The sequence below is a fragment of the Erinaceus europaeus genome, chromosome 12 (assembly GCF_950295315.1).
Source record: "Erinaceus europaeus chromosome 12, mEriEur2.1, whole genome shotgun sequence".
Classification (NCBI taxonomy): domain Eukaryota; kingdom Metazoa; phylum Chordata; class Mammalia; order Eulipotyphla; family Erinaceidae; genus Erinaceus; species Erinaceus europaeus.
In genome coordinates, this window is record NC_080173.1 from 48,574,218 (window position 1) to 48,700,059 (window position 125,842).

The 125,842-nt window shown below is 38.9% G+C and overlaps 10 protein-coding genes, 1 long non-coding RNA gene and 1 other non-coding gene across 16 annotated transcripts in view; 10 read left to right on the forward strand and 2 right to left on the reverse strand.

Moving 5' to 3' along the window:
- Nucleotides 1-8,985: 8,985 nt before the first annotated feature.
- Nucleotides 8,986-9,913, forward strand: LOC132541929 (keratin-associated protein 2-3-like). The gene has a single exon (XM_060203520.1). The coding sequence runs from the start codon at nt 9,051-9,053 to the stop codon at nt 9,429-9,431; it is 381 nt and encodes a 126-aa protein (XP_060059503.1). The 5' UTR covers nt 8,986-9,050; the 3' UTR covers nt 9,432-9,913.
- Nucleotides 9,914-26,163: 16,250 nt separating this feature from the next.
- LOC103120621 (keratin-associated protein 9-3) lies at nt 26,164-26,970 on the forward strand. Its single transcript, XM_007531061.2, has one exon. It carries the CDS (start codon nt 26,243-26,245, stop codon nt 26,669-26,671), a length of 429 nt encoding a protein of 142 aa, XP_007531123.1. The 5' UTR covers nt 26,164-26,242; the 3' UTR covers nt 26,672-26,970.
- Nucleotides 26,971-32,340: 5,370 nt separating this feature from the next.
- Nucleotides 32,341-33,168, forward strand: LOC107522941 (keratin, high-sulfur matrix protein, B2C-like). The gene has a single exon (XM_016191665.2). The coding sequence runs from the start codon at nt 32,391-32,393 to the stop codon at nt 33,033-33,035; it is 645 nt and encodes a 214-aa protein (XP_016047151.2). The 5' UTR covers nt 32,341-32,390; the 3' UTR covers nt 33,036-33,168.
- A 6,523-nt stretch (nt 33,169-39,691) lies between these two features.
- Nucleotides 39,692-40,494, forward strand: LOC103120634 (keratin-associated protein 9-3-like). Its single transcript, XM_016191672.2, has one exon. It carries the CDS (start codon nt 39,749-39,751, stop codon nt 40,160-40,162), a length of 414 nt encoding a protein of 137 aa, XP_016047158.2. The 5' UTR covers nt 39,692-39,748; the 3' UTR covers nt 40,163-40,494.
- Nucleotides 40,495-44,321: 3,827 nt separating this feature from the next.
- LOC132541930 (keratin-associated protein 9-3-like) lies at nt 44,322-44,964 on the forward strand. Its single transcript, XM_060203521.1, has one exon. The coding sequence runs from the start codon at nt 44,375-44,377 to the stop codon at nt 44,771-44,773; it is 399 nt and encodes a 132-aa protein (XP_060059504.1). The 5' UTR covers nt 44,322-44,374; the 3' UTR covers nt 44,774-44,964.
- Nucleotides 44,965-54,531: 9,567 nt separating this feature from the next.
- Nucleotides 54,532-54,595, reverse strand: LOC132542280 (U7 small nuclear RNA). The gene has a single exon (XR_009553377.1). It is a non-coding gene; the product is annotated as a U7 small nuclear RNA (small nuclear RNA).
- Nucleotides 54,596-56,036: 1,441 nt separating this feature from the next.
- LOC132541931 (uncharacterized) lies at nt 56,037-62,303 on the reverse strand. The gene is made up of 3 exons (XR_009553042.1): nt 62,196-62,303; nt 59,486-59,725; nt 56,037-56,267 (listed from the first exon to the last, which is right to left on the reverse strand). It is a non-coding gene; the product is annotated as an uncharacterized LOC132541931 (long non-coding RNA).
- A 193-nt stretch (nt 62,304-62,496) lies between these two features.
- On the forward strand, nt 62,497-63,114 carry LOC103120619 (keratin-associated protein 3-1). The gene has a single exon (XM_007531059.2). The coding sequence runs from the start codon at nt 62,559-62,561 to the stop codon at nt 62,859-62,861; it is 303 nt and encodes a 100-aa protein (XP_007531121.1). The 5' UTR covers nt 62,497-62,558; the 3' UTR covers nt 62,862-63,114.
- Nucleotides 63,115-79,454: 16,340 nt separating this feature from the next.
- On the forward strand, nt 79,455-80,149 carry LOC103120618 (keratin-associated protein 3-3). Its single transcript, XM_007531058.2, has one exon. It carries the CDS (start codon nt 79,529-79,531, stop codon nt 79,832-79,834), a length of 306 nt encoding a protein of 101 aa, XP_007531120.1. The 5' UTR covers nt 79,455-79,528; the 3' UTR covers nt 79,835-80,149.
- A 9,458-nt stretch (nt 80,150-89,607) lies between these two features.
- On the forward strand, nt 89,608-90,714 carry LOC103120617 (keratin-associated protein 3-3). Its single transcript, XM_060203522.1, has one exon. The coding sequence runs from the start codon at nt 89,660-89,662 to the stop codon at nt 89,963-89,965; it is 306 nt and encodes a 101-aa protein (XP_060059505.1). The 5' UTR covers nt 89,608-89,659; the 3' UTR covers nt 89,966-90,714.
- A 7,641-nt stretch (nt 90,715-98,355) lies between these two features.
- On the forward strand, nt 98,356-106,368 carry KRT40 (keratin 40). The gene is made up of 7 exons (XM_007531056.2): nt 98,356-98,848; nt 100,521-100,603; nt 101,453-101,609; nt 103,137-103,298; nt 103,377-103,502; nt 104,393-104,613; nt 106,025-106,368. The coding sequence occupies exons 1-7, from the start codon at nt 98,405-98,407 to the stop codon at nt 106,119-106,121; spliced, it is 1,290 nt and encodes a 429-aa protein (XP_007531118.1). The 5' UTR covers nt 98,356-98,404; the 3' UTR covers nt 106,122-106,368.
- Nucleotides 106,369-111,987: 5,619 nt separating this feature from the next.
- The window catches only part of KRT39 (keratin 39), a 62,509-nt gene continuing 48,654 nt past the window's right edge, over nt 111,988-125,842 (forward strand). Inside the window, exons 1-8 of one of the 5 annotated variants that reach the window (XM_060203523.1) lie at nt 111,988-112,572; nt 113,706-113,788; nt 114,596-114,752; nt 115,373-115,534; nt 115,647-115,772; nt 117,055-117,275; nt 119,389-119,656; nt 123,117-123,883. In XM_060203523.1, coding sequence (XP_060059506.1) covers nt 112,009-112,572; nt 113,706-113,788; nt 114,596-114,752; nt 115,373-115,534; nt 115,647-115,772; nt 117,055-117,275; nt 119,389-119,647 — 1,572 coding nt within the window. In that variant the 5' untranslated portion in view covers nt 111,988-112,008 and the 3' untranslated portion in view covers nt 119,648-119,656; nt 123,117-123,883. Of the gene's footprint in view, nt 112,573-113,705; nt 113,789-114,595; nt 114,753-115,372; nt 115,535-115,646; nt 115,773-117,054; nt 117,276-119,388; nt 119,735-120,553; nt 121,441-123,116; nt 123,884-125,842 lie in introns of those variants that run through there. The other 4 variants (XR_009553044.1, XR_009553043.1, XM_007531055.2 and 1 more) reach the window with 4 other exon arrangements.

Consider the following 125,842-nt stretch of genomic DNA (forward strand, 5'->3'; position numbering starts at 1 on the left):
GGTGGCTTTGTCAATGAGATACAATAAATGGACAATTCGAATTTTTTGTAAATATTAAGAAGGTTTAGTTTGTTACTTCATTGACACTTTAGCCAACTGAATACTGGGGGGTGCATTCCCCTTCTTTTTTTATTAATTTACCTTAAGGGTTTTAGTTTTTCTTGTTTGAGCTGTAGCCCACATAAATTTAGAAAAAATAACAATTGAGAAAAAAAAGTCTTTGTTTATTAAACATGGGCAGGTGAATTACATCAATCTGCCAGAGAGCATTGGCTTTTATCAATGGAGATTAATCTTAAAAGTCTGAATAACAAGATCTTAATTATACAATGCAGGAGCCAGTAAAGTGCTCTCACTATGGCAGGTCAAGCGTTACAATTTTAAGAGGCCTGTAAAAAAAATGAGAAAAATTTTTAGGATATGAGTGACTTTAGGAGTCATCACACATCCATAAATAAAAAATGAAAAATTTTTAGTTTTTTTTTTTTTTAATTTTTTATTTAAGAAAGGATTAGTGAACAAAAGCATAAGGTAGGAGGGGTACAACTCCACACAATTCCCAACACCCAATCCCCATAACCCACCCCCTCCCATGATAGCCTTCCCATTCTCTAGCCCTCTGGGAGCATGGACCCAGGGTCGTTGAGGGTTGCAGAAGGTAGAAGGTCTGGCTTCTGTAATTGCTTCCCCACTGAACATGGGCGTTGACTGGTCGGTCCATACTCCCAGTCTGCCTCTCTCTTTCCCTAGTAAGGTGTGTCTCTGGGGAAGCTGAGCTCCAGGACACATTGGTGGGGTCTTCAATCCAGGGAAGCCTAGCCAGCATCCTGGTGGCATCTGGAACCTGGTGATTGAAAAGAGAGTTAACATATGAAGCCAAACAATTTGTTGAGCAATCATGGATCCCAAGCTTAGAATAGTGGAGAGGAAGTGTTAGGGAGGTACTCACTGCAAACTCTAGTGTAATCCTGCTTTCAGGTATATATTTTGCAGTAGTTTATGGATACGTGTGCACATAAGCTCTCTCTCACAGAAACTGGTGTATGTCTAGGTTATGGGACTTTGTTAGAAAGTGAACTACCTGAGATGAAATTAGAGTGTACTATTAAAGGAAAGGTCTCACCCGAGTAATGAAGCTGAAGGGTTGTCATTCCACACGTGAAGTCTCTGGATACAGTCTGAGGTGAAGCATGTTGAGATGGCAATCGTTGCTTTGGTTAGGTTGTGATCGGCGGATGCAATATTATTTGGTTTGGATTGGGAGATGCATACGGGAAAGTGGGCCCTATCCAAGGGTGTCAGGACTGGGGGAAGTAGGGGCTCTATAGTGAAGATGTGAGGTTCCTGCTGTCTTAGGGTTCAAAAAGACAATCAATAGTTAGAAAAATGTTTAGTTTTAAATCTTACCATATGAGCAGTCAGTTCTTCATGTGCAGATGTACCTATAATTATTTACTTAGGGAGAGAACTTGTACCAAGTTAATTCATGATCTAATGGTTAGAATTGGCTTGAGTTGTTTCATATGATTTTAGAAGGCTCTTTATTAGAATATACCAATATGTTATTGAAAGTCAATACCTAATGTGTTAACATGATAAAATGTTTACCATTTTTTAGCATTATTTTAAACTGATTAGACAGTTTAAGCACACTATTATAACTTTAGTTTACTAAGATCTTTACTCATCACAAGGCTATCATGAGTAAGCATAAATATAAAACTCTTAATAGATTTTTCTCTTTAGAACTCTAATATGGCAACTTAAAAGGCTAAAATAAAACCTCATAACTTAAATGTTCAAAATAATAAATACACATTTTACTCATTTGTCAAGAATAAATCTCTGACAGCGTCTTAAAACAAACCAGATAATTTTTAAAAGCAGAAAGATATAAAGAGGAAAACCAGAGCAAAAGCCTCTGGCATGTAAATAATTAACATAACCATTGTGTTATCTTTTACTAACCCAAGCCAGTCTTAAACAATTTTAAGTAAAATGTTAAACTTTGTTTGTTAGGATCTTTATCACAAAGCTATCACACCCTTAGGGCAGCTATGAACAAGGGTGGGTACACAACTTAATTGATCTTTCACTTTGATTTGGATAGGTAACTTAAAAAGCTAAAATAAACCTTATAGCTGAAATGTTAAAATAAATTTTTACTGTTAACATTTTTTTTAGATGACCATTTTACACTAAATAATTTTGTTGAATCACATCTGCCAAATGAAAAATTTTTATCAGGCCAGGAATAGCACGTTTAACCCTTTTTTTTCCTGGCAAGGCCACTGCTCTACACTGACTCGGTTATTAGAAAGCCAGTTCAAGCATGGAATTAACAAAAAGTGGCAGTTGGTATTGGGGTGCTGGTAATATTTACAATTCTCACAAGAGTGAGAGAGACTGTAGAGGCATTTTACCATGCCTAGAGATCTCAGAAAATCTTTTAACTAATGAATTGATGCTGATATTAGCTATCAGACGGACGAAACTGTCCTATATTTTACTTTGGTAAAGGTGTGCCAACTCTATGAGTCGGGATCTTTAAAACCACATTTAGCTTAACTAAATCTTATTTAAAACTTAAAACAAACTTTAGTTACTTAGGGGTTAACACACATTAATGAAAACAAGGTTAGCACAGACTTAAAACATACATTTTTGGTGAAAAGAAAAATTTTCCCTTTGAAAAGCGGCTTTCAGATTTCTAACTCACAGCCACCCAGGAGGGGCGTTTGTGGCTAAGAATGATTGACTGAAGTCTTTGCCAATCTGTGGAGCAGGAGCTCTGTGCCATGATTGGCTGTGCGGGTGGAACAGGCAGGCTTATTTTACCACCACGCACTGAGAAGCGCGGAGAAAAATCTTTGAAAGTTCTTTTTCTGGGCTAAGGTACATTTTACAGTTTTAAAGAAACAAATCATTAAATTTTTATCAAAAGTGTGTACTGGTTCTCTGATTAATAGCTTTTAAGTTAAAGAGAATGTCTTGTTTGATTGATTTCATTTTTTCTTTAAGGAATAGCTTGTTAGCCAGATAAGATCTCACTCAGAATTGATTTAACGCTTTTTGAGAGCTCTTGGGGAAGCCAGAGGGAAAAACCTGGATCTTTTTTTTGCTTGCTAGTTTTAAGATAATGCCAAATCTAGAGCCCACAGTTCTTTAACTAATTGTAGATGTTCTCTTTTTTTTTAATTAATTTTATAAGGGAAGCTGTTTTTTGTGCTAGTTGAGTTTTAGCCTTGGTGGTCTAATCAGTATTATTGGCCAAGTCAAGGACTGGAGCACAAAACGGAGGGGCAGTGGTGTAGGGAGGCAGTCTGGACAAGGAAGAGTGTAGGGGTTAGGGTTAGCCAGTTTGAGCCTGCCTCCGAGTAACAGGGAAAGCCAAAACCGGTTTTGATTTGGATGGTTTAGTTTTAGTTTTAGGGATTGGGTTTAGGTTTTTTGGTGAGGCTAAAAATGTAAGTTATTCTGTAACTGAAGCTATTTCTTTCATTAATTGAAGCTGCTCTTTCCGGTCAGCAAGGACCTTGCGAAGGGTGGAAATTTCTGTAAGGGCTCCTGAGCGTGCCCTCCTGATGGAAGGATTGTCAAGGAGAGGGTCAGGCTGGAGAGCGGGGGCATAAGTGTTGGGAGGGGGATTAAAGGGAGGAGGACACCAGTCGGGATTGTGGTATTTGGCAGCCTCTTTTTCTAGCAAAGCCTCATCCTCCGCGGGAAGTGCTTCAGGAGAGGGAGGGTTTTGTAAAACTGGATAGAGGCGGGGGAAAGAATGCTGGCTTTTATCCTCATGTGAATTAGCAATAGGAGGGTCAATGGAGGGAACTTTAGTAAGTGAGGTGGGACCTATAGGGAGGGGGACAGGGCTTTTACTTTCATCGGGTGCTGGGAGGCTTTTTATTTTGACTGGGGACTGGGGGATCAAGATCAATAATCACAGAAGGGCATGGGGATGGGGTCTTTGTCCTGGATGGCGGACGTGAAAGTTGCCAGAGGACCTTTTCACCCTCTGTAATAAGGTTTTTAATATCAGGGTGGTTATTATAAATTTTTAAGATATCATTAATTAAATTCCAGTAACAAAAGGCAGAAACAGGTACACGTTCAGAACCAAAAGACTGATAGTGATCATTAAGACAGTCACCAATTCTCCTCCAATGTTTCTCATCTATAGTGCCTTCCTGGGGGAACCAGGGGCAAATATTTCCAATATAGTCTAAAAACTTCTTTAATTCTTTCTTTTTAACACTAGTTCCTTGTGTCTTGAGTGACTCTTTGAGTCCTTTAATGAGTAAATCTTGTTTGCTAAATTCATGTCCCATGGTTTTGCTTACCTCAGCCGCTATGACACTCCTCCAGATGCGACTCACAGTCGGGTATTTCCATGGTGATCTCTGCGAGTCTTTGCGTTACTCCCTTAGCCGTGGTGACTCAGTTAATTCGGGTAGGCCTACCCCCTCGATCAGTGGAGTTCCTAGGTCCAGAAGGCTTCTTCGCCCCACGTCCGGGTGCCAGAATGCCCCGACCAGCAGGGCGGTGAACAGGGGCTAGGAACCTAAAAGACATGGAATGACAGGGACAAGAGACACGAAAGAACGACAGCAATACAAGTTTCTGATCAAGCTGCAAAATTTTATTGTGTTCACAGGCACTATAAGGCTTTGGGGAAGGAGGGGGAATGCTGGAGGGGAGGAGGGGGAGCAAACTTCAAAGTGGAATGTTCCTTGCAACAAACAATGGCCGAAACCATGTTTGTTACCACAACTATGTGTTGTCTCACTTGATTACTGATAAATGGTTTACCTGAGGGGAAATGGCCTGCCCTGGGGGGAAATAAAACTTGTCTAGAGGGCTTCCATTGTTTCAAAGCTTATCATCTATCAAGCAGAGAAATGGTTCCTGGCAGAGTAGCACAGTTTCTGAAATGTGTATCAATTTTATGAAGTGTGTTTATGAATATTATCTGGGTAAAAGATAGTTAAATATCTGCTTCTTCACCTGAGAAATCAAGATTTTCTTATTCTTGGGGAAAGGAACTTAACAGTTGGAAAGTTTCTTTGAAATGTAGAACTTGGGGTCTTGGCGGTGGAGCACATAACACCAAGTGCAAGAACCTGCACAAGGATACTAGTTCCAGCCCTCAGCACCCTACTTGCAGGGAGGTTGCTTCACAAGCAGTGAAACAGATCTGCAGGTGTCTATCTTTCTCTCCCCCTCTCTATCTTCTCTCCTCTCCATTTCTCTCTGTCATAGCCAATAAAATTTAAATAAAAAGTCACAGGAGCAGTAGATTTGCAGTGCAGGTACTGAGCTCCAGTGTAACTCTGGAAGCAAAAAAAAAAAAAATTCAGTACTTGGTGAAAATCTAATATTGGTTAACAAAATTACAAGATATTAGGGCTACAATTCCATACCATCCCCACAACAAGTGTTCTGTGTCCCCATTCCCTCCACTGTAAACTATAGTGGTTCTCCCAAGGTCACAGATACTAGTTGACTATTATTTCTATGGTAATCTGCCTATCATCTATCTATCTATCTATCTGTCTATCATCTATCTATATTTTTGTGCATTTTTCCTATGGTCCTGCCTTCTCTTCCTTTCCAAATAATACTTACTACTTTCAAATATCTTTCCTTTTTTGTCTCATCTCTCTCTGGGTCCAGATGGAACTGTAGTTCAGAGTCCTCTATCTTCCCCAAGCATTTTCTCCCCTCTGGGAGTATGGACCAAAATTCTTTTTGAGGTTCAGAAGGTGGAAGTTCTGGCTTCTATAATTGCTTCTTCTCTGGAAATTGACATTGGCAGGTGAGTCCATACCCCCAGCCTGTTTCTCTTTCCCTAGAAGCATAGAGCTCTGGAGAGAGGAGGGTCCAGGAAACATTGGTAAGGTTGTCTGCCAAAGGAAGTCAGGATGGAATCTTAGTAGCATCTGCAACTTGGTGTCTGAAAGATAGTTAATATATGAAGCAGGACAAAATGTTTAATAAATAGAAACCAGAAAGTAGGAATAAAAAGTAGCAGGTGAAATATGGATTTTAGGGTGGTAAGAAGCTAGGAAGTCTATTTTAGGTATATTCCTAGGAGTCCATAACTTTAGTAATTTTTGCTTGAGCTTGATAGTTAACATGGAGATGGACTAAAAATATTATCTTGCAAGATGGTGTCAGAGTTGAGAATAGAACTAGAAAGCTGGATTAAGACAGAGAGGAGTTCCTATTTTTTTTTAATTTTTATATTTATTTATTTCCTTTTTTGTTGCCCTTGTTTTTTATTGTTGTTGTAGTTGCTATTGTTGTTATTGATGTCATCATTGTTGGATAGGACAAAGAAGAGTGGAGAGAGGAGGGGAAGACAGAGAGGGGGAGAGAAAGATAGCCACCTGCAGACCTGCTTCACTGCCTGTGAAGAGACTCCCCTGCTGGTGGGGAGCTGGGAGCTTGGACCAGATCCTTACTTTTGTCCTTGTGCTTCATGCCACTTGCACTTAACCCATTGTGCTACAGTCTGACTCCCGGAGTTCCCAATTTTGAAGAAAATATATAAATATAATTATCTGTTTACCACATTAATCTGACCCAGGGCCCATATAAATCCATATTTAGCATAGGAGCCTGTATAACCTCTGAGTTCCTGTTAGTCTGAGCTCACAGTTCATGGTCATAGTTGGGAACATTCTCAGCTGCAATCATCTCAGGACAAGTCTTCCTGAAGTGGCAGAGTAGGTTGACCCAGCTCCCCTTTGGAAAGTGGGACAGTCCATACTATAGAGAAAAGAGAGTACAACTAACTGGGGCCATTCCCCAGTTTCCTCCCGTGGAGTTCTAGTCTGACTTCTACATGGAGGAATCACAAGAGAACCACTGAGATTTCTATATGTAAAGTAACTAAGATCCCATTTAGAAAAAAGTATAGAATTTTCCCTTCTCTCTGGTGCAACTTTAAACAGCAAAGTTCCTCAGAGTCTATGACTTTAGAAAACAGGATTTCTTTTTTTTTAATATTTATTTATTTATTTATTCCCTTTTGTTGCCCTTGTTGTTTTAGAAACAGGGTTTCTTTATGCTACATCATTTTATTAACTCAGAAAAGTGATGAGTTTACAAACATATTGCAGCCCCTAACATTTGGATACTTTTCAGAAATGCATGGTTACTGTGTGTAATGAAATGCTTTAATTGAGTTTTGTTTTCATTTTTATTCTGTCTTCCTAAAACAGAGTCCAAAATCATATATCTTTAAAAATCAACAACAAACATAACTGCTGGTAAGAAAAAGAAAAGTAAAACTTTATTAAAAAGAGAAAACTCCATTGGCTCAAATCATGCCTCCCGTGGTTGGGAGTAATGAAGGATATTTACTCAAATAATTTCTCAAATCTCCATTCCTGTGTTTCTTGCTTTTTAAAGGAAGTCTCGTTCCCTTTCCATTGTTAGATTCTGAACCTCCATCACTCATATGCCAAAAAGTCCATTTGTAAAGTTAGGATTTACCTCTTTTGTAGTGTAGGATATGCAAAAAGGTTTAACTAGAGTTCTCTTTTTATTTTATTTTTTAATTTATTTATTTTCCCTTTTGTTGCCCTTTTTATTGTTGTTGTATTTATTGTTGTTGTTATTGATGTCATTGTTAGGTAGGACAGAGAGCAATGGAGAGAGGAGGGGAAGACAGAGAGGAGGAGAGAGGTGACTCCCCTGCTGGTGGGGAGCCAGGAGCTCGAACCAGGATCATTATGCCCCTTGCGCTTTGCGCCACATGCCCTTAATCCACTGCGCTACTGCCCGACTCCCTAGAGTTCTCTTTTTAAACCACAGTTCTTTTCTTTAAAGACAAGTGTTTGAATGGTTACTTTCTTCCAGATACAATAGCTATTTGAGTCTACCATCCCTTTCTCTACAGTAAGCAAGAATTCCAGTCCTAATAAAACACTTAAATTACAGTTCTTTTTCAACAATGTTAATTAGACTAGAGTTCTGTCCCTCCCTCATTTGGCAAACCAAATACCTGTCTTAGCCCTAATAAACAATAAGAGATGTAACAATAGTAAATACTAATGAGAATATCTTTTTTAAATAGACAATTCAATAGTATTTATTCAATAGTATTTGAATACAAAATTGGTGATTATGAGATGTATGTCCAAGTACTCAACAGTGTTTCCACAGTGTATAGTATATGTCTGTCAGAAAAATCTCCTCGTGCTTCCCGGGGTAAGACGGGGAGCGGCAGGGTGGGGAACCACCATGAGATATGACAGAGCACTATGTTCTGAGCAAGCCTTGTGAGACAGGTGTCTAGCCTGCTGGGTATTTTAACAAGAATTTCATAATAACTTTTTGTCTTACATGTTTGGTTACACACTCTCATATAGTACAGCACTGTTTACATAGTAAATGTCTCACTGGTTACTATGAATCATAGGCCAACTCAGGTTCCTAAACAAAAACCACTTTAGTAACTTTAGGAGTTCAGTACTTATATGCAAGGAGAAACAGTGTAGTGTTTTATAGAAGCAATGACCATTCTTCCCATAGAAGAATGGCTACACATCTCCATTATGAGCCATTTTGATGTGCACCCCCCATCTTTCTTAAAGAGATTATTTATGTTAATCAAAAAACAGGCCATAACTTCATGAGCATGATAGTCACATACTTAGTCATAGATGGTGAAGAAGAAAGTGTAATTTGGCATCTCTTGATTATTTAAACTTTCAGATTATCACATGGTGTACTCTTTAAGGATGGACTACTTGATGAGTAATTTTACTAATGACATAAATAATTTCCTGGTGATTCAGAGGAGATGGGGTGAAATGAAAGGAACCTCCCATGATGTGGGAATTGTTGCTTCAGCAATTTAATATATTATTTAGAGTTTTTATCTCAATAGGCTGCCACAACTCCAGGAAATAACCATGTTTGGGAATGATCACCATCTGGGCAGGGTATATAAAGGGCCCCCAAAGGAGAAGAGCCATTCACTCCTGAAAACACCCAAACTCCTCTGAACAACACAACCCAGTCCAGCCCCAGACACAACCATGACCGGCTCCTCCTGTGGCTCCTCCTGCTGCCAGCCCTGCTGCCAGCCCTGCTGCTGCCGAGACCCCTGCTGCTGCCGCCCAGTGTCCTGCCAGACCACAGTGTGCAGGCCAGTGACCTGCGTGCCCCACTGCACGCGCCCCATCTGTGAGCCCTGCCGCCGCCCCATCTGCTGTGACCCCTGCTGCCTGCAGCAGGGCTGCTGTCGCCCCATCAGCTGCTGCCCCACCTCCTGCACTGCTGTGGTCTGCAGGCCCTGCTGCTGGGCCTCCACCTGCTGCCAGCCCATCTCTGTGCAGGCCCCCTGCTGCCGCCCCCCCTGCTGCCAGCCTGCCCCTTGCAGGACCACCTGCAGGACCACCCCCTGCTGCAGCTGCTGAGAGCCCCCAGACCCACAGGGCAACTTCCTGGAGCTCCAGTACCTAGTCTGCATGTCAGTCAGGATCAAAGAAAAGTAGATTGTTTGCAAAAGGTGACTCCCTGCAGGACTCTGCAGTCAGACAGGAGACAGCATCTGGTGTTCTGAGGAATGCACAAATTCTTTCCACCTTTGCCCCATTAAAAGAGACACATCACCTTTGCAACTTACATGCTCTTCTATAACTATGTTAGGTAGTAGCTGACTATTTTCTCACGTAACGTTTCTAGTTCTAATCTTCTTTGATAATCTTAGGCAAAATTTAAGCTTTTGTCATTGGAATTCCTTTCTAGAAAAAAAAAAAATCTTGAACTAAGCTTTATCCCATGGACTCCTCATTTCTCTCAAATCTAGTTTTGTCAAGTGAGATATTCTCCCACAATAATAATATATTTGTGCTTGTTTTGTGTGGTAAACACAATTAAAAAATTTCTGAGAAGCAAATGTATTGTTCTTTCATCTTTGCTAATCTTCAAAAGTTTGTTTAAATTTATGTAAAGAAAAAAAGATTGTTCTGCATTCTTCTTTTTTTCTTTTTTAGTTTTGAAAACAGATTAGGGTTAAGAAGAGTAATTTTAATAGCAATTCAAATAGTCAGAAGGTCAGAAGGTCTCATGTGAAGCATCTTCATATTTCAAGCTACATGTTTTGTGGTGAAGCTGAGGAAACAGAGTTCTCTCTGATCTTCTACTTGACTCACAGTCCATCCTGCAATTGTCAAAGGGGAAGATCCCTGAGTCAGGACCAAAATTGTTAACTAATTTAACAGCCTATGTAGTGACCACTGTGTATAATGAAGGAACCACTACCATATTTCCCCTCAAATCTCCCTCTAGCATCTCTATTACCAACACTAACTCTGATGAGTACACAGCTGATGAGAAGGGAGGGAGGGATATGGCTTAGCTAGGAGCATTTTTAATTTTTACCATGAATACAACTATTAGAATAGTTGAGATAGTGATAACACTAGTCTATACTGGACACATTTTTTAATACAATTCCTGGCTGGTCCGAAACTAAACTAAGCGCTACTGTCTTCCTGAGAAATATATGCAGCAGACCTTCAGACAACATAGTTTTACTCATTGCTATTTTCTTCTGCTCAATAAAATCAATTCCCTGAGGAGTCACTGTGCAGATTTTACACTTTTCCCCCATGTCTGTATGTGTTTTAACTGCATATTTGGATTTCCATCTGCATCCCAAAGGTGTGCATGTAAGGATATTGCTCTGTCTCAGTAGTTCCAGTCTGAGTGAGTATGCCCTGAGATTGAAACTTGACTTGAATGGAATTGCTTCCAGTCTTGTGTCCTGATCTGCTTAAATAAACTCTGGTCAATGGAGCCTCTACACTAGAATAAGCAGATAGACCACCAAGTGAATGAGTGAAAATTATTTCTTGGTATCAGAAATATCTCAAATCTGTATATGGAAGTTTGGTGATATCATCATGACCATAAATACACTATAGGAATATGACTTCTGTTTATATCAATTTGCTTATGGTGAAATAGGTTTTGTTAAAGTCATTTTGAAATATCACCTGTAAAAATATGTAAATGTTTATAAACATCTTAGTTCGTTCATCCACCATCAATTATAGACTAACATAATATTGGTGCTAAAGAAGAAAGATTTATTGGGGCCAGGTAGTAACACACCTGGTTGAGTGCACGTATTACAATGCACAAAGACCCAGGTCCAAGCCCCTATCCCCCACCTGCAGAAGGAAAATTTTGTGAGTGTTGCCAGTGTCTCTCTGTCTCTCTTCCTCTCTATCACCCCTTGCCTCTCTGTTTCTGGCTGTCTCTATCCAATAAATAAATAAATAAATAAATAAATAAATAAATAAAATAATAAAATGTAAACAAGAAGTTTAAAATAAATAAGGAAAGAAAGAAGAAATGTTTATTAATTAAATCCAAATGAAACCATGCTACAAGGTAGAGGAAGGAGAAACTATGCCCAAATCCAGATCCCCCACATCTGTTTCCATTATATTGTTCCTTGGTCCAGCCATGAGGTTAGGTGGGCCAGTAACAGGTCAGATCTTCCTCTATTATTCAGTCAAGATATGGAATTCAGGTCTCTGCTATTCAGGTACAGAGGTTGATTTAGGTTGTTTTTGTAAATGTACAATGCACATTCCTAATTTACTCTACATAACTACACACACACACAAAAAGAAAATCTTTTAATCTCTTCAGACAGCATTATTGTCATCCCTTGATAACCTTTAAAAGAAACACTGTATACAATTGGCCAAGATATATACTGGCAAAAACTACATATTAAGTAAAGGGCCCTTAGTTTTTTTTTTTATAATTGAGCAATATGACACTTGACAAAGAGAGTTTTTCTTTATTATGAATATTTCTTAACACAAAACCCACTACTTTCAAAACTTCCATATGCACAAAGGAATTTGCTCTTTACCAAGGATTGAGAGTTTACCACAAATCTAACTTCTTCATAATTCATGATCCTCATTTTTAAAAAAATTATCTCACTACCTCTGCTTTTCTCTCTCAGAATTTACCTTGTCACCTTCTAGATATTTGTTCTTACGGTATTTTCTTGTATGTAGAGTATGTTGTTTCCATAGTAACTCTTTGCCCTGGGCAGATCTGGTCAGGCCTGGATAAGCTAGCTACATGGGGCTACACAAGCAGAATGATCAAAAAGATAGTTTACAAACTGTGTTGCTGTCTACACAAATAGACTAATACTCAGCTATTAAGAATGATGAATTCACCTTCTTCACCTCAACTTGGATGGAGTTTGAAGGAATCATGTTAAATGAGATAAGCCAGAAAGAGATAGATGAATATGAGGTAATCTCATTTATAGACAGAAGATGAGAAAAAAAAGAACAGAAAGGGGGAACATAAAGTAGAACTTGGACTGGGTTTGGTGTATTATACCAAAGTAAAGGTCTCTGGGGAGGTGGGTGGTTTTCAAGTCCCAGTGCTCGATGGTGGAAGAGAACTTAGGATGGAGGTGATAATGTTTTACAGAAAAAAATGTATCAACAATTTTATTTACTGTAAATCATTAATATCTCCAGTAAAATATTTTTAAAAGGTAAAAAAAATAAAAAGAGAGTGCTAGTACTAAAAAAGGGGGAGATTAGCTGGAATCTTCAGTCACAGATCAAAATATACCTACTGTGAAAAAAAAAAAAACAGAAAAAAGAATATGCAAAATCCAGTAAGTCCAGTGATGCAAGCTATAAAATAGCAGAGTGACACAGTTTTCCTATAGGCCCCACAAACTTGAAACAAAGGAAAATTACAATTGACATTTAGAGTATTAACCCCATTGACCAGGGGAAATAGACAGTAAATAAATGGAACCACATCAAATTTAAAGCTTCTAGACATTAAACAACATTTATACAAGTACAAAAAGACAGACTAATAATTGGGAGAAGATAGGTGCACAGCATACATCTGACAAGGGTTGACTATTTAAAATGTATAGATAAATCATCAGTTAGATTATAGTCCACCCAGTACAGTGGACACTTTACAATGTGCAAGGACCTGGGTTCAAGTCCCATCTACTATATGAGAGCACCTGCAGAAGAGATGGGAAAGATTTCACAAGTGATGAAGCGGTACTGTGGTATCTCTCCTCTATCTTTTTGTCTTCCACCCATTAAAAAAAAAAAAAAGTAGAGTAGGGGCCCAGGCAATGGCACACCTGATAAAGCATACATATTACTATGCTCAAGAACCTGGGTTTAAGCTCTCACTTCCCACCTGCAGGGGGCTCTTCAAGAACAGTGAGGGAGGTCTGCAAGTGTCTTATCTTCTCGCCCTCTCTATCCCCTCTTCTCTCTTAATTTCTCTCTGTCCTATCAAGCATAATAGAAATTTTAAAAAAGGAAAAATTGCTACCAGGAGTGGTGAATTTGTACTTCTAGCACCAAGCCTCTCCCTAGGACAACCCTGGTGGTGGGGGGGAGTAGAGTTCACTGGGAGCAGTGGAATCATGCAGGTATGGAACCACAGAGATAATCCTGGTAGCAAAAAAGTGAAAGAAAGCATCAAACCCAACAACAATAAATCAAGGAATCCAATAAAAAAGTAGACAAAAGATCTGAATAAAGAGTTCTCCAGAGAAGACATACAAATGGCACACACACACACACACATATACACACACATATGTGAATATATATATATTCTATGTCAGTTATCATTAGAAACCTGCAAATTAAAACCTCAATGAGGATACCACCCCACAACAGTGAGAATGGTCTACATCAACCAAACAAAAAATATTGGCAAAGATGTGGAAGAAAAGGAACTCTTTACACTATTGGTGGGAATGCAAACAGTATGAAGATTCCTTAAACAAACAACAATGATCCTGAACCTTATGATCCTGAAACTTCACTTATATCCTAAGGGTATGAAAAGTCCTATCTGAAGCAATATAAGCACCCCAATGTTCATAGCTGCACCATCCAGAAGAAACAAAGTATGGAAAAAACCTGAATGTCCAGCAGCAGATGAAGAAGCGATGGGCTACCTATCGAATGAAAATTACTTTGCAGTTTAGAAAATGAGATCCTTTTATTTGTGACCAAAGGGATGATTGTGCTAAGTGAATTAAGAGGTGAAAGACAACTACAGAATAGTTTCATTTATTCATGGAACATATATAACTAAAGCAACAGATTTTTTGGGAAAAAAGTAATCAAGATTTCTTGTATACTTCATGAAAACTGTGCTGGTTATTGGGGGGGCATAGAATTTTGATGGTGGTTATGGCAACTTACATTTACACATGTACAAGTATGAAACTACATCCCTGAAACTCATAATTATATAAACCTCTATCAAGTTAGTAATAAATATTTTCTAAATAAAACTTAAAAATCACAATTGACTCCATAAGCAGAGATAAACTCATGCACTGAAACAAGAACTACTGGGGTAGAATGTGGGGTTGGAGAGCAATTTTGCTGGGATCAATCTGGGGATTTTGATATGCCAACAAGCCACAACCTTCATCCATATGGTGGCTTTATTTATAGTGTCCTATGGCTCTTCAATTATGTTCAAGTTTGATATTATCTCCTTAGTGTTTACTTTGAAATTATCTCCCACACAGCTGGAGATATTCCTGAGGACACTGATGAGACAGAGTCCTTTCAGATGACCTTAACCATTAGCTACTTCACAAGAAACAACTACAATTGGCCCTCCAATCAGAAGGACTTTGCACTCCCAGATTCAACCAACAACAAATCCAAAATTGTTTGTTGTTAGACATAAGATGCTGCATCTATATAATATCTGTATAGGCTTTTTTTTTTTACTTTTATTGTCTTCCAAACAAAATGTTCTAACAATTACATGTATAATATTTATATTGTATGAGATACTATAAGTGATCTAGAGATGATTTATAATATAAAGGAAATATATGGTGGCAATTTGCAAATATTACGTCATTCTATATAAGAGACTTGAGCACCCTAGAGTTAATATAGTAAATGTTATGATATACATATTCTATCATAATAAAAACAATGTGACCCAACCCAGCTGTGGCCATGAATTGTGAGCTCAGACCAGTAGGAACTCAGAGGTTACATAGGCTCTTGTGTTTTAAAATATAAATACATATATAGGCCCTGAGTTAGGTGGATGGGATAAATGGTTAATTTTATTTATAGTTTTTTTCAATAATGTGAGCTATTCTCTGCCCCAATCCAACTTTCTAGCCCTTTTCTCAACTCTGACACTATCTTCTCAGACAATATTTTTATCCAACTCCATGTTAGCTTTCAAGTTATTTCCAGCCTAAGATCCTAGTTCTCATTTGCTCTACTCCTTCTTATTGTTTCCTATTCATTAATCATTTTGTCCTACTTTCACCTTTCAACCACCAAGTTGCAGATTTTATCATGATTACATCCTGACTTACCTGAGAAGACAACCTCACCAATGTGTCCTGGAACCTACTCTCTCCAGGGCCTAACCCACTAAGGAAAGATAGAAACAGGCTGGGGGTATGGATTGACCTGCCAACCTGTCCAGCAGAGAAGCAATTACAGAAGCCAGAACTCCCACCTTCTGCACTCCAATAGTAAGTTTGATCCATGCTTCCACTGGGGGAGAAGTGAAGGTGGAAGATGACCAGAGGGCTCTGAATTTAAACTCCATCAGAAACCAGAGAGAGAGGAGGAAAAAGGGAAGGACATTTGGATGTAGCATGAGGTATATGTATGACTTGGAAAGGAAGAAAAGATGGGACCATAAAAAGAAAGTGGGCAAATATAGACAAGACAGTTGTAGAAATAATAGTTAACCCAATCTGCAACCTTGGGAGAACTGCTGTAGCTTATAATGGAGAGCTCTGGTAGTGGGAACCATGTGCAGTTGCAGACCTGTATCTTGTAATTTTGTAACTCTATATTAAATCACTAATGCAATCAAGAAGGAAAGAAAGTAAATAAAAATAATGAGGAAAAAATCGGTTGATGATAAAGGACAGCTAGGATGTATTTCTGCAATTCCAAAAGCTGAACTGAAAAATTCTTCTTTTGTTGATAAACTATCACTTTTAAAATTTGTCTGTAATATCTTTCTGAGCCTGTCTTACCCAAGAGAACTAGCAGTAGAAAACAACACTATGACTTGGGCACTTAATTTCCACTATTAGTAACCAGAGTATGACAGCTATCAAAACATCAGTGGGCAAAACTCATCATTGAATTATAGAGATAATTGGAGTCTTTGAAGTTAGGGTTATTATGTTCATATCTGAACCATAAATAGCAAAATGTAATAGCTTTACACTACGTAAGGAAAACATTTTTATGAGAACTGAACACTTTTTAAAAAATGTCTAGAAAACATGTTAAACTGTCAGTGTCATTTCAGATAGAAAACAAGAAAATGACCATATGACCCTGGGGCCATCTGGGCAGGGTATATAAAGGGCCCCCAAAGGAGAAGAGCCATTCACTCCTGAAAACACCCAAACTCCTCTGAACAACACAACCCAGTCCAGCCCCAGACACCACCATGACCGGCTCCTCCTGTGGCTCCTCCTGCTGCCAGCCCTGCTGCTGCCGAGACCCCTGCTGCTGCCGCCCAGTGTCCTGCCAGACCACAGTGTGCAGGCCAGTGACCTGCGTGCCCCACTGCACGCGCCCCATCTGTGAGCCCTGCCACCGCCCCATCTGCTGTGACCCCTGCTGCCTGCAGCAGGGCTGCTGTCGCCCCATCAGCTGCTGCCCCACCTCCTGCACTGCTGTGGTCTGCAGGCCCTGCTGCTGGGCCTCCACCTGCTGCCAGCCCATCTCTGTGCAGGCCCCCTGCTGCCGCCCCCCCTGCTGCCAGCCTGCCCCTTGCAGGACCACTTGCAGGACCACCCCCTGCTGCAGCTGCTGAGAGCCCCCAGACCCACAGGGCAACTTCCTGGAGCTCCAGCAACTAGTCTGCATGTCAGTCAGGATCAAAGAAAAGTAGATTGTTTGCAAAAGGTGACCTCCTGCAGGACTACTTCATTCTGCCAAGCAATGCACCACCACTATGGCCTCCCTAGACCTTGGCACACTCTTATAGGACTTCACTGCAGAATACATCTTCCTAAAATACTCATTACTCATCTTTTCAAATGAACACAAAACAGCTAGTAATGACACCTTTTGATAATAACTATTGATAAAGAGTACATCTTCTCCTCAGGACCCCAATCTAACTCCTATACCATGTTATCTCCTTTCTAATAAACCTAATGCCCCTCTCAATTAAATTATGGTTTTTGTGGTAATTTACTTTTAACCAGAGTGCCGAACAGTTGTAGGTTTGGGTAATGCCTTATATTGAACCTGGTACCTTTTGTGCTTCACATATGAGTCATTATGTTGCTAATGGTTTTGTTAACCCAAGTCAATGAATAATTTTATTTAATACATACTCAGTGGTGAGCAAAAAAACTGGACATTAAAAACGCCAAGTATATCCATCTTTGTTCTAGATTCAAAATTTAGAGTTTAAAAGGCACCAATACAACGTGCCTTTAAAAGATAGTTATCTGCTAGGCCAATAAGACAACTCACCTGGGGAAGTGCCAACTTTGCCATGCTATGACTCAGGTTCAGACCTAACCCCCAACACATTGGGGAAAATTTCAGTGTTGTTATATCTTTCTTCCCACCCCCTTTCTTGATATGAAAAAGTTGATTTGGAATGAAGACCCAGTGATAAATACATGTGTATACATCCATTCATACATACATACATAATATATACACATATGTATTTGGTTAGCAGAAGACTTTTGTTTATAAAAAATGTTAATAATCTGTACTTGATGACTGACAAATATTAGTTTATCCAATCTATGAACCAGTTAATGTCTGTCTTTTTTTTTTTTTCACCAGAGCACTGCTGAATTCCTGATCATGGTAGTGCTGGGGAGTGAACCTGATTTTTTAAAAATTTTTTACTTATAAAAAGGAAACACTGAAAAAACCATAGGACAAGAGGGGTACAACTTCATACAATTCCCACCACCAGACCTCCGTATCCCATCCCCAACCCTGATAGCTTTCCTATTCTTTAGCCCTCTTGGAGTATGGACCCAAGATCGTTGTGGGATGCAGAAGGTTGAATGTCTGGCTTCTGTAATTGCTTCCCTGCTGAACATAGGCATTGACAGGTCGATCCATACTCCCAGCCTGTCTCTCTGTTTCTGTAGTAGGGATGAGCTCTGGGGAAGCCAGGCTCCAAGGCACATTGGTGGGTTGTCTGTCCAGGGAAGTCTGGTAGCATCCTGCTAGCATCTGGAACCTGGTGGCTAAAAAGAGAGTTAACATACAAAGCCAAACAAATTGTTGAACAATCATGGACCTAAAGTTTGGAATAGTGCATATGAAGTGTTGGGGGGGTCCTCTAATTTATAGATAGCTAGTAGGCATATTTTAGTTATATTTCAAAGGGCCTGTAGATATACTAGTGTTTTGTTTGTTTGTGTGTGTGTGTGTGTGTGTGTGTGTGTGTGTTTTCCTGAGCCTGAAATCTGATATGCAGGTGGATCCAAGTTATTGTCTGGGGAGATGATGTCATGGCTGAGAAAAGGACCAGAAAGCTGGATCAGGGAAGAAAGTAGCTCCCTAATATGGGGAAGGGATATAAAAATTGTTGACTGTAAACCCCATTGATTTGATGTGATCTGGGGACCATAATTATCTTAGAAGCCTGTGTGACCTCTGCATCCCTCTAGATCTGAGCTCACATTCTGTGGTTATTAGTAGGAACATTCCATGCTGCTCCAATTTCAAGACCTGAAATTTTTTGTGGCTCAAGCATAAGTCTTTTTGTATGACCACTATGCTATAACCCCAGCCCAAGTTAATGGTTTTTAGTGAGTTCTGTCTGACTTTAGGATAAGTGGCATCAGAAAATAGCATATGGCTTGCCACCAGTGTCAAATCACAGCTCATATTGGCATGAGCCATCTCCTCTCTACCTGGAAAAGATTCTGCCTTCGGGGTGAGGGCAAGTGTTCTACACTAAACAAACAGTAGGAGCACTGACAAAAGAGCTTACAGAAGCACTTATCAAGAGTCTCATGTGATCTGTATTTTTGTAGCTCTTTATAAAGGGAAAGTATCTTTAGAGTAACTTTGATCTGAAGTATCTGAGTGAAGACATCAGTCTTTGAATGTTGAAGTTTCATGTAGCTTTTAATGAGGATGTCATGACACATAGTGTGAACATCATGAAGCTCCCTTAGTGTCACGAAATTGATTTCAAGGACGAAGCATATATAACAAAAGCAAAACTACACAACTGGCACTACATTAAACTAAAATTTTCTGCACAGTAAAAGAAACAACCCATAAGACGAGCAGAAAAATTGTAGAACTGAAGGGAATACTTGCAAACCATACGTTTTATAAAGGATTAGTATCCAAAACATGGAAGGAACTCATATAACTCCATACTAAAAAGTAATTCAATTTAAAAAATGGGGTGAAGACTTGAATGAACTTTTTTTTCTGAAGAAAACAGATGATCAGCAGGGGACATGAAAAGTTGCTCAACACCTCTAGTTTCTAGAGTGAAGTTAATCAAAGCCACAGTATTGTATCACCATAACCTGTTTGAATAACTATCTTAAAAAGATATGAGATAAAAAAAAATGCAAGTGAAGATGAAAAGAGAGACCCCGGGAGTCGGGCTGTAGTGCAGCAGGTTAAGCACATGTGGCACAAAGCACAAGAACCAGCATAAGGATCCCTGTTCGAGCCCCAGCTCCCCACCTGCAGGGAAGTTGCTTCACAGGTGGTGAAGCAGGTTTGCAGGTGTCTTTCTCTCCCCCTCTCTGTCTTCCTCTCCCCTCTCCATTTCTCTCTAAAAAATAAATTAAATAAATAAATAATAAGCTTTAAAAAAAGAAAGAAAGAAAAGAGAGACCTCTCTGTACTATTGGTTAGAATGTAAATTGGGGGCTGAGGGTGGCACACTTGGTGAAGAGCACACATTACCATGTGCAAGGACCTTGGTTCAAGCCCCTGCTTCCTACTTGCAGGGGGTCTGCTTCACTAGTAGTGAAGTAGGTGCTGCAGATGCCTCTGTCTCTCCCCCTACTTCCCCCTTCCCTCTTAATTTCTCTCTTTCTATCAAATAAAGACAAAAGGGGCCAGGGGGTAGAAAAAGGCCACAGGTAGCAGTAGATTGATAGTATAGGTACTGAGCCCCAGCACTAATACTAGTGGCAAAAAAAAAGAAAAATAAATAAATAAAAGAAATGAGATAAAGGAAACTGGTAGAGTCACAATGTTAACATTGTCATCTTCAAAGAATGAAAATTAGAACTACCCTATTATCCAGCAATTTCATTCTTGAAGAAATATTTGTATATTTATGTTTATTGTATCATTATTCACAGCAACCTAAAAGTTGATCTTTATCTCAAATAATACAGAAAATGTGATTAATAGCTAGATAGATAGTCAATATATCATACTTTGTTTACCCATGCATCTATACAGATATCTGTTTATGGTTAGATAGTTTTGTATCTACTTATTTACATGCACACACATATATACATATATGAATATTATTTAGCCATTATAAAGGTGGAAATCCTGTTTGGGCACCATTATGCCAGGCTAGCTTCTTGGGCGGGAGAGAGATGACCAGGGACTCATGGCTGAGTAGTACGCAGTTCTTTATTCATGTGGAACGCAGAGCAATCTAAGCTATCTCTAATCACAGTCCTGTCCTTGTATATCCTGAGGTAGAAGTGTCAGGTCCGAAGAGGATGTACGTAGGATAGGGGGTGGGGAGAAGGAAAAAGCATGCAAAACAGTGAGGATTAAACCAATGCCCTGGAGGCAGGGCGGTGCTTAGTTAACAGTGGTTATGTAAATAGAATATAGTGTTAAGGGGGGGGGATTAAACCAATGAAATAGAAGGGGTCATAGAAGCAGAATTTAGAAGCAGACCAACAACTGGTAACATGATTTAACTCAGAAGGCAATATGCTAATTGGCATCCTACAGAGAAAGACTAACACTTTTGATCCCACTAATATATGGAATCAAAAACATTAAATTTACAGATACAAGGTAGAATAGTGATTTCCAGGGGCTGAGTAGTGAAAAAAAAAAGAGGTAATATTGATCAAAGTGCACAAACTTTCAGTTATAAGATAATTAACTTCAGGAGATCTAACATATAGCATGGTGACTGTGACTAAAGCACTCTATCAAAGATTTGAAAGTTGCTATGATAGTGGTTTGTTTTCATGTTCTCACCATAACAACAAACTGATAATTATGCAAAGTGGCTTTAGCTGATTTTATTTTGATACACAATTTTTTTTTTCAATACGTATCTGCTTGTGGTTTAAAACATATCCCCTGGGCAGATGACCTTACCAGTGTACCCTGGAATCCCATCCCTCCAGAGCCCTGCCCCACTAGAGGAAGATAGAATCAGGCTATAAGTATGGATAGACCTGCCCATGTTCAGTGGAGAAGCAATTACAGACCTTCCACCTTCTGCATCCCATAATGATCCTGGGTCCATACTTCCAGAAAGATAAAGTATAGGAAAGTTCCCAGTGAAGGAAATAGGATATGGAATTCTGGTGGTAGGACATATGTGGAATTTTACCCCTCTTATCCTATGGATTTTTCAATATTTTCTATTTTTTAATTTTATAAATAAATTACATCTATAGTCAATGGACATGAAATGAAAAGAAAATATGAGTTAATGATCTTCAGCAATGAGACTTTGATTTTTCCCTAGTTCACCAGTTCACCAGTTGTAATTATAAGCTTATCAATTTTCATTCTTTTTTAAAGTTTTGAAATTCTATTTGGGGAACTTGAAAGCCCAGGATCTGAGACACATTCTTCTAAGTGAAAGAATGATGCTAAACTGATTATCCAAAACCCTTCCTAATGAATAATAGGAGGGAAACAATGGCCATGGAATAAGACTGTGTCTCCCTTGAAATTCCTTAGCTGCCATCAACAGCATCTCCTCACAGTACAGCAGTGCCAGCACAGAAATGCTGAGTGATCTCCCAAGGAGCCTCCTGAGTACCAGGGATGGCTGAAAACAATGCCATTTTGCTGAATCATGGTCATAGTCAAGGTATATTAAGAAAACTGTTCTCAAAGCATGATTTTATGTCAAATACTCAAGAGGGTCAAATATAAATGTCATGTCTTAGCCAGAAAGTCAGCTTCTGTGGCCAGAAGGACCAAGGTTGCTCACAAACTAAAGAAAAGCAGAAAAACAAAACAAACAAACAAAAAAACCGGCAATCTTAGATGTTTTATTCCAAAACTTCTGTGATCTACAAAAGCAAACTCTTGCCACACAAGTATATGAACTCATATCCCATTGCAAACATTTGAATTACATTATATTAGATGAATATCCATGGAAACATCTTAATGTCTGTCTGATTCACATATAGATATTGTTCTTGGGGGTAAAGGATTGTATTTAGTCGGTGCTCTAGAAAGTTCTATATGTTTTATTATTATTTAAATTACATTTCCTGTTTGATTTGACTCAATAGATGCCATTTATTCCAAATAAGCATCAGAAGTTATTACCATCTCAAATGGCTATGTTCAGAATGTGAAGATGAACAGGATAAATGCATCCGTATCCACAGTGATACAAGATCACTAATGAGGTCATGAGAATGGCACCAAAAATGCAACCATTAGTCAAAACAAAATTCTAATTAATTGGCTAAAAGGTAAACAAGAAATATCACCATCTGGGCAGGGTATATAAAGGGCCTCCAAAGGAGAAGAGCCATTCACTCCTGAAAACACCCAAACTCCTCTGAACAACACAATCCAGTCCAGCCCCAGACACAACCATGACCGGCTCCTCCTGTGGCTCCTCCTGCTGCCAGCCCTGCTGCCAGCCCTGCTGCTGCCGAGACCCCTGCTGCTGCCGCCCAGTGTCCTGCCAGACCACAGTGTGCAGGCCAGTGACCTGCGTGCCCCACTGCACGCGCCCCATCTGTGAGCCCTGCCGCCGCCCCATCTGCTGTGACCCCTGCTGCCTGCAGCAGGGCTGCTGTCGCCCCATCAGCTGCTGCCCCACCTCCTGCACTGCTGTGGTCTGCAGGCCCTGCTGCTGGGCATCCACCTGCTGCCAGCCCATCTCTGTGCAGGCCCCCTGCTGCCGCCCCCCCTGCTGCCAGCCTGCCCCTTGCAGGACCACTTGCAGGACCACCCCCTGCTGCACCTGCTGAGAGCCCCTGGACCCACAGGGCAACTTCCTGGAGCTCCAGTACCTAGTCTGCATGTCAGTCAGGATCAAAGAAAAGTAGATTTCTTTCATAAAGTGGTCAAGACAGGACTACCCCTTTCTGTTGAGTATCTAAGCAAGATACCAACTTTCTGAAAAAGATCATGTGCCCATTTCTCTAACAGATCTCTTACCTGAGCCCTAAGCCCTCAAGTTAACCAGAGGTTGACTGAATACCCAGTCTTGCCAAATAAGTTCTCAATTTTTTTGACAGTAGATAATGCCCATCTGCCTGCCTTAGATCATAGATCTCATTGGCATGTTTGTTTTCTAATAAACTTCTTTCCTTTGGTCTAGCAAACATTGTCTTGGTTTTACTTGTATTATTATTATTATTATTATTATTATATGTAAACGTAACAAAAAATCTACTGATAACTACCCTATATGTCACAGACAATGATTATACATACAATCAGCAGTAAATTTCAATGAAAAATATTCTCAAGTAAAAATTGGAACACACACAAACAAAAATAAAACATATTGTATAGCTACTAAGAACGGTTCATATTAAAAGGAGACACCAGGATTTTACATGTGTTCAGATATCAGTGTGTAGACCTGAGGACAGATGGTATATTCAAAAATTGAAGTGAACTATAGACAAGAGGTGTTGAGAACAACAACAATAATAACTACAACAACAATAAAAACAAGGACAACAAAAGGGAAAATAAATAAATATAAAAAAGAGGTGATGAGAAGGCAGTTTGCTCATGAGCACTGGATATCTGTAGAATATAGAAAGACAAATCTTGAAATGTCATGTGCCTTTACTGTTAGAAAAAGGAGTATGCCCTTAATGCAATAGATACTGAATCTGTTGAAATTTGGGGGATGAGAATGACATGACAGAGTTTAGTTTACTGAGATGATGCCTACAGTAGCTTGTTACAAAAATAGAAGACTTTGGGAACCCAGTATAAGATGGTGGAGAAAATATAACTAAATCTCAACAACTGGCCTGTGAACTGTTATTTTCCTCCAATAAAGTGTTTTGACTAAAATATAGAAGGGTGGAAATATAACAACTATATGAAAATAAATCAAGAAGTCATTGTACTGGTCCAGGTAATTTTCAGAGCTGAACTAGTGAATGGCCATGAGTGAAGAAGACACAGTAGCAGCCATAGAAACTCAAGTTATATTAATTCATATAAATACATGAGACAAGAAGCAATTGGGAAACAAGTATGATTTACTATAGTTCTAGGAGAAACACTTTCATTTAGAAAATTTGTACACTAAAGTAAAACAGGACACTATGATTTGGTCTTGTTTACTACATGGCTCTTTAGTGTTATCTGCATAATAGGATCTAATAAACATGCTATTTACAGAAAGAATGATGCCATTTTCTATGCCTATAACATTAAATTGTTGGATAATATGTTCACTGAACTTTGGGTTTCTAATAGGCAATGATTCCATCTAACCATTTGTCGACATTATGGCCTACAGTCATGGTTATCCTATGACATAAGAATATGGTATAAGTCACATTCTGGAGTAATTTTATCATTGTACAAATTAACACCTCCACCCCAAGAGAAGTAGGTAACTTTGTGTTTATATTCAAGACTGGGAAGAAAAGCCCTACCACAAGTAACAATGATGTTCCTTTTTAAAAATATTTTATTTATTCATTTATTGGATAGAGTCAGAGAAAAATTTAAATGAGAAGAGAAGGTAGAGAAGGGAAGAAAGAGAGACACTTGTATCACTGTTCCACCACTTGTGAAACTTCCCCCTTACATGCGGAGACAGGGGCTTGAACAGGGGTCTTTGTGCTTACTAACTTGTGGGCTCTGCTGAGTGCACCACAGCCCATTCTCACTGATAATTTATTTTGACTACCTTTTTGCATTTCTCCCCATGTAGCCATAAGGTTATTCATACAAAATAAAAACTATTTCAATTTTACTTTGCTGAAATTTATTTTAATCTCTTGGAACTTAAACCTTTCAAACCATATTCGGTCGTCCATTTCTTGACTTGCCTTATAAACACTATGATCTAGAAAAATATTTCCCAACTACTCAACTACTGCTTCTGCTTTATAGGTTCTTCCATTGCTTAGATACATGGTGTAGTTGTGTGAATTGATAGGAGTTGAAAATAAACCCATTTTTGAGAGATAAAATGTTATACAATAATACACAAAATAATGACCTTTACTTTTCACAAGGATATAGAAATTACACTTAATTTTTGTGTAGTTCTGCCTTCTTTTTCAGATGTGAATTTTAGTCTTTCTAATTTTGTGAAATCACAATGTGTTGAAATAGATAAGAATTTCCCCATAAATACTGAGTATTATTTCTTCATTTATGAAGGCCTGGCTTGAAGTTCAGGAGGGATCATTGAAATTGGAGTGATCCAATTTAAGTAAAGATCTATGAATTTCTGTGTATTGAGTTTATCAGATTTTCTATTTGGCTAATTGTAAAGGTTATAGTCATATTAATCTCAAGAGTTTAAAGGGAGTCTGACATAAAAAATAACAACGATTAGCCATTATTTTCCTCAAGACTTGGGGTTAGATATATATGACCCCAAATTAGCATCGCATTATGACTAAGAGTTGTTTTGTCTGGTAATGTGATCACAAGCTCAGAAAGGAGACTACGACTAAGGGGGGAAATTACAGCATTGTTTAGAAATGAAACATTAACATTTCATGCAAGAACAAACACATTTGGTATGAGGTGAACAATAAGGAAAAGACAATTTGCATAGTATATTTAAGATTATTCAGTATTGGAGCAGTCAGAGGGCCCTGGAAAAGCTTGTTTAAAGAGTGACAAAATAAAACTGTTGCTCACCACAAACACAAGAATTGATCAAGGATTATAAAAGGCCCAGGGTAGAGCAAAGAGCAAGTCATAACTCAGCAACTCTTCTAAGCAACTCAGCTCTCAACCCAACTCCTGACACCATGGCCTGCTGCACCACTAGCTTCTGTGGATTCCCCAGCTGTTCTACTGGTGGAACCTGTGGCTCCAGCTGCTGCCAGCCCAGCTGCTGCCAGTCCAGCTGCTGCCAGTCCAGCTGCTGCCAACCCAGCTTCTGCCAGCCTACCTGCTGCCCAACCAGCTGCTGTGGGTCCAGCTATGGCATTGGTGGTGGCCAGGAAGGTGGCTCTGGAGCTGTGACCTGCCGAGTCAGGTGGTGCCGCCCTGACTGCCGCGTGGAGGACACCTGCCTGCCCCCTTGCTGTGTGGTGAGCTGCACCCCCCCAACCTGCTGCCAGCTGCACCATGCCCAGGCTTCCTGCTGCCGCCCATCCTACTGTGGACAGTCTTGCTGTCGCCCAGCCTGCTGTTGCCACTGTTGCCCTCCCACCTGCTGTGAGCCCACTTGCTGAAATCCTTCTGAAGTGAACCCTGTGAAAATGGTACTTCAAATCTAGCCAGTGTAGAGTCTAATAAACTGGGCTACAGGATCACAACCCATTCACAAGTGCTTGTTACATGGCTATGTATTTTCCTTAGAATGTAAAATCAATCTCTACTAGAATGTCATGCATAGTTCATTGATCTGAGTATCAGCTGAAAGTCAACGATTTGTAAAACAGTAGTGTCTAGTGCTTTAAATACCATCTGTAATGTTTCAATTGTTTGCTAGGCTTGGGATTTAATTAAAAAATTATTATTCAATGATAAATTGTCAGAGCTTTCTTTTTTCTTTTTGAATGTGATATTGGTATCTGAGTACTGGGGTTTCTAAAAATCTCAATAAATGTAGCACAGCACTATTTTTTATGACTTTCAATAATGGTCTTTAAAAGATAGTTTTTCTTTGACTTGCTATTAAATGGTCCAATATTTTACAGTCAAAATATATGACTGAATGGGTACACCCATATTTAGCAACCATTTCTTTTTAAAAAAAATATTATTATTTATTTATTTATTTATTTACTAATGAGAATGTTAGGTGAGAAAGAAGCAAACATCACTCTGGTGCATATGCTGCTGAGGATTGAACTCAGGATTTCATGCTTGAGAGTCTAAGTCTCCATCCACTGCACCACATCCCAGACCACAAACAACCATGTTCCTAAGGTCCTCATATGAATAAATTGATGAGGTATTTATTTCAGAAAAATAATATTATAAAATATTCTGTATCACTGTGATTTTTGGCTATCAACATATCCATTTATTTTATTCATCTATGATGATGTATGCAATTTTTCAATCATCAGTGTTATAAAGGTGGTAATATTAAATTGGAAAGACAACAAACACAAAATTTGCAGACATTTATCAATAATCACCCTAAATATGAATGGCTTAAATTCACCAGTCAAGATTCAAGTGACTAAATAAAGATAAGATCCATCTTTTTCAATCTTATTATAAGTAAAGATATCCCAAGCTCTAGTCTCTACTTTCTATGTCATACTTCATGAACTCTGAACAAGGCCCTTTGCCTACCTGAACAATGATTTCTAAACTGGAAGTGAGATGATTGATTTTTACTACCTACAATTATCTTTTTCAGATATAGGATTGTAGATGACTTCCAAACAGGCAAGATATTACAACTAGTCACTTCAGATGCCCTAAAGTTAAAAGTAAATTCGGTGATCAAGTAATGTTGCATTTATTATCACAATACTGAAAAGTTCATAATGCACATTAGAAAATAAATGGAGCTAGGTTGTTCTGCAATAAAGAAACTCAATAAAGGAATTTGTCACTCTTAAATTAGTTAAATATGGGGCCAGACGGTGGTATATCTGTTTGAGTACACGTTACCATGCCCAGGGGCCTGGGTTTAAACTGCCACTCCCTACCTGTGGGGGGGATACTTCACAAGTTGTGAAGCAGGTCTTCAGGTGTCCATCTTTCTCTATTGCCCCCTCCCAATTTCTTTCTACCTTATCAAATAAAAGAGAGAGGAAAAGAAAAGAAGAGAAAAGAAAAGAAAAGGGAAGGAAAGAAAAGAAAAGAAAAGACTGCCAGGAGAGTGGATTTGTAGTGCTGGCATTAAGCTCTAATGATAGATCTAGTGCTAATAACATAAAAATTAATTTTAAAAAGTAGTTAAACCGTGGACTGATCTATGTTTATTACCAACTAACATTTTGCAGCACTAGTGTTCTTCATAACTTACTTTGTTAAAGTGCTAAAAGAGAGCACCATCTGGTTTTTTAGAATATCGATACATTATCTGTTTTATTACAAAGCAGAAAGTAAATGTTCAGGGGCCAGGTGGTGGCACACCTGGTTGAGCACACAAGTTACAACGTGCAAGAGCCCAGGTTTGAGTCTCCTGGTCCCCACCTGCAGGGGGAAAGCTTGGCAAGTGGTGAAGCAGGGTTGAAGGTGCCTCTTTATCACATCTTTCCTATTTGATTTCTGGCTGTCTCTATCCAACAAATAAATACAGATAAGAAAATAGATTTAAAAAATTTTTTAAAGAAAGTGAATGGGGGAGTCGGGCTGTAGCGCAGCGGGTTGAGCGCAGGTGGCGCTAAGCTCAAGGACCGGCGTCAGGATCCCGGTTCCAGCCCCCGGGTCCCCACCTGCAGGCAGGTCCCTTCACAGGCGGTGAAGCAGGTCTGCAGGTGTCTGTCTTTCTCTCCCCCTCTCTGTCTTCCCCTCCTCTCTCCATTTCTCTCTGTCCTATCCAACAACAATGACATCAATAATAACTACAACAATAAAATAACAAGGGCAACAAAAGGGAATAAATAAATAAAATAAAAAACAAAGAATTTGTGGCTGACAATTCTTAAAAAAAAAAAAAAGAAAGAAAGTGAATGTTCACAGGGAGGTGGTAGGTAGCACAAAGATGCAAAAGACTTTCATGCCTGAGGCTCCAAAGTCCCAAATTCAATCCTCCGCACCACCATAAATCATAGAAGAGCCATGTTCTGGGGGGAAAAAGAGAGAGAGAGAGAGAGAGGGGAGAGAGAGAGAGAGAAGAAATGTTCTCTATAGGATATGATTTAAATTAACATATTTGTATACAGTTAGCATAACTTCCAAAAGTTGAATAAATATAGATAGATGTACAAACATATAGACAGAAAAACATCTATTTCTCTGGACAACCCTGACCAATATATCTTATGCTTAATAATTTTCTAAGTGAAAATAAAGTTCAAAATCTAAATATTGTGGTCCGGGAGGTGGCGCAGTGGCTAAGGCACTAGACTCTCAAGCATGAGGTCCTGAGTTCAGTCCCCAACAGCACATGTACCAGAGTGATGTCTGGTTCTTTCTCTCTCTCCTATCTTTCTCATTAATAAATAAATAAAATCTTTTTAAAAATGTAAATGTTGCTTTAAATTTTTCACAGAGGGATTTGTTGAAAATGATGTCAGAGTAAAAAAAGCCTACAAATAGAGATACAAATGGAAAATTACTATTGCAAGTGCCCTCAATGTATATTTAAACTTTCTGTAAGGGAGAAGAAATCCTTTTAGTATCAAATATCATATGAAATTTATATTTGAGCTACAAAGTTTCTGAGATGGTATTGGAAACCCCACACATTTCAAACATCTAGGTGAAAGATAATTAATCAAAGAATCTATGGTATAGGTTTGCCTAAGAAGCAGCAGCACAATTTTACAAAGAAAATGTTTTAGTTTAAATGTGGGGCTTCAACATGTCAGAATTATGACTTGAGAAGAGTTGAGATTTAAACTCAAAGCTGTCATTCTTGGAGAGACAAAATAACACTCAGTGTTCTGGTTTAAGTCTTATGTTGTTTTGAATTATATTTTATTTAACAGAATCCATACTTGGTGGAAGTCAGGTCATCTTTCATTGCACATAAATAAAACCTTCATCCTCACACTCATCTGTTGCTAATTAAAATTATATAAAGGTAATTGAGTCAGTATCCAGTATCTACAATAAACTGCGTAGTAAAGTTCTATATACCTCATATTCTAGTATTAAAATAATAAGTATCATTTTTATGCAATTAAGAGCTATAAAAATCTTACGGGATATATTTTCCCTGGAATTCTACTCTGTAATCAAAAAAGATGATATTGTGTCCTTTGGGATAATATTGGAGGTTATTGTGTTTAGTGAAATAAGTAAAAACATGAAAGACAACTATTAGATGGTTTCAGTCATATGTGGGATCTAGAGATCTGATTTTCACGAAACTTCCTATAAATAAAACTAAAAAATAACAGAAACAAGCACACTGTTTCTAAGACTTGTGAGAACTATAGTGTTTATATTTCAGAGCCCACCTCTCAAGCTTTGATGGCATTAATAACAAATAAAAAAAGCCTATGATCAAAGATAAAACAAAAGTAGGTGAGTCGGGCGGTGGCGCAGCGGGTTAAGCGCACGTGGCGCAAATCGCCAGGACCTGAGTAAGGATCCCAGTTCGAGCCCCCGGCTCTCCACCTGCAGGGGAGTCGCTTCACAAGCGATGAAGCAGGTCTGCAGGTCTTTCTCTCCTCCTCTCTGTCTTCCCCTCCTCTCTCCATTTCTCTCTGTCCTATCCAACAACAACGACATTAATAACCAAAAGTAGGTTAACATTTTTAACACTTGGGATTTTCTTAGTTTGATTTCTATGTACATTAAAATATAAAATAAAATATCCAGTAATGATTCCAATAAATAATGCTATTGCTTGCCCTAAATTTGGCCTGTATTCAAGTGGGCATTATCAGAATAGAATGGAAAAGAGGGAACTGACAATAGAAGCTAAAAGAGGTTGGCCTTGAACCAAATAAATTTCATTCTTGGTGTGAACTTGGGCAGACTGATTAAATCTTTCTGTAAATCAGTCTCCTCATGTAGGTTACATGATTGTCAATGATGCCTACTCTAAAGGATTGCTGTGAAAAATAAAGGATTTATGAAACATCTCACAGGAGCTCAGCGGTGGTGTACCTGGTTGAGTACACACATTACAGTGCACAGGATCCAAATTCAAGCCCCTAGTCCCAATCTGCAGGGGGGGGGGGCTTCAAGAGCAGCAAAACAGTGTAGCAGGTCTATATCAATCTATCTATCTATCTATCTATCTATCTATCTATCTATCTATCTATCTCTCCCTACCTCATTTCCTCCATCTCTTCCTCTTCCCCTTTCCTTTATCTCCCCTCTCAATTTCTCTGCTTCTGTCAATATAGATATAGACATAGACATAGATACATACATTAAACTAAGTATATATGTTAAAGTCTCAGAACTGTTTGTACACATAATGTGTTCCAACAATGTTAACAATATTAATTCATCCATATTGAGGGCTGAAAGTGGCACACCCAGTTGAGCACATATATGCAAGAACCTAGGTTTGAACCCCTGCTCCCTATCTGCATGGGGGACACTTCACAGTGAAGAAGGTCTGCAGGTGTCTATGTTTCTCTCTCCCTCCCTACCTCTCTCTCCCCTCTCAATTTCTCCCTGTCCTATGAAATAAAATACAAAGAAAAGAAAGGAAAAACTGATCATCAGAGAGGTGGATTCATAGTATCAGCATAACACCATACCCCAGTGATAAACCGGGTGGCAATAAAGTTTATTTTATTTTATTTTATTTTATAGTTCATCCACATTTTCCAGCCCTGAAGGGAGCATCCTATTCTGGTCAGTCTTGTTTTATAGTCAAAGTGAAGATGAGAGCTAACACAGGAGGTCATCTAACTTGGAATTAAAGACTTCTATACAAGACTCAAGAGCACAACAATAAAGGTCATCATTGAGTTGTAGTGACATACCTTAAAAGTGAAGCATCATCCAAAAATAAAATGAAGCATCTGTCAATTATTCTTTGGGTTATGAGCAAATTTGAACAAATACTGAGATTTTGGGGTGATATACCCAATGAACACTAATAACTACTTCATTGTGGTAAGGAAATTAATTGAAAACCAAATAAAATCAGCTTTTAATAGCTTCCTAGTATTGAACAAACAACTCCAAAATAGGCCAATTACCATCCACAGACAAGCTAGACATAAACAAGAGACTTTAACAATTATGTCAAAAGCAGATGGTCAAGACTTATAAAAGGTCCAATGTGGATGTAGCCACCAAAAATCAAAAACTTCTTCAAGCAACCCAGCTCCCAGTACAACATCTGACACCATGGCCTGCTGTACTACTAGCTTCTGTGGATTCCCCAGCTGTTCTACTAGCGGAGCCTGTGGCTCCACCAACTGTCAGCCCAGCTGTTGTCCCACTAGCTGCTGCCAGTCTGCCTCTTGCACCACCAACTATTCTGGGACCAGTTGTGGCACTGGTGGAAACACTGGTGGTAGCCAGGCAGGTGGCTCCAGAGCTGTAACCTGCCGAGTCCGGTGGTGCCGCCCTGATTGTAGTGTGGAGGGCACCTGCCTACCCCCCTGCTGTGTGAAAAGCTGCACCCCCCCGACCTGCTGCCAGCTGCACCATGCCCAGGCTTCCTGCTGCCGCCCATCCTATTGTGGACAGTCTTGTTGTCGCCCAGCCTGCTGTTGCCAGCCCACCTGCTCCCAGGCCACCTGTTCCCAGCCCACCTGCTCCCAGGCCACCTGCTCCCAGGCCACCTGCTCCCAGGCCACCTGTTCCCAGCCCACCTGCTCCCAGCCCACCTGCTCCCAGGCCACCTGTTCCCAGGCCACCTGCTCCCAGCCCACCTGCTCCCAGCCCACCTGCTCCCAGCCCACCTGCTCCCAGGCCACCTGTTCCCAGCCCACATGTTCCCAGACTACCTGCTCTCAGACCACCTGCTCCCAGACCACCTGCTCTTAATCCACTTGCTATGAAGACAGTTGCTAAAAGTCATTTTGCTGATTTTTAAGTTGAATTTCAACTTTAAACCCAATCCATGAACTAATAATCTCTACAACCACACCTGGGTCACTAATAAATTCTTAAATATTTATCTGCCCTTTTATAAACATCTATTAAAATGTTTGACTCACAGACCTGACTGTTGAATACTAGAAAACCTTTGATCCCTCTATGATACTAGCAAAATATCAGTTTTTATCCAAGAATTAGGAAAACAAGTTTGGGGATCAGGCAGTGGTACAACTGGTTAAGCACACACATTATAGTGCACAAGGACCCAGCTTCAAGCCCTGGGTCCCCACCTGCAGGGAGAAAGCTTTATAAGTGGTTAAGCAAGGCTATCATTGTCTCTGTTTCTTTCCCTCACTATCTCCCCTCCCTTCTCAATTTCTCTCTACCTTTATCCGGTAATAAATAAATAAATATAAAATAAAAAAATAAAAACAGGGAAACAGGTTTGCTTTGGAACTGACCTTCAGCGAGCATTCAATGCCACAGTGCTGCCAACTTCTTGAAAAAATCAAACTGTGCTTCTCAGCTGTGTTCTCTTCCTATGTGCCACCATCCTGAAAATTATACTTTTTTATGAAAAGAGAGTAATACATTGAGGTCCAATAAATCGTATTTATTCGTTGCAACAAACACATCTCTTTTTCTTCATTGAGTATGTTTGTGTATACAAGCAAAGAAAACTAAATTGCTTTTGATATACCACATTGACCTTTTGTACCATGTTCTGAGAAAAGGTAGTTACCTTGATCCTCAGAAATAGCTCAGGGTCTGTTACAATATCCTGATCTCACAAAGTGCTTTCAAAACTAGAACTTTATAATATTAAAAACTCTAAATCTAGTGTCATTTGCCAGATCTATACTCTTATATAAGCTAGACAAAACCAGTACAAGAAAGAAAAACTGTAATCAGTATTCCTGATGAAAACTGGTGCAGAAACAAACTATGATAAAAATAGAATTTAATAGCATGCTAATAGGACTATACATACAAATAGGATTTTACCCTATTAACACAAGGATGGTTCCACATTTGAAAAATTCATCAGTGTAGTACATCACATAACATAATGAAGGGAGGGAAACATGATGATCTCAGTAGATGCACTAAAAGCACTTAATAAAATTTGACATTCTTTTATACTTAAAAAATCCTGAGCAAACTAGAATTGAAGTAAGTTATTTCAACTTAGCATAATCCATATATATATATATATATATATATATATATATATATATATATATATCACTCTTGGGGCTGGGTGGTAGCACACCTGGTTGAGCATACATGTTACAATGTGCAAGGATCCAGGTTCTCTGGTCCTCACCTGCAGGGGGGAAATCTTCACAAGTGGTGAAGCAGTGCTGCAGGTATCTCTCTATCTCCCTTTTTTTAAACAATTTTATTTATTTATTTATTTATTCCCTTTTGTTACCTTTTTTAATTGTTGTAGTTATTATTGTTGTTATTGATGTCGTCATCATTGTTGGATAGGACAGAGAGAAATGGAAAGAGGAGGGGAAGACAGAGGGGGAGAAAAAGCTAGACACCTGCAGACCTGCTTCACCACTTGTGAAACGACACCCTTGCAAGTGGGGAGCTGGGGGCTCGAACTGGGATCCTTATGCTGGTCCTTGCGCTTTGCGCCACCCGTGCTTAACCTGCTGTGTTACCGCCCAACTCCTATCTCTCTCCCTTCCTATCTCCTCCTTACTCTCAATGTCTGTCTGTTTCTATTCAATAAATGAATTAAAATGTAATAAAACAATTTAAATCTCATTCTAAAAACACACATAATGATGAAAGCCTAGAAGCTTTTTTCATCAAGATCAGGAACAAGAGGAAAATGGCATTCACACTCATCTATTCTGTTAATCACAGTATGGAACTGTAGAAAAAGTAATTAGAAAAAAGAAAAAAAACGTAATAAGAATAAACACTCAAGTAAGAAAAAAGAAGTAAAATTGGGAGCCAGACAGTGGAACATTTGGTTGAGCATACATGCTACCGTGAGCAAGAACTCTAGTTGGAACCCCTGATCCCCACCTCTATGGAGGATGCCTCGTGCATGGTGAAGCAGGTCTGCAGGTATCTTTCTTTCTCCCTCTTTATCACTCCATCACCTCTTAATTTCTCTTTGTCCTATGGAGTAAAGAAGTAGAAAAGAAAATAAGAGAAAGGGGCCGCCATTTCCTAGCCTGCCCTGGCTGTCCAGCCAACCTGCGAGGTTTTAAAGCCTGACACAGGCGTGGGCAGCTTGGGTACACTTGGGTCAGCCTTAGTGTAGGAGCCGGTAAACAAATGGCATCTTACCCTGGGCGGGGGGGGGGGGGGGGGGGGGGGAGGGATGCAGATAGAGCCCCAGGTTCAGTCCTCCGCGCGTAAGCCAGAGCTGAGCAACAATCAAACCAACATGGCATCTTTGTGCTGAGGGTTAAGCTTGGTGGAGCCCCAGCGCCCTGAGCCAGCCCCCACTCTGGAGTCGCAGCTGGGGTTGTGCTCCCTGCATCCCAGTTCTGAGTCTCGCGGGGTGTATGTATTGAGGATAACCATGATTCCACTAAGCTTTTTCTTTCAAACTCCAGTATCACTTTATCAAGGACATGTTGACCTACAGGTCTTTTGTTGTCACACCATTCCACAAGGGGTGGTGCCAGGGAGAAAGCATAATGGTTTTGCAAAAGTCTTGTGCCTGAGGCTCTAAGGTCCCAGGTTCAACCCCCAGCACCACCATAAACCAGAGCTGAGCACCGCTCTGGTCTTTGTCTCTATATCTCTCTCTATGAATATATCATTAAAAGATAAAATAAAAGAAAAATAAAAAGATAAATATTTTTTAACAAAATCAAAGTAAAAGATTCTGGGGTGGGTAGGAGAGGAGAAAGTACAGGTCCTGGAACAGGATGGCAGAGGACCTAGTGGGGATTGTATTGTTATGTGGAAAACTGAGAAATGTTATGCTTGTACAAACTATTATATTTACTGTTGAATGTAAAAACATTAATCCCACAATAAAGGAAAAATAATAATAAAAGAAAATAAGAGAAAGGAAAAGGAAAGAAAAATAGGATGGCCTTCAGAAGCAGTGGACTCATAGTGCTGGCATTGAGCCCTAGCAATTAACCTGGTAGCAATAAACAGAATAAAAAAAAGAAAAAAAGGTAAAACTATCTCTATTTGCAGATGACATAATGTGATGCACAGAAAATTCTACTGACTTCATAAAAACCTACTAGAAACTAATCAGCAAGTTCAATTATGTTTGGAAACAAAAGTAATATACAAAATCAGTTGTGTTTCTATACAGTAGCAATACTCTGGGAATAAAAGACATGAAGTAAACAATCTCATTTATAATAGCAGCAGAAAGAATAAAATTTTTAAGGATAAATTTAACTGAGGTAAAATATCTATACAATTAAATCTACAAGACATGGATGAAAGGAGTTAAAAAAAAACACAAAAATGGAAAATTTTTTCATTACTCATGGATTGGATGACTCATATTGTTAAATGTCCATATCGCCCAAAGCAATGTAAAATCAGTGAAATGCCTATCAAATTTTCAAAGAAAGCTTCTTATAGAAATAGTAAAAATAATCCTAAAATGTATGTTGAACCACAGAAAGACCCTGAATAACAATGCAATTTTGAACAAAACAACATTGGAGGCATTCCTTATTACACACTTTATTACAAATTAATAAATCAATCATTAAATCGATAGAACATTGACATAAAAGCAGACATTAGAAAAATGAAATAAGCTAGAGAATCTAGAAATAACCTTCACCTATATAGTCAGATTATTTTCAGTAAGGCTGCCAAAACTATTCAGTGGGAAAGAACAGTTTCCTCAAGAAACAGCACCAGGAAAACGTGCCAAAAATTAAGTCAGATTTTTATCTTACAACAGTCACAAAAACTAACTAAAATGAATTATTAAAGACCTAAATGTAAAGCTAACATTATAAAATTGTTTCAAAATATTGGGTAAAATCTCCATTGCATTAGATTTGGTAGTATCCTGGATATGGCACAGAAATCATAGGCAGCAAAAATACAAATCAGATAAATTGAACTACAGCCACTTTTAAAACTTCTTTGCATTGGAGCCAGGAGCTGGTACACCTGGTAGAGAACACATGTTGCCATGTTGAAGAGCTGAGTTCAAGCTTCTGGTTCCCACCTATAGGGGAAGGTTCATAAGCAGTGGAGTAATTCTATAGCTATCACTCCTTCTCTCTTGCTTCCTCTTTCTCCTCCTCCTCTCTCTCTCTCTCTCTCTCTCTCTCTCTCTCTCTCTCTCTCTTTCACACTCTATCAAAAATAAGTGAATAAATAACATAACATAGCCACTAAAAGCAGTGAAATTGTGTAGGCACTGAGCCCCAGAGTTAATCCTGGTGGCAAAAACAAATAAATAAGGCTTCAATGCACCAAAGTTAACAAAATTCACAATTAACAAAGTGGAAGGGCAGTCCACAGATTAGCAGATGAAGTTTGCAAATAATATACTAATCAAGTAGTTGATATTCAACATATCTAAGGAATTCCTACAAGTTAACAAAAAGAACAACCACAAAATTAAAACATGGGAAATGGACATTTCTTTAAAGAAGATATATAAAAGGCCAAAAAGCACATGAAAAGATGCTTAATATCATTGAGTTTTAGGAAAATGCAAATCAAAACCAGAATGTCAGAACAGCTCTTACCCAATTACAGTTACAATTACCCATTACAATGGTCATGCCAAAAAAAATATATTGGAGAAGACAAAGAGAAAATGAAATTATATAGTTAGCATCACTATGCTTCTGATATGAAAAATGCTATGGGAAACAGTATTATATTATTGCTTTTTAAAAAAGGATTGAAAAATTATAATATTTCACTGATTTGGGTCTGTGTATTGCCACGAACTCCACCCAAGTTTGAGCCCAGACACCACACAGGAGATGCCATGTTACTGAAGGAAATTCTGGTATTGTGGTATCTCTGCCTCTCTCTGTTTTTACATTCTGTATCTCTTGCTATCTCTTTATCTGAATAAAAAACATGACCTATAGCATTGTTATCTTATGTGTGTGAGACCCTGGTTATACAGAGAGGGAGAGAGAGAGAAAGAGAGAGAGAAAAAGAGAGAGGGGAGGGGAGAGAGAGCACAGTTACCATATGATCCAAACAATCCACTTCCAGATATAGATATATACCCCGAGGGATTGAAAATACGGTGATGAATAGATATTTACAAACCCATGTTCAGCATTAATTACTGTACTAAAGATAGAAAAAATCCAAATGTGCTTTGAAGGATGGATGGATTTTAAGAAAATGTATCATATATATATATATAGATGATAGATAGATAGATAGATAGATAGATAGATAGATAGATAGATATAACAATATTATTCGGTCTTTAAAAAGGAAGTAAATTTAGTCACTGCCTACAACACAGATGACTTTAAGTGAAATTTTCTAGTTATAAAAAGATAAATGCTTTATATCATTTTATACAGTATCCCTAGAAAGGTCAAGTTCAAGAAGATACAAAGTAAAATAGTGGTTGTCATGAGTTTGGGCATGATAGGTAGATGTGAACATTGTTTAATGAATATGCCATTTCAATGTGGGATGAGTAATAAATAGAGCTTTAGACTCAGAGAAACATGAATGTGTTAATGCTAGTGAACTGAAAGTATACTTAAAATGGTAACTTTTAGTTTTTGTTATAGCTTTAAAATATTTGAGATAAATACAAATGGATAACCAGACTTAACTGAATTTAAAGATATACATGGACATATGCTGGCTCATGCTTACAAAAGCAAGAAGAAAGATAACAGAAATGCACACCAAAATGTAAATATTGTCTCTGGAGTGCTAGTTTTGGAAGTATGTGTGTGTAAGTGTGTATGGATATTAACTTTTCTCTATCTATGTACTGTTTGAATTGTTAAAACTTGTACACATGAGTAGAACTATAGAACTGTATTTTTACTCTAGTGGAATCAGAAAACCAAATCATTTAAAGTTTTCAACTGGGAGTACATACAGTAATGATTACTAGCAAAAATACTCCTTAGAACTCCTGTAATTTGCATAAACTGGCAATGGTAAAGCATATTTCTTTTAAGTATGGATGAATCAGATGATTGCTCATGTTTGATGACACTACTGTTAGTAATTCCAACACTTGACAATTTGTTTATTAAATCATGATCTTTAATCAAGTGATCACTTAAGGAGAAACTATCCAGCTTGAATAAACTTTGCCTAGAGGTTATGAAAGGACAGGTGCCACTGGGTCAATCAGGAAAATAGTTGACTTGAGTCTAGTCTGTCATGTGACTTGCATAGAGGTGCCACTGTGATTGGTATTTACAAGAGCCTTCATTTGCTGTGACTGCAAGAGACATAATGAGATATAATTGAACAATGACCAAAGCAGGCTATTGAAATGCTATTTATAACTTTGTAAACAACTCAAGTTATCAACCAATCAGAAAGTAACTTTGCAAATGACATCAAGGAAAGATACGAGATGTTAAGGAAATGCACAGGCCTACGAAATATATAAAAGGCCAGTTGTAGAAGGTAAGGATAAAACTCAGAAACATCTCTACTTAACTCTCAACCCAAACCCAGATACCATGGCCTGCTGTACCACTAGCTTCTGTGGATTCCCCAGCTGTTCTACTGGTGAAAACTGTGGCTCCAGCTGCTGCCAGCCCAGCTGCTGCCAGCCCAGCTGTTGCCAGTCCAGCTGCTGCCAGCCTACCTGCTGCCCAACCAGCTGCTGTGGGTCCAGCTATGGCATTGGTGGTGGCCAGGAAGGTGGCTCTGGAGCTGTGACCTGCCGAGTCAGGTGGTGCCGCCCTGACTGCCGCGTGGAGGACACCTGCCTGCCCCCTTGCTGTGTGGTGAGCTGCACCCCCCCAACCTGCTGCCAGCTGCACCATGCCCAGGCTTCCTGCTGCCGCCCATCCTACTGTGGACAGTCTTGCTGTCGCCCAGCCTGCTGTTGCCACTGTTGCCCTCCCACCTGCTGTGAGCCCACCTGTTAAAAGCCTGGTTGCAAAACTGTGCTGATGGTTGAAGAATATTTTGCTTGGATGCTAAGTATCATGATGTTTCTAAGCCACATCAAAATAATGAAAGTCATAGTCTGAACTTTTTTGGATGCTCTGAACAGCACACTGAAAAATCACTCCACCAATCTAGTATACTCCAGTATACTGAAGTCACAGCCTGATTTGAGCAGAATAACATGGTGTGGTTCTCCATTTCAGTGACATCTATGGTCTCCTGTCTTATCTCCTGATTTCTCTATAGAACTACATTCTCCTTGGACAGCCATTGCTTATTTCAAATAAAAAGTTTAAATGCACAAAGTAAACTATGTTATTTTGTTTCTTTGACCATTAAGCTAGTTCACATTTCTCTGGAATTTGTGATGAGTATAATTTTGATCATAATATTAAGGCATATATTTAAAATCAAAACCCAAAAGTTTAAATACAGTTACATTGTGCTTAAGCATATTAAGTTAATAAAATACTCCATGCACTAAATAGTCTTCAAATACTTATAAAATCCAGTCTATTTGGATTAGACCTAGACTGCTAAATCAACTTTTAGTTAAAATTTGGGGGTTAATAAAAGCTGTGAAATGTCTACATAGTCTACTTCTACCATTATAAATATTTTATTTAACATAGTAGATGTTTTCTTTCAAGTATGTCCAATATTTAAATAAACCATGTTACTTAACTGAATTGATTTTAAAATATCTACTGGGTGCTATTTTCTAGGAGTATTTAGATTCAATTCCTATGCCTTAACCCCATGCCACTTCTTCTTCCCATTGACTCTGATATTCCTCTCTAAATTTCAATATTTATTTATTTATTGCCTCTAAGATCTGCTTCATTGCTTATAAAGTGTCCCCCCTGCAAGTGAGGAGCAGGGGCTTGAACCCTGGTCTTTGTGTGTGCTTTTAATCCAGTGTGCCATTGCCAGATCCCCTAAATTTCAATCCTCAACACTCTTGTCCTCTTACTGTATGCATATGAAGTATCTGGTTTAAATAAAAGTAGAATAGTTATGGAGCTACCCAGAGAGTTCCACTATGAATATTTGCCAGACACATACACTAAAAATCTGAAGCATCTATTTATTTATGAACTTTGCAATGCAATCTTAGGGGGCTAAGAGGTAGCTTAATCGTTATTCAAAAAAGGTTTTAAAGTAGGAGGATATGAGGTCTCAGATCCAGTCCCCGGCACTATCATAAGCCAGAACTGAACAGTGTTTTGGGGGGAAAAAATAAGAAAAGGAAAGAAACTGGGCATGTATCTCTGTGTTAGCACATATGTTGCATGCTTAAGGCTCTAGAGGTTCCAGCTTCAATATCTGTCACTGCCACGTGCCAGAGCTGATCAGTGCTCTGGCCTCTTATATAAAAAAAAGTGAAACAAATCATAACAAAGGGAAAAATATTCTCTTTTTCTTACTTTTACTAGTGATTTAATAATGATTAGAAAGATAATAAGATCTTGGTGTACAATTCCACCAAGTCCCCACCACCAGAGTTCTGTGTCTCATCCCTTCCATTCAAAGCTTCCCTATTCTTTATCCCTCTCTGGGAGTATGAACAAGTATTCATTATGGGGAGCAGAAGGAGGAAGGTCTTGATTCTGTAACTGCTTCTCCATTGAACATGGACACTGGCAGGTCTATACATACGCCAAGCCTGTTTCTTTCTTTCCCTAGTTAGGTCGGGATTTTAAGAGGTGTGGTTATGGTTATCTCACTTCGGTGAGATTGTCTGCCTGTCCCCAGGATGGCATCATGGTAGCATCAGCAGCTTGGTAGCTGAAAGATGGTAAAGATAAAAGCGAACTGTTCAATTAACAGTAACCCCAAAATAGGAATAGAGCAAATGAAACTAGGGAATTTTGTGTGGGAAGAAGCTATAAGTCTATTTTAGGTATATTCCAAGGGGCCCATGACTTTAGTAATTTTTGCCTGAGTCTAATATAAATTAACATTAACTATTAGCCCCATCGATCTGACCTAGGTCCTATGTCTGTTCATATATAGCACAGCAGCCTGTGTAACTTCTGAGTCCCTGTCAGTCTGAGCTCAGAGACCATGGTCATAGCCAGGAACATTCTAGGCTGTACTCATTTCAGGACAAGTCTTCTTCTATGGCTTAGTAGGTTGACACAGCCTCCCTTCAGAGAATGGGACAGCCCCTACCATTGCTGCTCTACAGTGAGGGCAAGGTCTTAGAGAGGCCTACAAGAGGGCTTATGAAGACATTTCCCGATGAAAGTGATGGTAGAGAGAGGGATCTATTAGAGGCTTAGGCCTATCATATCTATGTGAGAATCCACGAATTCCTTGGCTAGAACCCCAAATGATGGAGTGGCCTAACACTGATCAAAAAAGCCATCATTGGGAGTCGGGCTGTAGCTCAGCGGGTTAAGTGCAGGTGGTGCAAAGCACAAGGACCAGCGTAAGGATCCCGGTTCGAGCCCTGGCTCCCCCACCTGCAGGGGAGTCGCTTCACAGGCAGTGAAGCAAGCCTGCAGGTGTCTGTCTTTCTCTCCCCCTTTTTGTCTCCCCTTCCTTTCTCCATTTCTCTCTGTCCTATCCAACAATGATGACAACAATAATAATAACTACAACAATAAAACAAGGGCAACAAAAGGGAATAAATAAATAAATATTTTTAATTTTTTTTTAAAAAGCCATCATTAAAGTGTGTTGGTCTCTTTCCCTTATTCAGCTTTTGTAGTACTTACTTAATATAAGGTTAGACTTAAAGTGATCAAATGTTCTCTTAAGTTAACACAATTCCAGAATTTGAAAAAAATGCCGTTTACTATCTTGTTTTTCAGTTTTTCTATAAGTGTTTAAGTATATAATACGTAAAATACAATAGAATAAATTATAAGACACTTTAAGAAAAAAATAGTTATGTTATTTACAAGCTGTAGCACTTACTTTAATCATATAATTTGTAACAATAGCATATGTTTCTGAGATGAGCAAAGTAGGTGATAGAGTATTCTTTAAAATTTCAAAACTCTGAAGTGTTCTGTCCTGAATCATGGATTCAACATTTCCAGCTTTTCCTAGTCTCTCTTGACAATAACAAGGGCTCCTTCATGAGAGGCACTAAAGCTTAAGAGTTCTATTTAGGGAGTCAGGCGGTAGCACAGTGGGTTCAGCAACGATCAGCTTAAGGGTGCCAGTCTGAGGCCCCGGCTCCCCACCTGCAGGGGAGTAGCTTCACAGGTGGTGAAGCAGGTGTTTGTCTTTGTCTTTCTCTCCCCCACTCTGTCTTCCCCTCCTCTCTCTATTTCTCTCTATCCCATACAACAATGAGGACATCAATAACATCTACAACAATAAAAAAAAAACAAGGGCAAAAAAAGGGAATAAATAAATAAATGTTAAAATTTTTTTTAAAGAGTTCTATTTAATTATTTATTAGTGACACAGATGTCTATGAATCCATGCCTTATATTCTGCCCATTCAAATGAGATTCAACAAATATTTATTAAGGTTCTGCCAAAAGCTAAGCACTTTTCTGGATATACATGTATATATATTTACTGTGTCATTAAATTCATAAAATAATTCAACCTAAAACATAAATAATATTTACACATTTGAAATTGACTGATCAAAGGAATTTCAATGGGAACTTGATTTGGTGTTGGAATAAATAAATAAATAACAGAATTCTTTCATTATATCTCATCAAAGTTGCTATTTCAATTCAGTGGTTGTCCTGGTATCATGAATTCAAGAGGATTCAGTCTGTACATGTAGAAGGAAAAAGTATACTTAAAAATAAGAGCATAATTATCTTTAACCTTAGAGATCTGGCCAGAATGTCACATGGAATAAAATACCTATACAGACTCAGGATGCTGATGTGGATTAAAATGGGAGAAGTCTTTGAACTTGGAAACCACAAATGTATGCTAATAAGTAAAGCACTGGCATGAGGAGTCTGTCTGAAACCATAAAACAAAGTAATTTTTAAACAGCTGCTCATAATATCATAAGTATTTCAGTGTGAGCTAATCAGAAAACCACTGAAGAGCAAATTTAACAGCAACAACAAAAAAAGGAAGATATGTAAAGAATTTTGTAAATAGCAGCTTTCCCAGCTATATAAGAGACCCAATGAGGAAGTCACCATCAAAACTCAGCAACTCTTCTAAGCAGCTCAGCTCTCAACCCAAACCCAGATACCATGGCCTGCTGTACCACTAGCTTCTGTGGATTCCCCAGCTGTTCTACTGGTGAAAACTGTGGCTCCAGCTGCTGCCAGCCCAGCTGCTGCCAGCCCAGCTGTTGCCAGTCCAGCTGCTGCCAGCCTACCTGCTGCCCAACCAGCTGCTGTGGGTCCAGCTATGGCATTGGTGGTGGCCAGGAAGGTGGCTCTGGAGCTGTGACCTGCCGAGTCAGGTGGTGCCGCCCTGACTGCCGCGTGGAGGACACCTGCCTGCCCCCTTGCTGTGTGGTGAGCTGCACCCCCCCAACCTGCTGCCAGCTGCACCATGCCCAGGCTTCCTGCTGCCGCCCATCCTACTGTGGACAGTCTTGCTGTCGCCCAGCCTGCTGTTGCCACTGTTGCCAGCCCACCTGCTAAGCACCATGTGGCTGATTTTCAATTGCCCAGAACACAATATCTCGATGACTTCATTCACCCCGTAGACCACTAAGAATTTCTTAGATCGCCATGCTTTTTTTTTTCTATTGTTGTTGTTGAAGCTACTAATATATGAAACTCACAGTTCTGAATATCTTGACCTTCCACTGAAGATCCAGCATGCTGTGAACCTATCAAATCTCTTTAGAAACACCTTCTTTATTTTCTGCAGAGCTGAAAATTATCCTTGAGAACACTCCCTAAGTTTTATTTTATTTTTCCTGCTCTATGATATACTTTTAGTCTCCTCTTACTTAAAAAAAAAAATCCAACATCCAAGGCATTAGAATATATCTTTGGATGTTGCCAGAGATAATGAAAGCTCTTCATCCAACATTTGACTTCTTAGAAGAAGGTTAGACTTTCCCATACTTCAAGATCTGGCTGCAATTCTTTTTTCAATTCTAATTGTCTAACCCACTGTCTATTTCAAATACGTATGTAATAAGATGCTTTCTGTCATTTCTTATTAAATATTGTTTACTGGGAAAAGAAACTATGGTCTGTGTTTCTACTCTTTGATAAAATGGGTTTGTTGAGTATAATTCATGAATGACTATTTGAAAGAAATATATTTGTTTTCTATTTAAAGGAGATTAAAGTAATACAGTGCATTCTTTAATGCAACAGTGAACTTACTGACTTCCAACACTGAGACAATGACGATCAGAAAGATGAAGAATCAATGCCTCTTTCTTTCTTCCTTTTACTTTGTTTCTTTTTTTTTTTTTTTAAGTTTGTGGTTTTGGTCATCACTGGGGCTTCACTGGTCAGGGCCAACATTGTCAGAATGAAAAGAAGAGGCAGATGCTGAGTTACAGAGACTACAATATCAAAACTTCCCTCAGGGTTGTAGGAATCAGAAGATGTAATCCTTATTCTGGATAACCCCTTATGTTCCAATGCATAGGGACCCGAGTTTGAGCCCCTGGTCTCCACCTGTAGTGGGAAAGCTTCGCAAGTGATGAGGCTGCGTTGCAGGTGTCTCTCCGTCTCTCTCCCTCTCTATCTCCTCCTTACCCTCACAATTTCTGGCTGTCTCTATCCAACAAATAAAGAAGGAGGAGGGGGGAGTCGGGCGGTAGCACAGCAGGTTAAGTGCAGGTGGCGCAAAACACAAGGACCTGCATAAGGATCCGGGTTCCAGCACCCAGCTCCCCAACTGCAGGGGAGTCGCTTCACAGGCAGTGAAGCAGGTCTGCAGGTGTCTGTCTTTCTCTCCCCCTCTCTGTTTTCCATCCTTCCTCCATTTCTCTGTCCTATCCAACAATGACAACAACAATAATAATAACTACAACAATAAAACAACAAGGGCAACAAAAGGGAATAAATAAATAAATATAAAAAATAAAGGAGGAGGAAGGGGAATTCTGGTATAGATACCTCTGTGGTCAATGTGCCTTGACAGTCCAACTTATAATAAGTGTGTCCACACAGGACATGAATGCTGACAACTTTAAAGGCTTAAGAGAAGGATGTGAAACAACTACACATGAGACAAAGAGAGAAATAACTCTTGCTCCAGAATGATAGTCTGGAGAAAGAAATGAGATTTACTCAGGAAGTCTTAAAAATTGCTCCATAACTTCTGCCCAGTGTGTCACCAGACTCACACACTCCTTTCAGCAGTTCAGTTTTCCTGTGAATACCAGTAAAGAGACTGAGTTTTAATTCTAAGTTGACTCAAGGGATGAAGAGATAGTCCAGGGGTCAAACAGAATAAGGAAACCACATGAGAATAATGCCGTAGCAATACTTTCGGAGGATCAGTGGAAGGGAACTTCCAGAGGCGGGTCTACAGACTAGCAGCAGCTGTGTCTCTCTTCTCTCCCGGGTCAACTAAGAATAACAAAGCAGATCACCTGAGAACACAGCAAGACAAGACTTGGATTATTTTGGGAACCCACCATGTCATGGGTGAATGCAAATACATGTGGTTTGTGGCCAGAGAAGGACCTAAGGAGAGATTCCTGGGGCTGAAAGCCTGTGACTACTCAGGAACAACTGATAACAGCCCGTCAGTTTGCCAGTTGAAGCATCATCTCCAGTCTGAGTTTTATCAACAAATAAAATGCTCATGGGAAGACAGGATCCCCTAAGGGTCACCAAATGCAACTGTGAGTCTCCATTGCTACTGTCCCTTGGAGGCTGGAGCAGCAGTTGAGAGGCCCCATGCTGGCGTCAGGGGAGAGACCTGATCAGACAACTCAGAAGAAGAGATACTCTCCCACTCGTCTGATCAGACAACTCAGAAGAAGAGATACTCTCCCACTGGTCTGGAAGTGGGGCTATATAGTGGCAGCCTTTCTACATTGTCTCCTAACAAATTCAGAGGAATACTTTTAGAAATTGTGGATATGTTTTGGCTGGCCAATACTACCTTATTGGGCTGCTGAGACAGCATAATTGTTATTTAAAACAGTTTATGCTGAGGTTCTGAATTCCTAGGTTCAGTTGCCAGCACCATCATAAGCCAGAGCTGAGCAGTGCTCTGGTCACTCTGAGAGTCAGTTGTCAGCACCAAGAAAGGCTTTACAAAAAGATATGTTGGAGTAATTCTTTTAAAAAATGTATTATTTTTTTATTGGGGGACTAATGGTTTTTCATTGACAGTAAAATACAATAGTTTGCACATGCATAACATTTCCCAGTTTTCCACATAACAATTCAGTCCCCACTAGGTCCTCTTCTGCCATCATGTTCCAGGACCTGAACCCTCCCCTCAACCCCCACTCCAAATCCAGTCCAAGCTCTGCTTAGTGTTTTCCCTTCTGATCTTGTTTTCCAACTTCTGTCTATCAGTGAGACCATCCCATATTCATCCTTCTGTTTCTGACTTATCTCACTTAACATGATTCCTTCAAGAGGTTTGAGTAACTCTAAATGAAATGGAAAGAGTATGTTTAAAAACCTAGATACCCTCCTCACCTACTTTCTGTTTTACCTTCCTCAGTCACCCTAAGTCTAACCCTGTGAGATAAAGTAAGGACTACAAAAGCTGGATAAGGGCAAGAGAGTGGCACACTTTAATGGTGACCCTTTTGGTCACTACCAGGCCACCCCATCATCTGAGGCCCTAATCAAGGAATCCTTGGATTCCCATATAGATATGATGGGACTAGATCTCTAACAGGTTCCTCTCTCCACCATCACTGGTTATATCCATCAGGAACAACATTATGAACCTGCTTGTGGGCAAGCAGTGCCCTCCATGTAGAATAACAATGGTAGAAACTGTCCATTCTCCAAAGGGAGGCTGCATCAAAAGCTACGGTTTATGGTGATGCAGGGAATTGAACCTGGAACTTCAGAGCCTCATTATAAATTGTTTTGCATAACAATAATGCTATCTTTTTAGACCATTATAGGCACTTTCAAAGACAGATTTGTATAGTTTACCAAATTAAGCATATACTTATCATACAATTCAACAGTTCTACTCCTGTAGGTGCCAATAGCCCAACACTAAAATTTTAGCTTACAAAATTTTCCAATAGCTATACAGAGGAATAAGGATTGACCTATGAAATGTGAATAGAAAGTAGCTATGAGATACTGAGAATGTTTTCCTGTCTTGGTAAAAGAAGCACAACTTGCTGGTATCCCAATTCCTCTGCATCCTGACCCTTCTTACTTAGAAAACATAGTTGAGCTTCTGAACTAATGCTAGCAGCTATGTGCAAAGCTTCCCCCCTGCAGTTGGGGACCAGGAGTTTGAACCTGGGTCCTTCCACACTGTAATGTGTGCACTTAGCCAGGTGTGCCACCACCTGGCCCCTCTTTCTTTATTTATTTCTTCCTTTAGTTATTTTTTGTTTCTATTTCTCTCTTTTTTTCATAATTAAAGCCTCATTTATGCCATTTCTTTGCTCCCAGACTGACTCTTCGTTCAAATTGAGAGACACAGGGGGAGAGAGAGAGAGAGGGAGAGAGAAAGAGAGCGAGATCACAATTAACAGTGTTCCCTGGTTCATAGAAGTCACATATGATGCCAGGGCTTAAACCTGAGCCATATTCATGGCAAGGCATGTCCCTACCAGGCAAACTATCTGTCTAGGTCAGGGGAGAATTTTTAATAAACTTTATTGAGAATAAACATATAAATGGAAAACTAAAAGGGAAAGAAGTAATTGAAAGATTCAGGCAATAGATGGTGGAAGAGAGATGGAAAGGGTATTAAAAAGAACAAAATAAAGGAGAAAAGGAATAAAAAATAAGTAATGAAAAGACTAGGTACAAAAGAAAGAAAATAGCAGGTTGAGCGGTGGTGCAGTGATAAAGTATTGAACTCTGAAACCTGAGGTCTTGCGTTCTGTCCCTGGTATTGCAGTATCTGGTTCTTTTCTGCACTCTTTCTTTCATTAAAGAAGGAATAAATGATGGAACATATAATATAAAACTTCTTAGTTTATTGATATTGTCACAACAAAGAGTCTAGATGTAGGATTCTTGTAGAAAGAAATATTTGGTTTGTTGACAGAAACTTGAACTCAAAAGTGGACTAAATTATATCCAAGTCTTAGAGCTTGTTTGGCATGGAAGGAAAGAAAAAAAGAAAGGAAGAAAGAAAGAAAGAAAGAAAGAAAGAAAGAAAGAAAGAAAGAAAGAAAGGAAAAGAGGGATGGAGGAAGGGAGACAAATATTTAGGGAGACAGGAATTTTGTGGAAGATTATCACATCACACTGCACACCCACCCACCCCCAAGAAATTCCCAAGGTTCCAGAAAAAACTACCTTTCCTCAAAGATTTAGGAATGTATTCATAGGGTGGAATCCTGGTGGTAGTCTAGGTATAAAAGCAGAAGAGACTACCACTGATGAGCACTCAAACTTTCATGGAGACACTGAAATTCTAGAGCAGTAAATATTAAAATGAATTGAAAGTTTGTTCTAAAGAGTTCTAGTGTAGAGGCAAACAGAAAGTTTTGATCCATAGGCATCTTTATCAAGATTAACTGATTCTAATGCTATCTCTGGAATAAAATAAATGGGAAGCCTACTGAAATATTTTTTATTTCTATGTCAAGACCTTCTGGGAATTGTACCGCTTTCTAATGGTTACTATAAGAAATGATTACAAATCTAGAGGTTTAAAATAAATAGATTTTTGCCCTCATCCCTACTTGTAGGGGGAAAGCTTCATGAGCAGTGAAGAGATATTCTTTCTTTATCTCCCTCTTCCCTCTCAATTTCTCTCTATCCTATGAAATAAAAAAATTAAAAAAGAACAACAACTACTAGGAGCAGGTGATTTCATCATGCAGACATAGAGCTCCAGTGATAATCCTGGTGACAAGCAAAAATAAATAAACTCATATTTGCAGGGGTTTATTTATTTATTTATTTTAAAAAGGAGACATTAACAAAACTGTAGGATAGGAGGGGTACAACTCCACTCAATTCCCACCACCAAATCTCTATATCTCATCTCCTCTGCTGAACATGGGCAGGTTGATCCATACTCCCAGCCTGTTTCTCTCTTTCCCTAGTGGGGAAGGGCTCTGGGGAAGCAGAGCTCCAGAACACATTGGTGACGTTGTCTGTCCAGGGAAGTCTGGTCGATATCATGTTAGCATCTTGAACCTGGTGGTTGAAAAGAGAGTTAACATAAAAAGCCAAACATATTGTTGAACAATCATGGGCCTAAAGGCTGGGATAGTGCAAATGAAGAGTTGGAGGGGTCTCTGTTTTTGTGGATAGCTAGTGGGCATATTTTAGTTACATTCCAAAGGGCCTGTGGCTATACTAGTGTTATGTTGTTGTTGTTTTTGTTTTGCCTGAGTCTGAAGTCTGATATGCAGGTGGATCCTAATTAATTATTGTCTGGGGAAATGACGTCATGGCTTGCAGATGGACCAGAAAGATTAGTCAGGGAAGAAAGTAGTTCCCAAATAAGAGAAAGGTGTATAAGTATTATTGATTGTAAACCCCATCGATTTGATGTGATCTGGTGCCCATATTCAGCTTAGGAGCCTATGTGACCTCTGCATCCCTCTAGATCTGAGCTCACATTCTGTGGTCATAAGTAGGAACTTCTAAGCTGCCCCAATATCAGGACACTTGTTCAGGTGTAGCATAGAGTATATTTTCCAGCCTCCTTTTGGAGGATGGAACATTCTCTACCATTGTTGATCCAAGTTGAGGGCAAGGTCCTATAAGGGCCCACAAAGGGGTCAACTGTGTTGTTCCTGATAGAAATAACTGGTAACAATGGAGAGAGGGATTTATTCAAGGTCTAGGCTCATCATGTCTGTTTGGGAATCTCAGGACTCCCTGATTAGGACCCCAGCTGGTGAAATGGCCTGATAGTGACTAAAGAGTCACCATTAAAGTATGCCAGTCTCTTGCCCTTATTCAGCTTTTGTAGTCCTTGCTTTGATGAAGTTAGCTTTGGAGTGAGTGAGAGGAACTGTAATAGGAAGTAGGCAAGGAGGGTATGTAAGTCTAAGTATACTCTATTTCATTATGAGCTTTATAGTGACTCACTACAGACTATTGTATATTTTTGCTTTCAGGTATATGTTTTGCCCTAATTTATGGATACATGTGAATTATGCTCTATCTTACAGGACCTGGTCTATATCTAGGTTTTCGGACTTTGTTAGGAAGTGAACCTCCTGGAATGGAATTAGAGAATACTATGGAAGGGAAGGTCTGACCTGAGTAATGAGGGTGAACTATTGGCATTTCATGCCTGACATCTCTGGACACAGTCTGAAGTTAAGCATGCTGAGGTGGTATTCCTTGTGTTGATTAGGTTGGGATTGGCGGATGCAGTATCTTTTGGTATGAATTGAGAGAAGCATGCAGGAAAATGAGCCCCACCCTAGAGGTTCCAGGACTGGGGGAAATATAGACTCTATAGAGAAAGCAGAAGGTTCTTGCTGTCTTAGGGTTTAAGAAGACAATAGATAGTTATTGCTATAATCACATTATTTGGCAATTGGGTTAACTTTGAAATATCCCTTTGTTAGAATTTGCTGTATCATACAAAACATCACCATAATTTAAATAATGTATACCAAAATAATGCATATCTTTATGGGAAATTTGAAGAGAGTGTTGTTACCAGAGATGACATGGATAAAGACAAGGTAGTAATACCTAACATCTCACTATCTAACTTACTTGTTGTTCTGGTAGGAAAAAAAAACAAACAGAAAAACAGAATAATTTATTCCTCATTTATTGTAAAGTAAAGAAACAAAAATGACTCTTTTTCAGGATTATATAAATGTGGCAGATTTATTAGGTTCTTAAAAACCATGATATAAAAAAAAAAGCAAAAGAGAAAGAACAGACTAGCCAGCCATGTGGCAGGAGCCATGAAAATGTTCACCAGCTTTCAGCTTCAGGAGGCACTGGTCTGGGAGATGACAAGATGCAGCAGGCAAACAGAAACAAGCAAAAAGAGGTTAAAAAAGAAGAAGAAGAATGTATTTCCAACAAATTGTTCCTTAAATAACTTCCAGTAACCACAATTCCTTTCAAGTTTATGTCCTGTGATAAATGTCATATGCTGGTGATGCCAGCCATGTACATGGCACAGCCTTCTTTAGCATATTATCAAGAAAACATAACATTCTCAACACTACTTATTATAAACTAATTTAGGTAATAGATCCACTTGGGGGTGATGTTTCAGATAGAGTATCTTCAGTGGAGTAAATCAGCACAGCCCCTACACATGGTATGCAGTTATTGACATGAAAAAATGCTCTTTTCTACATTATCCATTTACAAGGACAATCAGAAATTGAAGAAAAAGCAAAATTGAAGAAAGCATTCTTTTAACAGGTATGACTAACAATAACCTTCCAAGTATTGTCTAATGAACATGTTAATTCTCTTGTTCTCTGCTAAACCATACACAATCGGTTCTCATTATCTTGGCATTCCATACAACATCCCATCAGTTTACTATATGAGTGACATCGTGTTGATATCTTCCAATGAGAAGGAAACAGAATGCCTTTTTAAAGTCAGAGGTGGATTTAGTTTTTATTTATGACTCCAAAACTCATGAAGGAACAGTGAAATTACAGAACTGGAAGATTTGGGAAGATTCTCCCGATTTAAAAATATTTTTTTAGAATAGGGGTGATAGTATAATGGTTTTACAAAAAGATTTTGTTGCCTCAGGCTTTGCATTCCTAGATTCGATCCCTAGCACCACCATAGGCCAGAAAAGCAAATGAACAAACAAAACACCATTTTGGAAACAGTTACCCTCAGAGTATATTCTCTGTGCCATTGTTAAGTCATTTTCTCCCAGGCTAACACAACAAACACCCTACCTTACTTACTTAACCACCCTCCCACCCCCAGGGTCATTACTGGGTTTCGGTGCCTGCACTAGGAATCCACTGCTCCTGGATGCTATTTTTCCCTTTTGTTGCCCTTGTTGTTTATTGCTGTTGTTATTATTATTGTTATTGCTGTCGTTGAATGTCTTTTTCAACGGGTTATGTTGTTTTCACCACCGGGCTGGCTTCATGGGCGGGTAACAGATGACCAGGGACTCATGGTTGAGCTGTAGGTAGTATCTCTTTATTCATGCAGGACGCAGCACAATCTAAGCCGAGCTAAGCTAAACTAAAGGTACCGTAAAACTCACAATGCTGTCTTTATATATAATTGCCAAGTAGGGTGGAAACAGGATGTGACATAGAGAGGGTGGAGAGAAAAGTGACTGGTGAAAATCAGAGTGTGACAAGGAGGGGGCAGAGCAGGCGAGAATCCTATCACTGAACCACAAATGCCCTGGAGGGAAGGTGGTGCTTGTTAACAGCGGTTATGTAAATAGAATGAAGTGGTTATGTAAATAGAATACTGTTAAGCAGGGGGGATTTAAACCAAATGAAACAGAAGGGGTCTCATGCATACCAACAGTTGAATAGTACAGAGAGAAATTGAGAGAGGACAGGAAGACAGAGGTGGGAGAGAAGGAAAGACAACTGCAGAACTGTTTCACCACCTGTGAGGCGTTCCCCTGAAGGTGGGGAGATGGGACCTCTAGCAGGGATCCTTATACTGGTCCTCGTGCTTTGTGCCCCTGCACTTAAGCGGCTGCGCTACCGCCTGGCCCCCACTTATTCAACTTTCATGAAGCTGTGCACAGCAAAGCTACCAACACCTTCGCCAGTAGTTCTGCTAAACCTTCCCACTAGAGGGCTAAAGAGGAGAAAGAAGAGAGCAGCAAGGAAGGAAGAAAACACTTGTCTTCGGTTTTCCTTCCCTCTCCTTCATTGTGGTTTCCTGTGTGTTAGTGGTTTCCAGAATTACCACCCCTTTAACGCTTCAGTAGCTGCAGATCTATCTAATAGCAGCACCAAAGCCTCTGTCGTTTTTTCAGCTCTTTAGTACCAGCTTCACTGAGTCCTCCTCAGGGTCACCAGAATCAGCCAATGTTGAGACATCTGAGTTTTTGCTGTGCAAAGTAAACCCTCTCTACACATTTCTAATTCTTAACTCCTTTCTCTCTTTCAAAGAAACTAGAATTTCCTGTAGCTCTGTTTTGTGATGTTTAGAGTTCTCTCTTTACCTTTTAGTTAGATATAACTAAACATTTCATGAAAAATTCATCATATGATATTCACTTAGTTCAAATAATGGGTATGGTTCTTTTCTCCTGACTGGAACTATTGTATTCTTATTACCTTTGAAAACTTATGTTTCTATTTTTGTTGTTATTTTTTTTGAGCTCCTTCCAGTAGAGACCAGAAGACCTGCTTGACAAATTCTAAAATAGCTGTAAAACTATGTTTATTATTATTACTATTAAAGGTAAATTGGTCTTTTATTTTATTATCATTACTTAATTGATAGAGACATCCATATATCAAGAGGGAAGGGAGAGATAGGAAAAGAGACAGAGAGTCACCTACAGCACTGCTTTCCCCCTGCAGGTGTGGACTGAGGTCTTGAACCCAGGTCTTTGTGCATTGTAGTGTGTTAAATCAGGTGCACCACCACCAAGTCCCTGAAAATTTATGTTTTACACTCACTATTTGGCTTTTTTTTATTAAGATCAAATGAAAACATGTTATTATTTAGGAAAGTTTTTCTCAGATTTTTTTCATTTCTCTCTTGTCCTTTAGGTCTAGTGGAATCCTGCTGAGAAACTAGCAAGACGACTCACCATCATTTAACTCTATAGTTACGAAGAATCTCTACTATAAACCTTCCATGCAAAATGGGCTGTGCTAGGGACAGCTGACTGACAGTATGGCTTTTTGTTAATTGCTAACTTTCCACCAAAACCATTACTCTGACTTAAAGAACCTGCTTTCCATCATTATTGTGTCAAGTGCCAATGGATAAACTGATTTAAAGAAACCACAAAGGTAAAAAGGATTTTGAGAAACTTCAAGAGAGAATGTTGACTCATCACACTAGATAGAACATGAATGCCATAAGACTGAGGATTTGAGAGATAAGCAAAATTGTTTTTCTGAGACTGAGAAAATAATGTCCCAAACACCAAGTATTAGTCCATTCCTACTCATTTCTAAGCACTTCTTTTCTTTTCCTTTGCTAAATCACTGATAACAAACATTTTTAAAAGGGCCTGAGTTAGGGAATGGGAGATACCATAATGGTTATACAAAAAGACTTTTATACTGAGGCTCTGAGATCTCAGGTTTTAGCCCCAGTACTGCCATAGCCAGAGCTAAGCAATGATTTAGTTTCTATCTCTATATCTCTACCTCTATCTCTATCTCTCTCACTAAAATAAATAAATGAAAATATTTTATTAAAAGACCTGAGTTGAAAATTCCATCTGCCTGCTGATTGGCTATGACCTTAAGTAACCCTAGTAGCTTTTATCTCAGAAGCTCAACTTTTATCTTGTCTGTCAAGTGGAGGTCCCAACATCTCAACATCCTCTGTGACTACCACTTATGTATATCGAAAATAATATTCATAGCACATAATAGGTAATAAACAAACACATTATTTTTCTTACTGTTCTCTATTCAAGTATTCACTCTTAGGTGAGACGGGGCTTAAGGACATTTACAAATACCGATCTCTGTTTCTCCTCTTTGCCCAATGTTTGAGCAGACTTGAGTTGTAAGACATTCACTCTCTCCCTTGTTGGTTGTCACATACACTTAGACTGTAAAACATTACCCAGCCCTAAACCAATCATAGTGTGTTCAAATACTTAGCAAAAAAAAGAAAAAAAGAAATCTCCCTGTATTTTTGGTCTACATTTGTGCAGAAGCAGCTTTATTATAAAGTGAAGATCCCAACTGGGGGTGAGGGGGTAAAGGGGTGCAGTTTGAGTCCCTTGAGTCTGGTGCACCAGTAAGCACTCCTTCCTCAGCCATGGTGTCACATCTCTTCAACCCACCTGCTTCACTTCAGCAGGAACCTCGATTGACTCCTGGAAGAATAACCATCTCATATACGAAGGAGGTGGGAGGAGCTGAGAAAAATAGAAAGAGTTCTTACCAGGATAACATTTTACAAGCTTTAGGTGGTTTGTCCTTCTTTATGCAACTTACTTGCACCTTTAAAATCATAACAGGATGATAGCTACACTTATAATGGTGATTACTCCAGTGCATGACAATATTAAATAATTATACACCTGAAACTAACAAGTGTTATGCCCAATTTAAAAAAATATTTTAATATTTGGCTGAATTTTTCTCTCATGTATTTTTCTCATATTCTTTCTTCTCATGCTCTTTTCATCTGACCATGAAACCAAATTTCCCCTGAAGGTGACTATCTATGACTATGACCTGTCCCAATTATGTATTACTAGATTTATATATGACAAGATGTTACACATATTAATGACAAATACAGAGTGGTGACATTCAGTACTTAAGCTGATAGCCACATTTCAGCCTCCTCTGAGTAAGCTTGATGAGGTTTAAATCTAAATTATGTTTATTAAGATAGCCTCAACAGAAAGGCAAGAAGACAGAAAGTTCTAGAGAAGTGTTTATTTTTTCCCTAAAAACTATACAGGGTTCCAGCAAAGTAAGTCATAAGGCTAATAGTTATAGTCATTGTGAAGACAAACAAAAAATGTTCAAGATATGACATGCTAGAAAGCTAAATGCCGAGATTTGCCATACATTACCCCATTTTGACAAAAGGACACTTGTAATCAGCATAAAAATAACCCATTTCCCTCAGTGTTTATGAATAAACAACTATTAGAATAATATACTGAGCTCTTACTGTATCCCAGACAATGTGTGAACCACATTAGTGCATTATGTGATTAATTTCTGAAACATTCTATCAATATAATAGTAATATAGGCCATAGTTAACAAATTGAGGGGCAGTAATAGAATAACTTCCCTGTTTTGAAAGAATACATAGCCTCTTCCAACATGAAGACCCTAAATCTCATCTGCTATACTCCTACCTTTATGTTCCTGATTATTAAATAATTTGTAGCTGCTACCATGATACCAACCTGACTTCCCTGGTCAGATGACCTCACCAATGTGCCCTGGAACCCCACCTCTCCAGCTCTCCCTCACTAGGGGAAGATAAAACAGGCTGGGAGTATGGATTTACTTGTCAATGTCCATGTCAGGCAGAAAAGCAATTACAGAAACCAGACCTTCCATCTTCTATACCCCATAAAGATCTTTGGTCCATACTCTCAGAGGGATAAAGGATAGGGAGACTTCCAGTGGAGGGGGTGGGATACAGAACTCTGGTGGTGGGAATTATATGGAATTGTAACACTCTTATCCAACAATCTTGTCAGTCATTATTAAATAACTAATAAACTTTTAAAATTAATAATAATAATAATAATAATAAAACCTCAATAATCAGAGCTATGTAGTTATCTCCTTTAGCACAAACTCAAGTTGGAAAAGTAAGAGCAGTGAAGATGTGGATATTGGAAACGAAGCCACTACAGAGTCTCTTTCAGTAATTCACTCTGGTCCTAAATTTGGTCAAACTGAACTCTATAGGAAAGAAAATTAGAAAGTACAGAATAGTAAGGGAAATGATATCTTTGAGTTATGAGCCCTTTGGCAATGTAGTGAAGATCTTGGCCCTTTTTTCAGAACACAGACAGAGTACACTAGATTGAAAAGTAGCTATTAAAATATTTTAAAGTGTGTGCATACACACACACACACACACACACACACACACACACAAAAGAATACATGTCAGTGGCTGTCAATGATCAGCCTAAAAAAGTTCAAATGCATCATCCTGGAATTCAAGTACGGTTGTAATCTAGACTTAGTCCTCTATTCATTGGTTCCTAATGCCAATTTATTCGCTATTCACTTCTGTGCATTTATTGCTACTATTTTCTACAGAAGAAATGTTTTTCCTTCTCCATTGTCTTGTTCTCAAAAATTTTGTGCCCACGAACTCCAGCAGAGTCTAAAATATTTGAGAGTACACCTATGTCCTGTTCATCTCTGAATGCCCCAAATTTCCTAGCACAGTATAAAGCAAATAGCAGGTGAATAACAAAAACATGTTTAAATGAGCCAAGTTAATTCATTTTCTCTTGGAATATGTATTAATAGATTATGGAGAAATTATGAGTTAGTGTATGACAATTATTCTGAGCACAGGCTCTGGAGTCAAATAGCCATGCTTCAGATCCCAACTGATTTCACCATCTTTTTTTTTTTTTTTTTTTCCATGTTCCTGATTATTCCTTGGTTTCTTTATTGTAAAACAAGATAGTTTTCAAACTAACATCCTAAGATTATGGTAATAATTAAATGATTATAGATGAAGAGCTCTTACAAGTATATCTGTTACACAGCAAATACCATATAAGAGTTTGCTCTCATTATCTAACCAGCTATCTATTTAGTAAGCTAGCAACTCAGATATATTTTAAAGTTATAAAGTCAGCTAATATTAAACTGGATGAGCCTTTAATACTCTTAATTTAAATTTTAAGTATTACTGAAGGCTTTAGAAAATCAGTGGTGACTTAAATAGGGCAGCCAGATTTGTCTAACCAGTAGAAAAAGATACCTGATTTAAAATAAAAATTTAAGTTACAAGTTAAATAGATGCTAAATAGTTCACAGAGAAAAAAAAAGAGATTATTAAAAGTACAAAGGAGTTAGACTAAAAGCTTAGAAAAATACGCAACTATTCTATCTAGCAAAAGCTGAACGAAGCAATACCTTTGAAATATTGAGTGTGTTATTTGCCTAAGAGTTGTAAGATCTGCCCTGGCATGTTGTAGTGGGCTCATTTATGTTTACAAGAGACAGGGAAGAAAAAAAATGCCTTCTCAGCTTACTTACTCCTACGCACCTGTAGACAGAATCGACTCTCCTTAAATGGCAAAATGACATTATTCCTGTTTAAAAGAAATTATATTCAAGTGTGATTTTCAGGGCAGGCTGATAAACTGGTAAAAGTTCAGTCAGTTTAACAATAGCAAAACACACAAAAGAAAATATTATGATGGTGCTGGGAAAAATCCTTTAAGTCTACTTAATCCAAACCCAGAATCCTTTGTTCACTTGCTAAGCAAAAGAGAAAATTTCACATCTTCCATGAAAGAGTTGGTGTTAGTGGCTGCCCTGATGACAATCACTCCTTCTTCCAATTTCTATTATTACAATACAAATACCATGCAAACTCAGGAAATAAAGACTTTTTTTTTCTTATTTACAGTCATGTTTATTAGTATGACAAACTGAAAAGCTTCTTATATCCAGCTTTTGTGAAGGGATGAAATGCTCCATCAGGCTTAAAGAAAACTGGGTTGCCATAGTGTGAAGCTTCACACACTGACATTCCTGCTGACCTGGGAAGTACTACCATGGGCGGGTTCTCCCAGCAGCGACCCAGAAATCCACGGAATCATTGAGAGGTGGATGGAGGTGCATACGAGGCTCACAGCAAACTGTGACTAACACACATAAAAGTTAGCTTTTCTTTTTTCAGTTCAGAAACTTGGTAGTAAGCACATTTGCTGGAACCTTCCAAATCTTCTTTATCTTGGTCTTCTACGTGTTCATCCTCTGCAGGTTCTACACTCAGTAATAATCATTGACCCCCCCTCCATGCTGGCACCCCAGATAAGAGTTTGGGGGCTCAGATTCTTTCTTATCTATGAGTAAATATGAGTTCTAAATATAATCCTTGGATGATCTCTAAGTCAGCAAGATCTTCTATCTCTGCTTTGAAAAATATCTTCCCAAAGTCTATAATGTCTCACCAATTCCCTTTAAAGATGTTCCAAAGTAAGATTTTTCTTTATTTTTTAAAAAAGTTTAATTATATTTATTTAGTTATTGGATAGAGATAGCCGGAAATTGATAGGAAAGGGGAAACAGAAAAGGAGAGAGAAGGGGGTCGGGCGGTAGCGCAGTGGGTTAAGCGCAGGTGGCACAAAGCACAAGGACTGGCATAAGGATCCCGGTTCAAACCCCCAGCTCCCCACCTACAGGGGGATCACTTCACAGGTGGTGATGCAGGTCTGCAGGTGTCTATCTTTATCTACCCCTCTCTCTTCCCCTCCTTTCTCCGTTTCTCTCTGTCCTACCTAACAACGATGACTTCAACAACAATAATAACTGCAACAACAATAAAAAACAAGGGCAACAAAAGGGAAAATAAATAATAATATAAAAAAGAAAAGGAAAAAGAGAGAGACCTTTAGCACTGCCTCACCATTTGTGAAGTTTTCCCCCTGCGGGTGTGGACCTGGAGCTTGGACCCATGCCCTTGGGCACTGTAACATATATGCTCAGCCAGGTGTACCACCACCCAGTGCCTCCCCCCAGTAAGATTTTTCTAAACTGCCAGTTTAACATTTTTCACACTGCAAAGTAAATTTAAATATTATACTGCTTCATGTTTATTTCTTTAAATAATTTTAGCACTAAGGTTTAGCTATAATCTGGGAGTCTCCTTAAGCATATTCCATTGAAATCTATTCTGTGAAGCTAGTCTATGAAAGGAAACAAACAAAAATGATAGCAAGCTAAAGTAATTGTAGAGAAAACTATAAGCTCTCTTTACTAAAAATAAATCATGTTAAGTGAAATAAGTCAGAAACAGAAGGATGAATATGGGATGATCTCACCCTAAGGCTGAAGTTGAAAAAAAAGATCAGAAGAGAAAACACAAGTAGAACCTGAACTGGAGTTGCTGTATTGCACTAAAGTAAAAAACTCTGGTGGGGGTGAGGGGAGAGTACAGGTCTTGGAAAAGAATGACAGGGAACCTAGTGGGGGTTGTATTGTTATGTGGAAAAATGAGAAATGTTATGCATGTACAAACTACTGTATTTACTGTTGACTGTAAACATTAATCCCCCCAAAATAAGCAAATAAATAAAAGTCATTGAGTCCATTGGCATATTAAAGGCTGTGAGAGGTCCACCATTGGAAGAACACAACATTACTTCCTCAAGGTGATATTTACCAGAGATTTCATAATATTTCTTGGAACAGAATTTTCATTGAAGTCACTGGGAAATTGTACATTTAGTCTCTAACTGGCCTGATAATCTAGTCTTTGGATTATCAATAATCTTAATTGTCACTATCGCACAGACTTTCAGAGGGCTTCTTTTCTGTCACTCAGGTTAATACCCATCTACAAGACTCTGCCAAGATATCCAGCTCCGTAAGAAAATGTGTCTTTACACAAAACCAAATCCCTTTCTCTAAATAGCTTATCTAACTGTTTGTCATTGCTGAACCTCCACCAATCTGGACCCACATTTTAAAAAAGAAAGAGAAAGGCAGAGGGTGTGAGTGGGGATGCATGTGGTAGAGCATACATGTTACCATGTCTTTCAGGCTTAAGCCCCTGGTTCCCACCTGCAGGGGGAAGCTTCACATGTAGTGAAGCAGTACTACAGATGTCTTTCCTCCCTCCCTTCTCCTCCCCTCTTTTCTCTCTTTTTGCCCCGTCACTAAAAGGAGGAAAAATTAATTCGGTGCTGGGAACAGTGGAGTCATTTAGCAGACACTAAATCCCAGTGATAGCATGGTAGATATATTAAATAGATTGATGATAGATAGATAGATGATAGATAGATAGATAGATAGATAGATAGATAGATAGATAGATAGATAGATAGATAGATGGATAGATTCTAAGAGGGAGAAAGAAAGACACCACAGGACCAAAGCTTCTCCCTGTGTGGCAGGTACTGGGCTTAAAGCTGAGACCCTCTCAGGTGAGTTATCTTGTCGACCCTCATCCATCCATTTGAATTCAGCCCGAGACACAAAGATTAATTGGAAGTGTTTTCCAGATAGAACGTCTAAACTGTTATAAAATGTTCTCCAGAACTGACACAATAAAAATCAACTTATCTCTTCCTCTGAAAAGTGGGCAAAAATATGAAGGTTATTTAGAGATACCTAGCATACCAGGCCATCATTCAGGATGTATGATGATTAGAAGATAATGACTCTGGGCTTTTGAAGACTGAAAGGAAGCTCTCCATGCCGTGACAAACAGCCAATCTGAGGAGTCCTAATTTGACAACAAAGCAACCTAAACCCCTTTTATGAGGTGAAGAGTTTGTCTTAGGTAATAAACACTTAAGTAATTAAGTAGGTTTTATAGAGATAGTTATAACCTGAAACATGGAGGAAAAAAATTGTTGGTAATAGGCTGACGCCCAAGGAGGTGGGTATATAAGAGCCAGAGCAGAAGAGAGAAGCATTGAGATACTGAGAAACTTCTCTACTCAGCCCAACAAAATCCCAACTCCTGACACCATGTCTTGCTGCTGTGCTCCCCGATTCTGCTGCAGTGTCCCCACTGGCCCTGCCACCACCATCTGCTCCTCTGACAAATGCTGCCGCTGTGGAGTCTGCCTGCCCAGCACCTGCCCACACGAGATCAGCCTCCTTCAGCCCACCTGCTGCGACACCTGCCCCCCACCCTGCTGTCAGCCTGACACCTATGTGCCATCTTGCTGGCTGCTCAACTCTTGCCACCCAACTCCTGGACTGAGCGGGATCAATGTGACCACCTGTGTGCAGCCCTGCTGTGAGAGCCCCTGTGAGCCCTGCTGTTAAGCTGCCATGTCCTCAAAGAAGTTCAGTGGCATGCTACCAACTCCCTGCATGCCCTCTGTCCTTCGACACTCGCCACTACCTGCATTTGGCTTGTTCAAAAGGCCTTATCATCTTAAACTTGCCTGGCTTTCTCACCCTTTCCAATGATGGAGTTGGAGACTTTACTTCTGTCTTTCAGGCTATTTCATTGCTCTTGCACAAACAGCCATTTTGACTGTTCACTAATAAACTTCATTCTGGCTTAGCATATAAAGCCTTGTGATGATTTCTTTCTGTCATTCCACTTAAGGAAAGTGGGATACATCTGAGTAGCAGGTTATAGGGATAGCCAAGATGTACCCTAAAGAATGAGAGCTCTTGTGGTAGAATTATTGAAAAAGTAGATACTAGTACCTTGTAATAAGCTAAAAGGAAAAAAAAAACCTCATTGAACAGTATATTTTTATTCAGTAGATATTCAAATACACTGCATCAACACAATCTAGAGATTAATGTTTAAAAAAATATTTATCAGAGTCAGGTAGTGGCACACTTGGTAAAGTGCACATGCTACCATATGTAAGGACACAAGTTCAGTTCCTAGCTCCCAACATGCAGGAGGCAAGTTTCACAAGCAATGAAACAGTGCTTCAGGAATTTCTCTTACTCCCCTCCCTCTTAGTTTCTCCCTGTCAAAATAAAAAAGGCAGCCAGAAGCAGTGGATTCATTGTGCAGACACTGAGCCCAGGAACAACACTGGTGAATTTATCTTCAATTACACCGAAAATTTACTTCTATTATTTCCTTAATTGAATAAACAACTTGACTACTTTGCTGGCATATAGAAATAATTTAGTCATCAATGAAATCCAATTTGTGTAATTATGCATATATATGTAATTTTCTATGTTGTCTTCTAGGAAATTTTATTTTGCATGAATATTGGCATTTATTGCATATTCACTGGTTCTTCAAATGAACTGTAATTGTGTTTAGATATCAAGTAACATATAATGCCATACAATTTTTAAACATCAGGCTACAAAATAGTATTCTCTAGACACCAGAAATATTCATACACACTCTGAAGACAAAGACATGTGATACCTCTCAGTACAAAACTTTTATGATACTCATTAATTTATCTCCTTAGCTTCTCTAGAAAAAGTCAATATTTTGCAGAAAATACCCAGAGGGTAGTCTAGTTGTTTATCTTTTCATACTTACTTTGGCACTTTGGGTCATTCATTTCCTTCTCATCCTCAGTTTCCCTGTTATTAAAGCAAGACTACTTTTCTTTTTTTTTATTTTTATATATTTTATTTATTTAAGCAAAGAGACATTAACAAAATCATAGGATGGGGGGGGTATAACTCCACACAATTCCCGTCACCCAATCTCCATATCCCATCCCCTCCCCAATAGCTTTCCCATTCTCTATCCCTCTGGGAGCATGGACCCAGGGTGGTTGTGGGTTGCAGAAGGTGGAAGGTCTGGCTTCTGTAATTGCTTCCCCGCTGAACATGGGCGTTGACTGGTCGATCTATACTCCCAGTCTGCCTCTCTCTTTCCCTAGTAGGGTGATTCTCTGGGGAAGTGGAGCTCCAGGACTCATTGGTGGGGTCTTCAGTCCAGGGAAGCCTGGCCGGCATCCTGATGGCATCTGGAACCTGGTGGCTGAAAAGAGAGTTAGCATACAAAGCCAAACAAATTGTTGAAGAATCATGGACCCAAAGGTTGGAATAGTAGAGATGAAGTGTTGGGGGGTACTCACTGCAAACTCTAGTGTACTACTGCTTTCAGGTATATATTTGCCCTAGATTATGGATACCTGTGAACATATGCTCTATCTCCTGGAACATGGTCTATATCTAGGTTTTGGGACTTTGTTAGGAAGTGAACCACCTGGCATGGAATTAGAGAATACTATGAAAGGAAAGGTCTCACCCGAGTGATGAAGCTGAAGGGTTGTCGTTCCACACCTGAAGTCTCTGGACACAGTCTGAAGTGAAGCATGCCGGGGTGGCACTCGTTGCGTTGATTAGGTTGCAATCAGCGGATGCAATATTATTTGATAAGAATTGGGAGAAGCATACGGGAAAGTGGGCCCTACCCTAAGGTCCCAGGACTGGGGGAAGTTTAGGCTCTATAGTGGAAGTGTGAGGTTCCTGCTGTCTTAGGGTTCAAGAAGACAATGGATAGTTACTGTTATCATCACATTATTTGGTAATTGGGTTAACTTTGAAACGTCCCTTTGTTAGACATACAATCAATTTTCCCCCTCTCATATTAATTAAATAGTGATTTATATGACTACAGTTTAATGGTGTGTACAAAACTACTTTTCTTTACACTTTCATGTGTCAGAATAGCTGTGAGGCTCAAAAAGACTCCTGTGCCGCCTGCAGGACATGCTTACCATGTGAGACTCACTAGTACTACTACACAGTGACTCTCAGCTTTCTCACCAAAAGGCATTCCTTTATTCCTGAACTAGCGTAATAGTTCACCTGATGGAACACCTGGCTTGCCATGTGCATGGCTGAGGCCCAAGCCCCTAAATACCACATGCAAATACCACAGTCCTGGTTCTGCCTCAGTTTTCCTGTATGACTCAAACAATTAACTTCAACTTTTTGGGTCTCAGGTATAAAATTAATAAAAGGGGTTAGCTTTAAAGTCATCTGTAAAGTCAGTTTTAACTTCCTATAGGCCTAGGTTATCTTGAAGCATTTTATGTACTGGTATTCTATACTACTGACATATATATCTTGTCTTATTTTTTTTTCTTTGCCTTATATTTTATTTTCCATTTTTATTAGTTATTTAATATTAATTTTCAAAATTATAAGATAAAAGGGGTATAATTCCACACTGTTCTCCCAGAGTTCTGTGTCCCCATTCCCTTCACTGGAAATTGCAATAGTTCTCCCAACGTCACAAATACCGGTTAACTATTATTTCTATAACTATCTATATTCATATACATTTCCCATTTTCCTATAGTCCTACTTTCTCTTCCTTTCTAAGTCAGACTTACACAACTGTTACTATTTTCCAAATGTCCTTCCTTTTTTCCCCTTCTCTCTCTGGGTCCTGATATAATTGGAGTTCAAAGTCCTCTGGTCATCTTCCTCTAACATTTCTTCCCTGTCCCCTGGGAATGGGGGTATGGATCAAAATTCTTTATGGGGTGCAGAAAGTGGGAGTTATGTCTTCTGGGATATGGATCAAAATTCTTTATGGGGTGCAGAAAGTGAGAGTTCTAGCTTCTGTAATTACATCTCAGCTGGACATGGACATTGGCAAGTGGATCTATAACCCCAGCCTGTTTCTATTTTTCCATAGTTGGGTAGGGCTCTGGAGAGGTAAAGTTCCAGGATCCACTGGTGAGGTGATCTACCCAGGGAAGTCAGAATGGAATCACATAGTATTTGCAACTTGGTGGTTGATATAAAGCAGAAAAAAGGTTATTAAGTAGAAACTTCAAGTTAGGAATAGAGCAGATGAAAATAGGCATCTTAGGGTGGAGAGAAACTAGGAAGTCTATTTGAGGTATGTTCCTAGGAGACTGCGACTAGTAATTTTTGCTTGAGCTTGATAGATAACATTCAGGTGGCCTAAAATATTTATTGTGAAGATGCTGTCAGTGTTGAGAATAGATCTAGAAAACTGGATTTGGGTAGAGTAGCATCCAAAGTTGAAGAAAGTATATAAATACAATTGACTGTTTATCCCATCAGTCTGACCCATGGCCCATATGTATTCATATTTAGCACAGGAGCCTGTATAGCCTCCAAGTCCATTTCAGTCTGAGCTCACAGTTTGTGGTCACAGTTGGGAACATTGTGGGCTGCACTCATTTCAGGACCAGTCTTCCTTGAGTGGCAAGGTAGGAGGGTTATATGAAATTTTTAACAGGTGCATTAAAAACTTTATTTCTATTTTAAAAGTCACTAAATGTAGATACTACTATTCTTTGCATTTTACAATTAAGAGAAAAGTTTACTTCCAAACCTTGCACAGGTAATGACAGAGGAAAAAATATAAAAACATAAAATTGCCTCTTCTCTTTCTACTACACAACAGTAATTGCCAGCTCCTATTTTGGTGAGAAATATGGTTCCATGCTCTTTATCCATGAGAATGTGCACATCTCTTAACAATATTCTCTGCCATCCCTCTAAATAATGCATTTGTTTACATAAAGTAACCTAGTTTTCACTGTAGTGATTAAAATTTAATACTAAATGAATATACAATGAGATTAGGAATATGTCCTTGTGTTTTTTCTATTTTAATAAAGTAGCATCAGTTCATAAAGTTACAAAGGTATCAGCTACACAAATTTCGTATTTAAATTCAATGTATGTATATGCTACATTATGTTTACCACCAGAAGTCTAGTTTCTATTCACTGCCATACCATAGATCCTTTTTACACAATTTATCCATCTTCCTTACTCTTTCCCTTTTGATAACTGCTGTTTTGTTCTTGTAATCAGAAAGTTTGCTTTTGTTTTACTTGGTTTGCTCATTTGTCTTGTTTCTTTATATTCTCTGTGTGTGTGTGTATGATACCATATGTTATTTGTTCCTCCAGCATGCTAATTTCACATGGCATAATTTCTACACATTATAGCCATGTTGTCACAAATGCAAAAATTACTTCTTATTATAGCCAAGTAAAATAATATGCAGGAGAGAAAAGGCTATCTAGACAAGTGACAAGAGCACAAATCCTTACGCTTAGTTCACCAGCATTCAACTACAATATGTGTGTGCCCCAATGAAACAGCATCCCCCAAGAAGATGGAGACATCCCGGCAAAGGGCAAGCAGGGAAAAAAATGACTTCCACCAGACACTCCTTAAGTAACCTTCCATACCCACAATCCCTTGTGAGTTTACAAGTATCTATCCTATGATCTTAATGTCAACCATATGCTAATTATACTCATGTCTCATAAGTCCTTTTGCTCATCATATGTAAAGCAGTATTTCCAACAGCCAAGAGATATTCCATTGTGTATGCATGTGAATGTATATATACCACATCTCTCCTCATTTATCTGTCTATGGAAATTTAGATTATTTCTAAATATTGGTTGCTGAAAATAACATGCAATGCATTGGGCTGGGTGGTGGCACAATGAGTTAAGCACACATAGTACAAAGTGTAAGGACTGGCACAAGGAATCTGGTTCAAACCCTCAACTCCCCACCTGCAGGGGGGTCACTTTGCAAGCAGTGGAGCAGGTCTGCAGGTGTCTTTCTCCCCCCTCCCACCCCTGGCTCTCAATTTCTACCTGTTCTATCCAATAAGACAGAAAAAACAAGGCCACCAGGAGCAGTGAATTCATAGTGCAGGCACCGAGCCCCAGTGATAACCTTTATGGTAAGTAATAATAATAATAAGCAACACACAGAGGGGTAAAAATATTGTTCAGATTAGTGTGCTTATATTATTTTATTTATGTAAATGCCTAGAAATGTGTACTTCTGCTTTCAGGTATATATTTTGCAGTAGTTTATGGATACGTGTGCACATAAGCTCTCTCTCAAAGAAACTGGTGTATATCTAGGTTATGGGACTTTGTTAGAAAGTGAACTACCTGAGATGAAATTAGAGTGTACTATAAAAGGAAAGGTCTCACCCGAGTAATGAAGCTGAAGGGTTGTCATTCCACACGTGAAGTCTCTGGACACAGTCTGAGGTGAAGCATGTTGAGGTGGCAATCGTTGCGTTGGTTAGGTTGTGATCGGCGGATGCAATATTATTTGGTTTGGATTGGGAGATGCATACGGGAAAGTGGGCCCTATCCAAGGGTTCTAGGACTGGGGAACCAGAGACACACCTTACTAGGGAAAGAGAGAGGCAGACTGGGAGTATGGACCGACCAGTCAACGCCCATGTTCAGCGGGGAAGCAATTATAGAAGCCAGACCTTCTACCTTCTGCAACCCTCAACGACCCTGAGTCCATGCTCCCAGAGGGCTAGAGAATGGGAAAGCTATCATGGGAGGGGGTGGGTTATGGAGATTGGGTGGTGGGAATTGTGTGGAGTTGTACCCCTCCTACCTTATGTTTTTGTTCATTAATCCTTTCCTAAATAAAAAATTTTTTAAAAAAATTAACCTTCTTTCTACTGTAAAAATCTAACTCCCTCCTTAATCATGGGGGGGCAGCATAAGCTAAGGCTTTGGCTTCTAAGGGGGACAACATATGTCTGATTGAGAAATTTTCTTAAAAATGTATGTATGTCTTCTATTCCTGATACCTCTTCTGGCTCATTAATTTTTAATATATTTTCTAATTTTAATTTATCTACATTAGGGACTCTAGATCTACTGCAGTCTCTGTACCTGGTGCGCCACAAATGTGTCAATTGGGTATATAATTTATAACATGTTCTGAGAGGAAGCAAACACCAAGGAGGTCTGCTTCTTGCTAATCTTTCTAAAAAGGGCAAACTATACCAGGATACATGAGTGCCATTAATACTAACTTTTCTGTCACCCTGCATGTAGGCACCGGTATAGTGCAAAGGGCGGTCAGTGGGCTTAGGTAAATATTTGCAGTAAAGATAGGGAGGAAACCACAGTCTAAAACCCATGGGGTAAGCTGGTCCCCATTTGGTCATAACTGTAGGTGCTGGTCTGCAGTAGGACCCTCTGTCTGGTTTTCTAACTTGCTGAACTCTGGTTTTTTTCTTCAGTTTCTATTTCTTGGAAATGTGAGTTATCATGGACTGTAACCTGGGCTGGGCCTCCGGGAATTAGTGACTGAGTATCCTGGTCATTTGTTATTAATCTATAGACCAGGGAAGCTTATCTCCACTTGTTCCCGCCAAACATAAGACTCATCATGATCATAATAATGGACTGTAATCTAAATTTAATCATCATGCCATGTCCCGTTCCCAGAATCACTCTTCCTTGAAGATGTGGTTCCCAGGTGCTGATTTTGTCAGACCCTTCATTTCTGGTTTGATAGGGACACGGCACAATGAAAATAAGGACACAAGTTATCAAACTATTTGGGACACAACTAAGGTAGTACAGAGAGGAAAGCTCATAGCCATACAAGCACATATTAAGAAAAAGAAAAATTACAAATAAACAACCTGATTGTACATCTTAAAGACCTAGAAGAAGAAGAACAAAAGAACCCTAGAGCAACCAGAAGGATAGAAATCACTAAAGTTAGGGCAGAAATAAATAACATTGAAAATAAGAAAACCAAATAAAAGATCAATGAAAGTAAATGTTGGTTCTTTGAAAGAGTGAACAAAATTGACAAACCTTTAGCCAGACCTACAAAACAAAAGTGGGAGAAGACCCAAATAAATTGGATCATAAATGAAAAGGAGATATCACAACAGACACCTCAGAAATTCTACATATCACGCTTGACATCTATGAACAACTATACGCCACCAAGTTAGGGAACCTAGAAGATATCAACAATTTCCTAAATACCTATGAAATTCCAAAATTAAATAAAGAGGAACTAGGTAATATGAACAGACCCATCACAGCTAATGAAATTGAAACAGTTATCAAAAATCTTCCCAAGAATAAAAGTCCTGAACCAGATGATTTTACAAATGAATTCTATAAAACCTTCAAAGAAGAACTAATACCTCTACTTTTATAAGTCTTCCAGAATATTGAGGACACTGGACTACTCCCTTTCAGCTTCCATGAAGTCAACATCACTCTGATACCAAAAGCAGACAGGGACACATCCAAAAAAGAAAACTACAGACCAATATCTCTGATGAGCATATATGACAAAATATTGAACAAAATTCTAGCCAACTGGATACAGCAGTATACTAAAATTATTGTTCATCATGACCAAGTGGGGTTTATCCCAGAATGTAAGGTTGGTTTAACATATGTAAATTAATCAACATGATCCACCACATCAATAAAATCAAGAACAAAAACCATATGGTCATATCAATAGATGCAAAGAAAGCCTTTGACAAAATACAACATCCCTTTAGGATCAAAACACTATAAAAAATGGGAATAGATGGAAAATTCCTGAAGATAGTGGAGTCTATATATAGCAAACCTACAACCAACATCATACTCAATGGTGAAAAACTGGAACCATTTACCCCTAGATCAGGTACTAGACAGGGCTGCCCACTATCACCATTATTATTCAACATAGTGTTGGAAGTTCTTGCCATAACAATCAGGCAGGAGCAAGGAATTAAAGGGATACAGATTGGAAGAGAAGAAGTCAACCTTTCCCTACTTGCAGATGACATGATAATGTACATAGAAAAACCTAAGGAATCCAGCAAGAAGCTTTTGGAAATCATCAAGCAATACAGTAAGGTGTCAGGCTACAAAATTAACATTCAAAAGTCAGTGGCATTTCTCTATGCAAACACTAAGTTAGAAGAAGTTGAAATCCAGAAATCAATTAATTTTACTATAGCAATAAAAACAATAAAATATCTAGGAATAAATCTAACCAAATGTCAGGTTGCGTCATGGGAAAGAGAACTAGACCAGAGCCAACCTGGGCTGCTGCTTACTCAGCGATGTGGGAGAGGAACCAAGAACTCGTGGCTCAGTGGGAACACAATGCAATAATGCCTTTATTGATCAGAAAAACTGCCTTTATATCTTCTGAAATGGAAGTGGCAGGTCGGAAAAGGAAATGGCTAGGAGAGGGGTGGAGAGAGAAAAAAAGAGCAAGAAGGTAGCAAGCTTCCATCTAACCAGTGGGGATTAAACCAATGCCCTGCAGGCAGGGCGGGTCTCAGGCAAAACAATGATTATGTAAATAGACCACAGCATCAAGCAATGCAGCATGGAGCAGGGGGGAGCTGGCATAATGCCAAACATCTCCCCCTTTCTTTTTATCTAATGGCCATAATATCAGGAATGCAGGGCACTTTGTGAGGTTGGGAGTCTGATAGGTGGAGGCACACCTTTGGGGTACTACTGTCCCTCCCTGCTCAAACTCTCGGTAGAGAGAGAGACTAACAGGATTGACACACCTCTCAGATTCAAGCCCTGCCAAGCTCAACCATGTCCTCACAATTTCCCAACATCTCCCTCTTTCTAAATGGCCATATTTAAATGGGTGAATGTCCGTAAAAGGCTCCATTTCTGTGAGGGGAATAGCAGTGTAGGGGTGAACAGAAACCTGCTGGGAAGAAACCTGAATGATATCATGCAGGCATTTTTAAAAGAACTGGAATAAGACAGGGAGCGACAAGTAAGAGTAGCAAGGGAAATGCAACTGAAAAGAGCCCTGGTAGGCAGAGAGGGGCTGCCTGATGGGCAGGCTGGCTTCAGTCAAGTTCTCTCCCCTGAGAAGCAACCTGACAACCAAAGAAGTGAAAGACTTGTACACTGAAAATTATGAGTCACAACTCAAGGGACAGTGTGAGACTGAAGAGAGGCCTGGTAGGTGGAGAGGGGGGCTGCCTGATGGGTGGAAGGGGGCGCTGCCTGATAGGTGGAGGAGTGGGGACCTGATAGGCCGAGGGGCAAGAGGGCTGATCTGGCATTGCAAAGTCCCAAGACAGCTGGCTGCAATGTCTATGTACTGCTACAGTCAGTCCTTATTACTTTTATTATATACATGTCTCCCTTTTCCCTCCTCCTTAGGTTGAACAAAATTAACTATTGTTGCTTATTCCATTGATAGGTGACAGAGTGAGATATGATAACTAAATGTATTATGGCATCCCAGATTGCTTCACAACCAGAAAAATCACAATAGAACAACTAGTGTTGCCTGAGTAAAGTCTAATGTTTAATTAATTAATGGTGATGCCCCAATGTTGGCTCCTTACTTTTAACAAATGCACAGTAGTACTGCAAGATATTATCCTTAAAGGAAACTGAATGAGGGAGTATATGAAAATGTATCCTTTGTATCTTTGCATCATTTCTGTCAACTCATGTGTTCACAAATTAAAACCCAATTTTAAAAAATACTATTTAAAAATACAGGCTAAAACTATACTAGAGGTTAAATTAATCAACACATGCAGCCGTTAGAACAGTGTGTGTTGATTGGCAACATCTAAATTTGCCTTTTTCACCCAGTGATATTTCGCCCAATGATGCTTGGTGTTCTGCATTTTACCAATAGAGGGAGCTAGAAGCAATATGAAAAAGGAAGAAAGAGGGGCCTGTTTGTCCCAACAATTCTTTACTAGAAGAACTACTATTTAGCATTCAGCTTCTTTCCAAACAGCAAAAAGAGCATCACTGCATCTCCTGAGAAACAACCAACATCAACAGGGCTTGCCCTCCCGTCACAAAGGTTCAAACCCTGCCCCATGGGCCTTTTCTTTTGAGTTTGTGAGGTTAAGAGTTTTTGAGTTTCTGAGGTTAAGCTGAGAACTACCCAATGTCCGTGGCCAACTCTGCAAAACCATCCTCCCATCATCCAAGTCTCCACATATAAGCTCTTCTCTTGCTTCCCACCCTTACAGCTAGCAGCTGTTTCCAATCTTTGTTGTTTGGGTGAGCTCCTTTTCTTCTTATTTCAGTGCACCAATTTCTGTGTAACCAGTGCCTTATCATGGTAGTCTCTCCATTGAAATACCTTATGTAAGGTTTTTCGTGTTTGCCTGAATAAGCATGATACAAAGTGATCTGTATGTTCTAAGAAATTTATCAGTATTCTTTCCTTAAATATTGATTTCACATGTTTGAATTCTCTAACTTCCCTACCCCATACCCAAACTCTATACTAGGTGCTGAAAATGCCAAGAAGAATATGATGAGACCCATGTTTTGGAAGCAACTAGATTCTAGTAAAAGCAGTTATGCATATATGAAAAATGCAGTAAAGTTTTGCAGAAAAATGTGGTGTGCCACAGAGGCACAAAGGAGAGCAAGCTGAACTCTATCCGTGACAATGCTGAGATCAAGGGAGGAACAATGTCCTAGAAGAAGCTATGATTTTCCTTGCATGAAATGCAACTTACCTCTTTTCTAAGCATTTCTGTTCAAAACAAGTTAAGCCAAGTCCTCCATGAAGAATCCTCTCTTATCATATGTTTCCTCTCCTAGAAGTATTCTTACAGGAACCACAAGAGAAATTACATCTATTGGGTAACTCTATCTTATACTACCGTAAGATTTACACTCTCCAAAAGAAGTCTGGGTTAACATACTTTGCCACTCAAAGAAGACATTTCCTGAAATGATTGCAGCTAGAATGTTCCCAGCTATGACCATGGAATGTGAGCTCAGACCTATAGGGATGCAGAAGTTACACAGGCTCCTGTGCTTAATAAGGCCCCCAGGTAAGATCAATGGGGTTTACAGTTAGCAATATTTATATACTTTTCATATATTTGGAGCTACTCTCTTCCCTGATCCAACTTTCTAGTCCTTTTACCAAATATGACACCATTTCCCCAGACAATACCTTTAGCCCATCTGCATGTTAGATGTCAGGCAAAAATTAGTAAAGTCAGGGCCTCCTTGGAATATACCTAAAATAGACCTACTAGCTTTTTCCAAAATGGAGACCCCAAATCTCATCTGCTATATTCTACCTTTAGGTGTCTGATTATTAAACAAATTGTTCTGCTTTATATGTTAATGTTTGCTAAGCCACCAAGTTGCAGGTGCTATTACCATGATGCCAACGTGAATTCCCTGGGAAAACAACTTCACCAATGTGTCCTGGAACCTCACCTCTCCAGAGCCCTGCCCCACTAGGGAAAGACAGAAACAGGCTGGGACTATGGATGGACCTGCCAACACCCATGTTCATCAGAGAAGCAATTACAGAAGCCAGACCTTCTACCTTCTGCACCACATAGTGATCCTGGGTTCATACTCCCAGAGGGATAAAGAATAGGGAAGCTTCCAATGGAGGGGATAGGATGCAGAACTCTGTTGGTGCAAATTGTGTGGAATTGTATCCCTGTTATCCAATGGACTTGTAGATCATAATTAAATCAGTAAGAAAAAAACTTATGTAAATCTAAATGTATCTTTATTTAACTCCTAAAAGTAAAAAGTAAAAGTGTAGTGATTATTATTTCCCCAGATTTATAGCTGAGAAAGCTGAAGCCTACAAGGATTAACTAACTTAACTTGGGCCTCACAATATATGTCATCATCAGAATCGATCCTTTCATTACTCCATCATGTACTTAAGAGTATATCATTTGAATCATATACACAGGGGTTTCTGGCCTTTCCTACCAAACAACATGTTCATAGAGAACAGTGGCTATTTTATTTTATTTCTTTGCCTTATGCATGGCACCAAAAAAGCTCTATAAATAGAAAAACTGCTATAGTCTCTCTGTGTATGTCTGAAATGAAAAAAAAGAAAAGAAAAAAAAAATCTTTGGGTAGCAGTGGAATCACTCGTGACTCAGGCCCTGGTGGTCAAATATATATATACATATGAAGATAGTATATATATACAATCACTGATAATAGATGATTATCAGCTTTAAGAGCAAGTTTGAAGAAGTAGAACAGATGGTCTGGAAGGTGGCACAGTGGATAAAGCATCGGACTTCTCAAGCATGAGGTCCTGAGTTCAATCCCCAGCAGCACATGTACCAGAGTGATATCTGGCTCTTTCTCTCCCCTCCTATGTTTCTCATTAATAAGTAAAATCTTAAAAACGTAATAAATAAAAATGAAGTAGAATAGTACAGTTAATCAGTTTGATTTTGTGTAAGAAAATAAACAGTTCATACTATTTTGCAAAGAGAAGCTCAACCCATGTAAAATCTCCTGGACCTGATTTAATCTGGTCCAACTTGCTGTCAGAAAAACCAAAGATCCTTATAAAATTAAGAGTTCATTTAAGTTTATGCCTAATGGCCCACATAGTATAATAGATTGATACAGAAAATCAAATAGCTGACTCTAAACTTCCCAATCAAAATTCTATTAAAAATATTCAATGTGCATTTGCTCCTTCAAATCTATGAAAATATAACAAGGTAAATCTTATAGAAAAAAATTCCCACAAGTTTTTACTTCTCAAATAAATATTCAGGTCGTGCAATTTGAGAATGATCATTTCTTACTTCTCAGAGAATTTTTTTTTTTAATCTTTGTACTCAGCAGGGATCCCTTATAAGAGTCCTGGAGCTCTGCTTCCCCAGAGACCCACCCTACTAGGGAAAGAAAGAGGCAGACTGGGAGGATGGACCGACCAGTCAACATCCATGTTCAGCGGGGAAGCAATTACAGAAGCCAGACCTTCCACCCTCTGCAACCCACAACGACCCTGGGTCCATGCTCCCAGAGGGATAGAGAATGGGAAAGCTATCAGGGGAGGGGATGGGATATGGAGATTGGGTGGTGGGAATTGTGTGCAGTTGTACCCCTCCTACCCTATGGTTTTGTTAATTTATCCTTTCTTAAATAAAAAATAAATTAAAAAAAAAGAATCAATTCTAGCTGGTGAAAAAGAGGAGAGTCAGCAGAGATGCTGATGTCTTTACCTGATATTGAGTAAGTGGAGACTGTCTACTGACACCATTTTAAAACTACAACAGGAAACCAGTTTGAATGTAACAATGCATCCAAATAAAGCTCAAGGAGAGCTCATCTCGTGCCTGATAAATAACAAGTTAGTGGGCTTTATGTATGGGATATACAAACAACAATAAGGAAAAATTCTGATGGATAGAAGCCATGTTCCCTGAAACGGGTTATAAAAGACCCAGAAGTCAGTTTGAAAGATAAATCTTCCTCTACAACATCCATCTCCCATGTCTTGCTGTGAGTCCCGTATCACTGATACCATGTCTTGCTGTGAATCTTGTCTCCAAGGATGCAGCAGCGTCCCTATTGGTCCTGCCTCCATCATCCACTCCTCTGAAGTATGTTGTCGCTGTGGGGTCTGCCTGCCCAGCACCTGCCCACATGAGATCAGCCTCCTTCTACCCACCTGCTGCGACAACTGCCCCCCACCCTGTTGCGTGCCTGATGCCTACGTGCCTTCTTGTTGGCTGCTCACCAACTGCCAGTCTACTCCTAACCTGAGTGGGATCTCCGTCACAACCTGCCTGCAGTCAAGTGAGTGCCAGAAGTCTTTCTGCTAGCTCGGGGCTTGTCAGAGAGCTGGCCCACATTGCCTTAAGGGCTGTAGCAATCACCAAGGACTGCCTGCACATGACCTTTAATTAGTTCTGGGAGAAAATGTCTGGCCCTATATCTTTCGCTATGTAAAAGTGTTCCATGTCTTGAAAAATGATTTCATGTGAAGAAATGGAAGAAATGCTATCATAGAACTCCTTGATTGAAAATTAAACAAACACTACTGCTTCCCAAACCATGGCTCAGTATTTAATGTTATAATTACCCAAGAACTCTTGGCACATGCAGGCATCACAAACCTAATAATATTCCCAGTGGAATAACACTCTCTGATGACATCAACATAAATCTCATACCCCAAACGAGACCTCATGAGGATATGCACATTGCTGAGGTGAATGACCTGGATTATAAAATATATTAAGCTCTTATTTTTGAAGATAATTTATCTTCTTTTCTTTTCTTTCTTTCTTTCTTTCTTTTCTCTCTCTCTCTTTTTTTTTTTTTTGATAGGGACAAACTGAGAGGAGAGCAGGAGGAGATAGGGAGAGAGACACCTGAAAACTGTAAGAGCACTTGACAAATGAATTCCATCACTTTGCTCTCATAAGGTATTGCTATTATTATCAGGGACTATTCCAAAAACTAATTATGTACAATTTTTCATTTTAATCTGTGAATTAGTCCTGTTAAAATGTGTACTATTTCCCAATAATTGTCCTAGATGCTAGACAAAGAAGAGTGAAATAGCATGCTTGCTGAAAGCAGGAGAAAAATGAAAAAAAAAAATCTACAAGAACCACCTGAAGTTTCTTTATGAAAGAGAGATTTTGACTGATGCTTGAGGGATGGGTAAAATTTGAGAAGTAAATAACTGGCAGGTTAGGGTTGGAGGTAAAGCTTACCAGGTAGTGGGTTTGCCTTGCCGTGTTGCATGACACAGCTTTGAGTCCCAGCATCCTGTAGGATTTCCACAGAGCTGGGGAAAACTCTGAAACTATGGTGGCTCTACCTCACTTTGTCTCTCTCTACTTCCTGATTGGGGAAAAAAAAAGTAGCCCAGGAGCAATAATATCAAACATGCTGAAAACTCTAGCTTGAAAGAGAAGGAAGGGGAGAGAGGGAGAAAGAAAGGACATCCTAGGAGACAATGTAATCGTAGTCACAGAGGTGAAAAGCACCTAATTCATCTAAGTCTCATGTTTTATTTGATGTGCTTTATGATAAATATCAGTATGTAAGCAAAGAGATAAACTGGCTTCACTAGCAAGCTTTTATCAAATGTGAGGTTTTATGCAGTGCCCTGGTGTAAAAAAAAAAAAAAAAGTGAAGTTCTCTTACCAAAGACATTTAGTATCTTCCTCTGTCATCTCAGAAATAATTCACCTAAGTGCCTGTACTTCATACATAGTCAACAATTTGCCACTCAATAAATTATGTAAACTAGACTCCAGATCTTAATAGCTTTGTGCTGATCATGTGAAGATGTTGGAATTATATAATATCATATGCTGGTGGTTATTCAGTCCAACTTCCTCATCTGTCAACATAGAGAATGGCAAACCAAGGCTTAGGGAAGTTACAAATGTTGTAGAAGGCACAAGGCACTCCTCTAAGAGATTACAACCTAGGTCAGGACCCAAGATATGAAAACAAATAAACAAAAAAATAGATAGATCATACATACATCAGTAGAAAAACTGATGTGTATGATTGCCACAGTCTTGTATCCCACTATCTGGAATAGCTTCTCTTTCAGAACATACAGATTACTCAGTAAAACTTGCAAATTTTCTTCTGAGTTTCTCTTACATCTAATTTTAAAGTTAAGTACATTATTTGTATGAAGAAGAATGAATTGATTCTCCTATGTATGAAACTGCACTGGACTTACTACAAGATCACATAAGCTTGAGAATAGCTTATTTTTATAAAGTACCTACAGAATAATACAGTTTTTCCACAATCACTCTAAATTTACTGAAATAATGCACAGGGGATTCCTCTTATTCCATTCTGACTGTCATCCTCATAACAAATAGGACCTTAGTTATAACATCAATAAATAAAGTAAACATGTCTGTGAACACATAGTCACATGCAACACTCATCTTTAAGTATCCATGACTTTACTGAGTACAAAATAGCTCATTAACTATTTGAGTTGTTTGTTCTGAAATCTAAAATTACATCATTCTATGCATATTATTTAAAAGTAAAGGAATGGAATGAGGAGAATTTAAATTCTGAAACTTAGCTATTGTCACCAGAATTGATGATCCATAACTTAAATAAGCTTGTCATGCCAGTACCTTGTGTAAAAAACAAAAAAATTATGATAATCTTCTGAAAAAAATGACAAATCAATGAGTCAAAAGCATGATTACTTTTATGAGGGTTGATGTTCCTAATGGACAGGAAAATACCAAACAGATTAGAGAATCTTAGTGAAAAAAAGAGTAGCATAAACAAAAATAAGTATAGGAAGTCATCTGACTGGACCAACACCCACTGAGGAAGGTATATATAAGTCCCTGAGCTAGAAGAAACATTTGCACCTAAGAAACCTCATCCTTCTTTTCAAGATCAAAAGCAAACCAGATCCCCACCACCATGTCTTGCTGCTGTGCTCCCCGATTCTGCTGCAGTGTCCCCACTGGCCCTGCCACCACCATCTGCTCCTCTGACAAATGCTGCCGCTGTGGAGTCTGCCTGCCCAGCACCTGCCCACACACTACTTGGCTCCTGGAGCCCACCTGCTGTGACAACTGCCCCCCACCCTGCCATATTCCTCAGCCCTGTGTGCCCACCTGCTTCTTGCTCAACTCCTGCCATCCCACCCCAGGTCTGGAGACCCTCAACCTCACAACCTACACTCAGTCTGGCTGTGAGGACCCCTGCATCCCAAGCTGCTGCTGATGGATCTCTGCTTCACTCAGTGCCTGATACTGAAGAAGCTGTCTGTTCAGAATTCATTCGCCGCAGTTGTGTATCAGACACAGACCGGATAGTCCACTTCCAACTTTCACTTTAATAGAAAGAAAATCAAGAAATATATATGGTTATTTGACTAACCACTGTTCGTTGGGCAGGTGAATGACATTTATTATCAAAACACTATTGAAATCTTTTAAAGCTCTGACTCCAGTTTGGTCATGTTATTTCTTGTATTGAGTATTTTCGCAGAGAAAAAATTTCTTGATGGGCTATTGAATAAATTGTATATCTGGCTAAGTATGTTGTCTGCGTTTAGAGTTTTTGGTATATTTCTTTGACTAGTAAAATCAGAAGGGAGATTATTTTCATAAGACTCCATTAGAAGAGTGACTTGAAACAACTAGCTAACGTGACTTGCTAGATTTATTATTTTCTTCATTTATTTTATGAGAGAACATGAGCATCATACTCTATTGAGAATGGAGTCTAGAGCCTAGACTTGCAAAACTCCCACCCACTGAGTCACCTCCTCAATTGCATAGCTTATTCACTTTTAAGTTAGCCACCTTTTATGTTCACCTTTTCTCTCTTTCAGACAAATACAACTTTGGCTGAGCCAACATTTATTCCTCTGCACTTTACTGGGTAAAGTTACTACCTCAGTTAATACTTAAAATGGCACTAATAAATAAGAAAAATTCAAGTCTTAAGAGACTCAAGTCCTAAAGCTAATTAATAAGAATTCAACTCCTTGTATGCCTATCTTTACAACCCAATATTCTCTACCATAGTGTAAAACTTATAATAGTAACAGGAGGGCAGGGCAGTGGTACACCAGATTGAGCATGCACGTACCTATACTCAAGGGTACGGGTTCTTCAGGAGGAAGCTTCATGAGTGGTGAAGCAGTGCTTTCATATAGACATGAAAAAAATGCCTGCCAAGAGTGATGGATTCATCCTGCAGGCACTCAACCCTAGTGATAAGCCTGATGGCAATAAAAAGAAAAGTAATAGAGGCCAAAGCTCAATGAGCAGTTGTGGTAATAACTTAAAGTAGGCAAGACTATTTTTAAAATTTATATAAATACTTAACAAAATTGTTACATCCAATTGATGTGAAAAATAAAAGATAGATTGGCCCATAGATTTTTTTAAAAAGTGGCAGCTATTCAAAATATTCATTCAGCCTATCAACTGTGATTTCATTTTATCTTAGAGAAAACTTAAAATAGTGAATTCTAGTAACAGAATAAAGGACATGGCACAGATGTTCTACCCCAGTGATTTATTGCTTATTTCACACCAACTTACCAACCTGCTTGAGTCAATTATCCTTTTCCCAGCTTTAACAGAGATTGGGCAGATACATGCAATGCATATATATGTAGCATATGTCATTCATACGTAGTATATATCCATTATACATAATGTAATATACTACACATATATAAATTCACACACACATATATATACACATAAATGCATCATATATTTCAAGACATAAAGCAAAGTCTGAAAAAAATGAGATAAAATTGAGGCAAAAATCATGACATCACAGATATATTTGGACATTTGATTCTCTTGACACAGATAGTTAATTGAGGATAAACAAATGGGACAATATCAGAGTAAAATGTTTTACACATCAAAAGAAGCTATAACAAAAATTGAAAAGGAAACCTAGAAATTGAGAGAAGATAGTTGTACATTACAAGTCCATTAAAAGGTTAATATCCAACGTATATCAAGAAATCTCTGCTGCTCAGGGTTGGAGAGATAGTATTATGGTTATACAAAAAGTATTGCAAGCCTGAGGCACTAAAGGAAGATCCCAGACTCAATCTCCAGCATTACCATAAGCTAGAGTGCAGCAGTACTCTGCTAAAAAGAAACAAAAAAAGGGACGTGGGGAGGGAGAGGAGAAGGAGAAAGAGATGAAGAAGAAGAAGAAGAAGGAGGAGGAGGAGGAGGAGGAGGAGGAGGAGGAGGAGGAGGTGGAGGAGGAGGAGGAGGAGAAGGAGGAGAAGAAGGAGAAGGAGAAGAAGGAGAAGGAGAAGAAGGAGAAGGAGGAGGAGGAGAAGAAGAAGGAGAAGAAGGAGAAGAAGAAGAAGAAGAAGAGAGGGAGGAAAGAAGGAAGGAAGGAAGAAAGGAAGGAAGGGAGGGAGGGAGGGAAGATGAGAAATCATGCTACTCAACAACAAAAAACAAGCAACCCAATAGAAAAAAGTAGGGGGAAAAAAAGATGTGGAGATGTGGATAAACAGGTCTGCAAAGCAGTCATACAAACAATGCATGCCACATGAAAAAGAAAGCTCAAAACCTCAAATAAGGATAATGCAAACTAAAGCCACAATAAAATATCATCTCATATCAGATGAGAATTGCCTATACAAAAGAGATTGATAACAAAAACTGCTGGTGAAGATGTGGGGGAAAGGATCTCCATTAACACTGCTGAGTATGCAAGCTGGTATAGCTCCTGTTAGAAAACAACACAAAGACATTTTTTAAAAATTGATTTAATAATGATCTACAAGATTGGGGAATAAGAGGGGTACAATTCCCACCACCAGAGTTCCATACCCTACCCCCTCCATTGGAATCTTTTCTACTTTTTTTTTTTAATCTATCTGGGAGTATGGACCAAAGATCTTTATGGGGAGCAGAACGTAGAAGGTCTAGCTTCTGTAAATTGGCAGGTTAATCCATAGCCCCAGCCTGTCTCCTTCTTTCCCTAGTGAGGCAGGGCTCTGGAGAGGTGGGGTTTCAGGACACATTGGTGAAGTCCTCTGCCCAAGGAAGTCAGATTGGCACCATAATAGCATCTGCAACTTGTTGTCTGAAAAAGCATTAAGATATAAAGCAGAACAAATGGTTTAATAATCAGGAACCTAAAGGTAAGAATATAGAAGACGAGATTTGGGGTCTCCATTTTGGAAAAAGCTAGTAGGTCTATTTTAAGTATATTCTAAGAGGTCCATCACTTTACTAGTTTTTGCCTGAGCCTGACATCTAACATGTAGATGGGCTAACGGTATTGTCTGGAGAGATAGTGTTATAGTTGGAAATAAGATTCAGCAAGCTGTTATCAGAGAAGAGAGTAACTCCCAAATATGTTGAAAGTATACAGATATTATTAACTGTAAACCCCTCAATTTGATCTGGGACCCATCCATATTCAGTACAGGAGCCTCTGTAAATGCTGACACCCTGTAGGTCTGAGCCCTCACATTCTGTTGTCATAAGTAGGAACATTCTAGACCACATAAACTGTAGAACCTGTCTTCTTCAAGTGGCAGAGTGTGTTGACACAACCTCCCTTCTGAAAATGGGGCAGTCCCTACCAATGTTGACCCACATTTAGGGCAAGGTCCTTTAGAGGCCAAGAAGAGAGTCCATTATGTTGTTCCTGGTGGAGATGACAGTGACAGTGGAGAGAGGGATTTGTCAGAGATCCGAGCCCCACATGGTCTAGATAAAGAAGTTGTGGGACATATTCTTAGTGAAATACTACTTGATAAAAGATGGCACCATACTATTTAGGACAAAATAGATCAAACTCAAGGTGATTAGGCAAAGTGAAATAGGTAAGGAAATGAAAGCCAATAACCACTCTTGTGTGAAATACCAATAACTAAACAAATAAATTTTCAAAAATTAAAAGCTCACTCTTAGACCCTGCTTCAGCTATGGAGGTTATCAGAAGGAATAGGATGGAGAGACAGAGGGAGGGTCTCTGTAGAGTAATGACACTAAAGACTTGGTGGTGGGCTTAGTGATTCTTATACACTTGCAGAGGTGTTAAGCAATACCTTTAAAAGCTTTTTTTAAAATTTCTTTACTGGGGATTAATGGTGTACAGTCTACAGTAAAATACAATACTTTGTACATGCATAACATCTCCACATAAAATTCAACCCCCACTAGGTCCTCCTCTGCCACCATGTTCCAGAACCTGAACTCTCCTCCCACCCTAGAGTCTTTTACTTTGGTGCAGTACACCAACTCCAGTCCAAGTTCTGCTTTGTGTTTTCCTTCTGTTCTTGTTTTTCAACTTCTGTTTATCAGTGAGATCATCCCATATTCATTCTTCTCTTTCTGACTTATCTCACTTAACATGATATCTTCAAGCTCCATCCAAGGTGGAGTAAAGAAGGTGAAATCAACATTTTTAGTAGCTGAGTAGTATATAACACAACTTGCTCAGTCACTCAACTGTTGTTGGACACCTGGGGTGCTTCCAAGTTTGGGCTGTTACAGATTGTGCTACCATAAACAAAGGTATACACAAATCTTTTTGGATGGGTATGTTTGGTTCCTTAGCATATATCCCCAGGAGAAGAATTGAAGGGTCATAGGATAGGTCTATTTCTAGCCTTCTAAGAGTTCTCCAGACTGTTCTCCACAGAGGTTGGACCAATTGACTTTCCCACCAGCAGAGCAGGAGGGTTCCTTTGTCTCCATAACTTCTCCAGCATTTGTTGCTGCTACCTTTTCTGATGTATGGCATTCTCATAGATGTGAAGGTATCTCACTATTGTCACCTCTAAAATGTTATAACACTGTAAATGTAAAATCAACTAACAATATAATTAAATATTAACAAAAAATTTAAAAGACTACAATAAATCTGTTACTTTAAAAACACAAGAGAATGTAGCAAAAGGAAGAGCAGAAAACAATGTCTTTAAATAAAAATGTGTTTCAATGTCTTCAGTGGGTCTATCAGTCTCTCTAGAGAAAGCTTTATCAGAGGGTTTCATAAGCTTATTAATAATGAACATTATAATAATATCATTATTAGAAAGTTCATGGTGGGGGCCAGGTGGTGGTGCACCTGGTTAAGCACACACAAGGACCCAGGTTCAAGACCCTGGTCCCCACCTGCAAAGGAAAGCTTCATGAGTGGTGAAGCAGAGCAGCAAGAGTCTGTCTCCTTCCCTCTACCTCCCCTTCCCTTCTCAGTTTCTCTCTGTATTTGTCTAATAAGTAAATAAAAATTTTAAGAAAGAATGTAAGTGGAGAGTGGGGGTAGATAGTATAATGGTTATGCAAAGAGACTCTCATGCCTGTGGCTCCAAAGTCAGAACTGAGAAGAGTTGTGGTAAAATAAATAAATAAATAAATAAATAAATAAATAAATAAATGGAAACCATGTAGTAGACAGAAACTAGGACCCTGTCAGTATAGGATTTCATTCATTTGTTCACATATCTTGCCAATACTTCTAGAATGCCTCCCCTACACCAGATGCCATATTTACACTGGAAATATAAAGATGAAAAAAGTATTATTCCTCAAAATCCTCTTAAGTTTTTCTCTAATCTGGCAAAAGATACAAATTATAATCATGATACATGCACTCTACACATGGTATGGACATAATTATAATACTGATCAATTTCCACTGTAACACAACAGCAATTTCCATTGTGATGCAATGCAATGCAAACACACAGAAAGAGCACCCAGATATTAATGCCCCCAATAAAGAGAAAAAAAAAGAAAGAAAGAAAGAAAGGAAGGAAGGAAGGAAGGAAGGAAGGAAGGAAGGAAGGAAGGAAGGAAGGAAGGAAGGGAGGGAGACCCGCCCAGAATCTACATGCAGTGATTCAGTGTCAGGGTGAGGGAGAGTTGTGGAAAGTCTCTGAGCAACTGGCTAAGCATTGAAAGATGAAGAGGCAAAGGAGATGGGAGTGGTTGCTCCTGATGAAATAGCAGCTTAATGACTCTTAGATGTTCTTAAAGATGGAGAGATGATAAAATATGGTGAAAATGAAAGAATAAAAATTAAAAAAAAAAAAAAACAACCTCAGTCAGACCCCATGTACAGGAGCTTAAACTATTAGCTTCAAAGCAACTAGCTATTTGAAGCAAGAAGCTAATAATCCTATTTTTGTTTCTATTTCTTTTTGCTAGTGTTATGCTTTACTGACCAGGTAACCCTAATTATTGAACAATTTAATGAATCAGGACAAGTTTGTGTGTGTGTAGATTTTCAGAAGTTTGAATATCTATTATCTAGTCCATAATCACCATGTTTTCTCTGCTTTCACATAAAGAAGATTCTTTGTTTCTAAAAACACAACATTTAGTATCTCAGACACCTATTTTAAACTTTTATTTTAAACCACATCAAAGGTAGCTCATTTTCTTTTTTTTATAAAAATTATATAAAAATAAATAAATAAATATGCCCAAAGAGAGAGGGAAGGAGGCCAGCAAAGTAGCTCACTTGGATAGTGTTCCGATTTACTGTATGTAAGACTCAGACTTAAGTCGGCCATTAACACATTGAAGGAAGATGGCTACCGTGGCATCTCTCCTCTCTCCAACTATGTGTTTTACTTCTAATATGCTATCCTAAAAAGTGATAGAACAGATAAAAAGAGGGAGATATCTTAATTTCCTTTCACATAAGAAGAAGATCATCCCGATCAGATCTGGAACAGCTATGCTGAGTTAAGCCAGTTCTCAGGAAGTCAGGTGTGCGGGCTGTGGAGCAGAGGAGAGAGAAACATAGAAGAGAAGGTACTGGAACATGACCAAATTAGTCTGAAGTTGAGAGTCTGGACCTCAAACTACAGTCATAGCATCAAGTCATAGAACACCTGCACTTTTTTTTTTCTTGCATGATATTTTCCAGGCATATTCATGGAAAGACAGTGAACTTTAGTGCTGTCCTATGACTATCAGACATACAGGATACAAAGAACAAACACACTGAGCCCAGGGACATAGTTGCAGAGAGTGGTGTTACCACCCCATTGTAAACCAGAGCTAAGACTTGTTCTGGTCTCTCTCTCTCCCTTCCTTTTTTTCTTTTCTCCCCCTCTCATTATCTCTGTTTCTCTATCATTATAATACATGAATAAAATAATTTGTAAAAAGTTTTTGTTGGCTACTTTATGTTCCGAACTAAGCTATGTGTCAGGAAGGTAGCTCATTTTCAGTAGATCCTAAATTCTGTTTTTAACAAGTCAGCTATTAAGCCTTGAAAGACTAATGATCTTACCACTCCAGGACTTACCCATCCTAATTTATAAACAAGAGTCATTTCTAGGTCTCTCCCACCACTGCAGAGAAAATTAATTTTAATAATGTGCCTCTCAAGTCTTTTCAATGAAAGAGATGAGCTTATTAATATCATAGTCTTGTCATTGTATACCTGTTTCTAATTTGTGGCCTTAAGTCTCATTTATGGAAATGTAGTGTCCTACAAAGAACATTAACAAGTCCTTTATTCTTATAAGGTTGACTCAAGAAAATACTGTATTCTAAATAAGAAACTGGTATCTACCTGACATGAAATTTTAATTGTAATACTTTATAAACTCCTTTGTAATATTTTACTTAAGTCAAGATACTTTTTTCTGTGTATCCTTTTTGTTATTGTTTTTATAACACAGTCTTTATCCTTTCTATCATAATGAATAACAGCAGCAATTTTTAATAATGTTGTATATGCAATAAACCTTTCACCATACTCTTAAGTTCCATAAAACCAGAACTGATATATATATATATATATATATATATATATATATATATATATATATTGTTCATGGCTGCATATCCAGCTTTTATCACCCTGCCAAACAATGTCTATTGAATTATTTTGAAATGATTTTAAATTTTACTAAATAAAACATTAATAAGTCCTAAGCAATTGAATGAGAAATTTGGCAGATAATTTCAGAGGAAATCCAGAGACACCAGCAAGAATAATAAATCTTTCTTCCAAGCCAAGTTGCAGTAAATTCTTTTGATTTTAAATCTTGATATTTTATCCTAATCTTATATAAAAGGAAAGCAAAAAGAACAATAAGAAGAAATTTTAATTTCCATCTGCCAAATTGGAAAACACTTTCATAATTTTAGGGAAATAGGAATTTTCAATCACAATAGGAAATTGGTATCTTCAGTCACAATAAGAGAGGATATACTCGTAGAAAACAAAATGTCGGGCTAGGGAGACAGCAGAGTGGTTCTGCAAAAGATTTTCATGCCTGAGGTTTTAAGGTCCCAAGTTCAATCCCCTATACCATCATAAGCCAGAGTTGAGCAGTGCTCTGGCATCTCTCATAAAATAAATAAAATAAAAGTACACTAGTTTGAAGGAATATCTACATTTATAATAACCAAAGTATGAGATAAAGGTAAATGTCCATCAACAGATGACTGAAGAAAGAAGCTATAGTATATGTACTCAACGGAAAATTCTGTCCAGCCATTAAAACAAATATTTGTTGTTCGAGACAAAAATCAGTGGAATTGGAGGTGATTATATGAAGTGAAAGTGAAGGAGGAAAGAAATAATAATTAAAAAAAAAAATAACTGACTGGTTTCACTCATGCGTGACATATGGAGAACTAAAATGAAAAATCTTTACAGAATAATAATGGTAATAAACTCAGTCTTAGAGTTTCTGGAAGCTGGTGGTTACTGAGGGGGGAATAGGCAGTATGTAAGAGAGTGAGGTACAGGCCTCACTTTGGTGTGTGGAATTGCATCAGGACTTTAGAGATGACATCAATGACCTATAGACACATATACATACGTATGAAACTATATTCCTAAAATCTTATAATAGTGGACACCAATGATAAATGAATAAAAATATTTGGGGACACAAAAGAAAAATAAATAGAAGTCTTCTATAGGCCAGTATGGTAACCAAAAAAAAAACCCTAAAATATTCACATTTACTTCCATAATTGTACCTGATAATTCTTTGTTACCAAAATAGTCAGAAATGTACATAAACATATATGGATATTAACCTTGTTGCTATAGTTATAATAAAGTTGAAATTAACCTAAATGATTAATAGTATGATAAATTTAAGTATCTTGTAATCATAGTTATAAAATGAATGCCAGTCAACTTCTCTCTGTCTCTATCCAGAGTAAACAAATAAAATACAAAAAAGAGAGAAACTCTGTTGAAATTTCCAAAAGAAATTAAAAAAAATAACATTGCAAAATATACTTACGGATATAAGGCAATGAAAATATGCATGCTTAAGCAAAAGGGCAATTTATAGAACAGTAACTCCAATACGTTTCCAAAAATGTAAGGAAATGATAAGCAATATAAAGACAGCTCACTAGAGTGGTGTATGTGAATATTAGTAGAGAATTTTCTTTAGATTGTAAGATTATGGATTGTTTCCTTTATTATTTTTCTCTGTTTTTCAGTTTTAAGGTACATATGTATAGTCAAAAATTGGAGTAAAAGTTATTTTAAAATTCTGCCCATATTTCTCAGTAGCCTATTTCTCCAGATTCATGTAATTTGAATTCCCAGAGTTAAAGAAAAAGGTTATAAATTAAGGTCACCTTAAGACCTTACGACCTTTCATCAGACCAATTGACACAGATGAAAGTAAAGAATATAAAAATGAGTGGAAATAGAGAACAGACTCCCATATCACAACAACTGCCCTATCTGACAGTATTTCCCAGTAAGTCTGATGCTGAAATGATAATAGCAGAAGCCCTTGGTAATACCTCATAAAGTTTGTGTCCCAGTGACAAACAGCAAGAGTAATCAGTTGAGATTTAGCAACAAACTCAAATAAAGGATAATTAGAATACAGACACTTTACAAGCATCAAAATGTCAAACCAATCAAAGGATAATGGATACAGTAACATAAACAATAACCAGGAAAGAAGCCTTCTGGTTGGACCAACACCCACTGAGGAAGGTATATAAGAGTCTCTGAGCTAGAAGAGAGACACTTCAGAAACCTCATCTTTCTTTAAGCTAACCTAGTAAAAACCACAGATCCCCCACCACCATGTCTTGCTGCTGTGCTCCCCGATTCTGCTGCAGTGTCCCCACTGGCCCTGCCACCACCATCTGCTCCTCTGACAAATGCTGCCGCTGTGGAGTCTGCCTGCCTAGCACCTGCCCACACACTACTTGGCTCCTGGAGCCCACCTGCTGTGACAACTGCCCCCCACCCTGCCATATTCCTCAGCCCTGTGTGCCCACCTGCTTCCTGCTCAACTCCTGCCATCCCACCCCAGGTCTGGAGACCCTCAACCTCACAACCTACACTCAGTCTGGCTGTGAGGACCCCTGCATCCCAAGCTGCTGCTGATGGATCTCTGCTTCACTCAACTCAATGCCTGATACTGAATGACTCAACCAGCTTCAATGTTCACCTTCAATTAATTGACTCTGCTTTGGCAACTGGAACAAGAAGAGAATACCACCCCCCAATAAAAATAATCAAGAGACTTAAGGGTCATGTAGGAGGGACCAGTAACCAAGTAGAATTTGAAAAGGTAGATATCTTTGGCTTCCCCAAATTCTTCACTTCCTTCCTGTAAGACAGAACTTTCTTTGGGTACTTTGGAAATTGTTTTCAATCTTGGGTGGTAACTCTCTGGAAGTTGAAGACCTTCATTATCTTCCAAATAAAGATTAAGTCTCTGGAATAGCACAAATGTCTACAATTACTTTTGCTTTTGTATGCTAATTTATTAACTGAATTGTTTAACTCCAAATCAACATTTCAAGAAAAAAAGAGGACAACTAAAGACTGAAAGCTGTGCAAGATACACAAATATCTCTTGCATTTGTTGTTCTTGATATTTTAATTAAACTGAAGAGCCTCAAATATAAGATGATCCAGTGCATTGACATTCTTGAAATTAGAACTTTCTATGACTTGTCCTCCCAAAGTGATTTAAAATGGTAAGTTGAGAAGTGCATAATGTGACTAGAAGATCAAACATGGAATGTCAACTAATTCAAGTAACCTGTATATTTATACAAAATACTAATAACATAATAATGTTATTACTCATTCAATGGACATTTATTAAATACCTATCATATACCGTATACTTTATTGTTCATTAATTCAATGAGCTGATAGTCTGGTAGGTTAGGGAGCTACATAAACAATACTCATTCATTTCTTCATTCAATTTATCATTATGTACTGAAGTTGGCAATATGATATATACGGGCTGAGCTATGGCAACCTAATCATAGAAAATTAGCTTTCCCTCAGAAAACAAATATGACAACAAAATGACTCAATGAATTTCATCAGAAATTAGCTGAGATTTCTGGTAAAGAAAGAAGCATCACTATCTGCAGGTTAGAGATTTCTCATGGATAATAGGATCTGGAGGTGAGGAACAGAAAAACAGCACTGCTTTGCCAGCAGGCACCATATTTTCATTTGCTTCAAGTTCATGTGGTAGATATAAAGGACCTTCTGGGAACCAAGTGGTCATTGAGTGGCTTTATAACATTACAGAAGCCACACCTTCCACCTTCTGCACCCCCTAGTGACCCTGGATCCATACTCCCCTCCCACGGGCTTAACAAATAGGAAAGCTATCAGGTGAAGGGATAGGATATGGAGCTCTGGTGGTGAGAATTGTACCCCTCCTATCCTATGGTCTTGTCAGTGTTTCCAACTGCTAGAGACCTTGGTGAACTGGAGCAGACCACACTACAGGTGTGGAAAGTGACTTTGACCTCACAGAACAGTCCCCACTTTTAGAAATTAGTCTTTGAAAGGTCTAGGATTCTTCTACCTACTCCTGTCCCCTAGACAAGACCTCTTTTTAAGAGACTTCATGAGCCATAACACTACTTCACCTATTCAAAATGCCTCCCCTGCAGCAACTCACATACAAAATAGCCCCTACCACCATCTGCTGGCCAACAACAGAAACCAAAACAGATGGATAAAACATGGAAAATGTATGCCCTGCAATGCCAAGGTAATAGCCAGAAATTTTATGATGCAGGTTTAGAAGAATTATCATCAGAGAAAGAATTTAGAGAATACATTGTCAGGAAATTTGAAGAAGTATAAAGTTCGTAATTTAATAGGGAGAAATGGATTAAAAAATAAATCCATGACATCAAAGATTCACTTGATAGGAAAATGAAAAGCTTGAAAACAAAGTATAAAGGACATTTGAATGCATTCCTGTAACAAATAACAAGCCAAGGAAATAGATTATCCCATGTAGATGAGAGAATATCAGAAAGAGAAGAAGATAAACTGGATACATTCTTTGACTTCAAAGGACAAGGAGAAAAAAAAAAGCTTTAGGAAAAATGAAGCAACTCTTCAATAGACTGAAAACTCCATTAGAAAAGAAAATAACACAATTATAGGGGTGTAAAGTAGAGAAGATAAAAGGAAAGGAGCACAAACCATATTCAGGGGCCAGGCAGTGGCACATCTGGTTAAGTGCACACATTACAATGCACAAGGATCCAGGTTTGAGCCCCTGGTCCCCACTTGCAGTGGGAAAGCTTCATGAGTGGTGAAGTAGGACTGCAGTGTCTCTCTGTCTCTCTCCCTTTCTATGCCCCCCTCTAAATTTCTCTCTGTCTTTATCTAAATAAATTTTTAAAAAATTAAAAAATAAGGAAACCATATTCAAAGAAATAATAATGGAAAATTTTCCAAATCTGGGATATAATCAAGATATAAAGGTTCGGGAAATGGAGAGAGCTCCCAAACCCCTAAACCCATATAGGCCTACATCAAGGCAACTCATTGTGAAACTATCAAAGATAGAAATAAAGAAAAAAAATTATAACCTGTCAAGGAAAAGAAGAAAGTGACCTATAAAGGTGCTGTAATCAGACTACATCAGACTTTTCTGTAGGAACCAGGGAGGTCAGGACAGAATGGAGTGGTATATTCAATTTTTTAAAAATATTTACTTGTTTATTTTTCATTAAAGAGAGTTACAGAGGAAAATGATACACAGAAAAAGACCAGAACACTGCTCAGCTCTGGCTGATGGTGGTGCTGGGGACTGAACTTGGGACCTCAGAGCCTCAGACATGAAAGTCTTTTGATAACCATTATGCTATCTGCCTAGCCCATATGGTTTTAAAAGAAAACAACTGCCAGCCACATGGAATTTACCTTGCAAGACTATTATCCAAATATCAAAGAGAAATCAAAACCAGCACCAGACATACAATAACTAAATGATTTTACCACTATCAGGCCTGTCTTGCAAGAGTTACTGAAAGGAGTTCCACAGAGAAAGAAAACAAGCAACATTTAACTTTCAACAAAGCAATGAACAGTTAAACACAGTCAGGTGCACAAGCCATGGAAATATAAGCAATTTTAAAGTTATGAAAAGACAAGAAGTAGATAGGTGCTATTCAAGAAAATAATGGTGAGACAAAACCATTTTAATTAGTGATTTAATATTGATTTATGAAATTATGAGATAACAGGGGTATAATTCCACACTTTTCCTGCCACCAGAATTCTGTGTCCCCATTCCCTCCATTGGAAATGGCACCTTCTTCTTCTTCTAGCATTCGCCCTTCTTCCGTAGCCAGTCAACAGCGTCAGGTTGAGCCTGATGTAAAGTTTCGAGACCTCCTTTGAATCTGGAGAGGTGGCAGTCATTGACTATGTGGGTCATAGTCTGTCTGTAGCTGCAGGGGCAGTTCGGGTCGTCTCTGGCTCCCCAGCGGTGGAACATAGCGGCGCACCGGCCATGGCCAGTTCAATAGCGATTGAGGAGGGCCCAATCATAACGTGCTAGGTCAAAGCCGGGTTGACGCCTGCAGGGGTCTGTGATGAGGTGTTTGTTCTTTACCTCAGCTGACTGCCAACTCTGTTTCCAATTCTCCCAAAGTCACAGATATTGGTTGACTATTATTTCTTTTTCTTTTTAATTTCTTATTTATGAAAAGGAAACATTTACAAAACCATAGGATAAGAGGGGAACAACTTCACACAATTCCCACCACCAGACCTCTGTATCCCATCCCCTCCCCTGATAGCTTTCCTATTCTTTAACCCTCTGGGAGTATGGACCCAAGATCATTGTGAGATGCAGAAGGTTGAAGGTCTGGCTTCTGTAATTGCTTCCCCGCTGAATATGGGCAATGACAGGTCGATCCATACTACTCCCAGCTGTCTTTTTATCTAGTGGGGAAGGGCTCTGGGGAAGCAGAACCCCAAGGCACATTGGTGGGTTTATCTGTCCAGGGAAGTCTGGTCGCATCCTGCTAGAATCTGGAACATGGTAGCTGAAAAGAGAGTTAAAATACAAAGCCAAACAAATTGTTGAACAACCATGGACCTAAAGGCTGGGATAGTTCAGGTGAAGTGTTGGGGTTTTCCATTTTGTAGATAGCTAGTAAGCATCTTATAGGTATATTTCAAAGGGCTTGTAGCTATACTAGTGTTTTTATTTGTTTGTTTGTTTGTTTGCTTGCTTGCTTGCTTGCTTACCTGAGCCTGAAATCTGATATGCAGGTGGGTCCAAGTTATTGTTTGGGGAGATGATGTCATGGCTGGGAAAAGGACCAGAAAGTTTGATCAGGGAAGATAGTAGCTCCATAATATGGGAAAGGGGTATAAATATTGTTGACTGTAAACCCCATCGATTTGATCTGATCTGGGACCCATAATTAACTTAGGAACCTGTGTGACCTCTGCATCCCTCTAGATCTGAGCGCATATTCTATGCCGTAGGAACATTCCATGCTTCCCCAGTATCGACCCATCTTCCTCAGGTTTAGCATTGAGTATGTTGTCCATCCTCCCTTCAGAGGATGGAACATTCTCTATCATTATTGATCCAAGTTGAAGGCAAGGCCCTATGGGGGCCCACAAAGGGGTCTATTTTGTTGTTCCTGGTATAAATGAGTGGTAACAATGGAGAGAGGGATTTATTCTAGTTCTAGGCCCATCAGGTCTCTTTGGGAATCTCATGACTGCCTGATTAGGGCCCCAGATGGGACTATTATTTCTATAACTATCTATATTTATATAAATATTTGCCCATTTTCTCCTATGGCCCTACCTTCTCTTTCTTTCCAAATTGCATATACATCTATTGCTACTTCTGAATGTCCTTTCTATTTTTCTTTTCCTCTCTCCAGTTCTTGATGGAATTGGAGTTCAGAGTCATGGATCAAAATTCTTTTTGGGGTGTAGAAGGTGGGAGTTTTGGCTTCTGTAATTGCTTCTCAGCTGGAAAGGGGCATTGGCAGATTTATTTATACTCCCAGCCTATTAATTTCTTTTCCTAGTAGGGTAGGGCTCTGGAGAGGTTAGATTCCAGGACACATTGGTTAGGTCATATCCCCAGGGAAGTCAGCATAAAATCATAGTAGCATCTGCAACTTAGTGACTGAAAGGCAGTAAGATATAAAGCAGGATAAAATGTATAATAAACAGGAATCAAAAAGGAGGAATAGAGCAGATGAGAATAGGGATTTGGGGGTGGAGAGAAGCTAGGAAATCTATTTTAGGTATGTTTCTAGGGGCCCATGACTTTACTAATTTTGTTAAAGGGTAATAGTTTGTTGGGCTAGCAATGTGAAAGAGATGACCCAGGAACTGAGCTGGTGGTGCAAGGTGGTTCAAATCTTTATTAGTCTGAGTGCCCCAGAGTCAGGCGGTAGCACAGCAGGTTAAGCGCACATGGTGCAAAGCGCAAGGGCCAGCATAAGGATCCAAGTCCCAGTGCTCCCCCCCCTCGAGTAGGGAAAACAGAAGTGGCAAATAAAAAACAGAAGTGGCTTGACAATACCATACATGGTTAGGAAAGGGGTGGAGAAAGGTAAAAGGGGCTGGGAAAGGTAGGAACTTCCTTAGCAACTGTTGTGAGGGGTTTAACTGGTAGGATTAATAATACCCTGCAGGCAGGGAGGGTCTTGAGGGTAGGAAAATAATATATCAAATGAGCAATATGGGTGGGGAAATAGGAAGGAGACCTTAAGTCATTTGTTAGACAAAGCAGAATATTGATATTTAAATGATAAAAGACAGGGAGTGAGCTGACAGGGAGGCAAAAAACTGAGGTTCAAACCTCTCCCAAGGTCAACCTAAGCAAGAGAGAGACTGACAGGGAGATTTGTTTCCTCAGTTCCCTATTTTTCAATGGGAAAAGCCTTACCAAGCTCAACCTGGTTCTCATAGTATTCCCAGCAATAGTTAACATGCAGGTGACCTAAAAATATTTAATGGGAAGATGGTGTCAGAGTTGAGAATAGGTCTAGAAAGGTGGATTAGGACAGAAAGTAGTTCCCAAACTTGAAGCAAGTATATAAATACAATTAATTGTTTACCCCATCCATCATACCCAAGATCCATATATATTCACAGCATGTGAATGTAAACCATACTAGGCTGCATTCATTTCAGGACCAGTCTTCCTCAAGTAGTAGAGTGGATGACTAGGCCTCCCTTCAGAAAGTGAGGCAATCCCCACCATTAATGCATTATAGCGAGGGCCAGGTCCTAGAGAGGCCCACAAGAGGCCCATGATGGCAACAAGAACAATTTTAAAAAATCTTTCTTAGATAAATTTATATGTAAATATTTCTATATAAATTATATATATATGCTAATTTTGTGTGTAATACATTTGCATGCACAATCCTCTAGGTCTTTTTAAATTGATGTCATTTTCCCTCTTGTACATTTTATTCTTTCTTGCATCTTTCTGTTCATTTTTCTAATCCTTCTTATCATATGTAATACCTTGAGTTTCTTTCACGTTGTGTATGTGTTCAAAGATTAATAGATAGATCAATAGATATAGATATTTATATAGTTTTTATCCATTACTAAATTACCTACATTTCTCTGAAAGGTAACTATTAGATGGTTTCACTCATGCATGCAATATTACAAAGTGAAATACATGAACCTGTTAAAAAGAAAAAAGGACAAAAACAGCCAAACTGCTGGTGGTTAGAGAAAGAGCAAAGAATTTAAAAGGAAAATACTGTGTCCAGCTCCAGAGATCAAGTTTTAGGCACAAGCGTCATAACTAAAAGGAATCTCAGCAACAGCTGCTTACATAATAGTCTTTGAGCGAGAAATTATGCATGAGGGGAGGTGCACAAGTATATGCAACATTGTTAAGGGAAAATGTAGGACACACAGGGATCTTGGAGAGTATGTTTTGTTTTCACTTGGTTTGCACACATTGAACTGGGATGCACACTAACATACTTGGTTTTCACTGAGTTTGCACAGGTAGGAAGGAGACCCACTTGGTGAAGGGTTCACCCCACCTTTTTTTTCCCCCTGCACTATATGAAGGGGGAGGAGCTTACTCCATCAGGCCAATGAAAAGTGGTCCCTGATGTGAAATAAGAAGGATTATTAAGAAGAAGGGCTCGGGGAGTCGGGCGGTAGTGCAGAATGTTAAGCACAGGTGGCACAAAGTGCAAGGATGGAGGAAGGATCCCGGTTTGAGTCCCCTGCTCCCCACCTGCAGGGGAGCAGCTTCACTGGTGGTGAAGGCAGATCTGCAGGTGTCTATCTTTGTCTCCCCCTCTCTGTCTTCCCCTCCTCTCTCCATTTCTCTCTGTCCTATCCAACAACGAAGACACCAATAACAACAACAATAATAACTACAAAAAAAAGGGCAACAAAAGGGAATAAATAAATAAATAAATAAAAATTTAAAAAAGAAGAAGAAAAGGAAGTGGGGGGGGGGGCTTGGACAAAGGGATCATTGGCGTGGGTCTTTTTCTTGGGCTCTTGCCATAATAGATGAGGTCCAGAGACCCTCAGGGGAAATCTATTCCCTGAGCCTTTTTTTCCTAACTTTACTTTGCACGACTAATTAAGAACAACTTTAGAAACCATACACCTGAACGTGTGTCCTTTGAAATTCATTTCAAGCAAAGCATTGATGAATCTAACAGAAAAGGGGGCACTTCTGACTTCCAGATCCCCTCAAAATCTAGCTGTATTTCTTTTATTAAAATAAATACTGTATTTTTAAAGGACAAATTGAATATTAAATTTAAAAGTAGAGCTTGCCAGTAGTAATGGATTCAGATAGGTTCGAAGCCCCAACAGGCAAAATAAATAAGTCTTTGCCTTAAAAGTCCCAAATTGTATCTATCAGTTTTTTCTAAGTGACTTTTCCATTTACACACAAAGAAGTATGGTTCATATGCAGAAAAATGCTTGGACATACACTTTAAACCTAACATATACTTCCTTCCTACCCCATGTGAGCACAACAAAACTGCAGGAATACATAGGACACTTTTAAGGTGGTGGCAAAACTAACCCAGATAACTGAGTTTAATTAACTGTAATGTTAATTAAAAGGGGGACAGAAATAATTTTCAGTGCACAGGATCAATATCTGCAGGGTTTTTTATGTGATTTTTTCATTATTTGTAATGATTTGCATCTATAATGATTGACTACCAAATTTTCTTTCTTCTGTCTGAGGGGCAATGCTTTCTATGAATGAAGCTTTTTAGGAAGTAGCATTGTATCCTATTGGCCTGTGAAAATAGTGTCCTTATTTAGTAACCTGAAGTTACGCCTCTTTTATAAGGCATACAACTCTTCCTCTACAAATAAACAACTCTAATGAAATGTTTATATGGAAACTGGTACTAACAACGATAAGGAAAACATCCGGCACATTCTGCAAATACCTATTTTGAAGGCTCTATAAAAGTCTCAGGAGGGAAGGAGACTTTTAGAGTTAGGCAACTAAAGTTTTGCAGTGAGTTGTTGTTCTTCACTTCCGATAGGATGACCTCTGACTGTTCTCCCTCGTGCTGCCCTTCTGATTGTCCCAGTGCTCCTGACTGTGCATCTGCTTCAACCTGCTGTGTGGAAACCACTTGTCTGCCCAGCAACTGTGTTACATCCAGATGTGAGACGCCTACCTTCTTCTCTAGGACTTGCCTGGCAACTGGGTACCTGGCCCCATGCTACTTTACTGGGAGTTGTAATGTCTCAGGCTTAGCAGGGAATTGTGCTTGGTGTGAGGATAGAGCGTTTAACAGCAATGAGAAAGAGACGATGCAGTTCCTGAATGACAGACTTGCCAACTACCTGGAGAAGGTGCGGGGCTTAGAGGAGGTGAATGCAGAGCTGGAAAGAAGGATCCAAGAACAGTGTGAAGATGACATCCCACTGGTGGGCCCCGATTATCAGTGTTACTTTGACACCATTGAAGAGCTCCAACAAAAGGTCTGGTGTCGCTTTGATCTATACTTCACCTTTCTTGTCTTTGAGTTGCTTTATCTTTGTGCAAGAAGAAGCTGTTCTATGCAAACAAATCAAGGCAAAGATGGTTCATTCCCAGAGGTAATGTGAGGCAAAGATATTGTATGCAAAGTCAAGAAATATCAGCACTACCTCCAGGGCAGCCACTAAATTACTCAATGACCATAAGAAATTTACTTATTTCAGGGCTAGTGAGGCAGTATAATGGTTATTCAAATAGACTTTCATGCCCAAGGCTCTGAGGTCTTTGGCTCAATCCTCAGCAATGCTCTGATCTTTTGGTATCTTTATCTCTGTAGCTCTCCCCCCTTGTTGATTTTTATTATTGTTGTTGTTATAGTTATTGTTGTTGTTATTGATGTCGTCTTTGTTAGATAGGACAGAGAGAAATGGAGAGAGGAGGGGAAGATAGAGAGGAGGAGAGGAAAATAGACACCTGCAGACCTGCTTCACCGCCTGTGAAGTGACTCCCCTGCAGATGGAGAGCCAGGGGTTCGAACTCTGTAGCTCTCTTATTAAAAATTAAAGTAAAATATTTAGAAAAAAAGAACTTGATGTATTTCTAGACTTCATTTTTGTCTCAGAATGCAGGGAAACTAGTTTATATTTGAACTTCCTTCTGCCTGTAGCAGTATATTTACATTACTTCTAACATAAATTTTTTTAAATTTTTTATTATCTTTATTTTATTTGATAGGGACAGCCAGAAATCATGGGCAGAGGAGGAGATAGAGAGGGAGAGAGGGAGAGAGACACCTACAACACAACTTCACCACTTGCAAAGCTTTCCCTCTGCAGGTGGGGACTAGGGGCTCGAACCGGTCCTTGTGTACTGTAATGTGTGTGCTGAACCAGGAGCGCCACCACCCGGCCCCCTAACATAAGTATTAAAATGTCATTTTAATCATGCTTTCACTTATCATTTTATTTATTTAGTGATGATTTTGTATTATTATGGATGGGAATCAGCTTAGTATACAAACTACTTATGAAGAAAAATTACTGGCTGAATTCAGTTGTCAAGGGACATTGCAAAATGTCTTGGTAACTAAAAAATGAATTTTTTGTCTCTATTTTTTTTTATAAATTGACATCGCTTTTCCTTTAAAAAAAACTGTGGTAGTCGGGTGGTAGCGCAGTGGGTTAAGCACGGGTGGCACAAAGCACAAGGACTGGCATAAGGATCCCAGTTCGAGCCCCCGGCTCCCCACCTGCAGGGGAGTCGCTTCACAGGTGGTGAAGCAGGTCTGCAGGTGTCTATCTTTCTCTCCCCCTCTCTGTCTTCCCCTCCTCTCTCCGTTTCTCTCTGTCCTGTCTAACAATGATGACATCAATAATAACAACAATAATAACTATAACAACAATAAAAACAAGGGCAACAAAAGGGAAAATAAGTATATATTTTTTAATTTTTAAAAAATTGCCACCAAGGTTATTGCTGTGGCTTGGTGTTAGCACTACAAATTCACTGCTCCTGACAGTTTTTTGTGTTCATTTTTATTTATTTCCTGTGTTGTTGTAGTTGTTCTTTCTATTTTATTGGATAGGATCGAGTGAAATTGAGACAGAAGAGGAGATAGGGAGATTGTTTATGTTTCTTTTGAAGACTACTGACTACATATCAACTTTCCTCCAGATCTTGTGCACAAAGGCAGAGAGTTGCAGACTGGCAGTACAGCTAGACAACTGCAAACTGGCTGCTGATGATTTCAGGTCAAGGTAAGTTTAATTTGACTTTGAAAGTAATTTTTGGGGGGTGGGGTGTACAGTAGCAACCCTGATAGATAGCACAAATTACCATACACAATACCCTGTGTTCAAGCCCCCAGTGGTTCCTACCTGCAGGCGGATGTTATAGGATCCAAGAAGTAATGCTACAGGTGTTTCTTTCTCTCTCCCCAAATCCCTCCCACTTCCCTCTCAACTTCTCTCTTTCTTTTTAAAAAAATATTTATTTATTTATTCCCTTTTGTTGCCCTTGTTGTTGTATTGTTGTAGTTATTATTGTTGTTGTTATTGATGTCATTGTTGGATAGGACAGAGAGTAATGGAGAGAGGAGGGGAAGACAGAGAGGGAGAGAGAAAGATAGACACCTGCAGACCTGCTTCACCGCCTGTGAAGGGACTCCCCTGCAGGTGGGGAGCAGGGGCTTGAACCAGGATCCTTAAGTTGGTCCTTGCACTTGGCACCACATGCTCTTAACCCACTGCGCTACCACCCAACTCCCTAAGTTCTCTCTATCAAAAGAGAAAGAAAGAAAGAAAGAGAGAAGGGGAAAAGAAAGAAGGAGATACACCAGGAGCAACAAATTCATCAGGCAGTCACTGAGCCAGGGTGGCAATACATTTTTTTTAGTTGTGATTCTCTTATCCATACACATTACAAATGTTCCTTATAGAATATTCTCAAAACTAAGAATGCTTATGAAACTAAGATATGTCACTATTAGAAATGTGAAAAAAATTTCTTCATGTGGCTTCCTTGAATCTTTGTGTCCATCATCATATGGCCCAGCACTGACAATGTCTAGCAAGGATGACTTGACTTTCTTTCTTTTGCTCTGAAAGGTACGAATCTGAACTATCTCTTCGCCAACTACTGGAGGCTGACATCAGCGGCCTGCATGGTATCCTGGGTGAGCTGACCCTGTGCAGATCTGACCTGGAGGCCCATGTGGAGTCTCTAAAGGAAGATCTCCTTTGCCTTAAGAAAAACCATGAAGAGGTGAGGAAAGTGGCAGAACCCAACAAGAGGCTCTATGTAACAAAGCTGAAGGGAGCAAAACCAAGCTGTGTATGCAAAGTGACCTTGGGAAGATGTTGTTTTTGCTAGAACAAAATTACTCAAGGGCCTATGACTAGTCAAGTTAATTACTCTGTGTATCTTTGAATGTATTGATAGATATGAAATGACCCCTGACTAGTGCCAGAAAAAAAGAATTAAACTCTTCACCAGCCATTGCTTTTTTAGATGAGGTAGATGAGGACTTTTTTTTTTAAGATTTTTGTTTGTTTGTTTGTTTATGAGAAATACAGGAAGAGAGAGAAAGAACCAGACATCACTCTGGCACATGGGCTGCCGGGGATCGAGCTCAAGACCTCATGCTTGAGAGTCCAAAGCTTTGTCACTGTGCCACCTCCCATACCACAAGATGAGGGCTTTTCTTGTAGGCTTTATGCTTCTCCTATGTCTAATCATTAATATGTAAAAATAAGATTGATAATCAGAGTGTAAAGACCATTTCAAAGTAACTGTAAATGGAACTATGCTTTTAAAACACTGCACTTAAAAATTTTAGAAACCATGCCTGAGGCTCAGAAGTTCAATCCCTGGCACCACCATAAACCAGAGCTGATAATGCTCTGATAAAAGGGGTGGGGGAGTTGGCAGTGGCACAGCTGGTTAAATGCATATATTATAATGCAAAAGGACCCAGGTTTAAGCCCCTGGTCCCCACCTGCAGGGGAAAGTGTCATGAGTGGTGAAGCAGGTCTGCAGGTATTTCTCTTGTCTCTCTCCCTCTTTATCTCTTTCTGCACTCTCAATCTACCCAATAATAATTAAATTTTGAAAAAACAAAAAATAAAAAAAGGAAAAGAACAGAGAAAAAGTTAAGCACATGGAGGGAGTCGGGTGGTAGTACAGTGGGCTAAGTGCACGTGGCGCAAAGCACAAGGACCAGTGTAAGGATTCCAGTTCCAGGCCCCGGCTCTCCACCTGCAGGGAAATCACTTCACAGGCAGTGAAGCAGGTCTGCACGTGTCTGTCTTTCTCTATCCCTCTCTGTCTTTCCCTCCTCTTTCCATTTGTTTCTGTTCTATCTAACAACATCAACAACAACAATAAAAAAAAAAACAAGGGCAACAAAAGGGAAAATAAATAAATATAATAAAAAAGTTAAGCATATGGCTATTCCGTATCAATGAAACTAAAATAAAATAAGGTAACAAATTACATTTTCATAAATGATAATTATACCTAGTATCTTTATATGCTTATTAGCTCTTATGTTTTTTCACAAAAACTCTTTAGAAAAATGTAAAACTAGTATTCCCAACTTTAGGGGGAAGCTTCACAAGTGATGAAGCAGTGCTATGGGTGTCTCTCTTCCTCTTTTCTCTTATCTCTGTGTTCCCTTTCAATTTCTCTCTATCCTATCAAATTAAAAAATAATAAAAATATAAATACTACTAAAATGATCCTCCCCACCCCCCAGTAGACTGACATTCTTCACTCCATGTCCATTTTCAGGAGGTCAACTTGCTTCGGGAACAGCTTGGTGATCGACTGAGTGTGGAGCTGGACACTGCCCCCACCATGGACCTCAGCAGGGTTCTGGAAGAGATGCGTAGTCAGTATGAGTCTGTGCTCGCCAACAACCGCAGAGACGCGGAAGAATGGTTCGCTGTTCAGGTTAGCCCCTAAAGCAAACAATAGGCTTCCAGACTTATGCCTTAATTGTTTTCTGCCTTAACCCTTCCTGTATTTCAGACAGAGGAGCTGAATCAGCAGCAACTTTCCAGTGCAGAGCAATTGCAGGGCTGCCAGACAGAGATCTTGGAACTGAAACGTACAGCCGAGGCTCTGGAAATTGAACTCCAAGCACAGCAAAGCCTGGTGGGTAAAGGAACAAGAGCTCTGTTCTGTCACTGAAGTGTCAGGCCCTGAGATATGACCTCACCTCTCCCAACACAAAGTAGAGGCCTACAATTCATATTGCTAAAGGTCTGAACTAGTAATTATTTGCAAAGGTAACATTTCCTTGTCTTTCCCAAATATTGGTTTACCCAGATAAAAGCAGAAGCTTTGGGTCAACCATTTGTAAAGTCAAACTACGGTGACCAAACCTACCCTCCCAGGGCTGAGCATGACCCTGCAGCACCCTCCAGAAACAGGGACAGTGAGCGGAATAAGAGGGATTCTCCAGTCAAAGGAGCCCAAACATTCTAGTGGGTATTAATTCCCTTTTGATTCAACCCAGTTTGCAAGCTCACCATCATATCTGAAACAATTAATGGTCTTCAGCCCAAAATGGTGATGTGACAAACCAAAGAAAGAAAAAAAAAAAAACTAAAATACAATCCTTACCCTTGTTTTCCAGGCACTGTTTTAAGTGCTTTAATCCATGTTAAATCATTTAATTCTAACCACCATTCTGTGCAATCAGATACATTGCATTTCCAACTTTTTAAAAAGACTTCATTTATTTATTAATGAGAAAGATAAGAGTAGAGAGAAAGAACCAGACATCACTCTGGCACATGTGTTGCCAGGAATCAAACTCAGGACCTCATGCTTGAGAGGCCAAAGCCCTATCACTGAGCCATCTCCCGGACCACGCATTTCCAACTTTTTATAGAATAAAACTAGGGATCAGTACCAAGAAGCTCAGTAGTTTTTCCAAAGACACATAGCTAGAAAAGGGGAGTATAAGGGTTTGAAAACAAGCCATCTGCCCCAGCGGGCACTGCTGCACAGCCCTTTTTTTATACTCTTTCCTTTTGCAGACTGAGTCTCTGGAATGCACAGTGGCAGAAACTGAGGCTCAGTATAGCACAGAGCTGGCCCAGATGCAGTGCCTGATCGACAATGTGGAGACACAACTAGCTGAGATTCGCTGTGACCTGGAGCGGCAGAACCAGGAGTACAAGGTGCTGTTGGATACAAAGGCTCGGCTGGAGTCAGAGATCAGTACATACCAGGGCCTGCTGGAGAGTGAGGACCACAGGCAAGTGCCACACAATTACTCTCAAATCTCCAGGGCTCACAGATAGACTGGCATAGGTGAATCCTGATTCCCCAAAGGTGGCCAAGGTCAGGTCTCACTAGTGTTAAAGATCTTATGAGAATGATGAAAAGCAACTGGGGCTAATCATGTACCAGTAAAAATGCTTAAAAGACTGTTATAAATAGTTCTGCTATGAGCATAGGCATAGATAAGTCTCTTTGGATAGGTGTCTCTCTTTACTTTTTAAATTTTTTTTATTTTATTGTCTTTATTTGTTGGATAGAGACAGCCAGAAATCCAGAGGGAAGGGGGAGATAGATAGATAGATAGATAGATAGATAGATAGATAGACAGGCAGACAGTTAAAGAGAGGGACCTGCAGCCCTGTTTCAACACTCCTGAAGCTTTTCTGCTGCAGGTGAGGACCAGGGGCCTGAACCCGAGTCCTTGCACATTGTAACATGTGTGCTCAACCAGGTGCACCACCACCCAGCTCCCTTTCTATTTACTTTGTATAGATCACTGGAAGAGGGATTGCTGGTCATAGGAACCCAACTCAATGGCTAAGAAAGTTGTGGTGTATATATACAAAATGGGAGGGTGGGGTAGAGAGCATAATGGTTATGCAAAGACATTGTCATACCTGAGGCTCCAGAGTCCCAGATTCAATCCCATGCACCACCATAAACCAGAGCTGAGCAGTACTCTGGTTAAAAAGAAGGAGAAGGAAGGAGGAGAAAAAGGAGATGAAAAGCAGACAGAATGAAATATTAGCCAGCCTGAAAGAATCATGGTAACTGAAACCAGTCAGATGGAGAAGGATGACTACCAGATGATCTCACTTATAGATGAAACTTAAGAATCAAAGAAAGGTAGGTAAAACACAGGGTGAAAACTGGACTTGATGTGGTTTGTTACAGCAAGGCATGGACATGGGCATGGGGCAAACAGAGGGGGTTGAATGGGCATTGGGGACTCAATTCCCAGTGGTGGAGGAAGTCCTAAATTGGTGGTAGGAGTGATGTTCAGACACCTATCGTGAAAGGGTGAAAAATTACACCCAGGTGACAACTGTTTTGTAAATCAGTATTTCTCTATTAAAAACAAAAAGAAAGAAATACTAGAAGATATTCTAAAGTTCTAAGGAAGAATTCGCATCATCTATAACATTTCAAGTTTGGGGTCTCCTTTTGCTTCCATTTTCCATTAAAGGGAAATCAGGAGCAGGTATAAAAGGCAGCCTTTTCAAAGTGAAGAAAATATGTACAATTGTGTTCAGGATTATTAGCCTAAACCAAGTGTGTTCTTCAGAACATAGTCTGAGGGAAACCAGCAGTTTTTTTCTGGGTTGATATTTTCTCCATGTTGTCTTTATGAAGCTTAGTTGACAATAGATTTCCCACACACACAGACTTCCCTGTGATCTGTGCTCTACAGTCACATCAAGCAGCACTTGTGAACCATGCTCAGAATTTATCATTTGCACAGTCGAGAACTGCTGTCCGTAAATGTTAGACCCCTGCACAAGGCTGATGGAGGACCAGAAGCTAGCAGTGAACTGAAAAGAAGAGGGAGTTTTGGTCAGGGACCAGCAAACTGGAAACACAAATCAAGAAGGCTTGTCTCCCAAGAGTTGTCTGCTAAGAATCCTCCATATATTTCTGCTTTGTCATTTACTGTCCTGCCTTCTTGTGTATAATAGGAATCTGTAAAGCCTCCTTAACAGTATCCAAAGAAAGCATACTGTTTTGTGTATTGATACTACTGACATAACCACTTGGTGCTAAGTTAATTGTCTAAATAATCTATTCTGATGATTTGATCTTGCATGAACCCAGACTGAAAATATGTTGATTCTTCCAATACAAATAGTTTCACTAATCCATGCAAAATTTCTTCTGTTATGAAAAACATATGTATATGACCTTGTATTTGGCACATGGATGGAGAATAAAGCAAGTGGTAATTCTATAACCCATTATCAGTATTTCAGAAACCTTCAGTTTTATTTCTTATAATTGATTTTTCCATATAGTGGTAATCAATTAAATATGCCCATGGTTATGTAAACTTTTTTCCACTATGTCATCTGAGCATTTTTAATTCCCATAAACTAAGATATTGTCCTGTGACCATTATTTTATTGGATATATAACTTTCATTTGTTATTGTATATTTAAGTTATATGAATAATTATTCTCATATACTTTTAAATAAATTAGATGACTTCCACTTCCAGAAAGATAAGGTGTGTGTGCATATGTGTGTGTGTCCCCATTGTTCTTCCTAGTGTGATCAAAAACTCTAGTAAAACAAATAGAAACAAAGAAGTGGAAGAAAAAGCCAAACAAGCTAGGGCCCTTGAAGTCCAAGAACCAACATGGCAGTTGAGTTTCCTGGGCTTTCTTTTTGTCCCACATATTCAGTTTTGAGAACTCGAGAAACCAACAACCCAGGAACATAAATAGAAGAGTAGGAGAGTACAGAGAAGTAAACAGACGTGACATTCCTATACTTCACTTGAAGTGATGAAATACCATCACTGTTAAGATATGCATTTGTCTCTATAAGTGTGTGTGTGTGTGTGTGTGTGTGTGTGTGTGTGTGTGTGTGTGTGTGTGTGTGTGTGAAATACTTATTAGAGGAACTAGTTAAAACCTACATTTGGTGGTTATTGTGAAGGGAGATGTCACAAAACTGATCCAAATCTCTCTCTCTCTCTCTCATATTCCTCTCTCTGCCGCCCCCTCTCTCTCTGTGTGTGTATGTGTGTCAAGTTTTATTTATTTAAGATGTGCAATAGAACCAGATTATCACTATAGCACAAGCAATGCCAGACTGAATTCAGGACCTCATGCTTGAGAGTCCAACACTTTATCCACTGTGCTACCTCTCAGGCCTCTGAATCTGTCTGAAAAAAAAAAAATTATTGGAGCCCAGTGGTAGCATACCTGGTTAAGGGCACAGATTAGCATGTTCAAGGACCTGGGTTCAAGTTCTTGGCCCCCAGCTGCAGGAAGAAAGCCTCAGGAGAGGCAACACAGTCCTGCAGGTGTTTCTTTTTCATCCTCTCTATCTCCCTCTCCCTTCTCAATTTTTCTCTGTCTTATCAAATTAAAAAACTAATACATAAATGTTTAAAAAATAATTGAAATAACTTTCTCCCCTTAAGTTTTTTTAATTTAAAAAATTTTCTTTTTTAATGTCTTATCTATATTTTGGATAGAGAAAGAGAAATTGAGAGCGAAAGAGTAGATAGAGAAGAAAAGAGAGAAAGAGAAAATACCTACAGCACTGCTTCACGGCTCATGAAGCTTCTCCTTGCTGGGGACCAAAGGCTTGAACCCACATCATGGAGCACTGTAATATTTGTGCTCAAACCCACCAGGCCCACGTCCCCATAATTTTCTATTTTTATTTTGACTACTCAGAAATAAATCACACAACAATAATGATGTTAACACATGATGTTTTAGTTTCAGACCTAAAATTGTTTGCCAAATGTTTTCACATAAGCAATCTCCTAACTTACCAATAAAAATATTCAAAACAAAAATATTTTGAGATAAATACATCTATATCACTCAATCCCTACTATTTCCCTCTGATAACAAAATTCAGAAGATAGCAGGAACCTCCTGCTTCCTCTATAAAGCCCAAATTTCCCCCAGTCCTGGATCCTCTAGGGTGGGGCTCACTTTCCAGCATGCTTCTCTCAGTTCATACCAACTAATACTGCATCTTCCGAGCCCAACCTATTCAATGTAATGAGTATCACCTCGGCATGCTTCACTTCAGAATGTGTCCGAAGATAACAGGCATGAAATGTCAACCCTTTATCATCATTACTCGGGTAAGACCTAACCCTTTCTCATAGGACTCCTTAATTCCATTTCAGGTGGTCCACTTCCTAACAAAGCCTCAAAACCTAGATAAAGACCAGGTCCCATGAGATAGTGTCGGGTTGTGTCACAGGGGAGAGAGAAGAGACCAGGAATTTTATGGTGGTTCAGGAACGCAAATCTTTATTCACGCAGACACCCCAGAGTTGGGTGAGAGCACAGTGGTTCGGGCCACGTGGAGCTAGCAAAATGGCCACCTCCTGCTATGCCCAACAGCCCTTCTCCAGATCTGGTGGCGGAGGAGAGAAGAGCAAAGAGAGTGAAAGCAGAAATGCGAGTGGCTTTTATGGGAGGATTCCATAAGTGGCAAGTCGGGATGGGATTGGTCAGGAAAGGGGGTGGAGAGAGGCAAAGGGCATGTTGGGAAGGTGGAAGCATCCTTAGCAACTGTTGCAATGGTTTTAACTGAATTAGCAATACCCTGAGGGGATAATGTGGTGGATATCTGTAATTAGTGCTTGCATGGAAATATAGTGGTTTGTGGGCCCTACCAATGTTCGACCACATCTGCACAATTCCCCAACAAGATAGGGAAGATGTACACATGTATCCATAAACTAGGGCAAAATATTTAACTGAAAGCAAGAGTGCACAATAGTACACAGTGAGTGTTGGGGTCTGCTTGGTACCGATCTAGGCCCAGCAGACATTCCATAAGCCTGGCTTGAGTTTCGCTGATGGTCACTAACTTCCTCAGAGTGACACAGCATTTCCTGTAGGCCGTACCTAAATTCACCTCTGCCCTCCAGCCGATGATGCGTAAAGAGCATAGGCCCCACTGACCATGATGCCACCTCACACCACCTTTAACATCATCTCACCCTACCTTTCCATCCCTGCCTCTACCCCCTGCCTATAAAAAATGGTATTTTTCTCAATAAAGCAAGTCACTGTCTTGACAGAACTCCCGACTTGGTGTGGTGTCTTTTCTCAAGTCGTCGACACTCTCCCTCCCGCTCAGCCCCAGAAGGGGGGTCTGGCTGGTCCAGATCTCCCCTCCTCGTGACTACCTGTAGGGGAGAACCCCGACAAGTGAGTCAATAAATGAAGCGAGCAAGTAGATAGACCTAAAAAGACATCATAAAGTACATGATGAAATAGTTTCTACTTAGACCTAGATATCCCCCTCACCTACTTCCTATAACTCCAAAGCTAACCTTATCAAAGTAAGGGCTACAAAAGCTGAATAAGGGCAGGAGACTGGCATACTTTAATGATGACTTTTTAGTCACTATCAGGGCACCCCTAGAGAGCCTGGACCTTGAATAGATCCCTCTCTCCATTATCACTGGTCATCTCCATCAGGAACAAAATAATGCAACCCTTTGGGGGTCTCCATAGGACCTTGCCTTCAATGTGGATCAGCAATGGTAGAGAATGTTTCATCCTCCAAAAGGAGGTCGGATAACATACTCTACCTACCACCTGAAGAAGATGGGTCCTGAAATTGGTGCAACTCGGAATGTTCCTACTGATGATCACAGAATGCAAGTTTGGACCTATGTGGATGTAGAGGTTAACATAGGCCCTTATGCTGAATATCAGTCCCAGATCAAATTGATGGGATTTACATTTAGCAATATTTATACAATTTTCCCATATTTTGTAAATATTCTCTTCCCTGACCAAGCTTTCTAGCCCTTTTTTGACCAATGACATCATCTCCTCAGATAATAATTTGGGTCCACCTGCATATCAGATTTCAGGCTCAGGCAAAAACTAATAAAGTCATGGACCCTTTGGAATATACCTAAAATAGACCTACTAGCTTTTTCCAAAATGGAGACACCAAATCTTCATAGGCAGTATTCCAACCTTTAGGTTCATGATTAATCAACAATTTGTTCTGGTTTATATCTTAACTCCTTTTCAGCCACCAGGTTCCAGATGCTACCATGATACCAACTGGACTTCCCTGTACAGATGACCCCACCAATGTGTCCTAGTGCTCTGCTTCCTCAGAGCTCTGTCCCACTAGGGAAAGGAAGAGACAGACTGGGAGTATGGATTGACCCGTCAATGCCCATGTTCAGCAGGGAAGCAATTACAGAAGCCAGACCTTCCCCCTTCTGCACCCCATAATGACCCTGGGTCCATACTCACAGAGGGTTAAAGAATAGGGAAGCTATCAGGGGAGGAGAGGGGACACAGAGCTCTGGTGGTGGGAATTGTACCCCTCTTATCCTATGGTCTTGTCAGTGATTCCATTTTATAAATAAACTTTAAAAAAATAAATATTGAACTTTGGGCTCTGTGACCTCAGGTATACAAGTTCAGTGCTAATGTTGAACTATTTCTCCAGCTCTAAAGTTATTTCTCTATATATTATATGTATTGGTACTATTATTAATTTATTTTTCTTTCCAATGTATGGTATGCAGAATAATGAACCTTAAAAGATATTCATATCCTAACCCTCAAACCTTTGAATATGTCAGACTATCCAAAAAAGGGAGGAACAAGGTTGCTAGTCACCTGTTCTTAAAATGGGGAGATTATTCTATATTGTCTGAGTGGGTCCAAGATAATAAAAGCCCAGGAGGGAAGGAAGTAGAAGAGTCATTATCAGATGCTATATGATAAAGACTTGGCTGGTTATTGATGGCTTTGAAGGTGGAAAGAGGCCATGAGCCAACAAATATGAGTGGCCTCTAGAAGTTGAAAAGGGCAAAGAAACAGTATCTCCTTCATAAATTATCAAGACAAACAACTTTCCTAAGATAATATTGAGCATTCCTCCAGAAAGAACACACAAGGCTTATAACAGAAAGTAATGCCTATAAACGATGACACGTATTTAGCTAATGTCAACACATACATTTTTTAAAAAGTCATAAAACAAGGAATTTTGAAAAGCCAAAAGAGAATCAGCCTCTTTCCAAGAATAGTCTTGTTGGTAGGCAAACTCTACTTGGAAAGCTAGACAGAAAACTAGCATTACTTGAAAAGAAGACCTGTTGTAGACTGACACTTCAGTTCATGCTTATAAAAGTCTAACAATGGAAGCAGAAGAATTGGTTGGACTAGACAAGGAAACCATAATAAAAATTTTTTTTAAATAACTTGGTTTCCAAGTTCATTAAAAATTATTAATACTAATAGTTTTCCTTTTCTAAAGAACAAAGGGAAAAAAGTGTGGACTCTTCCCTGTTCAGTCTCAATGCCAAATGGAGAGGTCAAGGAAGCCCTAATAACTTTAATATACTCACACCTGCTTAACAAAGGATGCTGTTAGAACTGTGATGACAGTTCCTTTTGAAGGTGTAGTATGATGCTCTGGATCCAATGACAAGTAGTAGTTGTGATGGTTAGTAAGTCAGTAAAAGCCTAAATGCACATCTTTATGAGCTATTTTAATGCTTTTCTCAGGCCAATAAAAAGCAGAGTAATGAGATGTTCTTCTGGGATTTAATATAAACATTAGAAAGGAAAACATCCTGTCTGCTATGACACCACCTAGAGGAAAGGCTATATAAATACTTCAAAGAGGAAAATGCCAAGAGGCTTACAATACAGACTTAGTCGCTGGGGTAGCTTGAGGTTTCCATCAGATCCCAGGGGGCCACAGACTGAGATAAACCAGAGCTGGACATACACAATGGATACCAATGGTTGCACAACAACTGATTCTTCAACGCCATGCCAGAGCTGTTCTGGGATTACAAAGTTTAGGACAGTCTCTTCCAACACCAGCTGCCAGCAAGGTGGCCATGAAGTCAACAGCTGCCAGTCAAGTAGACATGTTCTGAAAACTCCCCGGACACGAGCCTGTCAAGCTGCCCCTTGTTTCTTGTTCACACCCGTCTGCTTCATAAGAAATATCTGCCCCTCTCTGGATGATAGCACCTGGTGTGGTGAAGGCATCAACAGTCATGAGAAAGAGAGCATGCAAATCTTGAACAACCGCCTTGCTACCTACCTAGACAAGGTGCGAATGCTGGAACAAGAGAACGCCCAACTGGAGTGTAAAATCCAAGAGGAGTGTAAAAAAGAGGTTCCTTTCATCTGTCCTAATTATTTGTCCTACTATGCTACCATTGAAGAGCTCCAGCAAAAGGTAAGATTCTTAAAAACCTATAAATAAATCAAGTTAAGAAGAACTGGCACTTTCTAAGCAATAGTTACTTGCTGAGTATTAGCATTTTAATTCTTCTTATGCTGAAAAATATTCCAAAAAACTATCTTATGAGTGAGATTATAATTTTGAGGTGGTATTCAGTTTTACTTTTATTCATTCTCTAGAAATGCATTCTGCCAACACAAGCAGATAGCTCAGAACTAAACATGTTAACAATCTTTTACCTGCCACAGCCTAAATATGCAAACTATTGCACCATTCCTTTAAGAAAACAGGGTTCTGAGAAAAGTGGACTTTGTTTTAACAAATTCCTAAATAGTTTAATTTCTATTTTACAACCACTATTGTTTTCCCTTTTACATTTGTTTCACCATATCCAAATTACTTAAATATTTTCACCCTGTGCCAAACCTGTTTGCTATTCAGAATTTATTATCTCTGTCCAGATTTATTTAGTTTCAATTGTTCAACAAATGTTTACTGAGCACTAACAGCAATGCACCAGATATTATTCTGGACTTTTGAAAAAATATTCATAAACTAAATAGTCTCATTCTCATTTAGTTTACATTATAGAGGATCATGGTATGTTACTGCAAATTTAAGATAATCATATATTTTAATAGTAAAGCATAAACAAAAGTTTTTCTTAATTTTTACAGATCTTTTAGAATAGCAATAAAAACTGACTTTGTAAAGGTCCCCACACTTCCTAAGCATAGCTATGAAAAGCTTAACTAGCCTTCCCTTGTTAACGGAAACATACATGAGTCCCTTGGGTTATTTTGTTTGTTTGGTTGTTTTTTTTGGTTTGTTTTGGGTTTTTTTTTGTTTATTTGTTTGTTTGTTTAGTCCCTTGGTTTTTAAAGATAGAAGTCTTGGGTCAGTAAATGATGGATCTGTTTTGTTATGTTTGACACCCTGGTTCAAGCCCAGGCCCCACTGCACTTCAGGAAGCTTGGGTATTATAATGTCATTCCCTCTGTCTCTCTTTCTATCTGAAAAAGTCAACCCAGGATCATAAAGCCCCAATTACAATAATAAAATGAAAAGAAAAAAAGAAGGAAATATTGGTGTTTGTCTCATTTGTGTATACAATTTCTTAATTCTAGATCTTGTGTACCAAGGCTGAAAATTCCAGACTGGTCTCACAAATTGACAACACCAAACTGACTGCTGATGACTTGAGAGCCAAGTAAGCCCACCAACACTGTCATTCATGACAGAATTCACCCTGCTTCCAACATCAAATACTTTCTATAATAGATCTCCAAACCTACTAAATTTTCTGCCCTATGTTATATCAGCAGAACTGCAGGAAAGACCTACATATTTAATAAATGATTAAGATTAGTTATCACTCACATAGATATATTACATGCAGTTTCTAGCATAGAATCCATCTGGTCACCTGTACAATAATAATTTATTAAGGTAGGGCTAGTATATTGTTACTACTTACGATGTGGTAGCAGTGGTTTAATGGGTTTCAGTTACCTATCCAAAAACATGCAACTAGTATAAAACGGAGTCAGAAATTTGACCTAGGCTTTCTTATTTATACTCAGTGTTTTGTTTTGTTTTGTTATTTTAAAGATCACTTTGTTGAAGATATGTTGACTTACAGGACTGTTGTCACATTTTCATAGGTGTCAGCACATCACAGCTTCCATTAACATGTCCTCTTCCTCCACAATAGGACACTGGGTCTTCAGTTCCCTCTCATCTATTCAGTATTTATTCCATTTACTCTGCTTTGCTTCTAGAGACAGAGGAAGAAAGATAAATTCCTTCATCACAAACAAGACACTCTAATATAATTCAGGCAACTAATTTAGGAATAGTAATTGAATGGTGATGTTTTCCAAAGTTTTACCTCTGGAGAATAAAACCTACAGCTGGAATTCAGTAAATAAAATATGCAAAGGAAAAAAGCAAAGGTTCTTGATTTGATGCACATTATCTCCCTCTTAGTGTATTTTTTAATATCATATTTTTAAAGGTGTGAAGCTGAGGTGTCCCTGCGCCAGCTAGGAGAAGCAGACGCCAACAGCCTAAAGCAGACCCTGAATGCTCTGAGCCTGGGCAAGGCTGATCTGGAGGCACAGGCCCAGTCTCTGAAAGAGGAGCTCCTTTTTCTCAAAAACAACCATGAAAAGGTCAGATAAAAACAAAGAGAGATGCTACAGGTTAAGCCACTACATGTAACATCAATGCCTTTAAGTTGAACTTTACAAAGGATGTCCCATGAAGCACTACTGTCTTTATACCTTGTCAGTGTTTGCAGCTACTCCACCAGTTCAATGTTTTCCAGCTCCGCTGGCTCTAGTACAATGTCTAAAACCTTTGTTGTCCCCTCCAACCTCCCACTTTTCCTGTCTTCTCAGGTTTCCCATCATTTCTTGTAAATATCCCTACATACTTTTGCCACTACTGCTATGATTCAGCATTGTCACAAGCCCATGTTGGCCTCATCGAGACTGTCATCTCCCATAATAAAGTTTATTTCTATGCAGCCTCATTACCAGCCCTAGAAGTGACTTAAAGTCCTTTAAACTCTGAGCTTGCTAGTCAATTCCTTTTAGTTTTGTACATATTTGAACACATTAGTCATATCTGGAAAACATTGTCACTTTATAGCATCCATAACTCTTGCATTCTTTTATTATTGATTTTACTTCAACTGCAATTAAAATATTGCTCTTTAGACTAAAACAAGAACACAAGTTAATCTTCTGGTCACCAAGTTAAAGTTTTTGTTTTTGTTTTCATACCATAGGAAATCATCTCCTTACAGAACCAGCTTGGGCACAGACTTAACATTGAAGTGACTGCTGCCCCTTCTGTGGACCTGAACCAGATTCTACAAGAAATGAGATGCCAGTATGAGTCTGTCATGGAGACAAATCTCAAAGATGTGGAACAGTGGTTCAACACACAGGTAGGAAGTATAGAAAAGTCCAACTTAGTCAGCTGATGTTTCATTTCCAGGTATCTTAGAATCAAGGCCAAATCTTCCTTTATAATATCCCTGGTCCTTGACTGTGTTTCAGATGGAGGAGCTGAAGCAGCAGGTGGTAACCAACTCGCAGCAGCAGCAGTGCTGCCAAAAGGAGATCATTGAACTAAGATGCACAAAGAATGCTCTGGAGATTGAACTACAGGCTCAGCATCAAAAGGTACCTGGCAACTGACCACACCTAGCATAGCAGTGATGGCAATAGCCCCTGACACCTGTAGGTTGCAATGCTTCCCAAATTGTGTCTGTTTCTCAGAAAAAATGGTTTCTCTCTGTTCAAAGGTCTGTCAACAAAAGAAAAAAAAAAAAAAAGACTTCATAGCCTAGTAGTAATTCTGGCAAATTCTGCATCAAGTATAAATCAAACAGTTTCCTTCCTTTGGGCTTTTAGAAACGTTTTGCAAACCATGAATCTTGAAAAAGGGACTATCTGGTATCCAGAATTCTAAAATTTATTCAACTGTGGATCCTTTTGTAAGAACATCTCTTGGCAATAATGACTCATGGATTTCCCTTTGGGAAAAGCAAAGAGAATTTTATTACATGCAGAGAATTTTTACAACTATCATGTCATAGATTTATAGAAATAGTTTTATGAGGAAGGTTATTTTTTTCAAGCCAAATCCAAAATAAGTCTCATCTCACTTATTGCATAGATGGAGACACTGAGATTCTGAGACTTGAGTAGACTTGACTTGACTTGCCACAAAGAAATAAAAGCTTAAGCCAAAATTCAAGTTCCAAATATGGAATCTCTCCCATCTTCCTGTAATTCCTCCATGAAGTAAGAAGCTATGCAAGTGCTCTGGCTTATAAGGAATTAAAAAGACCTTACCCCAAGCTGATTTGTCACCTGCTAGTCATGTAACCATGGGCAATTTATTTAACCTCTTGAATCTCAATTTTCTCATGTATAAAATGTGGGATTCATCAGGTAAACAATAAGATATAAAAACCCAAAACTTCATTATCCATAAATATGTAGAATGATAGAGTAGAAAATAACTTTAACAATCATTTAAGGTAATCCTACCTTACATATCAAGGAAATGATAGATGACTAAAGATTGTTCACTTCTTTCGTAAATTAACAACATGCTTAGAATGAGATGCTAAGATAACACGTTTTTAATATCTGAGTATAAAAATAAGTTGGAATATATTTTTATCTCATGAGTAGAAAATGGGGTAGGAAATTGTCAGTTGATTGAGAATGAAAAAAATACTTAAGTGGAGACAAAAACAAAATGGGTAAATGGAAGCAAACTCATATAGTTCATAATTTTGGTTTTGAATTTATTTGGTTAGGCAGTATCAAGGCTTGGAGTTGCACTATTATTTATCATTTCATGAAAAAATATTATTCAAAATGAAATAGATATCAAATGGCATGGATTTAGAGACTTCTTTACTATAAACCTGCCTTTTCTCCTCCGTGGTAGAGAGATTCCCAGGAACGCAATCTGGAAGAGACAGAGGCACACTATACAGTGCTTCTGACCCAGATTCAGTGCCTGATTGACAGCCTGGAGACCCAGCTAGCAGAAATTCGATGTGCTCTGGAAAGGCAGAACCAAGAGTATAAGATTCTGCTGGACATCAAGTCAAAGTTGGAGTGTGAGATTGCCACATACAACAGCCTTCTGGAGAGCTCCGGCTACAAGTATGTAAAGTTTCTGTGAGAAAGACATGCATGCACATATGGGCTGCCACTGGCAGTGGGCTCCATGTGCTTCACTCCTCCAGCCAGTTAGAGGGAAATTTGAATGGGATGATAACTATACTCTTTCCAGCTATTCTCTTTGAAGTCTTACAACTGTAGTCTAGTTCAAGTTTGAGGTGTTAGCTGAATTGCTTTGACCATTACAACAAGGTTAATGTTTTCTAAGTCAGTAAGTTTTGCAGTATTTTAAAATGTCACTATGAATTTCCCAAAAGTGAACATTGTTGGTACATATAGATTTTCTCCCACTGATATGAACATTGACTTTTATGAGAATGAAATAAACAGTTCTGTTCTCTTCATAGGAATATACTGCTCAGGCTAAATGTTTGTTTATTTTGTTATTTGTTTGTTTTGTTTGTGTTTTGTTTTGTTTGATTGATTGTGTTTTGTTTTGTTTTATCACTGGAGTTCTTCCTGGGCTTGATGTTTGTACAACTACACCAAGCCCTGTGGTCTTTTTAATTTTTTGGATACAGAATCTGAGACATAGATAGATAGATAGATAGATAGATAGATAGATAGATAGATAGACAGATAGATATAGATAGATAGATAGATTAGAGACACCTGCAGTAAGGCTCCATCACTAGTGATATTTACTCATGATGATGAGTAAGTATCTTAGTTCCACCACCTGGCAGGTAGGCTGAAATTCTTAAAATTGCCAAGTCACTTGTCCTTGATACCAACAACAGCTAGTAATTCTGTGAGTTTCAGCATCTTTTTGTATAGTTGTAATTTATTTTAATAATAAGAGAAAAAAAGCTCATAGGAAGCCGATGTAGAGTATAACATCTTTGAAGCAACTCAGTCCCAACTGATACTCAAAGGCTGTCACAATTACTAAGTAGACCCTACTCTTCCCAAATGATCTGTGAGCCCTGTTTATATTCTATTAACTATCACAATGCTATCACTTTGAGAATCTACAATATACCAAAGTGTCTTGTAACATCAAATTAAGATAATGAGTCTCAAAAGTTCTTACTGGGAACTGTATCTAGCAATTCTCTAAGAATCTTTCCCATGTAGACACCCAGATGGTACCTCTGAGTCTTTTTTCTTGGATTTTGGAGCCATCAGCAGTATTGTAAATTTCTGATGAGAAAAGTATCTGGTTAATTTGCTTTCTTCAAACTAAAACAAGCCCCTGAGCTTACTTATCCCTCTCATAGTGGAGCCTGTAAGCTTAGTTCCTATTATATTCCATTGAGGATTTAGAAAGAAAGAAAGAAAGAAAGAAAGAAAGAAAGAAAGAAAGAAAGAAAGAAAGGAAGGAAGGAAGAAAAGAAAGCATCAGGAAAATTGTATCTCTTACCTAAGGTTGCCAACTGATAAATGATTCTTGATGGATAACTGTAAGGTCAATTTACATAATCTAACAATTTTTTGTGAATAGACATTAATTTTTTATTATTATCATGCAAAGTCTAACAAACATGGATAAACGTATCCAAGTGGCTTAGTTTTTCAAAACATGTGGGTGAGTGATAAAAGTGAATCAAAGAAGAAAACATACAGTATAGTAACATTTTCTTTTTTTTGTTTTTTTATTTTTATTTTTTGTTTATAAAAAGGAAAGTAACATTTTCATAATTTTAGAAAGTATAAAATTGAGAGTATGCTGCTTAAAGAAGCAAATATGCATAAGCTAACATTTCTAAACTTGAATATTGCATTCCCATCATTCTAATCTGATTTGATTTTTTTTCTACTAAAAAACAGTTTAGAATGAAATGAATAAGCATTTGGTGTCACCTGTTGAAAAGCTAACTACCAAAGAACAGGCATGATGGCTCATCTAGATAGTGTACCTGCTTTGTCAGGTTCAAGGCCAAAATTTGGTGCTATGGTGACTTTCTCTCTCCCCCCCCCCTCTCTTTCTCTCTCTCTTTCTATTTGGAAAAATAAATCTGACCATTATGATGAATCCCTGGTCACCAAAAAGAAAAAGAAAAAAGATTAACTGCCATCTAGGTTAACTGCGATCTTTCTCCATAGCTACCATAGCCTTCCCTCACTCAAAGATGAAATTCTGTTTCCTTCCTAGACTACCCTTTAACAAGTGTTCCACCAAATGTGAGTCTTCCGCGTGTACATCTAGGAAGGCCAGAGTCATGGAATGCACAGATCCCATTTGCAGACCATCATCAGCCTCTCTGGGCCTGCATGAGCCCTGTGCTTGTGAAGCTCTGTCCCAGTTACTGGTTAAAATCTGCACCATCACTGAGGAGATTGAGGATGGGAAAGTCATCTCTTCTCATGAGCATGTGCAGCCTTGCTTCATCATCAGATCTGCCAAAGTCTAACATCCCAAGGTGATGAAAATGACCCTCATGCATGAAAGAGATACTTGCTCCTGCCAGAAAGGTTTAAGAACTCCCCAGTGCCTTAAGGTACTTAGTATTCTTACTACTACAGTGGGTCTCCCTTACTAGATAGAATACTTCTTATTCTTCTCTGAAGTCATTGTTGTCAACCTGATAACAAGTGTTATTTCTCTGAAAGCATATTTCATGTTTATCTGAGGGACAGGTCCTGAATGTTTAGTGCCCGGAAAGGTGACCTACATTACCTGACTGCCCATGTGATAGATGGGCAGGTTTCATTTTTGTTTATTCAGGTCTTGTTTACTTACGTTCCTCATCAAAGCCAGTCAGACAAGTTCTAGGGTTGTTTTTGGCTATGACATGTAAAGGTGAGAAGCTACAACCTTCCTACTGAACTCCTGCCTTGGGTACAGAAAGAAGCCAATCTTGGAACAAAACAAAATTGAGGGGAAAATCTTTCATAGCTTGTTTTTTTTTTTTTACATCCTGTTGAATTCTGTTGTGATTAGCTTATTCATATTCATATCTCCCAGGATATCTCTTTTACGTATTGTATATTTTTTTTCTTAATGAGAAAGCATACAAAGAGAAAAAAGTAGAAAGGCCAGAGCAATGATCAGCTCTGGCTTATTGTGGTGCTGGAAATTGAACCTGGAACTGGGGACCTTTGGGAATCAACGTCTTTTTACATAGCCATTATGCTGTCTCCTTAGACCTTCCTTTTGAAGATTCCCATGTCTTCTGAGACTTTGTGGTGAGCCTTTAGGCTCTTCAGATATTTTGAAAGAGAATCAGGACTAGTTGTAGGGAATGAGTTCAGAGGTTTTGAAGAAAGAGCATGCATCCCTTCATCAAGTGCCTGATATTTCTCTTTCTGTTCTTTAGGGAATGGGAGTTGGTTATAGTTGACAGTAGACACACAGCTGGGACTCTCAAGACACAACCCTGCTTCTCTACATCTTCCTGTGATGGCTGCCAATGACAGAATAATTTAGAATCTTGCTTCTGGCTATCCATCAGTGAAAAATGAACTTAATAGCCAAAATCTTTATTGAAAAAAATAATCATGAATGCTTGCTGCTTGCAAGCATGACACCACCACAATGTGAGGAGATCAACCATTTAGTAGCTTCTTACAGTAGGTAATATCACAAAGTGTTGATGTCATTCCCTATAAAACAAAATCACTGGAAATTTTCAGGTTTTAGTAAATGAGACACAATGAAGAGTCAAAAGTCCTAAAGTCTTAAACGTGCCACTTCCTTAGCATGACTCTGGGCAAGACATTTAGCTTTCATCAAATTTAATTTCCTCATTTGTTAAGTGAGTGAGGATCTTACCTATTTCACGTGTTGTTATGACAATCAAATGAAATTGTCAATGTAATGTTTTGTGGGCTACAAAGCACTATATCAATGTTAATTTTATATAAGCTGTGCTTTTAGGTACAGTCCTAGCCCTCACTGTATCATTATGATCACATGTTAACATTCTTTCTTCATGAATGTACTTAATGCAGTCATGATTTGAGACTTCAATAGTGTTTAGCTTTCAGGGTGCAGGGGAGAGAAGCTAGAACAATACTTTCTTTGACCAAGCCCACAGTTCTTAGTAAATTCTTAGTTCTTAGTGAATTCTTTAAGTATGCATCAGCTAGCAGGATAACTAGTGTCCACATCAAAGACATAAGGATTGTTTAACTCACACTTCAACCATCCACTTCCTCCATATAAGTTGTAACTTACATATAACAAGTAGAATGTAGAGCTGCAGCCTGATCTCTTTTCTATCAATAATTTCCTCTCCAAATGCTCAGGTTGCTCCCACCCAAATCAACACTTAGCTGCATTTTATTTCATATATATATATATATATATATATACATATATATATATTCTTAGACTAAAACACAGGATTTAGACTTTAGAAACCCTGGGATGGCAATGAGTGGTGCCACACCCAGTTGAGCTCATGATCTTATCATACACAAGAACCAGGTTTAAGCCCCTAATCCCCCCACCTACCACCTGCAGGGGGAAGCTTCATGAGCAGTGAAGCAGGTCAGCAAGTGTCTATCTTTCTCCCTCTCTACCCTCCCCCTCTTATCACCTCTCAATTTCTATTTAGCAAATAAAATGGAAGGCAGGGAGGGAGGGAGGGAGGGAGGGAGGAAGGAAGGAAGGAAGGAAGGAAGGAAGGAAGGAAGGAAGGAAGGAAGGAAGACAGACAGGGAGGAAGGAAGGAAGGAAGGAAGACAGACAGGGAGGAAGGAAGGAAGGAAGGAAGGAAGGAAGGAAGGAAGGAAGGAAGGAAGGAAGGAAGGGGAAAAATGGTCACCAGGAGTAGTGGATTCATAGTGCCAGCACCTAGCCCCAGAGATATCCCTAGTAATAATAAAATCAATCAATAAATAAATCCCTGGGACAGTCTCAATCCATTCTGTGGGTCCGTCTGTGTGACCTTGAGTAAAAGGGACATATCAGCATAGACCCTGCCTAACAACAGCTGAAAGTGTTAAGTGGGATAATAATGAAAAAAGAGACTTTTAAGCTGTCAAGTGCTTCACAGAAGGAGATTCCTTTTCCCCAACTGAAAACCAAGTTAGAGTTGCTCAGTTCATTCTGAGGTTTGATTTCAACAATATTCCTGACTTGGGAATCTCATTGAATTTAGGTCATTCTGGGGCCTAATCAGCCATTCTCAATTCATATCAGAGGTAGGACCTCTTCCTTTCATTCAGAGCAAACTATCCCTCGTGCATTCTATAGTAAAGATAATTTGTAAACTGTGTAACAAATGGGGAGGGTATACAAGGAAATGTAAAACCAACTGCTGGACCTTGTACATGTGGTCAAATTTTTTTCATGAGTCAGATTTTGATCAGACAGCTAAATAAGTATTCTATATAGTCACAGAGGGGAGTTAAAATTTTTAACTTTAAGATGTAGCAGAGGGCAGAGTTGGGGTAGTAAAGGAGGAGTGGGGGTGTTCCATGAAATGTAAGTATAAAATTCACACAACACACACACACACACACACACACACAGCCATTGCTATGTGGAGCCTGCAACCAGATTTCACTTCAGCTTCTCTGTGAGACCTCAGGCTGATTAATGGGCCTTTATGAGTCTCACTTAACCCATCTGTAGTCCCTATCTTCATAAGCAATTAATTTAAAATGGACTACATGGTTGAATATAAGACCTGAAACCCAGAGTTTGTTATGTGGAAAATTAAGATATGTTGTGCACGTACAAACTATTATATTCACTGTCAAATGTAAAACATTAATCCCCCAATAAAGAAAAAAAAATACCTGAAACCATGAGACACACAGACGAAAACACAAGTGACAAGCTTTCCTTTTCCATTTTTGTTTGTTTGTTTGTTTGTTTAATACCCTCACATGATTCCACTACCCCCAACAGATTCTTTTTTATTTACTTAGGAGAGCAAGAAACAGTGAGAGAAGGAAAGACACCATAGCATCTGTCATGCATGGTGCACCAATATGGTGATGTGGGCTCAAGCCCAGGTCCTTGCAAGAGGTAAAGTATGCACTCTACTAGGTGAGCTTATCTGTTGGCCCCAGTAAGAAGGTTTTCAACAATGACCTTAGTGATGTCTTTGTGGACATGTCTCTGACAAAAGCAAAAGTGGGCTAAAAGGACTAAAGCAAATAAAGAGGTTTATACACCGAGTAAAGAGCCCATCGTTAAAACGAAATGGCAACCTTCTGTATGGAAAGATTATTTACAAAGTGTGTCCAGATAAGGTGAAATATAGACAAAATATATTTCTAAAACTCAATAACAAAAAAGTAATTAAAAATGAGCCAATCTGACAGTTCCCCAAAGAAGACATTACAGATACCTAAATACAATAGAAAAATGTTTATCATCTATTAGGGGAATACAAATCAGAACCACAGTGGGTTTATACTTTATACTTATTCCAAAATACTTATTGTCAAAATAGACAAGAAATGTGCATGAGGGTGGGGAGAAAAGAATCTCTTAGACATTGCTGGTAGAAATGTTTTATGAAAAACAGTACAGAGATTCCTTCGATAATTAGAAGTAAGAATATCTCATGATCCAAGCATACCACTCCCTGGGTATTTAGTCAAAGTACTTATAAAAACACTAGTTAGAAAAAGTTCATGTTCATTCTTTTCACCATAGAATACTTTGCAATAAAAAGATTTGGAAACAACCTAAATGTTCATTTACAGATGAGTGGATAAAGAGGATGTGAGATTTTGTTACTGTTCACTGTTAGAGAGAGGGGGAGAGAGAGAACAGCCTGGCATAGGCAACAACATGGATGGATTGAAAGGATATTGTGATAAGCAAAATAAATGTCACCTCATTGCGTCGTCTTCCGCATCTATAAAAAAAAAAAAAGAAAGAAAGAAAGAAAGGGAGTCGGGCGGTGGCGCAGTGGGTTAAGCGCACGTGGTGCAAAGCTCAGGGACCGGCGTAAGGATCCCGGTTCCAGCCCCCGGCTCCCCACCTACAGGGGAGTCGCTTCACGGGCGGTGAAGCAGGTCTGCAGGTGTCTATCTTTCTCTCCCCTCTCTCTCTGTCTTCCCCTCCTCTCTCCATTTCTCTCTGTCCTATCCAACAACAAAAAAGCAACGTCAACAATGGCAATAATAACTGCAACGAGGCTGCAACAACTAGGGCAACAAAAGGGGGGATAAATGGCCTCCAGGAACGGTGGATTCATGGTGCATGCACCGAGCCCAGCAATAACCCTGGAGGAGGAAAAAAAAAAAAAAAAAGAAAGAAATGAACACCACATATAACATACTCCAAGTCCTCCCAATGTTATGTCTTTAAAAACAGCTGTATATTTTAAACAAAATATTCACATTCTTTAAAACGTAATAACCATGTATTTTTAATATTATTAATTATCATAATTGCTAATTCTTTTTTTAATTCATAAGACTACAAGTTAATAGAAGTGTACAACACCATTCCCACCATCAAAGGACTGTGTTCCAATCCTAGCCCCATCAGTGAAGCTGAACATCTACTCTCACCCTCCACCCAGAGATTTTTACTTTGATGCCCTACTCCAAACTCAATCAGATCTTGCTTTGAGTTTCCCTTTCCATTCTTTCTGTTGCTAATTCTTAAGCAATAGAGGAAAGTATCTTACTCACTGCCTGAATAGATTTATTCTCATTTCATCCACTTGTATCTAAAATTTTAAAAAAATGATAATGAAACATTTAAAAACAAACATTCTCTCTAAATGAGAAGGGGGAGACAAAACTCAGGAGAAAAGAAAGAGTTCTGGAAGAGAAGGGAAGAGGACCGTCCAATCCAGGAAGATTTTCTAGGTTAACCACCCAGCACCCATGACATGGTACATAGGTAAGTATCTGTGCAAGCAAGCCTATGATGCATTGTTTCAACACTGTTATCAAATGTCTTTTAAAGGAAATGAATCCTCTAGCTATTTGTCTGAATGGAAAGATCTGGTCACTGTGTTCATGCATAATTCAAAAGCTTCTTGTGACTAACCCACGCACCCAGTTCAATTGGAAAGAACCTCATTTGGCAACATTGAGAGATGTGTACTAATTAAATTGTTGTTTCAGGGGATAGAGCATTATATTTAAAAGGTTTTGTTAGATGATCCTTTTAAGTTATAGGCTCCAGTTATGGTCACATAAGAATATATGTGACACGTCAGTGTTTCTAAACATCCCAACAAGGATGTCACCAGTCACAGTGTTACTTAAATTGTTTTTCAAGGTCCCCTCACTTACCTATTCTCATCCTTATATTTTCTCCTTCTCTTTATTTATCTTCTTTTCTCTCTGTGTCTTTTACATCAGAGAGAGAGAGAGAGAGAGAGAGAGAGAGATCACAACATAACAATCAAAGTAGGCATACTTTTCCAAGAGTTACCTGGAAAAAAACATATATGAAGCTATATATTTCCTCATACTATTTCTAGAAAAAAAGAGAAAGTTTAAAGCTCCTTTCTCTATATCTTTCCCTAAAGAATTAATTAATTAGTTGGTTAATTAATTAATAAGCTTTTCTTCTAAGTCAAGACCAAAAATCAGTGATATTATAGGTTGTTATGTTCTGTGGGTCTAGCAGGAGTTAGAGAATTATCCTAGGTAGATTTGTACTTACCTGCTTGATACTG

What these genes read in the sequence shown, in the direction of transcription:
- LOC132541929 (XM_060203520.1), top strand. Translation starts at nt 9,051, where the DNA reads ATGACCGGCTCCTCCTGTGGCTCCTCCTGCTGCCAGCCCTGCTGCCAG.
- LOC103120621 (XM_007531061.2), top strand. Translation starts at nt 26,243, where the DNA reads ATGGCCTGCTGCACCACTAGCTTCTGTGGATTCCCCAGCTGTTCTACT.
- LOC107522941 (XM_016191665.2), top strand. Translation starts at nt 32,391, where the DNA reads ATGGCCTGCTGTACTACTAGCTTCTGTGGATTCCCCAGCTGTTCTACT.
- LOC103120634 (XM_016191672.2), top strand. Translation starts at nt 39,749, where the DNA reads ATGGCCTGCTGTACCACTAGCTTCTGTGGATTCCCCAGCTGTTCTACT.
- LOC132541930 (XM_060203521.1), top strand. Translation starts at nt 44,375, where the DNA reads ATGGCCTGCTGTACCACTAGCTTCTGTGGATTCCCCAGCTGTTCTACT.
- LOC103120619 (XM_007531059.2), top strand. Translation starts at nt 62,559, where the DNA reads ATGTCTTGCTGCTGTGCTCCCCGATTCTGCTGCAGTGTCCCCACTGGC.
- LOC103120618 (XM_007531058.2), top strand. Translation starts at nt 79,529, where the DNA reads ATGTCTTGCTGCTGTGCTCCCCGATTCTGCTGCAGTGTCCCCACTGGC.
- LOC103120617 (XM_060203522.1), top strand. Translation starts at nt 89,660, where the DNA reads ATGTCTTGCTGCTGTGCTCCCCGATTCTGCTGCAGTGTCCCCACTGGC.
- KRT40 (XM_007531056.2), top strand. Translation starts at nt 98,405, where the DNA reads ATGACCTCTGACTGTTCTCCCTCGTGCTGCCCTTCTGATTGTCCCAGT. An exon ending in TTGAAGAGCTCCAACAAAAG is followed by an intron (nt 98,849 to 100,520) that starts GTCTGGTGTCGC and finishes ACTTTCCTCCAG; the next exon opens with ATCTTGTGCACAAAGGCAGA. An exon ending in GCTGATGATTTCAGGTCAAG is followed by an intron (nt 100,604 to 101,452) that starts GTAAGTTTAATT and finishes TTGCTCTGAAAG; the next exon opens with GTACGAATCTGAACTATCTC.